The following is a 141,438-nucleotide window of genomic DNA, read 5'->3' as shown; positions in this document are numbered from 1 at the left end:
TTATTTTCTGAATTTCTGTGGGGAAAGTGCCTTCCTCGCCTTCTCTTATGATTGAGGCAGAAACTGACTGCATCCACAATTGTGCTTGGATACAGCTGAGGGCTAAGGAAACATTATTTTGTGCAGCACTGAGTGCATCAATCACCAATTTGTGATCGTTCACATTTACTCTTTCCCACTTTGGCAAAATGTTTGACAGCATCCACTGGTGTGTCCCCAAGGCTAACAGAGATGACTTCAGTGGTTGCTGTAATTTGGACAGATCTCTAGTCGTAGCAGCCAATTTGTTCATTAGTACTTCCGAATCAATGCTATTCAGAATTCCCAATCCTGTGCCTAGAACACCGGTCACATCTCTAGGTTTCCTTGTTTTAAAAGAGCTGCGTTTCCAGAGCCAAATGGTTCAGCCTTCAAAGGATGTTTGCAAAAACGGAGAACAAGCTGGCTGGATGTCTGAAACATTGGTCTGCATCAGCAGTTTGACCTGTTTGAGAGACCATGCTGGATTGAATAATATTTGTTGTTGACCAGTTTTCCTGATTATATAAGGTCCAATTTTGAAAATTTTTGGGGTGAGTATGACTGGTGGTGCAGGTGGAGTGGTGATATTGTGAGGTTCAGCAGTGGTAGAGTGGTTTTAGTATCTATTATAAATTTAAAAGAAAGGCCCTGTGTATCTTTCGACCAGACACAGGCTACCTCTGCAGTGTGAGTTAATGTGAAGTTTTGCCAGCAGTCTCGTGTTATTGGGTATGCACAATCTGCTATTTGTTTATCCTCCTGACCCATGGAAACACTGATTGCAATCACGTTAGTATAGTCAGACCCATTATCCATTCGACATCCAATATTAATTTCTTCTCCCACTACTCCTTGAAGCTGCCAGGTTTTCTGCTTCTTCCATTCGTGTCTAGCGTACGGCAGCCTGTCATGCAGTATAATGTTAGTAAACTTAAACCTGTGGTATTCCCCATAGATCCGGTAGATTGCAAAAAGGCCTGAGACCAGTCAGGGGTCAGGGTCCCTTTATTTAGGGGGATCATGTTCTCTTTGTAAGGCTGATGAGGGTTTCCCCAGGCAGACGGGAGGCTCAGGGTTATAATAATTAAGGTAGCTCGCCAAGCAGAGCAGGGTCCTAGCAACAAATTTCTTTCTCCTTTCGTACTCATATCTCTTTTATCTGGGGCTTTCCTGTGCTCCGTTTCTGTTCCTGTGCTCCATTGCTCTCCCCCACTACTCCTCACCTCTCTGCCTCGCCTGCCAGCCCGGGTGCGTCGGTCTGCAGGGATCATTATCTTCTCGGCAGCAGGGGTAGGCTTCAGGGGGTGCATTATTTGGGCTTTCTCCTTAACTCCTGCCCCCACTCCTAAGGGCAGGCTGTCAGGCCTCCAGGCAAAGGGTCTCCTGCAAAGGATTTCTTTGATTTTACGATGGACTCTCTGCCGTCCCTAGCGAGCTTTACAGGGCCTGAGTCCCACACCTACTCAGGGTCCACCCTCTGCCTTTTATTCCCTTTCTCCTGTCTTCCTAGAGTTGCGTCGTTCTTCCCTATGTTCTCTACGTTTTTGTTGTTTATAGACTCGGGAATAGCGGCGAATCGTGCTATTCCACTCGTCAGGCCTCACTTGCCACCCCAGAGGAACGTGGATTTCCTTCTTACACAAGGTAGTTAATATGACTGTCTGGTTTTGGCGTGTGATCCTATGCAATTGGTGTTGGAATTCCCATGCCAGGGCCCAATCTCTTCCCTGTTCTAGATTTTCAACTAGTGACGCTGCTTCTCTGTCAGGGATCTCCCGCTCTCCAGGGATCCTTATAAATTCTCTTAAGGCTCTTAATGGATTTGCTCTTCTCCAATCCCAATCACAAGACACCATGCACTCCCCACCAAATGTGACTGGAGAATCCACATTTGTCTTTACAGCCCCCGCAAAAGATTTTTACCCACGCCCGACAAGAAGATTCCCGACTTTTAAGACACTCGGTGTAATTGAATAATTCTCGCCTCACTTCAGCCACTACTGAAAGAGCAAGCGTCAGTTCATTCCAGGTTTTCCACGGCAGAGGGCACTTTAACTCCTGTTCCAGTTCCTGTAGGGGTTTTCTTACCAAGAGTCTCAGTCGGTATAGCTCTCTGTCCCCTAATTCAGTCATTCACGTTCCCAGCTGGTGCAGGTCCCTGTGCCTTCCGAAGGGTTGGCCGTAGATCTCCAGGGCGACTGGTCACCTCCCAGGGGGTGTCTGCAGTGATGGGCCCTTTCACTCGACTGGCATGTGTCCAGCCTTTTTCAGCAGTTGGGATGGCTGTTTCTGTGGTAAACAGGACAACATAGGGACCTTCCCATTGGGGTGTTAGGGATGTCTCTTTCCAAGTCTTAATTAGGACCCTATCTCTGGGTTTAAGCTTATGCATTATTGTATCCAAAGGGGGTCTTTGTCCCAATAGTCCTTTTCATTTTAATTCCTCCCTCCGTTTCATTAACTGTTGTATGTAACCCTGAATTTGACTATCTTGGATGCAAGGATGGTTCCCCGGGAGTTCTAAGTCGTAAGGCATTCCAGAAAGCATTTCAAAGGGAGAGATTCCCACATCCGTCCTAGGTTGGGTTCTCATGTTTAGCAATGTCATGGGTAAACATCTGACCCAAGACATTTTAGTTTCTACCATGAGCTTGGTGAGTTGCTTCTTGATTTCTCCATTTGCCCTTTCCACCCTCCCTGAGCTTTGAGGGTGCCAAGGGGTGTGATATTGCCATTTAGTGCCTAAGGCCATGCTTACCTCTCTCAGTACTTTGTTTGCAAAAAGGGGACCTCTATCAGAGTCTAATATTTCTACTAGTCCATACCTAGGGATTATTTCTTCCAGCAGGGTTTTAATCACCACATTTGCAGTAGCCTGCGATGTAGGATATGCTTCTACAAAGTGGGTTAGATGATCTACCAGTACCAAGAAGTACTTGTATCTCCCTACTTTCGATAGCTCAGTGAAATCTATTTGTACACGTGAAAAAGGTCAGTGTACTAATTCCCATCCTCCTGGAATCCTTTCTCGAGCCTAATGTCTGTTAACTCTTTGGCATGTTACACATCCCCTAACTACTTGTTTTGCTATGTCGTAAATTCCTATACACATGTACTTAATAGTAAACTGATCTACTAAGGCTTGGGTTCCCCAATGAGTCTGGTCATGCAGCTACTGCACTATTCTTGGGCCATAGATTTTGGCAGTACCTCCCTATCATCTGGCAATTTTCGAATACCCCCATTCTCTTTTATTCCCATTCTGTCTAATTTCTCCTTTTCCTGGGCTGTGAAACTCAGGACTCGAACTTTCTCATCCTCTCGCGTTCTCCTTATCCCCTGATCCTGGAATTTTCTGAGAGCAGCTTCCTTTGCCTCTCTGTCTGCTGTGTTGTTTCCTCTGATCAAATGGGAGAGACCCTTTTGATGTCCTTTAACATGTACGATTGCTATTTTCTTTGGGCCTCTTAAAGCTTGTAGTACCTGAGTAATTAGTTCCTGATGTACTAATTCTCCTCCTCGGGAGTTTATTAACCCTCTTTCTTCCCAAATTTTCCCAAAAGTATGTACCACTCCAAAGGTGTATTTTGAGTCTGTGTAGATGGTCCCAACCTCAGCTTCCAAGAATGTTAGAGCCCGCAATACTGCATACAGCTCACAGGCCTGGGCTGACCAACTAGGACTCAAAGGTCCAGGTTCTATTATTTCCAAATTTTCACCTCCCACAATCGCATATCCAGAGATTCGCTTTCCCTCAACAACTCTAGAGGACCCATCCACAAATAACCTTTCTCCCCCTTCCAGTTCTTCCTCTTCGAGGTCCGGCCTAATTTTTGTTTGTTTTTCTATGCTATGTAAGCAGTCATGAGTTAAATTCTCCTGTGGATCTCCAAACAAGAATTCAGCGGGGTTTTGCAGAGAGGTGGTTTCAAGTATCAACCAAGGGAATGACAGTAAAATGCTCTGGTATTTCAAAAGTCTTGAGTCTGTTATCCATTTTTCTGCCTTTTGTTGCAATACTGCCTGGATGTTATGGGGGTAAAGACTTTCAGTTCTCCTCCATAGGTAATTTTGAGAGCTTCTTCCACTAAGAGGGCTGTTGCCACTATAATCTCCAAACATGTTGGCCATCCTCTACTTACGGGGTCTAGTATTTTAGAAATAAATGCTACTGGTTTTTGACTGCCGGCCCAGTCCTGAGCCAGTACCCCAAATGCTACTCCTGCCTCAGTGTTAACAAATAAATAAAAGGGTCTCCTAACATCCGGGAGGCTTAGCACCGGGGCATTAGCCAATTCCTCTTTTAATTGTTCTAATGATTCATCATCCTTCTCAGTCCATTTCATCAAACCTTCAGCAGTTAGTTTTTCATACAAAAATTTTACTTTACCACTAAAGTTTTCAATCCATTGTCTGCAGTATCCTACGAGACCCAATAGCTGCCTGATTTGTCTCTTATTTCTTGGGGCAGGAAGGGAGAGGATTCCCTTAACCCTCCCTGGGTCTAGTGTTTTAGTTCCTTTACTAAGTTGGTGTCCTAGGTACTTCACTTCTTCTAGGAATTGCAATTTACTTTTGGACACCTTCAGCCCCTGGATGCTTAAAAAGTTCAGAAGCTTAATGCTTTCTTCTCTAACAGATTCCTCACTTTTTCCAGCAATTAAAAGGTCATCTACATATTGAACAATGGTTATTCCTTGGTTTGGGGTATAGGATTTCATTATTTGCTCTAGTGCCTGCCCAAACAAATTTGGGGATTCTGTGAATCCCTGTGGGAGCACTGGCCACCGTAGTTGTTGTTTTGGGTGGGTATCGGGATCTTCCCATTCAAATGCAAAATAATCTCTACATTCTTCTTTCAAGGGGCATGCCCAAAAGGCGTCTTTCAAATCTATAACACTATACCAGTGATCATCTGGTTTCAATTGACTGAGCAATGTATGGGGGTTTGCTACTACAGGGAACCGGGCAATGGTTCTCTTCTTTATTTCCCTTAGATCATGTACTAATCGGTATTTTCCGTCTGGTTTCTTTACAGGTAAGATGGGGGTGTTGAAGGGAGACATGCAGGGTTCCAAGAGCCCTTGTTGTATTAACCGTTCTACCTCTGGTTTTAGTCCCCTTCGCCCCTCATCTGACATGGGATATTGTTTTATCCTTACTGGGATTTCTGGGTTTTGAATGTTGACTGTGAAGGGCTCTATATTCAATCTTCCTGCTGTATCAGGGGTATACCAGACTTCTGGGTTGATTTTCTCTTTGTCAGTGACCCGTAAGGGGCACAACATGGCTTTCAGCTGTTTTTCTTCAATATTTATATTTATCCCTAATTCCACCATTAAATCTCTTCCTAATAAATTGTAATCGGCTTCGGGGACCAGTAGCAGTGATCCTACTGCTATTTTCTTCTCTGATTCTATTTAGACATCTTTAATTACAGGAACCTTGAAGGGTTCTCCTTTTGCCCCAATAACCTGTACTGTGGAACAGGTTATTACATCCCGGGGACAAAGATTGAACTGTTGATCTCTCGGCCCCTGTATCTACAAGGAAGGTTATGGGGGTTTGCTGGGGACCCACCTTAAGTTTTACCAAGGGCTCCGATGACATTTGGGTCCCCAATAGATAGAGCCCTTGACCCCCTTAATCCTCTTTGAACATTTTCTCATCCCTAAACCTCTTTTGGCATTCACTCTTCATGTGTCCATTTCCACCACAATAGTAGCACACTGTTCCTTCTCTCCCTCCAGTTGGGGGTCCTCCTAAATCCCGGGGACCTCTCCTCATGCCATTTCTTTCTCGTGGTGGAGGGTTGTTTCACTGTCCCTCCCTGACTGCCGCCACCATCATCCAAACTTGTCTTTTGTGTGCCTCATCCTCCTGTCTAACATATACCTTCTGAGCCTCCCTGAGCAATTCATCAAGTCCTCTGTCCTGCCAATCCTCTAACTTTTCTAATTTCTTTCAAACATCCTCCCATGATTTGGCTACAAACTGTGTTTTAAGGAGCGCGTGCCCCATTGGCGTCTCTGGGTCCACCCCTGAGTATAACTGAAAACTCTTCCTTAATCTTTCCAACCATTCAGTGGGGGTCTCATCTTTCCCTTGGCACTCTTTGAATGCCTTGCTTATATTTTGTCCCCCGGGCACAGCCTCTCGTATGCCCTGGATTATGATGGTTCTTAAGTCCTGCATATGACCACGATGGTTGGGGTCCTGATTGTTCCATCTGGGATTTTGCAAGGGCCATTTCACATCAGCCGCGGGACCTTGAACATGTTGGGTGTCCCAAATCCTCATTCCTGCCCTTCTAATCATCCCTCTCTCCTCTGTTGTAAATAGGATGCCTAGAATGGATTGCATCTCCACCCAAGTATATATGTTTGGCCCTAGGAACTGATCCACTCTTTCTGCTACTCCTATAGGGTCTTCTAATAATTTTCCCATCTCTTTCCTAAACTCACAGGCATCTCCCAAGTTCAAGGGGACAGTGACAAACCCCATCCCAGCTTGAGGTCCTCCTAATGCTATTTCCCTGAGAGGGAACAACCCACTGCTCTCTCCTTCCTCAATTACTGTCCTCATCTGACTCCAAGTACGCCTCCTGCAATCCGGGGAGTCCGTGACCTGCTGTCTATTAGGGGCCGATGCCGGGGGTGCGTTTGGGGGGGGTTCAGGGGGAGCTGGTGGTATATACGGGGGAGGATAAATAGGAACATATTCCTCTGGTCGAGACTTTTTCTCTTTGTCTTCCTCCCCTTGACTTCCCTTAAGGGGGAACAACCTAGCTGGTTGCTCATTACTTCCTACCAACCATAATTTAGCATGTGCACTCTCCTCCGGATTCACTGGCTCTTTAGAATTCACATAAATGTTCAGGGCTTGACAGGCCCAATCCTCGAAGGATCCGAAAACAGGCCAGTATATACTTCCTGAATCCAGATTCTTACCTCCCCATACTACCATGCAATAATTTATCATTTTTGCCTTATCCTTCCCCTTTCTGGAGGGAAAGTCATACCAACACTTGATCATTAATCCTAACGGACTGTCCTTAGGTATTGGGGGTAACTGGGGACCCTCCCCCATGGGATCAGAAGGCTTGCTCTTCTTCTGCCCCATCTTCCAAGGCACCTCCACACACACACACACACAAAACCCCTCGGTCGTGGCTCGTTCCCTCGCGGGCTACAAGAACCGCACTACTAGAGGGTCCCTCTCACGTCGTCCGCAGGTGGACGTCTCATTCACCGTGCCCTGGGATCCCAACCCCAACCGAGCGGTTCACCTCGTATACTCATGCATCCTGCGTCGTCGCTCGGATCTTCGTGCACAAAGTTTACAGGGTTACCAGTGTTTTCCTTGCTTATTCCCGAATTTAGGTTCATCAGTCCAGATGAGGGGTCAAGTGAGAAGGCCAGGGCCCCCAGGTGGTGGGGCACCCCCCCAGGATTTTCGAACCAACCTCGTTTTCTGGATCCGAGTCATGGCACCAAATTGTGATAAATGAATTCACTGGATTTAAGGATCATACAATTATAATTTTTTTATTATTATTATGCAAGCAAGAATAAGCAAAGTTCAGCACGGGGTGGCCAGGAGTCTCTGCTCCTCTAGGCTTGCACCACTCCAATCCCCAAGGTTCAGCTTTTATTGCCTTCTTCTCCCGGGTTCAGGGATGACGTGGTCTGTCTTTTGTGCTTACTCGTTCAGTTGCTAGGGAGGTTTTCTGCCTTCTGGTGGTCGTGGGATAAAGGCTCCAAGTCTTCCTCTTTTAACCGCTGAGTGAACATTTCTTTATAAGGCATACCTATACAGTGGAATTTTCAGAACACTATACGATTCCTGCAGGCCAAAGCAATCCTTGCGAGTTTAGGGATTGTTGTTACAGCTCTCCTCTGTGAGCTCTAGGTGAACCTTTCTTTACCATGGAATTCCCAAAGCACTATACGATTCCTGCAAGCCAAGCAACCATATGTGGCTACACATTAAAGAATCAAGCGGTATTAGCTATTTAGTTATTGCTTTGATATTGTATAATTAACTATTGATTTATTAATAAACGAACATATTGCTACTTCTTACAGCTCTGTCCCTCTCTCTTTCAGCCCTTCAAGACCTGACAGAGGACACCAGCAGTGCCGTGTCAGACGTGGCACTTGCAACATTGCATGTCCTCCAGGCACTGCAGAGTGAGCCATATTCTGTCTTCCAGAGGCTGCAAGATCAGCTCCGCAGGGCATGGAGGACTCGGCCTCGTCTCTCAGGGCTCGGCTGGCTGCGCTGCTGCAGCTCTGCAGAGAGCTGATGCCAGAGGATCTGTCAGCTGGGACCACCTGAGCCAGGGGGAATTTTCCATTTCTTTCAGATTGTTCTTTTCTTCCTTTTCTTTTTTCTTTAGTATATGAATATAGACTTTGTTATAATACACAGACTCCCAGGAGCTTTCTTTTGCTACCCAGGCTCTGCAGGGCTTAGGGGAAGAGGGGGACAAGGGTGCCTGGGCTCGGCCAGCTGCCCAGGCGTGCAGTGTTGCAGGGAAAATGTCCAGAAGCCCCTTGGCCTTTGGTGGTTCTGCGGAATCCTTTGTGCTGGTGACAGAGCGGCTGGGCAGGAGCCAGAGCTGCAGGGATCCCTGTGAGAGCGGTGCCTGGAAATGGCCACAAGCCCTGGGCCAGGCAGGAAGCGCCCTCTGTGTCCTCCTGCCCGTGTGCTGCTGGCTGGATTGCTGAGGGCTCCCGGCTGCCTCTGGATGGGGCTCCTCTGGAGCTGCTGTGGGGCTGCGGCGCTGCTGCCGGGCAGCTTGGCTGGGCTGGGGCAGCCCCTGAGGGGCTGGGGCGCTGGCAAGCCCTTAGCAATGGGGCTGTCAGAGGCCACAAGCAGCCCCCTGGCAGCCGCCTTCTTCCTGCCACAGTTGACTTGCAAGAGGGATCCTGAGCACTCTGCAACTAACAGCATCAGTGCTGTTGGAAAGCCAAACGCAGGGAAATCTCAGACCTTTGGCCTTGTCAGCAAAGCTTAGAATTCAACACAGCATTTGATTGGAGACCTTGGAAAGGGCTTCCAAACTTAGGTGCTAGAAGCCAGCATGCGGATTTCTAGTTGATTAGAGCAGAGACACGGGGACGAAAGTTAAAGTGAAGGAAAGTTGAGTGTTTTAGGGCTGAAGATCTAGAAAAAATCCAAGTAGTTCCAATGGTAAACAAGAAGCTTAGGATGCAGTGCTGTAGGTTTGTGTGTCCTAACATGATTGGCTAAGGAAGCTTCCACTGTAGCCTGAGTCCAGAAGAGGAAATATTGAAGCATTGGCTCCAAAACAGAAATATCCTTGTTGGCAGTGTCTTCTTGGCCAAGAAATCCTTCAAAGCTCTTGGAACTACAAGTCTTGCGGCCTTGTGAGCCATGCAGTGCAGATGTGAGCCAAAGTCACCCTTCCTGGCTATGTAGAAGAGAAGAAAAAGCAATGGCATCATCTAAAAAACTCAGAGGTCCGCTCTCTAGCTCCTTCCAAACTCTTTCAAATCCCCCAAAGTGGCATTTAGCTCCAAATAGATGACAAGGACTCTTAGTGCTGGCTCTTGGACTCCAGAGCAGCTGCTTTAGGATCTTTCCCATAAGGCTGTGTAGTTGTGTGCCAGCAATGGATCATTTGAAGAAACTTTCCCAAGTGACTTGCATGGAGGTTTGTTTGAAGGGTGTTTGAGGAGAAAGGCTCCCAGCAGAGGTCTGGCCTTTGGCCTAGCTGTGTCCCCTGCTGATTGTCAAGTGTGCCATCAGCTGCAGGGCTTTCTGGGCTAAAAATACCATCAAGTCACTTGGACTTGCTCTTTGTGGCCTCTAAGAGCTGGACCCAATTTTGGGGCAAATTTGGAGAGCTCATCTACACGTGGATGGAGCAGCTAGGATTTTCCCAATTGCTGGCAATGGTTCTCCAGGTCCCTGGTGTAAAACAGGGCTCCCCAGCAACTGCGGATCTGCAAGATGATAAACAATTGCCTTGCTTTGAAGAGAGAGGCGTCTGCTAATGAAGGCAGAAGGCTTCTCTGTAATGGAAAATGTAAATCCCCTCCCTTCCAATGATTCTAATTTAGAAATTCAACTGCTCTCAGGGAAAGATATGGGCATAGGAGTGAGCCCGCAGAGCCGGGCAGCGTTTGCTGATGCTCTGAGCCCTTGCTAAAGATCCTGTGCGGGCTGTCTTAGACACCTGGGGCCAGGGATTCCTTCCAAGCTGGGCTACTTTGGCTGGGCTGGGGGCGGCCCCAGGGCAGAAGGCAGTGTGTGCAAGGGCCCTGGCTGGCACGCTGCAGCACCGTCACCGTGCCATGGAACGGAACCCGGTGTCCAAGGCCCCTTTGTGACACGTGGGAAATAGAAGCTTGCCCGGCTGCTGGGAACAGGCCACGGGGCAGAACGGGACAGAGCGGTGCCGTCAGGAGCCCCTGCACAGCGCACTCGTTCCTGTCTGACCCGCAGCCTTTCCCAGGCGTTATTCCTGCAGCTGAGCTCGAGGCCAGGCCACAGGACTTGGTGACCCGTGGCCTTGCCGAGGCTTCTCTTCTGCAGGTGCTCTCGAGGGCAGAGCGTGGCACTTGGTGCCCCAGAGGCATCTCCCATCCCTGCCACCAGTGCCCTCGAGGCCCCACCACAATCTTTGACAGGAGTCTCCTGTCCTTGTGGCAGGAGCCCTGGAGACCAGAGTGCAGGACTTGCTGTCCTGTAGCCTTCCTGAGGCTTCTGTCTTGAAGGTGCCTTGCAGGCACAACTGCAGGACTTGCTGACTCGGAGCTTTTCCCAGGCATCTCTCCTGCAAGTAGCCACAAATCCAGCCACTAACATGGAGCAGAGACCCCTGAGAGCGACCAAGGTGGCCTGGGGGGTAGAAGAGGAGGAAGAAGGCCCTGGAGCTGCCCCAGCACAGGAAACCAAAGAGGTGGTGCTGTTTGAGCTGCCGCAGGAGGGTGAGTGCCAGAGCTGGGCCACAGGCTTGGTGCCTGCAGCCAGCTTGGCACCTTTGCATCCCATCCCATCCCATCCCATCCCATCCCATCCCATCCCATCCCATCCCATCCCATCCCATCCCATCCCATCCCCTGGGCCATGCCCATGGACAGGACGGAAGAGGGGCCGGGCAGACACCCCGCAGGGGCCGTGCTCCATGCCCTGGGGCATCCCGGGGCTCTCCCTACCTGGGGAGCGCAGGGCTGGGCCGTGTTCTCCGGCCTCTCCCGCAGCCCCTCAGCTCTGGCTGCGCTCGCTCTTTGCCAGGTGCAGCCCTGGAGCGCACACAAGAGCAGGAGCCCGCCCGTGGCCTCTTCCGCAGAACAGCGCAGGTACCTGCAGCCATCCCCACCTGGGCTGGGCCTGCTGGCACCGCGCTTGCAGCATTGCCTGCAACATCCCTGGCTTCTTGCCCTTCTCCTACAGCTGGTTTGCAAATTCATCAAGAAAATCCGGGCGGAAGAGACCCGCACCATGGGCACTGGGCTCAGAGCTTATTCGCACATCTTCAAAACCAAGACCAGTGCTGCTCTGCTGGATATGCTGGTAGAGGAGGGCTTTTCCAACCCAAAGCAAGTAAGCAGCCTGTGGCCAGGCTCTGATCCTGCCAGGAATTGCTTGCTCTCCCAAGCCATGCCTGCTGGTCACTGGAACTCTTGGAGGCCATGGCAGCGTGGTGGCAAGGGAAGCATTTGTCTGGAGAAGCTGGGCACATTCTTCCCTCTGGCAGCTTTCCAAGTGTCCCCGTGCCTTCTCCAGGTGCCCGCCCTGGTCAGGTACATCCACCAGTGGCTCCTGGCCAATCAGTTTGCTGAGCACAGGCTGAACAGGAGCCTGCTGGATCTGACAGAAGCACAGCCCGCTGACGTAGTCGTGACGCTCCTGTGTGTGGCCCCGTCCTGTGACAGGTATGGGGCCCACCTGCCCAGAGGGCTCAGGGCTCCCCAGCACATCAGCCTGTACAGCCTGGCCCAGGTGTCCGAGCAACAGAGAGTTCCAGGGCCCTGTGGCTGCTCCCTTTGCAAGCCCTGGCACGTCAGGCCTCGAGCCTGCTGCCATGCTCCCTCGCTGCCCCTCAGGGGCCTGTCCCCACAGGCCTGGGCTGCCTGGGTGCTGCTGGCCAGTGGCAGTGGGCAGAGGCAGAGCTGGCAGCCAGCTCAGGTCCCCACTGCTGCCCAGGCCCCCGTGCTGTGTCTGAGACCCCCCTGAGACAGAGCTCTAACCCCACAGAGCTGCTTTCACCATGTGGAAGAGCATCATGTGCTCGCCAAGGACTGCAGAGCCGGCGCTGCTGATCCTCCTGCATGTGCAGGGCAGCTGGCCCAAGCACAGCACGTGCACCTCCGACGGGGACAAATCGGGTGTCTTTGTCCTGGCTGTGAGTTCCTCTAATTGGCCTTTGCTGGCCCCAAGGCCGCCTCTCCAGCAGCTCTCCATCCTCCTTCCCCCACTGCATCTCCCTGCCGCAGGCGCTGGGCTGAAACTTGGCCCAGGAGCAGCTCCAGGCCCAGCAGTGTCGTGAACGGCGGAAGAAATGCCTCACACAATATGCGTGAATTGCAAATCTCGAAGTTTATTGAAAGCTCACCCATATTTATATTGGTGTTAATGAAGCTTATACATATTGTAAAAGCTGAGCTCATTATTGGTTAAAGCACACTTAGATCAACCACACCTACTTCTAACAATTATTTTGCTTCTATGTTTGCATTCTTCTAACTTTTCTACCTAAGATAACTACATTTTCTGGCAAGCGATTTTCTCCCCCGTCTTCCTGTTTCAGGGAAGGTCACTGTGACCTTCGTCAGTAATTGGGCACTGGTTGCTCAGTTCCCAGCTTGTTTCCCCTATGCTTATCCATCGGTATCACATTGAAATGTCCTTTCTCAGCTAACCAATTATCCAAAAAGCTCTCTACATCTCCCCTGTTTTTCTGTTGAACAAGCATGGTTTGATTAAATGCAGTAGTTATCATCTTTCGCACCATATTCTGTAAGCATATACAAAACCAAGGCAAGACTAATACTAACAACAAAGCTACAATAGCTACTACAATGCTAATCTTAACAATAAAACGTAACCATGATCCTAAGTTTAAAGACTTGAGCCATCCATCAATACCAAGGCCTGATTCCACCTGTAAGTTCCCAGTTAACCTCCGTAACTCAGAGAGCTGTGAGTGAACAGACTGTGCATGATCAGAAAGATTCATGCAACACATGCCCTCAAATTCATCACAACCATGGCCTTGTGCAAGTAAGAGAAAAGCAATTGCAGCTCTATTTTGAAGTGTCGCATAGCAAATAGAATCTACATCAAGCAAAAGACTGGAAATTGCTAAAGAAGTTGCATTTGTTTGTTTAGCAAGCCAACACCCTAACTTATTTAAAATAGCATGAGCACCTGCTGCCGATACCCCTGGAGTTAAGAAGGATGCTGCAACTATGGCCGCTGGGGACCAAAACTTTACATCATCCCGGCAGTCTGCTGCAAATGCATGAGCCATTCGTCTGCCTCTACGATGGCGGCGGCTCATGTTCAGTATCATGGACATGTTAGGTGTAAGTAGAGACAGCCGTCCAAGCGTACATGGTCCCCCGTGCAGCATTGATGGGATACCGGCCCAAGCACGGTCTCCACATATTAGGAAATATCCTGCTGGCAATTGAATCGGGTCATTTGATGAGACTGACACTCTCTTTGTTGTATAATTGCACCAGGCCGATGCATTTCAGTAGACAGTCATGCTGGAAGTTACAACATTAGAGTGGTTCTTGACTGACAGCAGGCTTCTATGGTTAAAATGAATGCATGCATCTGCCATCACTGACCCTAGCAACTCTAACTCTTGGGGCTCCTGTGGAGCTAGAGGAAAGCGGGAAATCCACTGATCCCAATTATCCACACTCATCCTAGTATTGCTGACTTTACAAGTTGGTATATGTAAAGGGTACGGCCAGGGATCTGCTGGTAATCTAACCAAACAAGTTGTGAAAGGATTGCCAGGAGAAGACAATGACAGGCAAATAGTCTCTTGTTTGGTTAAGTTTGCCAGGGTGACCCATATGTTAGTTTTGGGCTGCGGTGGGGCCCATGCCTGATGGTCTACACTGTCCCCAAAAGAAACAAAAATTAATAAAGCAACAACATAAAGTTTCTATCCCATCTTGATTTTCCCAGGCACTCTTTTGGGCCACTCGGCCATCATGTCTGTCACAAGCTCTTAAGAACATCTCTTTCTCCTCAGCTTCAACTTCTTTAAGTTCTTCAGACAATCCTCTCACACTTGGTTGGGACCCTGACCTCCCAAAACAGGACCTATCACGTTCGACTGTGCCAGAGGAATATTTCTACCACACAAGTGGAAAAAATATACTGTAGCCAAAATACCACTTTTAAAATGAACAAATAGTTTAGATGCCTGATCTGTGTGAAGCCTTTGTTTCAGTGAAGTCTGATGTATCAACAAAGTCCTTCAGCATCTTGGTTAGACACAGGAAACAGAGAAAAATTACTCAGAACTAACTCACCTATAAAATATTAAGAAATACAAATCAGATGACGTGTTTTAGATCAGATGTTTGAGACAAATAAGCAGTGTAGAATAACTCATGTGCTTGTGAATCTCCTTATGCAAAGCCAGTGAAGAACTTAACACATGAGAGACAAGCTACAGCTCACACTGGTTATTTTCAGAGGGAAAAAAAATATAAGAAGTGATGGAGAAGCTACAAGTTGAGTCAGGTGCTTAGAGTATTGTGGGTTTGCTTTAAATTGAACAGGTACAAGAAATATGTTTCTGAGTGCAAAGGGACGTTAATGCTGTGGTATGATTTTTAAACCCATATTCCCTTTCAGACTAAAATGTAAATTAAATGAGAAAATATTTTAAATGACATATTGTGTTCTCACTCGGACAAAGAAAAAGGATAGCAACTAAGTACAAAATACTCTTTGTTCGATGTTACAGGAAAAGCTAAGCAACAGTTTTCCTGTAGACTGAAATCATTATTCAAACAATAGAATGAATGTTTTCTAGGCCTCAAACATCAGTGTTTATGTTTTATGTTTTAAAAGTCAATTGATGCTTGAACAGTAGGGATGAATATATTCTTTTTGGTAATTATTTATCAAAATTGTCCACAATAATAATAATAATAATAATAATAATAATAATAATAATAATAATAATATGGTTGGAAGTCTATTATATATTTTAGTATCTGTTTTGAGTGGGAGTTTTGTTGTTTTTGTACAAACTAACATTCAGGTTAAATTATAATTCTAAATGTTACATGACATCCAGTCCAGTCTTCTAAACATATAAATATGTACAATGAGTAACAGTTGTTTGGATTTTCTTCCTGCACCTGTGTAAGCAGTTATAGCATCCGATAAGGGCTTTAGTGATCCAACCCCACTGTCTTATCACGACCCTTTTTGAGCAAATCAGCTAAAATTTCAATTTTCTGAAGAAGGGTTTTATGTTGTTGAAGTGGAGGAGATATCCATTCCAAGGCCCATATCTCCCCCGTTTTTCTGTTATGCTGAGTAAGTGCACCCAGTAAAAATTTTGGTGTACACCAAACTGTCAGCTGTATAGGGAGATCAAGATCACGTCTCCGAACACTGCCTTGTGTAACACAGTCCAATATCTGCTGCAGTGTCTCACCCTGTTCAGGGGTTATACGAACAGGCTGTGCCAGATCAGTTCCCTTTAGCAAAGGTCAAAGTTCATCTAGCAGTTCATTGTTCGATTCGCATAGGTGGAAAAAGAGTATACAGCATAATAGAACTCTCCCCTATATAGCCAGCGTCCATCATTTCAGATAAAACAAACAATCTCATCACTGTAGCCGAAGAACGTCCTAAAAGCAAAACTCCCATAGGTAATCCATCAATAATGAGTGGTCTCTTCACCCCAGTTGGAACCTTTTCCGGGTGAGCAGTTATCAGGTTCACTGTCCGCTGCTGCTGCCAGGTCCACTCTGAGGCTCTCGGCGGTTGCGGGCTGGAGGCAGGTTCAGCCGAGGAGGTGACAGCTGCTACTGGTGTCCGGGCGCAGGGAGCTGGTGGCCGGGAAGCAGAACTGTGCCGGGCAGCCGCGGGGCGGGCGGACCTCCCGGAGCCCGCTGCCCCACGGGGGGTGGGAGGCCCGTCCTGCCGCCCCCCCCTTCGGCTCGGGGGTCGGGGCGGCTGCGGAGCGGAGCGGGACGGGAGGCGGCCGCGCTGCAGCTGTTAAGTCGCCCAGGACCGGGGCCGGCACGAGCCTCTCCGGCGGGGCGGCTGCGGGCTGTGCGCTGCGGCGGGGAGACTGAGGCGGTGTAGGGTTTAACACCGGGGCAGGCGGCGCGGACGGCACGGCTGGAGTACGCACGTGGGGGGGAGGCCGCTGCCCAAAGCAGGAGCTGATAGCTGCAGGGAGCTGCTGTCTGGAGCAGGAACTCGTGTCGGCAGGGAGCCTCCGCTTTAACGTAGATGCCGGTGCCGGCAGGGGACCGCCGTATGGGGCAGGAACCGAAGTCGGCGAGGGGGTGCCACTTAAAACAGGCGCTGATGTCGGCGGGGCCGTGTTGCTTAGAGCAGGCACCGATGGGGGTGGGGAACTGCCGTTTAGAGCAGGAGCTCATGTCGGCGGGGACCCAAACCAGTCTCTGTAACTCCTGTTTCTTTCACGGGCTGCACTAGCCTGCTGGGCAGCTCTTTCCTCTGCCTGGTATTTCACGAATTCAGCATGCACGACTCGCCATAAATCTCCCAACTTTCTCGCGGCTTTATCAGCATCTATGACTGTCTGCCACAGCTAATCCCCAAATATACGGCACTCTGATAACCTATGCACTGTGCAAGGAGTCCGAAAAAGTCTTTGAGCATACGCACGAGCTAACAACCCATGAAGCTCTTTCTACAAATGTACACCCGTAACCGTACGCTTTTATAAAAAGCTAGGAAATAAATTATATGCTGCTTGCCTGACTTTATCCATGTTGAACGATAATAGCGCGCTTCTTGCAGCCCTTTTCCAGCTTTGGCAGCACGTATCAGCCGGGCCCCCCTCTGGGGTCACCCGGGGCTCGGCACCTTCCCTTTTTCAGCGGTGCTTATTGCCGTCCTCGGCTGCAGATAGGACCTGAACTCCGCTCACGCCGCCGACCGTGGCTAGTCCCGACGTCCGGGGTCACCATTTGTCGTGAACGGCGGAAGAAATGCCTCACACAATATGCGTGAATTGCAAATCTCGAAGTCTATTGAAAGCTCACCCATATTTATATTGGTGTTAATGAAGCTTATACATATTGCAAAAGCTGAGCTCATTATTGGTTAAAGCACACTTAGATCAACCACACCTACTTCTATCTTCTAACAATTATTTTGCTTCTATGTTTGCATTCTTCTAACTTTTCTACCTAAGATAACTACATTTTCTGGCAAGCGACTTTCTCCCCCGTCTTCCCGTTTCAGGGAAGGTCACTGTGACCTTCGTCAGTAATTGGGCACTGGTTACTCAGTTCCCAGCTTGTTTCCCCTATCCTTATCCATTGGTATCACATCGAAATGTCCTTTCTCAGCTAACCAATAATCCAAAAAGCTCTCTACACTGGCCTAACTTGACAAGAGAGTGACTTGACAAAAGCTTTAGACATAGTCTGCCAGAAGAACTAAGGGTAGGTGGGGAATCAGCCCAGTGCAGGGAAGCCATGAGGAAGACTTTGTGCTGCTTTGGGGCATTGAGAGCTCTCCTGGCCAGTGCCTGGACATCAACTTCAAGTCTAGGAATCTGACACAATGTATTTCTTACCACCTGCCTATCGAATCACCTCAGCAGTTTAAAAATGGATAGTAGTTTTGATACAATTCCTACATCAACCCGCTGAAATTTATACGTGGCAGAGACACATTTTAGTGGAGTGCAGACACCTGTCCTCCTGCCAAGTCAATAAAAGGGCTTTTGGCAGAAAATCCATTTGTCTGCTGATTTCTTTGAATGAGGGAGACCCCTCAGGACTGCTATATCCCGAGGGAACACCCTTGGCCTTGAGCTGTAAGCACCTGCACAAGCTTAAAATCAGCTGCCTCAGCTTCCAGGACCTCTCTTAGCCAGCATCCTGACGTGGATGCAGGGCTGCTGTGAGGCACTGCTGGGACCCAGCAGGACAGGACCGGCTGTCTCGTGTCCACGTAGCACCCCTGACACAGCCAGGGCCATCCCAAAACCAGACAAACGCTCACGTGTCAGCAGAGGGGAGTAAGGAGCACTGGGCTCCTCTCAGGGTATCTCAGCTGGGCTCGCTCCACAACACGTCCCCATTTTGAGGCCTGCTGATGCCCAGCTGCCAGAAATGCCCACCTTGCTCTCTCCAAGATGCACAGGGAGAGCCAATGAGCAGGATGCCTGGGAGGCAAACCTTCCAAGCCTTTTCTGAGGCCAGGGACACACCAAGATCAGCCAAGGCTCTCCACGCTGCCTGGCCCACACAGCCCAGCTCTGTGCTGGCCCTGGGCCACAGCAGCTTCCACCAGGCAGGGGGCAAATGCACATTGCCAAGAGTTGAAACACAGCAGACAGGGAAGATGTGAAAAATGTGTGCGTAAAGGCCTTTTAATTCACAGCTCTCAAAGAGAGCTTTGGGGCTCACAGCTGGACAGAGATGCTCCTGCTCACTCCTCTGTCCAAGGGGAGGGAACACACCCTGCTGCAGGTGCTTGGGTTGGTCTCTGCAGGTCCAGGCAGATGCCAAACCTGCTCTTCACAGCCTTCTCCCTTGCCCTGCCCCTCTGCCAAGTGCAAGGGGCCTCAAGGACTGAAAGGAGCACAGAGAGCCAAAGGGGGACACTTGCACCTACCTCACTGGGAGCTCCCTGGGAAGCACTTTCCTTGAGAAGCAAGCCCCTTTCCTCCAAAGGCATTTCCCCAAATGTGCAGCTTTCCTGGGGAACACCAACACACTCTTTAGAAAAGCTGGCAGGGCTGAATGACTCCAGGTCCTTTCAGGACAGGCACTCCAGCTCTAGCTCGTATCCCCCCAAGTGTGTGTCCGGGGGGAGGTTCAGATGTGCAGCCCCAGGCCCTCTACAAACACAAGCTGCCCGCTGCCTCTTCCCCTGCCTCAGCTCCTGCCTGCGCTCACAGCAGCAAAACCAGGCTATTCCCAGCCAGAGCCCAGAGCCCTGTCCCTGCAGGATGCTCTTGCCAGCACCTTCCAGGACTCTGCTGTGCACACAGCGCTTTTCATGCCCACTCTCAACAGGCTTTGGAATGCAGAGCACAACCTGGCTGGCTCTGCCACCAGCACACCCCAAACACAGGCAGAGGAAGAAGCAGCAGGGACTGTTTTGTGGCCTTACCCACGAGAAACTGGAAGGGTGCCCTCCCTCTGGTCTCCCTTGGTTGGCTTTCTGACTGGGTCTGAGCCTGCGGCTGCCATTCCTTGGTTGTGGGGACCAGAACCACACCCGGGATCCCGGCACTGCCTGACAGCGCTCCAGGCACTGGCACGGTCGCGCGTCCGAGTCTCGGGCACCGTGCTGCTGCTTCATTTGCCCTTAGGCACACCCAAAGCTCTCTGTTAAGCCCAGATGGTCTCTGGTTCTGCCCTCTTCCTGAGGCAGGGCAGGGATGGAGCGCTGCTGTGCTTTCAGGAAGCTGTTCCTGAAACCTTCCAGCATTCCAAGCTCCTTTGCCCTCCATGGATGCTTGCCATGGAATCCCTCACAGCTGGGTTCAGAGCATCCTCGGGTTGGCTCTTCCAATGTCCAGGGGCTCCAGGGTGCTCAGCAACATCTCTAACTCCACAGTGTTGTGGAACTGGACCTTCAGCACAGGGACCTTTCCAGCCTCATCTGCCCTCGTTCCTCTGTGTCTGTGCACAAAACACGGCGTGGAGGAGAACGGCAGGAGGGGCCTGAGTGTCCCGGGGCCCTGGATTTGCATCGCTCCAGCTCCACAGAGATGCAGGTAAAGCGAAGAAGCCAAACTGTTTATTAATGCAAGGCAAAGCAAAGGGATGAGCTGGAAGGGAAGAAAGGGGACGGGCAGGTGTGGAAGGGCTCTGCAGCCACGGGATGGAGGTTCTCTGGCTATTACACCCTTGGTGGCCGAGGGCACACTCGAGAGTGGCCGCCCCCTGATCTCTGCCGAGACCGTCCAGGGTGGCGGTAATCGCTACGGCGTGGGTGACACAGCAGGAGCACGGCACGAGAAATCAGAGGCAAAGGAAACAAGGAAGGAATCACTTGTCTGAGTTTCCAAGGAAGGTTTATTCCCAAAAGTGGTCAGGTGCAAGTCACAAAGCAAATGGGCCCGACTAGCATTTTTAAAGAAGGGATCGTGCAAGGGGTGGATACAACTCTCACCCAATGAGGGGATCTTAGGGGAGGAACAGATCACTCAGCAACTCCAATAAGGATCATTCAGGGGCGGGAAGAAGCCTCACAAACCAGTCAACCATCGAGACATAGCTAACTGACACAGAACATTTGAGAATACAAGGGGAGTGACTACAGAGACTGACAAGAGTAAGGGGTAGCACAACTGAGATTGACAAGGGCTTCTAAGGGAATGAGGGGGGGAGCAGGGAGACTGACACACTGATGGGCAGACAAGTGGCAGAAAACTTTGTGGTGAACAACTTAGGACTGAACCATTAGGGGGAACAAAATGGGGTACATGGGAGAAACCATTATAACTGACTAACATAGGAAATCTATCTTTTGTATTAAAACAACTGTAAAATACCAACTACCACAGGCAGGGTCTGAGGGCTGGAGAGAGGGAGCTGTCAACAGGGAGGGAGAAGGCAGGAGCTATGGGAGCTTCCCCAGGCTCAGCTGTGCCAATCATCAGCTGTGCCTGCAGCTCCAGCTGGTCTCCTCTGGTCTCCAGGTGCTCTCACCTTCCAAGGGACCTGGAGGTCCTCAAGAGACACTGGTTCTTCTGAGCCAGCAGATGGAAGTTGTTCTGCAGCTCTTCCCTCGAACATCACCTGAACAAATGTGCTTATGTGGGAGGGGCTGTTGTCTTCACTCAGGGCTTGAAGGGCTGGAAGAGAGAGGAACAGAGCCATGGTCAGAACCTGGATCTGCAGGAATCCATGGAGACCTTTCTGCCAGGGCCATCCCACCCAGCCCTTCCCATGGCCACAAGAGAGGAGGGGCCAAGGGGATCAGCTGCAAGGTGCTGGCCATGAATCCCCTCACCCATGTCCCTGGAATCTCTGTGTGCTCTGCCCACGCCACCCCTGGTCCACACAAGGAGCGAAGCCACTGCAGCCGGGGCAGGGATTGCAGCTCCCTGCCCAGGCACTGCAGCTCGCCCGGCCAGCCCCCGCTGACAGCCCACTGCCCTCATCACCCTCACACAGGGCCTGGAGCTCTTCCTTCTGCCCCATCAGGAGCACCCCGGCCATCCCTGGAACACAGGCTAACCATAGCTAAAGCTGCTGAGGCTGTTATCCAGTTTGCTTTATGGCTTAATGAGGTGAGGAATTCATGGATCTTTAACTTCCACTGGAAGGCAGGCACATGGATTCAGAGCTATCACACACTAACTGTATGGTTTTGGGGTTACTTTAATAATGGTACCCACTGTAAGGAGATTACACCAGAGGAAATTTTCTCCCAACCCTTCACCCAGCTCTTTGGGTCTGCCCCACCAGTTTTCAAAGGGCTCAGATCCACTCTAAATGCTAATGATATCATACAGTGGTTGGTGTTGCTGATAGGCCTGTTCTGTTTAGCATTCAGAGATAAGGGAAGATTAACCTGGATAACCACCCTGACACCAACCCCAGAGACAAGGGATGCTGCTGCCCCAGAGCCTGACCCTGCCCCACAGCCCAGCTCAGAAATGAACCACCCAGACTGGGTGGGGGCTCTGGTGAAGGAGATGGGCCAGATGCTGAAGGAGCACATTTCCCCAGCTGGTGAGAAACCCTCCCCCTGCCCCAAAGAGGGAGAGTCTGATGGTGCAGCAGTGAACCCACAGATGTTACAACTGTCCAGGTTCTGTGGTATTTTTGGGGTCCCCCAATGAAGGGAGGAAATGATGAATCTGACTCCATGTTCTTAGAAGGCTAATTTATTATTTTATGATATGATATGATATGATATGATATGATATGATATGATATGATATGATATTAAAGAATGCTATACTAAAACTATACTAAAGAATAGAGAAAGGATACAGACAGAAGGCTAAAAGGTAATAATGAAAAACTGGTGACTCCTTCTAGAGTCTCAACACAGATGGATGGTGATTGGTCATTAAGTAAAAATAATTCACATGAAACCAATCAAACAACCACCTTTTGGATAAACAATCTCCAAACACATTCCAAGGCAGAAAAACACAGGAGAAGTGAATTAGATAATTATTGTTTTCGATTTTCTCTGACATACTTGCAAGAAGAAAAAATCCCAGGAAAGGTATTTTTATGACAGTCGTAAGTGTAATAAGGTTCCACATTAACATAAGAGCAGTCATAGTGAGCAGCAGTCCACCCTGTAGAAACAAGGAGATTTAAGATGAAATCAGAGCACCCAGATAAGGATAAGAATGGAGGGCCCTCACAACCCACAGGGGAGCCAGTGGTTGAGATCATCACCGAGTCCCTGATGTACAAAAGTCTCTGTAATCTGCACAAAGACATTGTACGACGGGGACGTGAGGCTTATACAACCTGGTTACTCTGGGTCTGGGACCTTATGGGGACAGGCCTGCAACTGGATGGTGGTGAGGCAAGGAATTTGGGACCCTTGACCCAGGACTCAGGTGGGAATTGTAAGATTTTTGTAAGGGAGTCAGGGCTCCTTTTCTTCTGGGAGCGGCTTTTAATGAGTGTCAGAGAGAGGTTTGTCCCCAGGGAGAGAATGCAGGAGCAGCACCATAGAATGTGCTGGAAGATCCTCGAGGAAGGGATCCAACAGCTGAGAGAGGTGGCAGTGTTGGAGGTACTCTTTGGGAGGGATGGACAGCATGATAATGACCCTGACAAGGTCAGTGCACAGGGCAAATGCTGTGGAGTCTGGCAAATCTGGGGCCATCTCAATACACCACCTTCATTGCAGTGATTAATGCCGATAACAACCGAGAGACGGTGGGCTCTGTCACCAACAAGCTTAGAAATTGTGAGAGTGTGATCAATGGCCCCATGCAGGCTCCTGTCTCTGCCGTGGTCCAAGAACTCAGAGAGTAGATGAGGGAAATGAAGGAGGAGGTGAGGAAGATTGTAGGAGCAATGGGGGGTAGGACGGTTAGGACGGATGGAAACGAGAGATCTCTGAAGCCAGGGCTTGGAACTTGGGGTTTATTGCAAAGGGTCTGGTTGCAGGGCCCTGCTTGGAGCTGCCAGACGAAGCTGGAGGAGGCCCAAGAGAAGTAAAGAGAGTGGTAAAGAGAGAGAAGTAAAGAGAGTGGTAAAGAGAGAGAAGGCAAGAGCATGGAAAAGAGGATGAGAGAGAGAGGTTCTTGTTACAATACAATAAATCATCTTCTGTGTTGAATATTCTATTTCTCACTAACCAATTGTCGAGGTTTAGGGCAAATTTGGAGGAGAATTTCCAAATTAGGGCTCCTCCAGTAAGCAAACCCACACAGCCCCTCCCCCCAACCGGTTCGGGAAGGATTTCTCGGAGAGGAGTGGAAAGAACCTGTTTATTTAACAAGCACAGCACCCCCCAGCACACAAAATGAACAATACCGGATGACACCGCTCTGAAAAAAGATGACAAATTCAGAAAGTCTCTCTGGGGGTGGTCACTCTGTTCTCAGTCCCTCCGGCGCTGGGGCAGCTGCTGCAGGCCAGAAGGTGCAGGATCTTGGTGTTTCCCAGGTCCCAGTCTGGAGCAGGTTCGAAGTGATCAGAAAAAGGAAAGGAGAAACCGTCCAGGAAGAAATTGGACAGTTTAGCTGAATTAGCTAAAGAGCAAAAGCAAGCAGAAACAAAGCAAGCAAGAGCGAGAGAGCAAAAGCAAAAAGCAAAAGCAGCAAAAGCAAAAGCTGCAGTCTCTGTGTCCCGCCAGGCTGATAAGAAAACCAAAACAAAACTTTCCCTCTTCAGAGCCAGTCTTAAAGGTACAGAACATAATATCCAACATTCACAGAACACATGAATGGGGATACAAGCATCATAACGTCACCCTAGGACATTCCACCCCTTATCCCCATATCATCAACATACTACCACACATCATGCATTTATTCATACAAAATTTCCATCTGCTCCCCCACAATTTACAAGCAACACCCATTATGTCCTCATCACATCCCCACACTGGACCACTGAATCCATGCCCTATACTACAGAGCTGCAGGATTTCACCCCTTTCACCTTACTCACTCAAAGCTCCATCTCCCACTTGCCCAGACCTTCAACACTTACACATTTCCTTCTATCTCATGTCTGTATGGTTTAATGTACAGACAATGGCAGTAACATCCAAGGAACAGTGATATTGCATATCATTCTCACCCCACAATCAGATCTCCCTGTGGTACACATCGTGTTGCTCCATCTCTTTGCATTATCCACCATGTGCAACCTGGTCCCTGAGCAAAGACAACCCCACGAATGGGTTTGTCTGTACTAGAGGCAGAATTGATCCACACAGTCTTCCCTAACAAACCTCTGACACATACCACTGGGACTTTATCTCCATCTATTACATTCAGGGACTCAGACTGGGCAAGACCTGCTCGGTTGGTGGAACCTCGGGTGTTAACTAACCAGGTGGCCTTTGCTAAATGCTGCTCCCAATTTTTGAAAGATCCCCCACCCAAAGCTTTTAGCTGGGTTTTTAGTAGTCCATTGTACCTCTCCACTTTGCCTGCAGCTGGTGCATGGTAGGGGATATGGTACACCCACTCAATGCCATGTTTGCTAGCCCAGGTGTTGATAAGGCTGTTCTTGAAATGAGTCCCATTGTCTGACTCAATCCTCTCAGGGGTACCATGCCTCCAAAGGACTTACTTTTCAAGGCCCAGGATGGTGTTCTGGGCAGTGGTGTGAGACACAGGGTAGGTTTCCAACCATCCAGTGGTGGCTTCCACCATGGTCAGCACGTAGCGCTTGCCCTGGCGTGTCTGGGGCAGTGGGATGGAGTCAATCTGCCAGGCCTCCCCATACTTGTACCTGGACCATCGCCCACCGTACCACAGGGGCTTCACTTGCTTGGCCTGCTCGATGGCAGCACACGTCTCACAGTCATGGATAACCTGAGAAATACTGTCCATGGTTAGATCCACCCCTCGGTCTCTTGCCCACTTATAGGTGGCATCTCTGCCCTGATGGCCTGAGGCATCATGGGCCCATCGAGCTAGGAACAACTCTCCCTTGTGTTCCCAATCTAGGTCTATCTTTGACACCCTTATCTTTGCTGCCTGGTCTACCTGCTCATTGTTTTGGTGCTCCTCATTGGCTCTACTCTTGGGGACATGGGCATCTACATGGCGGATTTTCACAGGCAGCCTCCCTACCCTGGTAGCAATATCTTTCCACTCACCAGCAGCCCAAATTGGTTTTCCTCTACGCTGCCAGTTAGCCTTTTTCCACCTCTCCAGCCATCCCCACAGAGCATTGGCTACCATCCATGAATCAGTGTAGAGGTAGAGCTTTGGCCATTTCTCTCTTTCTGCAATGTTCAGGGCCAGGTGAACGGCTTTGAGTTCTGCAAGTTGACTTGATCCACCTTCTCCTTCGGTAGCTTGTGCAACCTGTCGTGTGGGGCTCCATACGGCTGCTTTCCACTTCCGGTTCATCCCTAAGATGCGACAGGAACCATCAGTGAAAAGAGCGTAGTGTGTTTCCTCTGGGGGCAATTGGTTATAGGGAGGAGCCTCTTCAGCCCGTGTCACTGGTTCTTGTTCTTCATCTGTGACACCAAAATTCTCACCTTTGGGCCAATTTGTAATTACCTCCAAAATCCCAGGGCGATTCAGTTTACCTATATGGGCGCACTCAGTGATAAGAGCAATCCACTTGCTCCATGTGGCACTGGTGGCATGGTGAGTGGAAGGAACCTTGCCTTTGAACATCCACCCCAGCACCGGCAGTCGGGGTGCCAGGAGGAGTTGCACTTCTGTACCAATCACCTCTGAGGCGGCTTGGACTCCTTCATAGGCAGCCAAGATTTCCTTCTCAGTGGGAGTGTAGTTGGCCTCAGAGCCTCTGCAGCCTCGACTCCAAAATCCCAGTGGTCGACCCCGAGTCTCCCCAGGCACCTTCTGCCAAAGGCTCCAGGACAAGCCATGGTTCCCGGCTGCAGAATAGAGCATGTTCTTCACATCTGGTCCTGTCCTAACTGGGCCAAGAGCTACTGCATGAGCGATCTCCTGCTTGATCTGGACAAAGGCCTGTTGCTGCTCCGGGCCCCAGTGGAAAGTGTTCTTCTTGCGGGTGACCAGGTGGAGAGGGCTCATGATCTGACTGTACTCAGGAATGTGCATCCTCCAAAAGCCTATGGCACCTAGGAAAGCTTGTGTCTCTTTCTTATTGGTGGGTGGAGACATTGCTGTGATCTTGTTGATGACGTCTGTAGGAATCTGACGCCGTCCATCTTGCCACTTCACTCCCAGGAACTGAATCTCACGAGCTGGTCCCTTTACTTTGCTCTTTTTAATGGCGAAACCAGCTCCCAGGAGGATTTGGATGATTTCCTTTCCTTTCTCAAACACTTCCACAGCTGTGTTCCCCCACACAATGATGTCATCAATATATTGCAGATGTTCTGGAGCCTCACCCCTTTCTAGTGCAGTCTGGATCAGTCCATGGCAGATGGTAGGACTGTGCTTCCACCCCTGGGGCAGTCGGTTCCAGGTATACTGCACTCCCCTCCACATGAAAGCAAACTGGGGCCTGCATTCTGCTGCCAGAGGAATGGAGAAAAATGCATTGGCAATGTCTATAGTGGCATGCCACCTCGCTGCCTTACACTCAAGCTCGTACTGGAGCTCTAATATGTCTGGCACAGCAGCACTCAGTGGTGGAGTCACCTCATTCAATGCACAGTAGTCCACAGTCAATCTCCGTTCTCCTTCAGATTTTCACACAGGCCAAATGGGGCTGTTGAAGGGTGAGTGGGTCTTGCTGACCACCCCTTGGCTCTCCAGCTCACGGATCATCTTATGGATGGGGATCACAGCATCTCGAGTGGTTCTATACTGTCGTCGATGCACTATGGAGGTGGCAATTGGCACTCGTTGCTCTTCTCCCATCAGACATCCTACTGCAGATGGATTCTCAGACAGCCCAGGCAAGGTGTTCAATTGCTGGATGCCCTCTGTCTCTACAGCAGCTATCCCAAATGCGCACTTGAGTCCTTTTGGGTCTTTGAAATACCCACTTCAAAGGTAGTCTATGCCCAAAATACATGGGGCCTCTGGGCCAGTCACAATAGGATGTTTCTTCCACTCATTCCCAGTGAGGCTCACATCAGCTTCCACCAAAGTGAAATCCTGGGATCCCCCTGTCACACTGGCAATAGAAACAGACTCTGTCCCACATGTCTCGATGGAATTAATGTACATTGAGCACCAGTATCAACCAAAGCTTTATACTCTTGTGGTTCCAATGTGCCAGGCCAACAAATCCACACAGACCAGAAAACATGATTTTCCCTGGCCTCTACCTGGCTAGAGGCAGGGCCCCTCTAAGCCTGCTTATCCTTCTTTCCCTGGGCATATGTCTTGGATGTTCCTTCAAGGGGATCAGACGTGGCATCATCAGCATCATACCTGGTGGTTCGGCTACGGGCAACTGGAGCTGCTTTCGTCCTGGTGGCTGCCTTCAATTCACGCACCCATCGTGCCAGAACAGCAGTAGATTTTCCATCCCACCTCCTCATGTTTTCTCCACAGTCACGCAGGTAGAACCACAGCTCTGTTCGTGGGGTGTACCTTCTCTGGCCATCTGGGGAACATCTGCCTTGGATACCAGAACCTCTGATCTGTACTGCCGAGATTTGGAGAAGGTCTTCTTTAATCTCCTCTCTGAGCTTCTTATGATTCTCCTCTATCTTATCCTCTAAGTTCTGCAGACATGTTTCTACCGCTGCAATTCTGGCATGTGTTGGGCCATGCACAGCATCTGCATATGCTTGGAGCTTCCTTGCCATATCCAGCACAGTCTCATCCCTCTCATCCCACTTCATTATGGCTAGGGCAGAAGCATATTCGTGTGGCCCAAGTCGCACAAGTTTCCGCCACATCACAGATGTGCATGGCACCAAGTCTGGGTTCCTAGTTGTCACATCATCTGAGAAGATAATCTCTGCCACTGCCATTTCTCTCAGGCGTTGGATCCCTTGCTCTATGGTCTTCCACTGTGCTTGTTGCATGTAAAGATCATCTGCACACAGGTATCTTTGTGCAACACTTTCCAAGGCCCGTGCCCAGAGGCTGTGAGGGTTTGCTCCCCTCATCATTCCTTGGTCGATGACAGGATCTTGTGATAGGGATCCCAAATGCCTCGCTTCCGTGCCATCCAGAATTGTAGCCTTGCCTGCAGCATCCCAGAGACGGACTAACCAACTAATTATGGATTCATCAGGTTGTCAGGTGTAATCCTTCCGTAAGCCACAAAGGTCCTTCAGGGAAAAGGACTCAATATTTGCATCTGGTCTTGCACCTGCTGCTTTGACTCCTGATTTTATGTCAGGAGGCATTGAGGTTCCTTCTGCTGCATCATCGTCATCATCATCATCCACTGGTCGATTGGTCTTGTCCGTGCATTTCCCACTTCTGGTACTGGTAGCAAATCCATTGGTTTAGCTGCTGGCTTAGGCTCACTATCTGGTTTGGCTGCTGGCTTCGAGCCTGGGGTGTTGGCTGCAGCCTGAGTGACTGGGATAGCTGCTGATTTATCTCCCTGCCCCCCTGCCTCTGTCTGCTGTCCTACAGTCTCCAACAGAGTGTGATAAGCATATGCCAGGGCCCAGCTCACTGCAATGCCCTTTCTCTCCTTAGGCTCATCCTGGTATTTCTCTTTCAGATATTTCCCCACCTCAGCTGGGTTCTGAATTTGTTTATGGGGAAAATCCCAGACTATAGGGTCAGGGAATTCCTTCAGGATTTGGCCCATATCTTCCCATTTCCCACACCACTCAGGATGTTCCACGCCTGGGTCTACTCCTGAGTCAGGGGTCTCATCAGCCCGTCTAGAAATCTCAGCCCTCATTCTGGAGAAGCAGCAGACTGTATAGAAGAAGGTTACCAGACTGAATACTAGAAAGATGGTTTCTTTAACATTCAGGGGAAACTGAACATCCTTCACTACTGATGCAACTGATTCATAGGAGAAGAAGGAAAGCAAAGGCTGAAAAGCCTCATTCCCTGCTGCTCCTCCTCTAACAAACTGGACGAATAACCATAGCCAAGAACCATTCATACCTGGAGCAGACCCCAACATGTTTATAAGCTTCTTGCACATCATTGCCATCAAGCCCAGCAGGATAGCTATTCTGGTCACTGCCCCTCTGCTGTAAAAACTACGTATTAGGGAAAATACTAGAACTATTTCAGGATAAGAAAATAAACCTTGGGACCACAGAGGTATTAAGATCTCGAAAAACCCTAGGAACCAGAAACACATGCAAGCCTTCACCCCAACACTCATCATGAATTCAAAAAGCATGGCTATTAACTGCTTCAAACAAACAGAGTAATGGCAACCAAAATACACTCAAAACAGGGTTTTTCTACTCTCTCCCTCTCGCCCCACGTTGGGCACCAAGATTTTGTCGTGGTTTAGGGCAAATTTGGAGGAGAATTTCCAAATTAGGGCCCCTCCAGTAAGCAAACCCACATGGCCCCTTCCCCCAACCAGTTTGGGAAGGATTTCTCGGAGAGGAGTGGAAAGAACCTGTTTATTTAATAAGCACAGCACCCCCCAGCACACAAAGTGAACAATACCGGATGACACCGCTCTGAAAAGAGATGATAAATTCAGAAAGTCTCTCTTGGGTGGTGGTCACTCTGTTCTCAGTCCCTCCGGCGCTGGGGCAGCTGCTGCAGGCCACAAGGTGCAGGATCTTGGTGTTTCTCAGGTGCCAGTCCGGAGCAGGTTCAAAATGGTCAGAAAAAGGAAAGGAGAAACAGTCCAGGAAGAAATTGGACAGTTTAGCTAAACTAGCTAATGAGCAAAGCAAGCAGAAGCGAAGCAAGCAAGAGCGAGAGAGAGCAAAGCGAAAAGCAAAAGCAGAAAAAGCAAAAGCTGGAGTCTCTGTGTCCAGCCAGGCTGATAAGAAAACCAAAACAAAACTTTCCCTCTTCAGAGCCAGTCTTAAAGGTACAGAACATAATATCCAACATTAACAGAACACATGAATGGGGATACAAGCATCATAACGTCACCCTGGGACAGGCACCAAGTGCCACGCTCTGCCCTCGAGAGCACCTGCAGAAGAGAAGTCTCGGCAAGGCCACGGGTCACCAAGTCCTGTGGTCTGGCCTGGAGCTCAGCTGCAGGAATAACGCCTGGGAAAGGCTGGGGGTCAGACAGGAACGAGTGCGCTGTGCGGGGGCTCCTCATGGCACCGCTCTGTCCCGTTCTGCCCCGTGGCCTGTTCCCAGCCAGCCGGGCAAGCTTCTATTTCCCACGTGTCACAAAGGGGCCTTGGTCACCGGGTTCCGTTCCATGGCACGGTGACCGTGCTGCACCGTGTCAGAAAGGCCCCTGCACACACTGCCCCCTGCCCTGGGGCCACCCCCAGCCCAGCCAAAGTGGCCCAGCTTGGAAGTAATCTCTCACCCCAGGTGTCTAAGACAGCCCAACAGGGTCTTTAGGAACAGCTCAAACCATCAGCAAACGCTGCCTGGCTCTGCGGGCTCAGGGCAGCAGAAGGAGCCCCAGGGCTGCCGATGCAGCCGCACTGGGAAGGGCTCAGGACTTTCCACAGAAGCTGGCATGGCCTCCTTGGGACACGTCCCAGCTGGTGGCCATCCTAAAACCACGGGTGTGACATGGACAGGGAACGTGTGGGCCAGGGCACGAATGCTGCTCTGACCCCTGGGGCCCGGGCAGCGCTGACATCAGCAGCTGTGGCAGAGTCCCTGCCCAAGCAGAGCTGCCACCCCCGAGCCCTGGCAGCGCTGGTGCCCATCTCCTGCCCCAGAGACCTGTGCCCCCGGGGGGCTTCTGTGCCACAGGGAGCCAAAGCCCATGTGCATTAGGGGCTGTGCTCCTTCCTGCAGGGGCTGCTGGCAGCAGCACCTGGAGCAACTGCTGGCAACACTTTGTCTCTGTCAGAACTTCTCACTCCCTGCTGAAATTATTTTCTCATTGAAGTCATTTCCTTCAGTACAAAAACACCTTAGTGAAGGCACGAAAGAATCGGGGGTTTAAGACTCCTCAATTCAGAAAAGCTTTACTTCCCATTGCTCAACTCAAGTAGTTCCAAAAAGTTGCAAATATCCCAAATTCATTGGGATGACCGGGGAAGGTGAAGAGTTGGAATTTTGCTTCCCATTGTTATAAATGATCAAATCGTGGGCCAAAATTATCAAAAATTTTGCAAAGATTTATTCATTTGTCTGCGAGACCGAATTCCGGTGTTTGAAACCACCACAGCCAAAGAGACAGCGTCGAGCCCGAGTTTGGCGCTGGGTGAACCTGGACCTGACCCCTCGAGTGTCAGAGTCTCCCCCATTCACGCACGCTGCTTCTTGAAGCGAGGTTTTATACTTTTTATTGTGCCCAAGGCAAAGATGACCAAATTTCCTTTGTAACTCTTCACACGCATCGCTGTTCCTTTCCATGTGCAGAGTTGGACAAAAGCCGGGTCCAGGTGTGCCATTGGTGTCAATCGGCTCCGGGGAAGCCGTGTATGCAGATGTATCAGTTTGGCCCTGCTGACTATCTTGAGAGATGCAATTGGCAAGGCAATAATCGCTCTTGGGTGGCTCCCGAGGACTCGGGAAACCAGTGATCATCGCCCTGGAAGCTTCTATTCTTATATTAAGGCGTCGATCGTTAACTTAACGTGTGTCTGGGAGCTTGTTGAATCTAAATAGACAGCTGCTCCCGGCCGGGATGGTCAGACACATAGATTTGGGATTTTACAATATTTTATACCATACATTAATAGCATGAATTATCCCTACCAGATATTACAACTGCATTTACATCTTCAGCACTGCTTTCTAAAAAAAAAAAAAAAAAGGAAGGGGAAGAAAACTGTACAGCTCATGGTATTTTACAGTGTCTAAAACCTGCCAAGGATCTTCGAGGTGAGATCCTTTTGGAATTAATGGGATGGAGAAGTAGTACAAAGGGGAGCATAAAAATAGAGTAAAACATCTTGGTTTGTTTCTTTCTATTTTCATTTCATTTCCTAAAAACTGTTTCGGTTCTTCCAGAATCTTGTCCACAGTCCTGTTTGCTCTTTCCAAGAGCCTTTCCTGGAGAACCAGGTGCAGCTTCTGTCACAAGATGTGCCACCAACTGCAGCTTCTCTTGGCTTTCCACACCGTGCGTGCAGCACGACTCCTGCAGCAAAGCAGGACAAATGTTTGAAGAACTTTACAGCTTGTTCTTTCTTTTCCTTGTGGGCTGGACACTTGTGCCATTGGTGAGGTTTTCATTGTTACTGTTCTACACCAAGAAAACATGATGGGCTCCCAGGAATTGTTAGGGAATGCAAGCCTGACTGAATGCAGAGAAAGAATCTCCAGAGCCTGCAGCCAGAAAGGGAGAGCTGTGTGATAATCATTCCAACATCCCCATGGACATCTTGAAAGTGATGTAGGACATGAAAATGGGCAGACAGAGGGAATTTGTTTCAGTGTTCAGTTCAGATGCTTCTACATCTCCTGCATTGATATAAATCAAGAGTACAGTCAGTTCATGAAAAGCAATTCCAGAGGCAATTTCTGTGATGGCCTCTGTCAGTTGATTCTATTTCAGCAGCAGCAGCAGCAGGGCTGTGTTTGAACCCTGAAAATGTGGCCTGTGTGGCTGCTTTGATTCTCTTTGACTTTGTGCTCAGGGACTTGAGAGCATTTCAAGATCTGCTAATCATGATGCCTGTGACCAAAAGCCTGAGTTCACCAATTCCCAGCCAGGGGCTATGTACAAATCACCAACAGGATGGGACTGCTGAGCAACGTGTCTCGAGCTGTTCATTTTCCAGCATCAGTCTCATTACATGGTTATGACAATGGGAAGATGCCAGCAGCTCGTGTCCTCGGCAGCAGACAAAGAACTCAATGTTACAACTTACTTTACAAGTTTTTTTACCAATCCCACAAAGCAAAAGCATATTGACAGTAATTCTATCCAACCACAATAAGCACAGGTACCTTTGGTTAAAATAATGCTTGCTTATTTTGAATACAATACCTGCTTGTAAGCCTTAAAACACAATGCACAGAGCTCAAGCTTAGAACTTCCTAATATCTCGTTAGATAAACTTTTGTGTAGCTTAGGGAGTTAGTCTACCAAGCGTTAATACAAAAACCATTTTTCTATTTGTCCTTACTTTCTACTTCTAATATAATTTTTCTGCTGACAAATCTTATGGCTACCGCTTAGCTCTAATCCCAGTTCTGCTGTCTCTGAGGCCTGCCTTTTGCAGCTTTCTCAAACCCCTCTGATTTTAAGGATTCCTAAATTCACTGTCATGAAAGCACTCTGGGTAGCGCTGATCAAAAAAGGCAATTGCAGTTTTACAGATAAATTTCAAGTGGCAAGCAGAAGAGGGGCAAGAGCAGCCATGATCTCCAATTCCCAAGGCAAAGGCAGAAACAGCCTCCTGCTGTCACCTCAGGGTGAGTAAAACAGTGCTGAAAACAGCGCTGGAACCCGATCCTTTCTTCCTCTGAGCGCTGGCTCAGGGCAGCACAGGCGGGCCCTGAGGAGTCAGGGCTGTGTGTGGGTGATTGCTGCTCTAGTCCAGAACTGAGCTGGAAAAAGCCCTTGGGAGCCGAGGCAGGAGCAGGTGGGAAGGGGCCGGCGCTGCTGCTGCTCCTGGCCGGGAGCCCCGGCTGGGCTGGGCCGGCGCCCCCTGTGCTGCGGCTGCTGCTGCTGCCAGAGCCGGGCGGGACTCGGGGACAGGGAACGGACACGGGGGGACAGCAAAGGCCTGGCAGCTGCAGGGATGGTGGCGCTCGGGCCAGCGCCAGCACAGAGCTTCAGCCCGCAGTTAACCCCGAGGGAAACGCTGGGGAAAGGCTCCATTTCAGCCTTTCTGCACTCGTGGCTGTGAAGGGACCGAAATAAAAGGAGAACAAGCAGGGCCTGACCCCTTCTCCTTTGGGAGGAGCCCCAGGCCTAGGGCTGTGAGGGGCCATGAGGGTTATAATTTGTGGTGAGGAGCCAATCACCGACAAGTGAGTCCAAATGAAATGTAATTTATTAATTGACAGAGCAAACAATAATAGGCAAATTACTGGGCTGGGTCCAGCCGGGGAGTCTCCGCTCCACCAACGGCTCACACCCACCCGGCTGTTCAGGCCTCTCTTTTATCTATCGTGGTTGTGTATTTTCTGGTGTTTTCTGCGTCTGCGCCGATAGTTGCTAGGGGGTCTTTTTCTGCCTTTTGGTGGTCATTTGGAGGAAGGCTCCTGTCCTGTCTCTCAGAGTTTTGATGACCCTGCAATAGCCTTTACCATATATAGGTGTGTGGCTGCATATAGTTACATATTGCATATTCAGCTTTTCAACATATTAGCTTGTGACATATTGCGGTTTAAGCCTTATGACATTTTGCAACATATTAGCCCGTTATATTTATCTTGTGGTTTTTCATCGGCTTTTCCTTTTGATGAACAAACTTGAGAAATTAACCTATTACAGGGAGGAGTCCCGGGCCTGGGGCTGTGAGGGGCCGTGAGGGGCCGTGAGGGGCCGTGAGGGGCCATGGGGGGCTGAGAGGGGCTGTGAGGGGCCATGGGGGGCTCTGAGAGGCCATGAAGGGCCGTTGGGGACCTTGAGGTGGAGAAGGGTCTCTGAGAGGCTGTGGGAGGCCAGGCACCTCATGGAACCCAGGGTCACTTATGACACTGTGGAACCAAGGAGACTTGTTGGCAGTATGGAAACTTATGGAGTTTCCATACTGCAAACAAAAGTCCATAATGACATTCTGGGGCCTCATGGAACCATGGAGACCATTAGGACACTTCTGAACCCACTGGAACCAAGGGGCCATTGTGACACTGCAAGGCCTCGTTTAACCAAGGGCTCATTGTAGCACGGCAGGGCCTCATGGAATCAAGGGGATCGTAGTGGGGCTCCATGAGACCATGGGGACATTCTTACTCTTTGGAACCAAGGAGACCATTGTGACACTACAAGACTGCATGGAACTGTGAACTGATGTGACAGTGAGGGGCCCAATGGAATCAAGAGGCCATTCCGTACTTCAGGGCTTCATGGACCCAAGGTGCCCTTGTGGCACTGCAGGGCCTCATGGAATCCTGGAGACCATTCTGGCACTTTGAGCCTTGTTGAATGAAGGGGCTCTGCAGGGCCTTGTGGAACCAAGGAGCTCTTTGTGACACTGCAGGGACTTGTGAAAGCAATGAGAAAAATCTGGCACCCTGAGTCTCCATGGCACCAAGGGGCCACTGTGCCACAGCCATGCCCTGAGGAACCAAAGGTCCATTGCGATCCTGGGGAGCCCAATAGAACCAAGGGACCATTGTGCCATTGCGCTGTTCCACGGAACCAAGGAAACCATTTTGACACTGCAAGGCCTCATGGAATCAAGGGGACATTGTGCCAATGGGGACCCAAAAGACCACTGTGATATCACTGGACTTATGGAAACAAAGATCTGTTTTGATACTATGGGGCCTCATGGAACCTAGGGGCAATTGTGATGCTGCTGGGCCCCAAAGATCCAAGAACATGGAAAAGTTCTGGTTGGCTTGGCCTGACTGGTCCCGCTGACCTTGGCATGTTGAGGGTTGCTTCTCATCTGCCCCTAAAACCCTGGACTTCTGTGCTTTCCTTCCTGTGGGAAAGAACTCTCCTCCTCCAGGGGTTCATGGCTGAAATTGGGATTCTACATCCAAATTCAATTATATCGAAGGATGATTCCTGTATGAAACCTGCCAGGACAGACAGCTTTGGGTGGCCTTGGCATCTTGGAGGCCACCTCTCATCTGCCTTCAAAACACAGGGGGGCCAAGCTTTTCTTTCCATGGAAAAATCATCTTTCAGGTGTCCATAGCCAAAATCTGGAATCTGCCTCCAAAATTTCTTATATCTAAGGATAGCTCCCAGACAAAAGCTGCCAGGACGGTCTAGGTTCCCTTGGCTTCCTGAGGGCCAGCTCTCATCTGCCTGTGAAACACTGGGGCTCTGTACTCTCCTTCCTATGGAAAAGAACTGTCCTTCTCATCCAGGTGCCCATGGACAAAACTGGGATTTGGCCTCCCAAACTCCATCTACCCAAGAACTGCTCCCAAACAAAAGCTGCCAAGACAAACAGGTCTGGCTGGCCTTGGCCTCCTTGGAGCTGCTGCTAACCAGCCTTTGCAACACTGGGGCTCTGCCCTTTCCTTCCTGTGGAGAAGAACTGTCATTCTGGTCCAGGCACTCATGGCTGAAATGCAATTCCACCTCTAAAACTACCCAAATATCCAAGGGTTGCTTTCAGACAAAAGCTGCAGGGACAGACAGGTCTGGCTTGCCTTGGCCTCTGGTGACTGCCTCTGATCTGCCTTCAAAACCCTGGGGCTCTGTGGTTTCCTTCCTGTAGAAAAGAACCGTCCTTCTTGTCCAGGCACGCATGGCCTCAAGCACATGAGCTCTGTACAGGGACAGAGGAGCTCTGTGCTCAGTGGGGTGGAGACTGAGGACAGCAGAGGAGAGCCCTGGGAGGGACTGAAGGGTGGATCATTTTACCATGGTAGAGAACAGCCAGAGAAAGAAAAAAATCAAAGCTATGGGAACCTGGGGAAGACAAGATGAGGAAAAAAGAGAAAGGAATTTCCCTCACAGGGGAGGGCTGTGGTGCAACACATCCCCCAGAAGAAATCTGGGTCAGCGCAAGGCTTTGTGTGGGCAGGCAGAGGCAGGCAGGAGGCAGAGCTGTCAGCAAAGGAAGGGCCCAGCCAGGTGGGGCAGCCGGGGGATGCCGACAGCCTGCAGGGACAGAGGCACGGGGCAGGGACACCGTAGGACAGCCTGGGCTGCACAGGGCACAGGCATGGGCAGCAGCTGCAAGACAGCCCTGCCAGAGCCAACTTGGGCAGCACTTTGGCCATGGCTGCTGGGCCTGGGCCTGAGGCAGGAGCAGGAGACAAGTGACCCTTGCAGGCCTGGGGCCTCATGGCCTCCTTGTCCCTGCTCAGCAGCCTGGCAGGGGCCGCCCCATGCTCCTGCCCTTGGCATTGCACATCCCCACATGCCAGTGCCCATCCCAGCAAGAGCCCTGAGCAAGGAGGGAGGGACAGGATCTGCCTGGCCAGGCCCTGGGGCTCAGGCCTTGGCCCTTGGCATTCCTCAAACACATCCAGCTTTGCTCAGCACCAGAGACACCTTGGCCTTGTTTGTCCCCAGCTGTCAGCACTGCCTCCAGTGTTCTGCTCTAACTGGAACCTGGGGACACTTTCTCAGTCATGTTCCTCAGTGGAACCCATTAAAACTTCAAGAAACTTCAGTGTTTCAATTTAATTTTGAGTTGTTGAGAAGTTTTCTGAAGACTCTCTCAGGGACTGAGTCTGATGTAAACAACCCCAAATCCCCGAGAGGCTCATTAAAGTCCTTGTGCTGTGTCTGTGCTGCTGAGCTTTAAAGGAACAGCTCTTCCCAGGGCCAGCTCCTCTCCCAGCCCAGCAGGGCTGAGGGCTCTGCCTGCAGGCACTGAGGGCACAGGAGCCAGGCAGAGACAGGCTGAAGGCAATCAGGATTGGGAAGACATTGAGCTGAGACTCCACCTGGGGAAAGATCTTCACAGCCCTGTGCATGGTGAGTGTGTGGGTGCAGCGCAATGTCCCCTGTGCTCCTGGAGGGATCTCCTGAAGCCAGCAGACCCCACAGCCTGGGGGATGTGTCAGGAGGACTCTCCCAGTTTCTCTGTGGCACAGGAGGAGCAGGAGGAGGAGGGGAGGAGGATGTGCTGCAGAGCGGGGCTGCCCTGGGCACCGTCAGAGGGACAGGGCAGGACGGCTCCTGCAGCCAGGGCTGCCCAGGGCTGTCCTGCAGAGCAGCTCCTGCAGCCCTCAGGGCTCTTGGCCAGCCCAGGGCATGTGCCACCTGCCAGGGGCAGCTCTCAGCCTGCCTGGCAGCTCCCCATGGATGCTGCAGGGGAGAAGTTCCAGGTGCAAGGAGCCCCCCCCATCAGGGCAGATTCCTCCTGGAGGATGGTGCTCTGGAGATGGTGCTGCATGGCCAGGGCTGCTCTCAGCTTTCTCCTAAAGGGAAGGGAAAGGGGCTGTCAGCTTTGGCTGTGTCCCTGAGCCTCCTGCACTGTCAGCCTGGGCATCAGCAGATGGGCCTGAGATCTCCCTCAGAAAGTGCCTCCTCAGCCTCCTCTCCCTACACACAGTAGCAGCAGCACCTTGGCTTGCAGCATCTCTGTTTGTCTGGCCTGCCCTTAAGGCCCTGCTGCCAGGGAGATGCCCCTGGGCAGTGCCCTGTGCTGGGAGGGGTCTGCAGGGCAGAGCTGAGCCCCCAGGGCTGGGCTGGGCTCTGGCAGCACTGGCAGGGACAAGGCTTGGATAGAGAGAAACAGCTCCCAGCAGGCACAACTCCAGGTAGCAGAGAGCCAGACCAACCCTTGGCATCCCTCCATGTCCAGCTGCACCGGGAGAGAGCAAAGAGTTTCGAGAAAATTAGTTTTAAAACAGGAGCATTTCAAAAGTCCACTTTGTTTTCAAGCACATTTTAAGTCTGATTACCCTGAAATCGAGGGAGGTGTAATGATCAAAGGCCCCTGTGTGGGGACCAGCAGGTCTGACCGCACTGGGGCACAGGGAACCCTGTTTTCCCTCTGTTTTCTCCCCAGTGTTCAGCCTGAGTGCAATGCTGAAGATGAATCAGTAACTCAGCCGCAAAAACACCCATTCAAAAAATTCTAGCAAAGTCCCCCCCCCCCCCCCCCAAGAATAGAAGTAATTTTGAGGGGATTCCATGCAAAATCCATAGGACTGACTCAAAAAGTTGGACCCAGCTTGTCAATGTCTTGTTTCAACAGTCCACCATGGCCAGAGTGAAGGAATGTCCAACAGCAGCTCCATCAGGCACTTCCTCCTGCTGGCATTGGCAGACACGCGGCAGCTGCAGCTCCTGCACTTCTGCCTCTTGCTGGGCATCTCCCTGGCTGCCCTCCTGGGCAACGGCCTCATCATCAGCGCCGTAGCCTGCGGCCACCACCTGCACATGCCCATGTTCTTCTTCCTGCTCAACCTGGCCCTCAGCGACCTGGGCTCCATCTGCACCACTGTCCCCAAAGCCATGCACAATTCCCTCTGGGACACCAGCACCATCTCCTACTCAGCATGTGCTGCACAGCTCTTTCTGTTTGTCTTCTTCATTGGAACAGAGTTTTCCCTCCTGACCATCATGTGCTACGACCGCTACGTGTCCATCTGCAAACCCCTGCACTACGGGACCCTCCTGGGCAGCAGAGCTTGTGCCCACATGGCAGCAGCTGCCTGGGCCAGTGGCTTTCTCTATGCTTTGCTGCACACAGCCAATACATTTTCCCTGCCCCTGTGCCATGGCAATGCCCTGGGCCAGTTCTTCTGTGAGGTTCCCCAGATCCTCAAGCTCTCCTGCTCACACTCCACCTTCAGAAAAATTTGGATTTCATTGCTTGGTGTCTGTTTAGGTTTTGGTTGTTTTGTGTTCATTGTTTTCTCCTATGTGCAGATCTTCAGGGCTGTGCTGAGGATCCCCTCTGAGCAGGGACAGCACAAAGCCTTTTCCACCTGCCTCCCTCACCTGGCTGTGGTCTCCCTCTTTGTCAGTACTGGCATATTTTCCTACCTGAAGCCCCCCTCCATCTCTTCCCCATCCCTGGATCTGACACTCTCAGTTCTGTACTCAGTGGTGCCTCCAGCCCTGAACCCCCTCATCTACAGCCTGAGGAACCAGGAGCTCAAGGCTGCAGTGTGCAAAATGATGACTGGACGATTTCAGAAACATTAAACTGCTGGAAAATTTTCTGTAAATCACATATAACAAAAGTCATCTTTAATAGTTCTTGTTGGTTTGGTTGTTGGGTTATTTTTTCCATTGTTTTAGATTTCAGTGATGGTCATAATAAAGGTCTGTGTTTCTGCCCTTTATCATTTCGTTTATCTCCACCTTTGCTGTGGCCCCAGACTGTGTCAATGAGGAGCTACACATTTGGAGGCTTTAACGGAACTAAAGGATCTCCCAGCAGAGTTTTCTGCACAGATGCCCTTTAGTTGCCTTCTCTGGAGCTGCAGCAGCAATGTCTGTGTGCAGAGCTGGGGCAGATCAGTGCTGGCCCAGCAGCTGTGCCCAGCAGCAGCAGCAGCACTTGGTGTTGCCAGTGCTGCTGCCGTGGCCCTGCCCCGCTGCCCTGGTGGCCCTGGTGTTGCTGCAGGGCCTGAGTGCTCTCGGGGCCGGGCACAGCCCTGGGGGTGGCAGTGCCGGGGCTGCAGCAGGGACAGGCCATGGGCACTGCTGGGGCAGCGCTGACGCCTCAGCCCAGGGCCTGGGGGCTCCAGGCTCCTTGCCCAGGCTCTCTCAAGAACACGGCCAGGCCAATGCTCAGCACAGAAAAGCCCTGTGAGCAGCCCCAGGCTGGCCGTGGGCAGGCTGGGGGCAAACAGCATGGCTGGGGCTCTGCAAGGGCCCTGGGGCAGACGGGAAGGAGCAGCAGAGCAGGGGCTGATCCATGCCCAGTGCTCTGCACAGCCCAGGGCAGCGTCCCAGAGCGTCCTCATGCAGCTGCCAACAACATCCCCCCTCTGCAGCCCTGGCCTCTCCCCCAGCTCACACAGGTGCCCCATCCTTGCAGGCACAGACACGGCAGCACTGCCTCAGCAGCCCCTGTTTGCATTGCACACAGCAGGGGCAGCACCCCCATGCTGTTGCTGTGGGGACATGAACCTGAGGGAGCACAAATGCCATCAGCCCCTGGGGTCAGCAAGGGCTGGGGGACACCAGGGAAACCACTCAGCTTTGTCCTGGCCTCTGCAGTCAGCCAGAAAGTTTGTTCCCATCAGCTGGGAGTTTCCTGTCCCACTGCAGATGCTGTTGCTCAGAGCCAGGGCTGCCTGGCAGCCACCCCCAAACTGCCCTGAGCATTTCCTTGGCTTCACCTTTGCTTTCTTTCCTCTTTCCTGATCCAGATTTCTTCCTATTGCCCATCACTCTTCCCTCCCCTGCAAACAGCCCATCCCTGTTTGCCCTTTCCTCTCTGGCCCCACTCCCCATTGCAGTTCCTGACTTGGCCCCATGGGAACGTCCCTTGGGCAGCAGGATCATCCTACAAGTGCTGCAGGAATTGTCTGCAGGCTCCTGCAGTGCCTGCTGCTGCTCCCTTGCCAGAGCCACCCCAGGCCAGGGGGGCACATCTGGGCTGCTGTGTCTGCCTCTGGGGCTCCCTGTTCTGGGCACTGAGGAGGGGCTGCAGAGGCTCTGCAGGACTGACAGGATGGGCTTTGGGGCTGCCAGGAGAAGCTGAGGGACCTGGGCTGCTGGAGCTGCTGAAGAGGAGGCCCAGGGCTCCTCCTGCAACTGCTCCAAGGGTGGTTCCAGAGAATCACAGAATCAGCAAGGTTGGAAAAAACCTTGGAGATCATCAAGTCCAACCTGAGCCCTGACACCACCTTGTCTCCCTGAGCCTCCTCTTCTCCAGGATAAACAATCCCAGCTCCCTCAGCCGCTCCTCACAGGACTTGTGTTCCAGACCCCTCACCAGCCTTGTTGCCCTTCTCTGGACATGCTCCAGCCCCTCCATGTCCTTCCTAAATTGGGGGCCCAGAACTGCACACAGCACTCGAGGTGTGGCCTCACCAGTGCCGATGCAGGGCAAGAATCCCTGCCCTGCTCCTGCTGGCCACACCATTCCTGATCCAGGCCAGGAGCCATTGGCCTTCTTGCCCACCTGGGCACACTGCTGGCTCATGTCCAGCCTGCTGTCCATCAGTGCCCCCAGGTCCCTTTCTGCCTGGCCGCTCTCCAGCCCCTCTGTCCCCAGCCTGTAGCACTGCAGGGGTTGTTGTGGCCAAAGTGCAGGAGCCAGCACTTGGTCTTGTTCAACCTCACCTTGCTGGATTTGGGCCCTGGATCCAGCCTGTCCAGGTCCCTCTGCAGAGCCCTCCTACCCTCCAGCAGATCCACACTCACACCCAGCTTGGTGACATCTGCAGATTGGCTGATGCTGGACTCAGTCCCCTCATGCAGATCATCAGTGCAGATATTGAAATCCACACTGGCTGGCTCTGATCCCTGGGCCATCCTGTGGGTGCCCTGTGATGGCACTCAAGGTAATCTGTTCCATAACCTTGGAACAGCCCTCCTCCATTGATTAAAATCAATGAGTTAGAAAGTAGTAAGCAGCTATGGAACTGAGGAAAAGGGAATATTAATAGACTATGATAAAACACTCCACAGAAAACACAATTATGCTAAAGAGTATCCTTCTCCTTTTGCAGAAAGGCCCCTCACCGAGGACATAACCAGGGTGGGACAGAAAGCTGCATCAAGAGCTTGTGGGGGGAAAGGGAGTTCTTTGTGTTGTAATGCCTATGGAAATTCTGTGCAGTGACAGAGCTCTTGTAAGAGCTGTAAATTGGTACAATGCCTTCAGGCCTAAATTCAAGCTAGAAGCATGCTCCCAGAGCAGCAAGCTTTCTGTCACTGCTCTTGGACTGCAGCTTCAGAAACAGGCAAAACAGACCTCAGCTTAGAAAATCAAAAGCTCCTTTTTGGTTCCTTGATCAGATTCAGGATATACTAGATTGCCAAGCAGTATGGATTCTATTTGCCACCTGTATGCCAGTTGTCTTCTGTTAATTGGGCAGTTTTCCTTATCTCTTCCACAGCCAATCCTCCCTCCAGGGGAGACATCTGCTGATAATGGGCTATTGAATGTCACTGCATGGCTGATAAGAACTACAGCATCCCATTGGGAGATGCTCCGCCCAGAGGGAGGAGCCAAGCATTCCTACCCGGATATAATCTTGAAATTCTGGAACACCAGCACAGCTTCTCCACTGGATTTCCCAGAAGAACAGCAGCTGCCTCTTCCACTGGATCTTCAGAGGAAGACTACACCTTTCTACAGGATCCCTGCTCCAACAGAACCACACCTGACACTCCAGGAGGGCTGCAGCCACAATTCCAATTGGACTGCTACCAACACCCTGACCCACAGGGTGTCAGGTTGTATTCTGACTCTGTCAGTGCTGTTTTGGTTTACTGCATTGTTTATTTTGTCTTTTTATTTTCTTCCCTAATAAAGAACTGTTATTCCTGCTCCCATATTTTTACCTGAGAGCCCCCCTTAATTTAAAATTCATAACAATTCAGAAGGAAGGGATTTACATTTTTCCATTTCAAGAAAGGCTCCTGCCTTCCTTAGCAAACACCTGTCTTTCCAAACCAAGACAGAGGAGCCACCTGTGTTAGACATGTAAATACTTAACACAAAAAAAGCAAGAGCCTCAAAAAGGCAAAACAGCTTGGTAATTTGTAGAAAGTAACTTTGATCAAAACCAAAACGTGTTAATAGATCGGTCTGAAGATGACATTCACAATTTTCCTGGTGATATTGTGCACTGTACTGTAACAGTGGATAGTAACTGGACATAGCCAGTAGGATAACTGGATATGCTTTTCAAACTTAGTATTCATTGAATTATTCATTGAATTCTCATCCTTCTGTACACTTCAGCTCTGCTGTAAACTTCAGAGACATTTTTTCACAAGCTTCTAACAAGTTACTCTGGATCCATAATTCCTGAGACCAAAGGGAGCCCAAATGCCAAGTGGGATTACTCTTTCTCAAAGCCTGGAGTCACACAGAATGAAGCAGTACTTAAATCATCGTGTGCATCCCATACACATAACAGTCCAGTTACTGACCATCTGCAATAATTTTTTGACTTTTGCTACAAATTACCTTCAAGAGTAAGCTACAAATAATATCTTGAACCTGTTTAAATTCAGGGATGTCATTACAATTGCCCTAAAGAATTCGAAGGGCACCTAGAGCTGTTGCAGTAACACAAGAGAACTGTAAGTGTGTATGACTAGTTGTTATTCATATTAGGTAAAAATGGATCAGCTCAGCTTTGCAAAGCAAGAAACAAGTCATGGAGAGTTGAAATGATGGAGTTGGGACAGTGTAGCCAGTCTGCTTTTTGTGAGAGATGCTCTTAAGCAGGGGCAGTAGTAATGTACTCATCTCCTGTACCTGTGCTCCCTGTGATCTATGATCCACCTATGCACCTATTTTTTCTGCTCTTTTTTTTTTTCTTTATTTCTTCAGCTGAGTACCAAAAGGAAACACAGAACTGCAATGTTGCTACCAAAATAATAGATCTTTTTTTCAAACTAAAAAATACCCAGAGCTTTTAGGAAACACAAGTGTTGCAAAGTATAAACAATAAAAGATATTGAACAGTACTTTGACATTATACTACATCAGCCAGAGAAATGGATAGTAGAGCTTGAGGAACAAGGATAGAAATGAAGTTTTGTTAAAAGGGCTTTTTTTGGTCTCTATGTGGTAACTGTCATCACCCTGATGTAAGTACTTCACAATCTCTTTAAATTTTCCTAAGTTGTATTCTTTTGCAATCAGCTATGATTTTTTAAATTTCTCCTGCACCCATAACTGAATGATCTGAGCACAATCTCCAAACAAGACAAATGGTAAAGTAGCAAAGGGCTGCAATAACTGAGCAGTCAACAGGATAAGCCACACTGGCATCTCTTGGCTTTGCCAAATCCTCTGTGAGTGCTTTCCTTTCTTTCCCTCTTTGGTTTAAAATGCAACACATTTTCATTCCTTCTGATGACTCGCCTCTGAAAGAAAAAGGCAGTAGCTGTTTTTGGCAGGGTAAGTTGCATTTGCAAATTGGCTCACCCTGTTGGCAGCAGAACTGCATTTTTTCTTATCAAAGCTGCTCATCAGCTTGAGTGGGGAGAAGGCGCAAAAGGATGAGAGAGGCTGGTGGAGCTCGGATGGTGTGAGGATCCAATGGTGCAAAGAGCTGGAAGGTGAAATCCCTTTTCTTGAGTTCAGGGTCATTAGGGAAAGGGAGGGTGTGCCTGAGAGCTCAGTTCTGTCAGCCATATTCACCTAGTAAAAGGTTTTTTTCCTGCACCTGTGTGTGTGGCCAATGCCAAGGGATGGCAGCTCTTTCTGTTGTGGGGGGATTGCAGCCTCCAACTGCAGACTATGCAACCTGAGCTGCATTGAAATGTGTTCTCCAGGGCTCCGTTTTGGGGCTGGTCCTGGTTAACATCTTTATTGATGATCTGGAGGAGGGCATTGAGAGCACCCTCAGTAAATCTGCAGATGCCCAGTTGGGTGGGAGTGTGGATCTACTGGAGGACGGGAAGGCTCTGCAGTGAGACTTGGACAGACTCGATCAATGGGCCAAGGACAGGGGCGTGAGGTTCCACAAGGCCAAGTGGCCCATCCTGCAGGTCCCCAGCCGCCTCAGGGTGAGCCAAAGTGTGCCCAAGGGGGCAAGAGGCCAATGGCACCTGGCCTGGATCAGCAGCAGTGTGGGCAGCAGGAGCAGGCAGCGCCTGCCCCTCTGTGCTGGGCACTGCTGAGGCCACACCTCGAGTGCTGTGTCCAGCTCTGGGCCCCTCGGGAAAAAGGACATTGAGGGGCTGAGTGTGGCCAGAGAAGGGCAGCAAGGCTCACGAAGGCTCTAGAAAACATGGCCCATGAGGAGTAGCTGAGGGAGCTGGGTTTGTTCATACTGGAGAAGAGGCTCAGGAGTGTTTATAAGCAAAAACTCTGCCAATTTTTTTTCGGAGAAAAAAGTTGCAAAAACTAGTCATACCAGTGTTGCTGCTAAAGTGCTACCTGTTTGTTATGATAATTATGAGTCATTGTCATTAATGGTTCTTTTTTCTGTATCAGTAAAGGCCCTGGCTAGGGCTAAGTTAATGGCTCTTCCACTGAGACAGTGAAGGGAGGGGACCTCCCCAGACAGTGAGGAGAAGGGACAAGAGGTAGGAAGGGGGCATGCAAAATAACCTCAGGACCAGCATGCCATGAGAGGCTACTACTCCAAACTTACTGAAAAGACCCCCAAAACAAAGAGCCAATATAGAGTTGGGAAATTGGAGTGATGTCTGGACATGAGGAACAGAGTGCTGAGCCTGCAGAGATGCTGACAACCTTCGTTGCCCCTCACCCTGAGCAGAAAATCCTCTCAAACCGGGACCCAGAGAGAGAGAAAAATGCTGTAGAGTTCAACATCTGGGTCATGCCCAAAATGCTCCCACAGGGACTGGACCCCCAGGTCTGCCCCTAATGGACAAAGCTGCGCAGATCCTCCTCCTCTGAGTCACCCTGGGAAGGACAATGGAGACTGCAGACCTGTCGAGCTTCCCAATCTTGAGCTGATCACTTTTAATAAAGGCATTAAAAGCAGAAATGCTCCCCTGCCCTGTTTATTTCAGCTGGGGTCTTGTCCGGGATAGCCACGCCAGAAGAGGACACCGGGACTGGCCATCTTGGACCTCGAGGACAGCTGGCCATCAGGACCAGAGAGATCGGCTTGGGACCAGTGACGCTGAGGAGCTCCGGACTGGTGAGAAATCCGGTGGCGGGAGTAGGAGAGGAGCGAGTGTGTGTGTGAGTGAGACGAGGCCGGACCCTCGGAGCGAGAGTGGACCCCTCAGTGCCGCGTTTCCGGACTCCTGCGAAGGGCCCGGCCGGGAACAGGGGAAGCGCATGGAATCAGCGTGAGTGAGTCGTCTCCTAAGGGGGAGAGAGGCCCCCCCTCCGGGCGTGTGGAGGAAATAGTTGTATGAGTGCCACGCACCCCCAAAAGGCCTGACAGAGGGAAGTCAGGCAGATTGCAAGTCCCAAGGAGGGTTCGGGCAAGCTCACAAGCCCTGCAGGCAAATTCAGTCCTGACAAAGGGGTCAGGCACAAATCCCAGCGAAGGAAGATGGGGTTTGTTTTTAAGTCCTGATATGGTGAGGCCTGACATTTGGAAGGTTAGGCAAACTAGAAATCAGGCAGTTGTTTTTCCTGGCAGAGGGGAGTCAGGCACGAACCGGCTTCTTACGCCAGGGTTTTGTGTTTTCAAGTCCTGATAGATATAAGACCTGACATTAGTAAAGTTAGGCAATCTAGAGATCAGGCAGTTTCAGTGTAAAATCCTGAGCATCAGGAAAATAAATTTTTCTTGAGATTACCTGTCAGTAGAGGCACCTTTGGGATTTTTTTCTGTTGAGACCTGAAAAATGGGAGGGTGTAATAGTAAAAAGACAGGCAAGAGACTGAGGAATATACCTCCCAATAGCCCCTTGGGGGAACTGTTAGAGAAATGGCATTCTATAGAGTCCGCAGAGGGATTAGATAAGGTGAAGATGATCCACTAAGTCTGGCCAGAATTAGAGGTGCAAGGAGGATGGCCTTGGTGTGGGACAAGGGACAAGTGGATGAGCCAACAACTGAGTCATTGTCTGACAGCCCGAGGAGATACCGATCCTGAGCAATTATTGTATGTAGCTTGCTGGTTAAAGAACGCTGTTGGGGATGAAGGGGTGCAAAGGTACAGAAGAAGAAAGAGGGGAATGAAGGAGAGGATGCTGGAATTGGTAAAAGATGGGACCCCCTGGATTATTTGCCTCCTGCCCCTCCACCTTATAATCCTCTTCCTCGGGCACCTCAAATGGCAGGTCCGGTTCTTCCCCCGGCTGCCATCTCATTACCGCCTGCTCAAATTCCTCCTTCTACCTCTTAGGCTTCCCCTATGGTAGACCCAGTATCTCCCCTAGTAACCACTCCCTCACCACCCCCTTCGGCTCCTCCGGTTCCTTCTGCACCACCACAAGTGCCTGCCTACTCCACCTGCTGCATTCTCCACCCCTTCTCCAGCTCCACTTAATACATACCCAAGCTCTTCTCCCCCTCCTATTGCTGTCCCTTTACCTCCTCCTAGTTGGGACACAAATGTCTCCTTGCCCAGTAAACAGCTATCACCAAATACACCTGCTGATCTGCAGAAAGTTCAGGGTAACCCTGATATCCCTCAAACTAGTAGCATGGCGTCTGAAGATGGGCCGTACTGTAGTACCAGATCCAAGACCTCCAAGGCAGAGAGACTTTTTCCCCCTCAGAGAAGTTCCTATGGGAGTAGTAGTGGGAGGTGTTGGCTTTGTGAATGCTCCTCTAACGGCTTCTGAGGTGAGAAGATTCAAGAAAGAGTTAGGGAATTTAGCTGAGGACCCAGTGGGCATAGCCAACCAAGTGGATCAATTCTTAGGCCCAAATATCTACACTTGGGGGGAGATGAATTCCATTCTAAATATATTATTTTCCCCAGAAGAGGTCCAGATGATTAGGGCGGCTGGCATAAGAATTTGGCAGAAAGAGAACTGTCCAGGACCCCAAGTGCCATCAGGTGAACAGAAATTGCCACTGACAGATCCCAGCTGGAACCCTAACCAGAAGGAAGGGAGGAAGGCCATGATGGAATATAGGTCTTTGATAATTCAGGGATCAAAGAGTCAGTTCCCAAAGGAACTAATACCAAATTGGCATTTGAGGGGGCACAAGAGAAGGATGAAGCTCCTGCTGCTTGGCTTAATCGCCCAAAGCAGAACTTCCAATCGTACTCTAGAATAGACCCAGACACCACAGAAGGCCAAGTGCTACTAAAAGTCCAATTTGTTACCAAATCTTGGCCAGATATACAGAGAAAACTGGAAAAATCGAAGATTGGCAAGAGAAGGACAGAAATGACTTATTAAGAGAAGCATTGAAAGTGTATTTAAGGAGAGATGAAGAAAAAGCAAAGGCCAAGGCCAAGATCATGGTTGCCATAGCTAAAGAAAGTGTGGGGTGGGTGGGTCCACAACCAGGAGGAGGCAAAGATAGGCCAGGATTGTCAGGTACAAGAGAGATAGAGAGACCTCAAGTCCCTTTGAGTGAATGACACTGCTATTATTGTGGAGAGGCAGGAGACGTCAGGAAGTTTTGTAGAAAGCTCAGTCTCGATGAGGCAATAGCCAGGGAACAAGAAGCCTTGGAGAGGGTTCTTAGAGGTGATGATTAAAGGTGTCAGGGGCTTTACACTTTAGGGGACCTGATGCAACATCTAGAAAAGCCCTTGGTAAACATTGAGGTGGGACCCCTAAATGAAGAATTTGAATTTTTGGTTGGATACAGGAGCAGATAAGTCCTGTCTCAACAAAGTACCAAAAAGTATAGTAAAATACCCAAAAACATCTGAGGTTAGACAAAAACAGCTAGGTAGAAGGATATCCAATAGCACTAGGACTGGACAGTAGCACTGAGCTTGTAATAAGTGATGTGAAAGTAAAAGGTACCTTATTGTTGTCTTGTTGTCTGTGTGAGAGTGAGTCACAAACAAAGTCAGCCTCAACTTCCCGGGCAGGTGGGAAGGGGGCAGTAGAAAGAGTGTGTGTGACCTGCAAACCAGACCAGTGTTCCCTGGTGTGTGAGGGGGCCGTAGCTGTAAGAGCGTGAGTGACACGCAGGCAGCCTCACAGGTGAACGGGCACCGGAGGCAGCAGAGCCAGGGCCCTTCCAGAAGGCCCGGAGATACTGAGAGCTGGAGGCCAACCCCAAGGCGAGGGGGGGCCACAGGGACCCGTGATTTTCTGGCAATAAAGATCCACTTTGTGTCTTGAGGGTGTGAAGGAATGTGTGAAGGTGAATGAGAAATAAAAGTGAGTGAATGTAGACGAATTAAAGTATAGGTAATGTGGATTGTGCATTGTAAGTTCTACCACATCTCCTTGGATGGAGGTGTATTGTGTTGAAAAGCAGTGTGGGGAAATAGTTTGTTTTAGATGCAAGGGGTTGAAAGAAAAGTGGTATTTAAGCTGTTAGTGAAAGTGAGAAACAGAGGCAGGGGATGAATAGATAAGATCTTGAAAATTGAACAGAAAACAAGTAAGTTAGATGCCAAGAAAAATGGGAGAATAAAAGCATGCTAGAAAAGATACCCCCAAGATAGCCCTTTGGGAGTTAAGTTAGCTAACAGAAATACAACTCCTTGCAAAATACAGAGTAGGCAGAAATTGATGAGAGAAACATGCAAGCTATGGAAAAAGGGAAATTAACAAATTATACATAACATTAACCCAAGAAATTGGGTTTTGATAAAATCATAGTAGACCATTAATGCCTATATTTGAAAGCCCCTTTCAGGTACTCCTCATTGCTAATTCGACTGTGCGGACCAGAGGAAAACGTTGGACCCACATCATCAGATTCCACACCACTCTCACCCCCTGGCATTGGACCAAGATTCAACATCAGTTTCACGCCCTGGCATTGGACCAGACTCCACACCACTCTCCCTCTGGGATTGGACCGGACTCCACACCACTCTCCCTCTGGGATTGGACCAGACTCCACACCACTCTCCCTCTGGCATTGGACCAGACTCCACACCACTCACCCTCTGGGATTGGACCAGACTCCACACCACTCACCCTCTGGCATTGGGCCAGATTCAATGTCAGTTTCACCCCCTAGCATTGGACTGGATTCCACATGGCTCACCCCGTAACTCAGGACGGGAGTCAACCACATCACGAGTTAATTCACCTGAGTATACCATTATCAAAAGGACCAAAAGACTTAAAGTTGACTCTCAAAAGGAAGAGCCCAAAAGACTGATGAACTGAATAAGAAAAGAGTTTGGTATCAAAACCATACCTTATCTTAAAGTGTTATAAGACAGTTCTGTGCTTAAAATAAGTTTGTAAAAAGTTAAAGACTGTTAATAAGTAATTCTGTTCAAGTTCCCCCAGTTTAGTTCCAAAGACTCCAGGTTAATCCTCTACAGACCACTCCCCTAAGAGAAACCAAAATGAGTAAGGAACGGACCAAGAGAAGTTTAACCAGAGAAGCGGGTAGAAGGGACTCTAAAGAGCTTGGAAGCTTCTTCTTGGTAAAGTTCCCCAAGAGGCAAGGCCGGGTGGGCCGGTCGTGCCAGATGACCCATACCAGATTGTTGGGAAGAGCAGTAATGATGGCTCTAATTGCTGATGGTGCTCTGGGGAGCCCAAGAGAGCCGTGCAGTGAGTGCTACCAACCCCTCTATGAGGAGGAAGAAGTGAGCTCCTTGTCCAGAGTCCACACCAATTCTAACCCGAATTGTGTTAACCTCCCCCAATGTATTGGATAGTCCAGAATACCACCACTTTTAGGCAGCAACTCCTTGGACAGTGCCCTGTAGGAGAAACCTGGTTGTGCTTGAATGTGATGCTACTGAAGCAAGCCTGGTACATCAGGTCAAAGAGAAAGGGACAGTAAAAGCAATAAGAGAACAAGACCATTTAGAGATACCCCGGGGTAAGAACCTATTCATAGATTCAGTGAAAAAAGTTAGCCACAAACTAAATTTAACTGATTGTCGAGTTTGTACCCAGATGACCAAAATTTGGCCATGGGAGAAGATTAATCTAAGGCTATTAGAAATCTGTAACTGGATACAGAATAACTCAGAATTTAGTATTAATTTAGTATTAAGGGGTACAGTACACCAGTAAAAAGAATGGTCTGTAAAAGGCATTTAGCAGTAAAGAACTCTGCTACCCGGTGGATCCCAAGAGATCCAAATAGATTTTGGTCTGTTGAAAGAAAAGAAAAGAACAAGTGTATCTACCATGAAGCATATGAATTTTATGAGTATACTGAAGAAGGGATAAACCCCTTTTGGGGAATGAAAGCCGTTTCTAAATATTGGGAATCTCCAACAGAACCTAAGCATACATTTTGGGGGGCCCCTAAACACCTGTTTTGGATCTGTGGTACTACAGCATACACTAAATTGCCAGGAGACTGGTCTGGCAGTTGCACCATTGGAATGATAAAACCAGCTTTCTTTTTATTACCTAAAGAATCTGGATCAAGTTTAGGAGTTCCTATATACGATGATTTAAGAAAAACCAAATGGAGGGGGCAAAGTGCAATAGAAATTGGGGGAATCCAAAATTGTAAGATCCAGGTTCGGATCCCAAGAAAAATTATCAAGACTTATGGCCCAGCCACCTGGGCTCAAGATGAGTCCTGGGCTTATTGGAACCTGATATCTATGCTAAACAGAATCATCAGGCTCCAGGCAGTATTAGAGATGAAGAGTGCAATCATTAGAAACATCTCAAATGAAATAAAAAAACTAGCATATGTAAGTAACCAAGAACAGACTCGTACACTTGATTCCACTTAGTGGGATAACCTATGGACTTTCAAAGGAGATTGGTGGAAAAAGGTAGCTTTCTTCACTGTGTGTACACTTGCTGGTTTGCTCTTTTTATCATGCTTACTTCCCTGCTTAATTAAAAATGGTAATATCTGCCATGCAGACAAATCTAGGGATCTCTGAAGAAATTAACCTGAAGAAACCAGAAAAGGTAATAAAGTTAAGTGACCATGATTACCAGAACGCTGAAGAAATTTATAATCAATAAAAAACTTAAGGAAATGCTATGCTCCTTGCATAGAATTGCAAGTTGAAATTGCAAGTTGATGCGAGCTTAAGGTTAAACCTGATCAAAGAAAAAGAGGGGGGACTGTTATGAGTAGAAAAGTTGTCCCTTTTTTTAAAAGGTTGCAGAGTTCACAAGTTAAAACAATTGCTACCAAGTTGGAGTTATAACTATTTGTTGTTAATAATTTCATGTTGTAATCCCCTGTTGGTAATAGTTTTCCTTTAATTACCTTGTTGATGGTTAAAACTCCCCTTTGTAGAGCATCACCCTGCTGCTTCCTGGAAGATGGCACCCGGGACTGTGAGGAAGGGGTGACATTGGGGTTGGCATGCAAATGAGAAAACCCCTCACCAAATCTAGCAGGAAAAACCATGAAAAACAATGAGCCACCATGGAATTAAGAGACTGAATGATGCCTAGACGTGAGGAACAGAATCCAGTGTCCACTAAGACCCTTTTTACCCCTCACCCTAACCTAAAAAGATGTCAGCTAGAAAGAAGATGACAAATGTCAAATTGAAAAACCGGGAATCTCCTGGTGCTCTCGTGAGGACGGAAGCCTCAGGTCTGCCTGCAGACCAACAGACAAAGCTGCACTCTTCCTCCTCCTCCATGCCATTCCTGGCAGCAGTGGTGGCATAAGCGCGACCTGTTGGTTCTCCCCACCCAAGCTAATTTTTAATAAAGGCATTAAAAAGGAAAAAGATCTCCTGCTCTATTTATTTCAGGAAGGTTCTGGCTGGAGCTGAGGAGAAAGCAAAGTCCCTTGCAGGGCAGAATGTTGGTGCTGCAGGTGTTACAGCGTGAGGCTGGGCCATGGCCGGGCTCTGTGTGCCAGGAGCCGGCAGCGCTGGGTGCAGGGAGCCCAGGGAGGGCACAGAAACGCTGGGTGAGAAATGCTGGGGGACAGCAAGATGGGCGAGTGCAGCCGGCCAGGGCAGAGGAGCAGCACGCCCAGGGGCCACAGCCTGCAGGACAGATGGCCAAGGGCTGGGCAGGGCTGGCAGGGCCACAGGCACCCAGGCCTTTGTGCCCTGGGCTCGGGCAGCGCCTCTGGAGGCCCCACAGGAGGAACTTTCCTGGCAGGGGCTGCACTTTGCTTCTCCCTCGGCCTCCCTGGGGAGGCTGGCAGGGGCTGCAGGTTGATGCCATTTGTCCTTGCTGCCCCTCACATCCCCCTGGCCCACCAAGAGCCCCGAGGCAGCCGTGAGGGACAGGCCCTGCTGGCCCAGGCTGGGCTCAGGCCTTGGCCTTTCTGCTTCCTGCAGCCAAGCCAGGCCTTGCTCAGCATTGCAGTTCCCTGCTCAGAGCCTTGGGCTCCCTGTAATCCTGGCCTCAAGGATCTGCTCTCACCAGGCCCTGGGCAGCCTTTGGCATTGCCTGCCCTCACTGGGGCCCAGCCATGCTCCAAGGCACTTGGAGTTTTGCTGCTGACTCCTTGAGCAGCTTCTTCATCCTTCTCTCCGTGCCTGAGGCTTCTGGACCCAGCCCCAAATCCAGCGTGGGGCTGATTAAAATACAGAAAGCCCTCAGGAGCTGTCTCCCTTCCATTGCCTTTGAGTCTCCAGGCCTTGAGCAGTGTTTGGAGTCAGTTTGGAGTTCTCTTCAGGAGGGAGATTTCAAAGTGCACCTCATGATTTTTGGTTTTAGTCAAGGGAATATTTTTTTACTTTTCATTTCAGAGAAAAGGGGAGGGAAGCATTCCCCAGGTGATCTTGATGCGGAATGTCTCCTTAGGAGGTCTGGGCAATGAGAAGAATGAGCCCCTTGCAGGCTGAGCATGTTTGGACAAGCTGCTCCTCACCCCCAGCCTTAGCATGTCTGACATCGCCCGCCTGGGACTGACATCCCTAAACATAAAAAAAATTTAATCCTTTTTCCTTATAAATAAAATTAAATAATTAATAAAAGGATAATTATATTATCCTGATAGTATTATTCAATTTTAATTACCTAATTTTTATATTTATATTAAAATATCGATACACTTTTAGCAACACAGAAAATTATTGGTCATTTTAAGTAACACATCCCCTTCATTAATTCATTAAGCTCTATTGGGTATTTATTTCTTCCTCTTTATGGTAACTAATATTCTTTGTAGACCTTTTGCCATCATTTTTATCATCTTTTTTTCGCATATGGTCAGGAGGAGGCACTTTGGGGTCCCTGGAGCCATTTCTGGGGCACATTTGGGGCAGTTTTGGGTCTGGGGAGGGAATTCAGGGAGAACTTGAGGGTCTGGAGGACACTTGGGGAAGCTGGGTGGGCACTTGGACGGGGCACTCAGGGATTCTGAGGGCCAGTTCGGGGTCCGGGGCAGCACTTGGGGGTCCAGGGGGGCCCTTGGAGGTCAGGGAGGGGAATTTGGGGCCCTTCGGCGTCCGGGGGGGTCCTTGGGGGGCTCCAAAGGGGCTCTCTGGGGCGCGGGGGGTGATGGGAGTTGAAGGCGCGGGTCTAATACAGTTTAACAGGGCCGCGGAGCATCACGGGAATTCGAGGCGCAGCTGCAATGGCTCTCGGAGGGGCGCGGGGCATGACGGGAGATGAAGTCCCGGCTGGAATAGCGCTGGCGGCGCACCGCGGAGCATGATGGGAGCTGGAGTCCCGGAAGTGGTTGGAACGCGGCGTTTGAGAGTTCGGGAAGGCTCTTGGGGGACACTTTTGCGTCCGAGCCCCAACTTGAGGTCCTCGGGGAAAACTAAGAGGTTCGGCAGCCCTTGTGGGAAGCTCGGGGAGCTCTAACCGGGCTCTTTAGGGCGCGGGGCACGGCAGGAGTTTTAAGCGCGGGACTGTGTTCTGAGGGGCTCTGGTGCCGCGGGGGATGAGAGGAGATGAATTCCCAGAAGTGGCTGTACGGGGCATCTGTGGGGTTGGGAGCACTCAGGGGATCTGGGGATGCTTTTAGGGGTCCGGAATGGGCGCTGAGGGGGCACTGAGGGATCCTGGAGCGTCTGGGGGACACTTATAGGACAGATGGGGGGAGATCCCGGGGTTCTGTGGAGCGCGGGGCATGACGGGCATTGTAGTCCCGGCTGCAATGGGGCTCAATAGGGCCGTGGGGCATGACGGGAGTTGTAGGCAAAAAGAAAAATGGCGGCGCCGCCAGGCACCGCCCCCGAGACACCGATCCCGGTGCTGATTGGCTTCGGGCAGTGATGGGCGGGAGACTCAAAAGTTGATGCCGGAAGAGCCCATTCAACCTCTCCAGTCCCTCCCAGTACAGACCACTTCATCCCCAGTACAGCCCAGCTCATCCCAAGTAGAACCCAGTACAACCCCAGTGTCCCTCCAATCTCTCCCATTATAGCCCAGTCTCTCCAATACAGCTGAGTCCATTCCCAGTCCCTCCCAGTTTCCCCCCAATGTCATCCACAGGATGCCCCAGTGTCTCCAAGTCTTCCCCACAATGTCCCCAGTGTCCCCAGTTTGTCCCAGTATCCCCCCAGTGTCACTCCCAGTATGTCCCAGTGTCTCCCACAGCGTTCCCAGTGTTCCCCAGTATGTCCCAGTCCTCCCCAGTGTTTCCAAGGACAGTTTAATTTCTCACGGTGGCCATGGCAGCCAAACCCAGCAGTGGGGTCAGTGCAGTGCCCTTGGCCACAGCCCCTTGCAGTGGCCCAGTGCAGCTTGGGCTGATGATCCACCCTCACAGCTGGCCCAGGGCAGCTCTGCAGTGGCTTTGGTGGCACCTGGGGCTGGAACACACCTGAGCAGTGTGTCTGTTTGCAGTGGGGAAACTCAGGGGTTTCAGATTGCTTCAAAAAACTCCAAAAAGGGAAAACCCCTCTTAGGCTGGGTGCAGCCAGCTCTCCAAGCACAGCAGGTCCCAGGGGAATGAGGACAGACAGGATGGGGCTGGGCACTGTGGAGCAAGGTTGTCCACACTGGGTCAGAGGTCCAGGCACAGCTTCTGTGAGCAGGCCAGAGCTGCTGAGGAGAGACCCTGGGTCAATATCAATCACAGAATGCTGCAATCACCTCTGCTCTAAAGAGAAATAAAAGAAAAATACATGCTTTAAAATAGGAATATCTGTTTCTGACAAATTCTTTGAAATCTTTCTCCATAACTGGAATAGGAAAACTTTAATGACCCTCTCAGGGCTTTGGTGTTGTTTACATCAGACTCAATCCCTGAGAGTGTCTTCAAAAAACTTCTCAAGAACTCAAAGATCAATTTAGACTCCAAAGTTCCTTGGAGTTTTAATGGGTCCCACTGAAGGACACAACTGAGAAAGTGTCCCCAGGTTCCAGTTAGAGCAGAACACTGGAGGCAGTGATGACAGCTGGGGACAAACAAGGCCAAGGTGTCTCTGGTGCTGAGCAGAGCTGGATGTGTTTGAGGAATGCCAAGGGCCAAGGCCTGAGCCCCAGGGCCTGGCCAGGCAGATGCTGTCCCTCCCTCCTTGCTCAGGGCTCTTGCCGGGATGGGCAGTGGCATGTGGGGATGTGCAATGCCAAGGGCAGGAGCATGGGGCGGCCCCTGCCAGGCTGCTGAGCAGGGACAAGGAGGCCATGAGGCCCCAGGCCTGCAAGGGTCACTTGTCTCCTGCTCCTGCCTCAGGCCCAGGCCCAGCAGCCATGGCCAAAGTGCTGCCCAAGTTGGCTCTGGCAGGGCTGTCTTGCAGCTGCTGCCCATGCCTGTGCCCTGTGCAGCCCAGGCTGTCCTACGGTGTCCCTGCCCCGTGCCTCTGTCCCTGCAGGCTGTCGGCATCCCCCGGCTGCCCCACCTGGCTGGGCCCTTCCTTTGCTGACAGCTCTGCCTCCTGCCTGCCTCTGCCTGCCCACACAAAGCCTGGGGCTGATACCAAAAGGGTTCATTCCATTTTTACCCTGCCTGGGAACTTTCAGCAGGGGAACAAGGCATGCAGGGGCTGCTTTCCCAGCAAGGATGGTTGGAACAGAAGAAGACATCTGGCTCAAGGGTGCAGGGATAGAGAAAACAAGGAGTGAATCTGGGAACTTGGCGTGGGTTTTATGGAAACGGATAAATTGTAATATGCATTTAGTGACTGTATATAATCAACACAGTGGTAGAATTACATGTCCATGTAAGATTAGGAGTTATCTCTCACTAGACCTCAGGCCTGAATAAATGATACCCTCTGAAATAGCAAATGAGTGTTCAGGAGCCTTATTTTGATATTTCAGAGATTTGCCGCCAGCGGGGCCTCACAGAACCAAGGACTCAGCTGTGACACTGTGCAAACTCATGGAACAAAGGGTCCATTGTGACACCATGGAACCCCATGGAACCAAAATCCATTTTGGCACATTGGGGTCACATTGAACCAATGGTCCCTTGTGATACTGTGGATCCAAGGAGACCACTGTGACCCTGAGAAACCTCTTGGAACCAAGGGGCCATTGTGACACTAAAAGGACTCATGAACCAATGGCCAGGGGGCCGTGATGACATGTGGAGGCCTCGTTGGATCAAGGGGTTCTCCAGGGCCTCCTGGAACCAAGGAGACCCCTCTGACAGTGTGAGTCTCCATGGAACCAAGGGTCCATTGTGATACTGGGGCACCAAGGAGACCCCTGTGACACTGCAAGGCCTCATGGAAGCAAGGGACCATTGTGACACTCTGGAGCCCCACGGAAACAAGGGGCCAGTGTGACACAGCGGGGCCTGATGGAACCAAGGATCCAATATGACACCACCACCGTGACACTGCAGGGCCCCATGGATCCAAGGGAACAGGGAACAGGTCTGGTTGGCTTGGCCTGACTGGTCACACTGCCCTGGACATGTCGAGGGTCTCTTCTCGTGTACCCCTGAAACCCTGGGGCTCTGAGCTGACTTTCAAATGGAAAAGAACTGCCCTTCTCATTCATGCATCCATGGCTAAAATGGGATTCCCCCTCCAAAATTCCCCATATCCAGGGATTGCTCCCACACAAAAGCTGCCATTACTAACAAGTCTGGCTGACCTTGTCTTCCTGAGAGCTGGGTCACACCTGCCTTCAAACACTGAGGCTCAGTGCTTTCCTTTCTTTGGAAAAGAACTGTCTCTCTTGCCCAGGTGACCATATCTGAATTTGGTATTTTTCCTCCAAAATTCCCTATATTCAAGGGTTTTTCCCAGACAAAAGCTGCCAGGACAGACAGGTCTGGCTGGCCTTGGCTTCTGGTGGTTGCCTGAATTCTGCCCTGAAACACTGGGGCTCTGCCCTTTCCCTCCTGAGGGAAAAGAACCATCCTTCTTCTCCAGGTGCCCATGGCTGAAATTGGGATTTCACCTCCGCAAGTCCTATATCCAATGATTGCTCCTACACAGAAGCTGCCATTACAGACAGGTCTGGCTGGCCTTGGCCTCCTGACAGCTGGTTCTCACCTGCCTTCCAAACACAGGGGCTCCATGCTTTCCTTTCTATGGAGAAGAATTGGCCTTCTCCTCCAGGCCGAAATTGGGTGAAAATGAGATTTAACATTCAAAATTTCCAATATCCAAGGGTTGCTACCAGACAAACCTGCCAGGACAGACAGACAGGCCTGGCCTTGGCTTCTAGTGACTGCAGTTCATCAGCCCCTGAAATATTGGGGCTCTGTGCTTTCCTTCCTGTGGAGACCATGGTGGCACTGTGGGGCCCCATGGAACCATGGAGACCATTGTGGCACTGTGGGGCCTTCTGAAATGAAGGGGCCATTGTGGCACTGTGGGACCCCGTGGCACAAAGGCCATCGCTGTGGCTCTGTTGGGCCCAATGGTCCCAAGGGCCGAGTGTGGAGCAGCAGGGCTCTGTGGAACCAAGAGGCCATTGCCGCATTTCAGGGCCTCGTGGAACCAAAGGGCCGTTGTGATCCTGGGGGCACCGTGGATCCATGGAGAGCATTGTGGAATTGCAAGGCCCCATGGAATCATGGAGACCATTGTGGCACTGTGGGGCCCCAGGGAACCAAAGGGCCACTGTGACCCTGCAGGGCCTCATGGAAGCACGGGGCCATTGTGACACTGCAGAAGCAAGGAGAACATTGTGACCCTGCAGGGCCTCATGGAACCAAGGGGACATGGAACAGGTTAGGCTGGTTTGGCCTCCCAGGGGCCATGTTACAGGTCTGGATGATCTTGGAATGCTGAGGGCTGCCTCTCATCAGCCCCAGGAGAGCTGGGGCTCTGTGCTTTCCTTCCTATGGAAAAGAACCATCCATCTTCCCAGGTGCCCTGAAGGATCACAATGGCCAAAATTGATACTCCCCCTAAAAAATTCCCAATATGCAAGGGTTCTCCCAGACAAAAGCTGCCAGGACAGAGAGCTCTGGCTGGCCTTGGCCTCTGGTGGTCACCTCTCATCTCAAGGAAGCTCTGAGGAAAGTATTTGAACAGGCTTGACTACTGGAACATCAATGAGTCTCTCATCCTCTGAAGAACACAGACGCTCTTCTGATCATATCATTCTGATCTCCTATTTTTTTTCTCATGGTGTATTATGCATGAAATATTTTTTTCCGCTAAAAAATATTATTCCTATCCCTATACCAGTGTTATCTGACACAAATCACCTCCTCTACATATGGATTCAGGTCACCTGTAAAGGCAAACACAAGAAAGAATGCAGCAGGAATGATTTGTCCCTGCTCCCATCTGTCCCATCTCCTCTGGAGCTGGAGGTGCAGCCCCAGCACTGGGCAGGGCTCAGGGCTCACAAGCTCAGCTCCCACCCAGAGAACTTGCAGACCCTGGGCTGCTCTTCTTGGCCCCTGCACGCTCAGCCAGGCTGAGATGGACACTGATGGTTTCTGGGCCGGGCTCTCGGAGCCCAGCCCAGCTCCCTGCAAGCTCTGCCAGCTGCCCTGAGCTCTGGGCAGCACCAAGGGCCTCTCTGAGCCCAGCCCAGCCCAGCTGGCTCTGGCCCCACAGCTCTGCTCAGGCCAGGATGCTCTGGGCACTGCCCCACGGCCTCAGCCCCTGGCAAGGGCACAGCAGCAGCTGCAGCTGCCACAGGACGCAGCCCCACCATGGGGGAAGGTGCCTGGCCAAGGGAAAGGAGGCTCCCTGGCTGCCCTGCTCTCCTCTGCAGGAGATGCTGAGAGCTCTGCAGCCCCTGCTGCCATCCCATCTGCCCAGGGCAGCACCAGAGCCCCGGCCTTGGGGCCCTCAAGAGCTGCTCCTGCTCCAGGCCCAGGGCCCATCCCAAAGCTGGGGCAGCCACAAAGCTGTGCCCATTTCTGTTCATTCCTGCTCTGATCAGGATGGATCCTCAGCACCTTGGAGGTTGGTGATGAACTTTACTTTTCCAGAGGCCTCTTCTTTCTTGAGCTCTTCAGTTCAGGAATTCAGTGACAAAGGCTCATAAACATTTGTTCAAAATATTCAAACAAGACAAGCCCATGGGAATAACTCAAGTCTTAATTCTTCTGTGGTTAATTAGACAAACTTGAGAAGTGAATTCAAACTGAATCTACTATATTCAAAATAATGAATAGAGGATTGTTTTGTCCTGTTTAGTTTTCTTTCCCTGTTTATAGATTGACATCAGCAATCCCCAGTTGATATTGATCCCCAACTGCTCCTAATGCATTCCCAAAATCTATGAAAATCAAGACCCTTCATGGCTGACAATCAATCCCACTTTGTCCCTCCCCCCTCCCCACCATTTCCCTCATCCAACCCCTGGCACTCAGAGCAGCTGAGGAATGGAGTCACATCCCGGGGTGTCCCCAGGGCTCAGGACTGGGGCCAGGTCAGTGAAATCTCTTTATTGCTGATCTGGACGAGGCCATGGAGGGCACCCTCAGTCAGTTCCCAGGTGAGCCCAAGTTGGGTGGCAGTGTGGCTGTGCTGGAGGGCAGGAAGCTCTGCAGAGGGATCTGGACAGGCTGGAGCCATGGGCCCAGGACAATGGGATGAGGTTCACCAGGGCCAAGGGCCGGGTCCTGCCCTGGGCTCACAACCACCCCAAATCCCTGGCTGTGCCCTGCCCCTGATCCCCACAGCCTGCCCTGTTTCCTTCATCCCTGCATTGCCAGGGACTCTCTGGGACAAGGGGGCTCTGCTATGGGTACGGAGGGAGGTGCAGGTGCCACCGCTGGAGTGGGAACCAGAACTCACCAGGTTTGTGTCCTTTGGGGCTCAGGAACTGGTGGGACTCAGAGGCACAGGAAGTTTCTCTTTATGGCCAACAGACCATGGTTGAACAGGACACAATTCAGTAACAATCACGCTCTTCCCTGAGCCATGTGCAACGTCCCAGCAGCCTCTGACATGTCCACCATCCACAAGTGATTTCCATACTAAAATTAATTTTAGAAAAATATGGTTCTGTGATAGATATAAACACACTTAAACTCTTGTATCAGGATGCCCATCCTCGAGTGGGGATAAAACAGCCTGAACAATTCCCATTTTTTTAAGCTGTCAGTGGTGGACAGAGAAGGGGGTCAGGCTGCTTTTGGTGTTGAGGAAATGCTGAAACCAGCCTGAACTCATTTCATCTCCTCCTGTCCTGGCTGATCTCCCCTCTTTTTCCCCTTCCACCCATTGGCTTTTGTCTCCCCCCAGGCCCCCCAGTGAAGAGCCTGGCTCTGAGTTCTCCATCCCCTCCTCGCTGGCACTGCCAGGCTGGGATGAGGAGCCCCTCAGCCTTCCCTGCTCTGGGCTGGACAAGCCCAGCTCCCTCAGCCTCTGCTCACAGCCCAAGGGCTCCAGCCCCACCTTGGAGGCCCTTCCCAGACCCTGCTCCAGCTGCCAGACATCTTTCCTGCCCTGGGGAACCCAACCCAGGCCACAGTGACCTGGATAATCCCCGTCCTTGCTGTCCTGGTCACACAGCCCAGCCCCTTGTCCCTGAGTCAGGTTTTGGGGTGGGTCCTGTGGAACATCCTTGGGGGAGGCTGCAGCTCCAGGTGGACCAGGGGGATACCAGGGGACAGGGACTCTGCTGGGCATGAACAGCTTTGGACTTCTCGGGGGAAATCTGTGAGGGGAGTCAGGGGCAGAGTGACCAACCCAGTGACCTCACACAGCCCTCCTGTGATGTCACAGCCTGCTCTGTGGCGTCATAGCTTATTCTCTGATATTGCTATGCTGGTGTTTGATGCCACAACCCACTCTGTGAAGTCACACAGCCCTCCTGTGAAGTGACACAGACCCTCCCCCTGTGATGTCACAGCCTGCTCTGTGATGTCAGAACCCATTTTCTAATGTCACACAGCTGGTCTCTGATGTCACAGCCAACTCTGTGATGTCATAGTCTGCTCTGTGATGTCAGTCCTCTGCCCTGTGATGTCACACCTGGCTCTGTGATGTCACAGACAGCCTATGATGTCATAGCTGCTCAGTGACCTCACATAACCCTCTCTGTGATGTCATAGCCCACTCTGTGACCTCATGTTACCAGATGATAAATTGCCTACACCAGGTGAGCTGACACCTGAAGCTTGTTCTCCAAAACCCCAGGCCTATGGAAACCACACAATGCCCATTGTGTGAGAAGGGGAACTGAAATTCACCAGCCTCAGGGTCCTGCCAGCTCAGCCAGGCCCACTGGAACATTGGGGTCCACAAGCACCAGGGACCAGCAGAGAGACCCCCAGGACAGATGAACGCATGGGTAAAGGGGAGGGGAAATGAGTTAATGATTTCAGGGAAATGATTATCATATGCATCGTGGTGAGTATGGCCACGACAAACCTCTCTGGTTCCCTGACTTCAGGGTGAGGGTGGCGAAAATGAAAAGGAGCGGATTCGATGGAGTTGTCCAAAAAGAACTTTAATAACAGGGTGAAAAACAACAAATGTGGAGAAGATGACCGCAGTAGGAGGGACAGGATCCAAAGACCTGAGACAAAGGGGAAACAACAATATATACACTTGGGGGTGGAACACTCTAGAACAACAACCATCTAGGGCAAACAGGTAACCAATGGGGGAGCAGAACTGGGACAACTTAGGCTAACAACACCAAAGGCTTCTGGGGCAACTCTCAAGCTCATCCCAAGTTAAACAAATGATTCTCAGGGCTTGAAGCTCACACTCAGTGCTTTTGGGGTAAAATCCAGTTGAGTCTGAGTCACAGCTGGGCCAACTCCACACATATGTATGTTTAGTCCAGGACAATCAATGAATATGTATGCAAAATACAGAATGTAAACAGAAACTTTCCTGCACTCAGCATGCACAGCTTTGGGAGGAGCTATCCCCCTGTGCATCTGGCCAAATAAAGAATGCTGCTTCCTAATGCTACATTGGTGTTAAGGAGTTTTTATTTTACTGCATTTTTGGTAACAATCCCACTCCCAGGGAAAGCTCTGTCTGCTGCTGTTCACAAACAGAGAAGGGCTGGTGGGAGATGTGGTGGTTGGAGGCTGCCTGGGGCACAGCCACCATGAAATAATCGAGTTTTCAATATCCTGTGAAAGAAGGAAGAGCATGAACAAAACGTCTACCCTGGAATCAGGAAGGGCAGACCTTGGCCTATTCAGGATGCAGATTTGGAGAGTACTGAATCAGGTACTGATTTTTTAAAGGGAAGCAGCCGTTAAAAACAAAGGTGTCCAGGAAGGATGGACACACCTCAAGAAAGGAATCTTAAAGGGGAAGGAGCAGACTCTGTGACAAAGTTTAACCAGAGAGGAAAATGACTGTCCTGGCTGGGCATGAGCTTTTTGTGGGAACTCAGAAAAAATAGGTCAGGCAACTCAGGAAGTGTTTAAGGATGTTGTTGGGTCATGCAGAAAGAAGAGAGATGAAAGCTCAATTAGAGCTTCACCTGGCCACTTCTGTAAAAAGTAATAAAGAAAAGTTTTTATAAATAAACTAATAGCAAAAGGAGGAATAAGGAGAATCTCTGCTCGATAGTGGATGCAGTGGGGAACAGAGTAACTAAAGATGAGGAAAAGGCTGAGCTGCTTAACACCTTGTGTATCTCAATTTTCAACAATCAGACAGCTTGTCCTCAGGACAAATGTTCTCCTGAGCTGTAGATGGGCACAGGGAGCAGAACAGCCCCCCTGTGATCCAGGAGGAAGCAGCTGAGGACCTGCTGAGCCACTCAGATGCTCACAGGTGTCTCTGGGAGCAGATGGGATCCATCCCAGGGGGATGAGGGAGCTGGTGGATGAGCTCCCCAAGCTTCTCTCCATCATTTACCATCAGCCCTGGCTCAGCAGGGAGGTCCCAGAGCACTGGAGGTGCCAATGTGAGCCCATCCCCAAGAAGGGCTGGAAGGAGGAGCTGGGGAACTCCAGGCCTGTCAGCCTGACCTGGGTGCCTGGCAAGGTTATGGAACAGATCACCCTGAGTGCCATCACAGGGCACTCACAGGATGGCCGAGGGATCAGAGCCAGCCAGCGTGGATTTCAATCTCTGCACTGATGATCTGCATGAGGGGACTGAGTCCAGCATCAGCAAATCTGCAGATGACACCAAGCTGGGTGTGAGTGTGGATCTGCTGGAGGGTAGGAGGGCTCTGCAGAGGGACCTGGACAGGCTGGATCCAGGGCCCAAATCCAACAAGGTGAGGTTGAACAAGACCAAGTGCTGGCTCCTGCACTTTGGCCACAACAACCCCTGCAGTGCTACAGGCTGGGGACAGAGGGGCTGGAGAGCGGCCAGGCAGAAAGGGACCTGGGGGCACTGATGGACAGCAGGCTGGACATGAGGCAGCAGTGTGCCCAGGTGGGCAAGAAGGCCAATGGCTCCTGGCCTGGATCAGGAATGGTGTGGCCAGCAGGAGCAGGACTGCTGTGCTGCCCCCAGCTCTGCACACAGACATTGCTGCTGCAGCTCCAGAGAAGGGAACAAAAGGGGCTCTCAGGTAAAAACTTTACTTGGAGATCCTTAGGTGTATTTAAAGCCACTGAGAGCACAGCTCCTCATTGACACAGTCTGGGCCCTTAGAATAATGTGGAGATAAACAAAATGAGAAATGGCAAAACCAGTAGCATTTACTTTGGACAATATTAAAAAAAAAAAAACCAAAGGAATGAAAAGAACAAACCTCCAGACCCAAGTACTATCAAAGATTACTTTTATTATGAGTGACTTGCAAGCGGCTTAATGTTTCTGAAAGCATCCAGTCATCAGTGTCCACACTGCAGCCTTGAGCTCCTGGTTCCTCAGGCTGTAAATGAGGGGGTTCAGAGCTGGAGGCACCACTGAGTACAGAACTGACACTGCCAGATCCAGGGATGGGGAGGAGACAGAGGGGGGCTTCAGATGAGCAAACACAATAGTGCTGAGAAACAGGGAGACCACGACCAGGTGAGGGAGGCAGGTGGAAAAGGCTTTGTGCCGTCCCTGCTCAGAGGGGATCCTCAGCACAGCCCTGAAGATCTGCACATAGGAGAAAACAATGAACACAAAACAACCAAAAGCTATAGAGACAGTGAAAACAGAAACCTTAAGTTCCCTGAGGTAGGATTTGGAGCAGGAGAGCTTGAGGATCTGTGGGATATCACAGAAGAACTGGCCCAGGGCATTGCCATAGCACAGGGGCAGGGAAAATGTATTGGCCGTGTGCAGCAGAGCATTGAGAAAGGCACTGGCCCAGGCAGCTGCTGCCATGTGGGCACAAGCTCTGCTGCCCAGGAGGGTCCCGTAGTGCAGGGGTTTGCAGATGGACACGTAGCGGTCGTAGCACATGATGGTCAGGAGGGAAACCTCTGCTGAAATGAAAAAGGCAAACAGAAACACCTGTGCAGCACATCCTGAGTAGGAGATGGTGCTGGTGTCCCAGAGGGAATTGTGCATGGCTTTGGGGACAGTGGTGCAGATGGAGCCCAGGTCGCTGAGGGCCAGGTTGAGCAGGAAGAAGAACATGGGCGTGTGCAGGTGGTGGCCGCAGGCTACGGCGCTGATGATGAGGCCGTTGCCCAGGAGGGCAGCCAGGGAGATGCCCAGCAAGAGGCAGAAGTGCAGGAGCTGCAGCTGCCGCGTGTCTGCCAATGCCAGCAGGAGGAAGTGCCTGATGGAGCTGCTGTTGGACATTTGCTGGGGCTGCACATTTCAACCTAGAGAAGGAGAGAATACAGGAATATCTAGGGGACATTTCTCACAGAAAAGTCAAAGCCCTTTCTTACAGACCCTTTCCTCCCACTAAACACCTCCCCCTTGTCTATGTCTAGCAGATCTTCACCTTTCTTGCTGGAGCCCTGATTGCTGCTGGCCAATGTTGTGTCAGGAGCTGGACCTTCAGCTGCAGGACACCTGGGAGTCAGCACTGACCTCCAGTCAGTGGAGGGGAACAGTCAGAGCAGGGGCCAGTCCTGGTGTTCAACTTGGAAAAAAAATCTTCCAGTAAGGCTGCAGAGCTGCCTGGGTGAAGGGATGGGGATAACAGAAGGCAGAATGAGAGATTCTGTTGCACCTGTGGAGAAAAGAGAGTCCAGGGAGGCAGGAGGGTTGTCTGAGGCTTAGTGCAGACTGAGGGGAGCTGCTCTGTCCCTCTCTCCTGTTCCAGCTGCCCTGCACTTGTACCTTTCTGAGATCCACTCCCGTGTTGCCCTGGACAGCCAGGAGACTCTGCAGAGAGCAGAGGGATCCCTGGCACACAAAGTGGCTCCTGCCTTTCCCAGAGTCAGGAGAGTGGGCTCATTGCCAGCCTCCCAGGCTGCCCTGCCCAGAGCTCCCCGGGCACAGGGAGCTGGGACACCCCATTGCTGTGCTCAGCCTGCACAGGAGGAGCCCAAGGGCTGGGCCTGGCCCTGCAGCTGGAACTGCCATTCCAGAGAGCGCCTCAGCAATGCCAGCAGCACCTGGACAAGGCAAGGGGAGAGAGAGCCAGGCCTGAGGAAAAGCCTTTCCCTGCCCAGCCCTGCCCAGCCCCTGCCAGGCAGCAGCAGGGCAGGACAGTGGCCCTCAGGCCCTGGTAAGCAGGGAATGAATGGGCACATGGCCGGAGAGATGCCCTTCATCTCTGGGGCTGCTCTGCCGGCCCAGGAGGGACTGAGGGCCCCGAGCCCCCGGGCTGAGGGCTGTGCTGGCTGCGAGGGGACACAAGAGCTGTGCTGCTCAGGGCAGTGTCTGCCCTGCAGGGCAGGCCTGGCAGGTGCCACATCTGCCCTGCAGCAGGGCTGCCCTCAGCACTGCCTCCCTGCCTCCCTGCCCACGGCTCTGCTGCTGGAGCTGTCCCAGCCCCAGCTGCTCCTGTGGCCCCGGGCTCCTTCCCTGCCAGAGCTGCCAGAGCCCAGCCCAGCCCCTGGGCCAGCCCTGCCCTGCAGCTGCTCGGCCCTGCAGGGATTAAAGAACAGCTCCTCCAGCCTGGGCACCATGGAAAGGTGATGCTGCATGGATCTGGAGGCTGGGCAGGTGCAGGCACTTGTTGAGGCTCCCAGGAATCCTCAGGTGATGGTTTAAGAGTCTCAGCCCCTGCTCTCCTATGCACAGCTGAGTTTCCATTGCCACCCAGCTGTGCCAGGGAAAAGTGGGAGCACAGATTCAGGAAAGCAGAGACCCAAGCAGGAAACTCCTGCCCTGAATGAGCTCATGAAAAGTCCCCTCAGAAGGGGAGCCCTGCTCTGGAGCACATCCTCCTACTCCTCCTCCTCCTCCTCCTCCTCCTCCTCCTCCTGCTCCTGTGCCACAAAGAAAGTGAGAGACTCCTCCTGACACATCCCCCAGACTCTGGGGTGTGCTGGCTTCAGGAGATCCCTCCAGGAGCACAGGGGACATTGCCCTGCACCCACACACTCACCATGCACAGGGCTGTGAAGATCTTTCCCCAGCTGAAGTCTCAGCTCAATGTCTTCCCAATCCTGATTGCCTTCAGCCTGTCTCTGCCTGGCTCCTGTGCCCTCAGTGCCTGCAGGCAGAGCCCTCAGCCCTGCTGGGCTGGGAGAGGAGCTGGCCCTGGAAGAGCTGTTCCTTTAAAGCTCAGCAGCACAGACACAGCACAAGGACTTTAATGAGCCTCTTGGGGATTTGGTGTTGTTTACATCAGACTCAGTCCCTGAGAGAGTGTTCAGAAAATTTCTCAAGAACTCAAAATTAAATTGAAACTCTGAAGTTTCTTCAAGTTTTAACAGGTCCCACTGAAGGACACAACTGAGAAAGTGCCCCCAGGTTCCAGTTAGAGCAGAACACTGGAGGCAGTGATGACAGCTGGGGACAAACAAGGCCAAGGTGTCTTTGGTGCTGAGCAAAGCTGGATGTGTTTGAGGAATGCCAAGGGCCAAGGCCTGAGCCCCAGGGCCTGGCCAGGCAGATCCTGTCCCTCCCTCCTTGCTCAGGGCTCTTGCCGGGATGGGCACTGGCATGTGGGGATGTGCAATGCCAAGGGCAGGAGCATGGGGCGGCCCCTGCCAGGCTGCTGAGCAGGGACAAGGAGGCCATGAGGCCCCAGGCCTGCAAGGGTCGCTTGTCTCCTGCTCCTGCCTCAGGCCTGTTGGATCGGCAGAGGAAATGCGGCACTCAATATGTGTGATCAGCAAGTCTTGAACTTTATTGATAGTTTACACATATTTATATTGGTGTTAATGAAGCTTATACATATTGCAAAGCTGAGCTCATTATTGGTTAATTACTTATTGGTCAACCATGCCTACTTCTATATTCTTATGGTTATTTTGTTACTACTTCTGCATTCTTGTGGTTATTCTGCTGAAACTATCCTCATATTTTTGGCAAAAGATCCTCTCCTCTATCCAGTTGTTGCACCAAGGGCACAATGTCCTTGTCAGTGGTTGGACACTGACTGCTGAATCCTAGACTTGCTTTCTTCTATCTTAATCAGCAGTATCATGTCTACCTGACCTTTCTCAGCTAGCCAACTGTCCACAAAGCTCTCCACATTTCCCCCGTTTTTCTGTTGAATAAGCATGGTTTGGTTAAATGCAGCAGATATCATCTTTTGCACCATGTTCTGTAGGCATATGCAAAAGCACAGCAAAATTAATACTACTTACAAAGCTATAATGCCCACTATAATGCAGGCCTTAACAATAGAGCGTAACCATGATCCCAGGCCTAATGATTTGAGCAATCCATCAATACCAAGGCCTGATTCTACCTGTAGGTTTCCAGTTAACCTCTGCAACTCAGAGAGTTGGGAGTGAATGGACTGTGAATGATCAGAAAGGTTCATGCAACACATGCCCTCAAATTCTTCACAACCATGACCTTGTGCAAGTAAAAGAAAATCAATTGCAGCTCTATTTTGAAGTGTCGCATGGCGAATAGAATCAACATCAAGCAAAAGGCTAGAAAGTGCTGAAGAGGTGGCGTTGGTTTGCTTAGCAAGCCAACATCCCAATTTATTTAAAATAGCATGAGCACCTGCTGCTGACACCCCTGGAGCCAAGAAAGATGCTGCAACTATGGACTCCGGGGACCAGAATTTTACATCGTCCCTGCAGTCTGCAGCAAATGCATGAGCCATTCGTTTATTGTGACGATGGTGGCGGCTCATGTTCAGTATCATGGACATGCTGGGTGTGAGTAGAGACAGCCGTCCAATTGCACACGGTCCTCCGTGCAGCATTGATGGGGTACCGGGCCAAGCACGGTCCCCACATATCAGGAAGTATCCTGCTGGCAATTGAATAGGGTCATTTGATGAGATTGACACTTTCTTTGTGGTATAATTGCACCAGGCTGATGCATTACGGTAGACAGCCATGCTGGAAGTTACAATATTGGAATGGTTCTTGGCTGGCAGCTGGCTTCTATGGCTAAAATGAATACATGCATCTGCCATCACTGAACCTAACAGCTCCAATTCTTGGGGTTCCTGCAGTGCTATGGGAAAAAAGGAAACCCATTGATCCCAATTATTCACACTTGCCCTAGCATTGTTGGTCCTACAGGTGGGTACATGTGACGGGCATGGCCAGGGATCTGCTGGTAACCCAACCAAACAGGTTGTAAATGGATTACCAGGAGAAGATAATGACAGGCAAATAGCCTCCTGTTTAGTTAAGTTTGTCAGGGTGACCCAGATGTTAGTCTTGGGCTGAAGTGGGGCCCATACTTGATGGGTTTCCACTCCACCAGCAAGATCCGTACTGTCCATCAAAAGGGCAAAGATTAGTAAAGTAATAGCATAAGGCCGCCACGTCACCCTGATCTTTCCAGGCACTGTTTTTTAATAATAAAGATAGGGGTATTCCATGGACTTGTTGACAACTGTAAATGACCTTGCTTATATTGTTCATGTACTAGTATGTGAACTTGTTCCAGACTTTCCCTTTCCCTTTTTAATGGCCATTGCTTAAGCCACACTGGAATGTCTGTGGTCCAAGTTAATGGGATTGGGAAAGTCCACGCAATGGCCATTAGCCTAAATGGTGCTCATTTGTCAGCACTACCCCTATTTGAGCCAAAATGTCCCGACCAATGAGGCACTGTACAGTAGGAGGCAAAGGTACAACTGAGAAAACACTTCACAAAGTTTTTCCATCAATAGTTACAGATAACATGGGTGATTTTCTTGCAAGTGTTAGGCCTCCAACCCCGGTAACTGTCACTGTGGTTGGCTGCAATGGCCAGTTGTGGGGCCAGAAATCCAGACTAACAATGCTGGAGTCTGCGCCAGTATCCAATAATCCTTCCAAGGTTTGCCTCCCACCCTGCTACTCCATTATTACAGTGCGCTTTGGTCGATCATTCAGGTTCATTGTCAATAAAGTAAGTCCTCCAGTGGAACCAAATCCTCGCTCCCCTCTTGACTGTGTTTGACGAGGGGGTAAATTTTAGCCATTTGTTCCAAAGGAACCAATTGAGCTATCCTTTGTCCTTTCTCGATTTGTATAGGTGGAAAAAAAGTATGCACCATAACACAAATTTCCCCCGTATAATCAGCGTCTATTACCCCAGGTAAAACAAATAATCCCATCATGGTGGCTGATGATCATCCCAGAAGCAAAGCTCCCATAGGTAATCCATCAATGATGATTGGTCCCTTTATTCCAGTCGGAACCTTTTCCAGTTGGGTGGTCATCAAGGTTACTGGTGCTGCAGCTGCCACGTCCAATCCGAGGCTCCCGGCAGTGGCTGGTTGAAGGGAAGCTGGGCTGAGGTGTTGGCAGCAGCTACTTCTGTCTAGGCGCGGTGGCTGGTGGACGCGCTGGCTTTCCCGTTTCCTGAGTGGCGTCATCAGGCTCCGGTGTTGTGGGTGTCCGAGCGACAATTTTGGCACCAGACGCTGGCTGCTTGACAGGCCCGTTGTGTGTGTCCTGTACCTCCACACTGGTAGCATTTGAATCGGCCAGCAGATAGAGTCCGTGGAGTATTTATTGCTGCTGCTTGTAGGGGGCAAGAGCAGCTAACACCTGACTCTGTGAGGCTGCTGCCTGTTTTTGTAATCCTGCTCCTAACTCCTCAATAGCATCTACTAACATCGCTTGATTCCCTACGGGCACATTTGCCAATCGTTCTAAAGCTTCTTCTATAGACCAATTAGCTCCTAGGGTATTTAATACGTTCTTTGTAGCCTGATTACTGTTCTGGAGTGCACATTGTTTTAACAATGTCCCTTTCATGAAATCAGGGACTCCTGCCTGCTCAATAGCGTTGGCTACCTTATCTATAAAAGCTCCAAATGACTCATCTCTTCCTTGCTTTATTCCCATATAAGAAGGAATTCCCCCTGGTTCTTTTATCCTATCTATAGCCACCTGCACCAGACGCATTGCCTCCCGACACTTATCAGGACTGAGTAACGCTTGTGCTTCTGTCCGAAGAAAAGGCCCTTGACCCATTAACTCCTCTAGGGTTATTCCATGTAACGGGTCGCCTGGCTGCCGTATTACTGCTACACATTCCTGACAGAGTGACTGCCAGTGTGCATTAAACAAGAGCTGCTGATGTTGAGTGAAGATAAGCTTCTCTATTCCTCTGCAATCAGCTGGCAGCAAAACCTGAGTCCCCCAGATATATATCCATGATATCTTTTGCTACCGCTGCCCATGCCTTCCTCCGCTCCCGTGCAATGGCCCCCGCTAGGTCACTCTCTGACCCAGGGATTGGCACATTACTAGGAGGAGGAGATGGAGGGTTTGACACAGGCGGTGCGGACGGTGCTGTTGTAGCACACGCAGGGGGCGAGCTGCTGCTTGAAGCAGGAGCCGATGTTGGTGGCAAAATGATCGTGGATGTGGCAGGAGGTAAAGGACAGTTAAACCAGTCCCCATAACTCTTATTCTTTTCATGTGCCACGGTAGCTTGTGTAGCAGCCTTTTCTTCTGCCTGATATTGTAATAACTCATCATGCACAACTTGCCACAACTTTCCCAACTTTTTTGCAGTTTTATCTTCATCTATGACTGCCTGCCACATCTTGTCCCCAAATTTGTGCCACTCTGTTAATTCATGTACTGTATGAGGATTTTGAAAAAGTCCCTGTTCATACCCATAAGCTAACAACCCAGGAAGTTCTTTCTGCAAATCTATGCCCTTAACCTGACGCTTTTGTAAAAAGCAAGTAAATAAATCATATGCTGCTTGCCTTTCTCTATCCATTTTAAGAACATCAGTGCTGTTGCAGCCCTACAAGGTCTCGGCAGCACATATCGGCCGGGCTCTCAGTTGAGGTCACCCAGGGTGCGGCACCTTCCCTTTTTCAGCGGTGCTTGTTTGCCGTCCTTGCTGTGACAGGACCCGATCTCCAAAACTGATTCACCGTGGTTCCCATTGCCGGTATCATGTCTCCGGGTCACCATTTGTTGGATCGGCTGGAGAAAAGCGGCACTCAATATGCGTGATCAGCAAGTCTTAAAGTTTATTGATAGTTAACACATATTTATATTGGTGTTAATGAAGCTTATACATATTGCAAAGCTGAGCTCATTATTGGTTAATTATTCATCGGGCAACCACGCCTGCTTCTACGCTCTTATGGTTATTTTGTTACTACTTCTACATTCTGTGGTTATTCTGCTGAAACCATCCTCATATTTCTGGCAAATGATTCTCTCCTTCATCCTGTTGTTGCAGCAAGGACACAATGCCCTTGTCAGTGATTGGACACTGACTGCTGACACCTAGATTTGCCTCCTTCTATCTTAACCAGAGGTATCATGTCTACGTGAACTTTCTCAACAAGCCAACTGTCTACAAAACTCTCCACATGTTCGGAAGAGCAGGATGGAGATCAGCTGAACCTGCCAATTGTTCTGTATGGAAGCAAGAAGACAAGACCTCAGCATTGCGGCTGCACGGGGCTCAGCTTGGCGCAGGCCTGCAAATGCACAGGACACAGTGTGTGGGCAGCAGCCAGTGGCCATGGCTGGGGGCAGTGAGCCTTACATGGTCAAAGAGTGGCAGGAGCACCTCAAGCAGCTGCAGTGTGATGGGGCCGGGCATCAGCGTGTCGTTGTCCAAGATGATAAAGCTGAGTAGCATGACTGTCATGAAAACTATCTCTCCATCTGCATCCCACAGGAAGTGCACAAGACTTTCAGTCAGGCTCCACATTTTTTGGTCGGTGCGGAACACAAGTTTGTGAAATGCCATCCTGCTGCCGCAGGGCCCAGAGGCCAAAGGCCTGTCCCCAAGCACTGGGGCAGCTGAACTGGGAGGCAGGAGAGCTGGGAGCAGCTGCCCCAGCGCCCAAAGCCCTGCCAAGCCCAAGCGACTGCATTCCCCAGCTCAGCCTCAGCCGCTGCCCCTTTCTCACCATGAAGGGCTCCTCAATGAGCTCGAGAAGGGCCCTGAGCGCCAGGCGACGCCTCTCTCTGCACTGGCTCTGCAGCTGCCTTGACAAGATTGGCAGGACTCTGTTAGCACCACGTTGACTCAAGTCCAGGAACTGGAGGACCTGAAAGGCACAGGGCAGTGACAGGGGAGCCGGCCGGCAGCAGCCCGGAGCCGCACAGGCCTGGGCCCGGGCAGCAGCACAGGGCGCGGGCACCGTCCCAGGCAGCTGCGGCTGCGAGAGGGCAGAGAGCTGGGAGGCAGCTGAGCCAGGCAGCGCTGGCCATCAGGCTCACCTCCACAAGGAAGGCCAGGCCGGGCAGCTCCCAGCGTGGCTCCTGTGTGCTGAGCAGCCGCAGCAGGTAGCGAGCGATGCGGGAGCACAAGGGGATGGAGACACAGCACATCTCCCTGGCAGGAGAAAAAGGAGCCAAGCCTGTGGGCCATGGGGACAAAGCTCTGCCAGGACTGACGCACAGAGCTCTGCTCTTTCGCCAGCATCCTGCAAGGGGCCCTGGGCTATTTGGGAGGCAGCTCCTGCTGGGCACCCTCCTCTGCCAGCCTTTTCCTGTCGGCTTGGCCATCCCTCGGTGACAAGGCCCTCTGGCCCACAACCACAGGGACTGTGTGGAGCTCCCTGGGCCCGGAGCACAAATGTCAGAGGCTGTGGGGAGAAGGGGCTCTCACCTGGCCAGCAGAGCCACGGCATAGTGGTGGGTGTCAGCACACAGCAGCGTGTCCCAGCCATAGTTGCCTTCCATTGCCACCACCCCATCCTCATGCTGCATGCGGCAGAGCAGGGACTTCAGGGTCCGCACTGCAAACCTGCGTGCACAGCAAAGCCCAGGTGACGCTGGGAGCACTGGCTCCTGCCCAGGGACATGGCAGGGACAGGAGGAGTGGGATGGAGCACCTGTTGGGGCTGGTGGCAAGGCCGTATTCCTCCTGGCATCCCTTCCAGAAGGCATCGACCTCCTCTGGCATATCCAGAGTGCTGAAGAACACTTGGGAGAGCAGATGCACAAAGAGGTGGGGGAAATAGACCGTCACCATATGTGGGACACAGGGCACCTGGAGGATCTTCCACATCACCACAGTTGCCTGCAAAGGACAAAGCCCCCCGAGACAGCGCTCAGTGCCCAGGTGTCCGTGTGGCAGGGCCCGAGCTTGGCAGGGAGAGGCCCGGAGAGACCTTGGCAGGGGGAGCACGGGGCCTGCTGGGCCTGGAGCTGCCCCTGGGCCAGGTTTCAGGCCAGCGCCTGCGGCAGGGGGATGCAGTGGGGGAAGAAGGATGGAGAGCTGCTGGAGAGGCCTTGGGGCCAGCAAAGACCAGTTAGAGACACTCAGAGCCAGGACAAAGACACCCGTTTTGTCCCCGTCGGAGGTGCACGTGCTGTGCTTGGGCCAGCTGCCCAGCACATGCAGGAGGATCAGCAGCGCCGGCTCTGCAGTCCTGGGCGAGCACATGATGCTCTTCCACATGGTGAAAGCAGCTCTGTGGGGTTAGAGCTCTGTCTCAGGGGGGTCTCAGACACAGCACAGGGGCCTGGGCAAGAGTGGGGACCTGATCTGGCTGCCAGCTCTGCCTCTGCCCACTGCCACTGGCCAGCAGCACCCAGGCAGCCCAGCCCTGTGGGGACAGGCCCCTGAGGGGCAGCGAGGGAGCATGGCAGCAGGCTCGAGGCCCGACGTGCAGGGGCTGGCAAAGGGAGCAGCCAGAGGGCCCTGGAATTCTCTGTTGGTTGGACACCTGGGCCAGGTGGGGATGGCTGCAGGTACCTGTGCTGTTCTGCAGAAGAGGCCACGGGCGGGCTCCTGCTCTTGTGTGCGCTCCAGGGCTGCACCTGGCAAAGGGCGAGCGCAGCCAGAGCTGAGGGGCTGCGGGCGAGGCCGGAGAACACGGCCCAGCCCTGCGCTCCCCAGGCAGGGACAGCCCCGGGATGCCCCAGGGGATGGAGCATGGCCCCTGCGGGGTGTCTGCCCGACCCCTCTTCCGTCCTGTCCATGGGCATGGCCCAGGGGATGGGATGGGATGCAGTGGGATGCAATGGGATGGGATGGGATGGGATGGGATGGGATGGGATGGGATGCAAAGGTGCCAAGCTGGCTGCAGGCACCAAGCCTGTGGCCCAGCTCTGGCACTCACCCTCCTGCGGCAGCTCAAACGGCACCACCTCTTTGGTTTCCTGTGCTGGGGCAGCTGCAGGGCCTTCTTCCTCCTGTTCCCCCCAGGCCACCTTGGGCGCTCTCAGGGCTCTCTGCTCCATGTTAGTGCCTGGATTTGTGGCTACTTGCAGGAGAGATGCCTGGGAAAAGCTCCGAGTCAGCAAGTCCTGCAGTTGTGCCTGGAAGGCACCTTCAAGACAGAAGCCTCGGGAAGGCTACAGGACAGCAAGTCCTGCACTCTGGTCTCCAGGGCTCCTGCCACAAGGACAGGAGATTCCTGTCAAGGATTGTGGTGGGGCCTCGAGGGCACTGGTGGCAGGGATGGGAGATGCCTCTGGGGCACCAAGTGCCACACTCTGCCCTCCAGAGCAGCTGCAGAAGAGAAGCCTCGGCAAGGCCACGGGTCACCAAGTCCTGTGGCCTGGCCTCGAGCTCAGCTGCAGGAATAACGCCTGGGAAAGGCTGCGGGTCAGACAGGAACGAGTGAGCTGTGCGGGGGCTCCTGACGGCACCGCTCTGTCCCGTTCTGCCCCGTTGCCTGTTCCCAGCAGCCGGGCAAGCTTCTATTTCCCACGTGTCACAAAGGGGCCTTGGTCACCGGGTTCCGTTCCATGGCATGGTGACCGTGCTGCAGCGTGCCAGCCAGGGCCCTTGCACACACTGCTTTCTGCCCTGGGGCCGCCCCCAGCCCAGCCAAAGTGGCCCAGCTTGGAAGGAATCCCTGGCCCCAGGTGTCTAAGACAGCCCACACAGGATCTTTAGCAAGGGCTCAGAGCATCAGCAAACGCTGCCTGGCTCTGCGGGCTCACTCCTATCCCCATATCTTCCCCTGAGAGCATTTGAATTTCTAAATTAGAATCATTTGAAGGGAGGGCATGTTCATTTTCCATTTCAGAGAAGACTTCTGCCTTCATTAGCAGACGCCTCTCTCTTCAGAGCAAGGCAATTGTTTATCATCTTGCAGATCCGCAGTTGCTGGGGAGCCCCGTTTTACACCAGGGACCTGGAGAACCATTGCCAGCAATTGGGAAAATCCTAGCTGCTCCATCCACGTGTAGATGAGCTCTCCAAATTTGCCCCAAAATTGGGTCCAGCTCTTAGAGGCCACAAAGAGCAAGTCCAAGTGACTTGATGATATTTTGAGCCCAGAAAGCCCTGCAGCTGATGGCACACTTGACAATCAGCAGGGGACACAGCTAGGCCAAAGGCCAGACCTCTGCTGGGAGCCTTTCTCCTCAAACACCCTTCAAACAAACCTCCATGCAAGTCACTTGGGAAAGTTTCTTCAAATGATCCATTGCTGGCACACAACTACACAGCCTTATGGGAAAGATCCTAAAGCAGCTGCTCTGAAGTCAAAGAGCCAGCACTACGAGTCCTTGTCATCTATTTGAAGCTAAATGCCACATTGGGGGATTTGAAGGAGTTTGGAAGAAGCTAGAGAGCGGACTCTGAGTTTTTTAAAGGATGCCATTGCTTTTTCTTCTCTTCTACATAGCCAGGAAGGGTTACTTTGGCTCACATCTCCAGTGCATGGCTCACAAGGCCGCAAGACTTGTAGTTCCAAGAGCTTTGAAGGATTTCTTGGCCAAGAAGACACTGCCAACAAGGATATTTCTGTTTTGGAGCCAATGCTTCAATATTTCCTCTTCTGGACTCAGGCTACAGTGGAAGCTTCCTTAGCCAATCATGTTAGGACACACAAACCTACAGCCCTGCATCCTAAGCTTCTTGTTTACCATTGGAACTACTTGGATTTTTTCTAGATCTTCAGCCCTAAAACTCTCAACTTTCCTCCACTTCAACTTTCCTCCCCGTGTCTCTGCTCTAATCAACTAGAAATCCGCATGCTGGCTTCTAGCACCTAAGTTTGGAAGCCCTTTCCAAGGTCTCCGATCAAATGCTGTGTTGAATTCTAAGCTTTGCTGACAAGACCAAAGGTCTGAGATTTCCCTGCGTTTGGCTTTCCAACAGCACCGATGCTGTTAGTTCCAGAGTGCCCAGGATCCCTCTTGCAAGTCAACTGTGGCAGGAAGAAGGCGGCTGCCAGGGGGCTGCTTGTGGCCTCTGACAGCCCCATTGCTCAGGGCTTGCCAGCGCCCCAGCCCCTCAGGGGCTGCCCCAGCCCGGCCAAGCTGCCCGGCAGCAGCGCCGCAGCCCCACAGCAGCTCCAGAGGAGCCCCATCCAAAGGCAGCCGGGAGCCCTCAGCAATCCAGCCAGCAGCACACGGGCAGGAGGACACAGAGGGCGCTTCCTGCCTGGCACAGGGCTTGTGGCCATCTCCAGGCACCGCTCTCACAGGGATCCCCGCAGCTCTGGCCCCTGCCCAGCTGCTCTGTCACCAACACAAAAGCTTCCGCAGAACCACCAAAGGCCAAGGGGCTTCTGGACATTTTCCCTGCAACACTGCACGCCTGGGCAGCTGGCCCAGCCCAGGCACCCTTGTCCCCCTCTTCCCCTAAGCCCTGCAGAGCCTGGGTAGCAAAAGAAAGCTCCTGGGAGTCTGTGTATTATAACAAAGTCTATATTCATATACTAAAGAAAAAACAAAAAGAAGAAAAGAACAATCTGAAAGAAATGGAAAATTCCCGCTGCCTCAGGTGGTCCCAGCAGACAGAGCCTCTGGCATCAGCTCTCTGCAGAGCTGCAGCAGCGCAGCCAGCTGAGCGCTGAGAGACGAGGCCGAGTCCTCCATGCCCTTCGGAGCTGATCTTGCAGCCTCTGGAAGATGGAATATGGCTCACTCTGCAGTGCCTGGAGGACATGCAATGTTGCAAGTGCCACGTCTGACACGGCACTGCTGGTGTCCTCTGTCAGGTGTTGAAGGGCTGAAAGAGACAGGGAAAGAACTGTAATAAGTAGCAATACGTTCGTTTATTAATAAATCAATAGCTAATTAATTATACAATATCAAAGCAATAACTACATACCTAATACCGCTTGATTCTTAAATGTGCAGCCACACATGGTTGCTTGGCTTGCAGGAATCATATAGTGCTTTGGGAATTCCATGGTAAAGATATACCTTATAAGGAAAAGTTCACCCAGAGGTCACAGAGGAAGGCTGTAACAACAATCCTTAGACTCACAAGAATTGCTTAGGCTTGCAGGAATCGTACAGTGTTCTGAAAATTCCACTGTATTGATATGCCTTATAAAGGAAAGTTCACTCAGCGGTTAAAAGAGGAAGACTTGGAGCCTTTATCCCACGACCACCAGAAGGCAGAAAAGACCCCCCAGCAACTGAACGAGCAAGAGCAAAAGACAGACCACGTCATCCCTGAACCCGGGAGAAGAAGGCAATAAAAGCTGAACTTTGGGGATAGGAACGGCACAAGCCTAGAGGAGCAGAGACTCCAGGCCACCCCACGCTGAACTTTGCTTATTCTTGTATGCATAATAAAAATTAAAAAATTAAAATTGTATGATCCTTTAATCCAGTGAATTCATTTATCACAATTTGTTGCCGTGACTCGGATCCAGAAAACAGGGTTGGTTCGAGAATCCTGGGGGGGTGCTCCACGACCTGGTGGCCCTGGCCTTCTCACCAGACCCCTCATCTGGACTGATGAACCTAAATTCGGGAATAAGCAAGGAAAACACCGGTAACCCTGTAAACTTTGTGCACGAAGATCCGAGCGACGATGCAGGACGCGTGAGGATACGAGGTGAACCGCTCGGTTGGGGTTGGGATCCCAGGGCACGGTGAATGAGACGTCCACCTGCGGACGACGTGAGAGGGACCCTCTAGTAGTGCGGTTCTCGTAGCCCGCGAGGGAGCGAGCCACGACCGAGGGGTTTTGTGTGTGTGTGTGTGTGGAGGTGCCTTGGAAGATGGGGCAGAAGAAGAGCAAGCCTTCTGATCCCATGGGGGAGAGTCCCCAGTTACCCCCAATACCTAAGGACAGTCCGTTAGGATTAATGATCAAGTATTGGGATGACTTTCCCTCCAGAAAGGGGAAGGATAAGGCAAAAATGATAAATTACTGCATGGTAGTATGGGGAGGTAAGAATCTGGATTCAGGGAGTATATACTGGCCCGTTTTCGGATCCTTCGAGGATTGGGCCTGTCAAGCCCTGAACATTTATGTGAATTCTAAAGAGCCGGTGAACCTGGAGGAGAGTGCACATGCTAAATTATGGTTGGTAGGAAGTAATGAGCAAACAGCTAGGCTGTTCCCCCTTAAGGGAAGTCAAGGGGAGGAGGAAAAAAAGAAAAAGTCTCGACCAGAGGAATATGTTCCTATTTATCCTCTCCCGTATATACCACCAGCTCCCGCTGAACCCCCCCAAATGCACCCCCGGCATCAGCCCCTAATAGACAGCAGGTCACGGACTCCCCGGATTGCAGGAGGCGTACTCGGAGTCAGATGAGGACAGTAATTGAGGAAGGAGAGAGCAGTGGGTTGTTCCCTCTCAGGGAAATAGCATTAGGAGGACCTCCAGCTGGGATGGGGTTTGTCACTGTCCCCTTGAACTCGGGAGATGTCCGTGAGTTTAAGAAAGAGATGGGAAAATTATTAGAAGACCCTATAGGAGTAGCAGAAAGAGTGGATCAGTTCCTAGGGCCAAACATATATACTTGGGTAGAGATGCAATCCATTCTAGGCATCCTATTTACAACAGAGGAGAGAGGGATGATTAGAAGGGCAGGAATGAGGATTTGGGACACCCAACATGTTCAAGGTCTTGCAGCTGATGTGAAATGGCCCTTGCAAAATCCCAGCTGGAACAATCAGGACCCCAACCATCGTGGTCATATGCAGGACTTAAGAACCATCATAACCCAGGGCATACGAGAGGCTGTGCCCCGGGGACAAAATATAAGCAAGGCATTCAAAGAGTGCCAAGGAAAAGATGAGACCCCCACTGAATGGTTGGAAATATTAAGGAAGAGTTTTCAGTTATACTCAGGGGTGGACCCAGAGAGGCCAATGGGGCAAGCGCTCCTTAAAACACAGTTTGTAGCCAAATCATGGGAGGATGTTCAAAAGAAATTAGAAAAGTTAGAGGATTGGCAGAGCAGAGGACTTGATGAATTGCTCAGGGAGGCTCAGAAGGTGTATGTTAGACAGGAGGATGAGGCACACAAAAGACAAGTTCGGATGATGGTGGCGGCAGTCAGGGAGGGACAGCAGAACAACCCTCCACCACGAGAAAGAAATGGCATGAGGAGAGGTCCCGGGGATTTAGGAGGACCTCCACCTGGAGGGAGAGAAGGAACAGTGTGCTACTATTGTGGTGGAAAAGGACACGTGAAGAGGGAATGTCGAAAGAGGCTTAGGGATGAGAAAATGTTCAAAGAGGATTAGGGGGGTCAAGGGCTCTATCTATTGGGGACCCAAATGTCATCGGAGCCCTTGGTAAAACTTAAGGTGTGTCCCCAGCAAACCCCCATAACCTTCCTTGTAGATACAGGGGCTGAGAGATCAACAGTTAAATCTTTGCCCCCAGGATGTAAGATTTCACCTTCCACAGTACAGGTTATTGGGGCAAAAGGAGAACCTTTCAAGGTTCCTGTAATTAAAGATGTTTTATAGAATCAGAGAAGAAAATAGGGGTAGGATCACTGCTACTGGTCCCTGAAGCTGATTACAATTTATTAGGAAGAGATTTAATGGTGGAATTAGGGATAAATATAAATATTGAAGAAAAACAGCTGAAAGGCAGGTTGCGCCCCTTATGGGTCACTGACGAAGAGAAAATCAACCCAGAAGTCTGGTATACCCCTGATAGAGCAGGAAGATTGAATATAGAGCCCTTCACAGTCAACATTCAAAACCCAGTAAGGATAAAACAATATCCCATGTCAGATGAGGGGCAAAGGGGACTAAAACCAGAGGTAGAACAGTTAATACAACAAGGGCTCTTGGAACCTTGCATGCCTCCCTTCAACACCCCCATCTTACCTGTAAAGAAACCAGACGGAAAATACCGATTAGTACATGATCTAAGGGAAATAAATAAGAGAACCATTGCCCGGTTCCCTGTAGTAGCAAACCCCCATACATTGCTCAGTCAATTGAAACCAGATGATCACTGGTATAGTGTTATAGATTTGAAAGAGGCCTTTTGGACGTGCCCCTTGAAAGAAGAATGTAGAGATTATTTTGCATTTGAATGGGAAGATCCCGATACCCACCGAAAGCAGCAACTAAGGGGGACAGTGCTCCCACAGGGATTCACAGAATCCCCGAATTTGTTTGGGCAGGCACTAGAGCAAATAATGAAATCCTATACCCCAAACCAAGGAATAACCATTGTTCAATATGTAGATGACCTTTTAATTGCTGGAAAAAACAAGGAATCAGTTAGAGAAGAAAGCATTAAGCTTCTGAACTTTTTAAGCATCCAGGGGCTGAAGGTGTCCAAAAGTAAATTGCAATTCATAGAAGAAGTGAAGTACCTAGGACACCGACTTAGTAAAGGAACTAAAACACTAGACCCAGGGAGGGTTTAAGGGAATCCTCTCCCTTCCTCCCCCAAGAAATAAGAGACAAATCAGGCAGCTATTGGGTCTTGTAGGATACTGCAGACAATGGATTGAAAACGTTAGTGGTAAAGTAAAATTGTTGTATGAAAAACTAACTGCTGAAGGTTTGATGAAATGGACTGAGAAGGATGATGAATCATTAGAACAATTAAAAGAGGAATTGGCTAATGCCCCGGTGCTAAGCCTCCTGGATGTTAGGAGACCCTTTTATTTGTTTGTTAACACTGAGGCAGGAGTAGCATTTGGGGTACTGGCTCAGGACTGGGCCAGCAGTCAAAAACCAGTAGCATTTATTTCTAAAATACTAGACCCCGTAAGTAGAGGATGGCCAACATGATTGCAGATTACAGTGGCAACAGCCCTCTTAGTGGAAGAAGCTCTCAAAATTACCTATGGAGGAGAACTGAAAGTCTTTACCCCCCATAACATACAGGCAGCATTGCAACAAAAGGCAGAAAAATGGATAACAGACTCAAGACTTTTGAAATATGAGGGCATTTTACTGTCATCCCCTCGGCTGATACTTGAAACCACCTCTCTGCAAAACCCTGCTGAATTCTTTTTTGGAGATCCACAGGAGAATTTAACTCATGACTGCTTACATAGCATAGAAAAACAAACAAAAATTAGGCCGGACCTCAAAGAGGAAGAACTGGAAGGGGGAGAAAGGTTATTTGTGGATGGGTCCTCTAGAGTTGTTGAGGGAAAGTGAATCTCTGGATATGCGATTGTGGGAGGTGAAAATTTGGAAATAATAGAATCTGGACCTTTGAGTCCTAGTTGGTCAGCCCAGGCCTGTGAGCTGTATGCAGTATTGCGGGCTCTAACATTCTTGGAAGCTGAGGTTGGGACCATCTACATGGACTCAAAATACGCCTTTGGAGTGGTACATACTTTTGGGAAAATTTGGGAAGAAAGAGGGTTAATAAACTCCCGAGGAAGAGAATTAATACATCAGGAACTAATTACTCAGGTACTACAAGCTTTAAGAGGCCCAAAGAAAATAGCAATCGTACATGTTAAAGGACATCAAAAGGGTCTGTCCCATTTGATCAGAGGAAATAACACAGCAGACAGAGAGGCAAAGAAAGCTGCTCTCAGAAAATTCTGGGATCAGGGGATAAGGAGAACATGAGATGATGAGAAAGTTCGAGTCCTGAGCTTCACAGCCCAGGAAAAGGAGAAATTAGACAAAATGGGAATAAAAGAGAATGGGGATATTCGAAAATTGCCAGATGATAGGGAGGTACTGCCAAAATCTATGGCCCAAGAATAGTGCAGCAGCTGCATGACCAGACTCATTGGGGAACCCAAGCCCTAGTAGATCAGTTTACTATTAAGTACATGTGTATAGGAATTTACAATATAGCAAAACAAGTAGTTAGGGGATGTATAGGATGCCAAAGAGTTAACAGACATCAGGCTTGAGAAAGGATTCCAGGAGGAAGGGAATTAGCACACCGACCTTTTTCACATGTACAAATAGATTTCACCGAGCTACCGAAAGTAGGGAGATACAAGTACTTCTTGGTACTGGTAGATCATCTAACCCGCTTTGTAGAAGCATATCCTACATTGCGGGCTACTGCAAATGTGGTGATTAAAACCCTGCTGGAAGAAATAATCCCTAGGTATGGACTAGTAGAAATATTAGACTCTGATAGAGGTCCCCATTTTGCAAACAAAGATCTGAGAGAGGTAACCATGGCCTTAGGCACTAAATGGCAATATCACACCCCTTGGCACCCTCAAAGCTCAGGGAGGGTGGAAAGGGCAAATGGACAAATCAAGAAGCAACTCACCAAGCTCATGGTAGAAACTAAAATGTCTTGGGTCAGATGTTTACATACGGCATTGCTAAACATTAGAACCCAACCTAGGACGGATGTGGGAATCTCTCCCTTTGAAATGCTTTATGGAATGCCTTACGACTTAGAACTCCCGGGGAACCATCCTTGCATCCAAGATAGTCAAATTCAGGGTTACATACAACAGTTAATGAAACGGAGGGAGGAATTTAAACGAAAAGGGCTATTGGGACAAATACCCCCTTTGGATATAATAATGCATAAGCTTAAACCCGGAGATAGGCTCCTAATTAAGACTTGGAAAGAGACATCCCTAACACCCCACTGGGAAGGTCCCTATGTTGTCCTGTTTACCACAGAAACAGCCATCCCAACTGCTGAAAAAGGCTGGACACATGCCAGTCGAGTGAAAGGGCCCATCACTGCAGACACCCCTGGGAGGTGACCAGTCGCCCTGGAGATCTACGGCCAACCCTTCGGAAGGCACAGGGACCTGCGCCAGCTGGGAACGTGAATGACTGAATTAGGGGACAGAGAACTATACCGATTGAGACTCTTGGTAAGAAAACCCCTACAGGAACTGGAACAGGAGTTCAAGTGCCCTCTGCCGTGGAAAATCTGGAATGAACTGATGCTTGCTCTTTCAGTAGTGGCTGAAGTGAGGCGAGAATTATTCAATTACACCGAGTGTCTTAAAAGTCGGGAATCTTCTTGTCGGGCGTGGGTAAAAATCTTTTGCGGGGGCTGTAAGGACAAATGGTGGATTCTCCAGTCACATTTGGTGGGGAGTGCATGGTGTCTTGTGATTGGGATTGGAGAAGAGCAAATCCATTAAGAGCCTTAAGAGAATTTATAAGGATCCCTGGAGAGCGGGAGATCCCTGACAGAGAAGCAGCGTCACTAGTTGAAAATGTAGAACAGAGAAGAGATTGGGCCCTGGCATGGGAATTCCAACACCAATTGCAGAGGATCACACGCCAAAACCAGACAGTCATATTAACTACCTTGTGTAAGAAGGGAATCCACGTTCCTCTGGGGCGGCAAGTGAGGCCTGACGAGTGGAATAGCACGATTCACCGCTATTCCCGAGTCTATAAACAACAAAAACATAGAGAGCATAGGGAAGAACGACGCAACTCTAGGAAGACAGGAGAAAGGGAATAAAAGGCAGAGGGTGGACCCTAAGTAGGTGTGGGACTCAGGCCCTGTAAAGCTCGCTAGGGACGGCAGAGAGTCCATCGTAAAATCAAAGAAATCCTTTGCAGGAGACCCTTTGCCTGGAGGCCTGACAGCCTGCCCTTAGGAGTGGGGGCAGGAGTTAAGGAGAAAGCCCAAATAATGCACCCCTGAAGACTCCCCCTGCTGCCGAGAAGATAATGATCCCTGCAGACCGACGCACCCGGGCTGGCAGGCGAGGCAGAGAGGTGAGGAGTAGTGGGGGAGAGCAACGGAGCACAGGAACAGGAACAGAGCACAGGAAAGCCCCAGGTAAAAGAGATATGAGTACGAAAGGAGACAGAAATTTGTTGCTAGGACCCTGCCCTGCTTGGTGAGCTACCTTAATTATTATAACCCTGAGCCTCCGGGCTGCCTGGGGAAACCCTCATCAGCCTTACAAAGAGAACATGATCCTCCTAAATAAATGGACCCTAATCCCTGACTGGTCTCAGGCCTTTTTGCAATCTACCAGATCTATGGGGAATACCAGAGGTTTAAGTTTACTAACATTAGTACTGCATGACAGGCTGCCGTATGCTAGACACGAATGGAAGAAGCAGAAAACCTGGCAGCTTCAAGGAGTAGTGGGAGAACAAATTAATATTGGATGTCGAATGGTTAATGGGTCTGACTATACTAACGCAATTGCAATCAGTGTTTCCATGGGTCAGGAGGATAAACAAATAGCAGATTGTGCATACCCAATAATACGAGACTGCTGGCAAAACTTCACATGAACTCACACTGCAGAGGTAGTCTGTCTCTGGTTGAAAGATACACAGGGCCTTTCTTTTAAATTTATAATAGATACTAAAACACACTCTACCACTGCTGAACCTCACAATATCACCACTCCACCTGCACCACCAGTTATACTCACCCCAAAAATTTTCAAAATTGCACCTTATATAATCAGGAAAACTGGTCAACAACAAATATTATTCAATCCAGCATGGTGTCTCAAACAGGTTGAACTGCTGATGCAGACCAATGTTTCAGACATCCAGCCAGCTTGTTCTCCGTTTTTGCAAACATCCTTTGAAGGCTGGACCATTTGGCTCTGGAAACGCAGCTCTTTTAAAACAAGGAAACCTAGAGATGAGACCGGTGTTCTAGGTACAGGATTGGGAATTCTGAATAGCATTGATTCGGAAGTACTAATGAACAAATTGGCTGCTAGGACTAGAGATCTGTCCAAATTACAGCAACCACTGAAGTCATCTCTGTTAGCCTTGGGGACACACCAGTGGATGCTGTCAAACATTTTGCCAAAGTGGGAAAGAGTAAATGTGAACAATCACAAATTGGTGGTTGGTGCACTCAGTGCTGCACAAAATAATGTTTCCTTAGCCCTCAGCTGTATCCAAGCACAATTGTGGATGCAGTCAGTTTCTGCCTCGATTATAAGAGAAGGCGAGGAAGGCACTTTCCCCACAGAAATTCGGAAAATAATCTGGGACAATGCCAATGATTTTGAAAGAGAATTCCAGTCCTGGTGGAAACTGGTGAATTTTACCTATAATGCTATTTCAAATTCAGCTACTGCTTTTGTCTTGACCATACACAATGCCTCTGTACATCTAGTTTTTCCTGTTATTGCATTAGGAATAAACCATGACGGAGCTGTTCTCTATCCTATAGAACATAGGGGATGGGCCCATCAGTTTGATGACACATGGCAAACTGTTGATTTGGAATCTTGTATTATCCGAGAACAACTGGGGTTCATCTGTGAAGGCAATGTAATTATAGCTCAAGATATCTGTTTAGACACGGAGCAAAACATCTGTCATTTTGAGATTCGTCCTAACGAGACTTCTAAAACAGTTCTTACATCCATAGGCAATGGATGTGCGTGTTTTAGAACTATTTGTGATTCTGTGCTTGTAGATGATATTGTGGTGGATACAAAGAATCACTCCAACTTCTGTGCTTGTAACTTCACTAAGATTACAGGGTGTGATATCGCTTATGAAGCTAAAGTCACCTCTCACCACCTATTACAATCCAACTACACCCTGCTTCACAAGCTAATGCCCACCCCGATTGGGATGAACTTCACTCTAGTGAGACAACTTATGCTCCATCAAGACCTGATCCAAATCCTCGAGAAAATCAAGGAAAGCGGACAGAAAACCCTAGTGACTGTTCATCATGATGCAGTAAAAATACACCGGGTTCTAAAGAGGGTAAAGCAAGATGGTGAGCACAGGTGGTGGGATACCCTGTTCGGGTGGGCTCCTACTACCACAGGTGTCCTAAACAGTATATGCCATCCCATTGTTGTTCTTTTGATTCTGATTGTGCTTGGTTTTATTTTGTCAGCAGTTCTATTCGTTATGAATTAGAATATGATGAAAAAGCTAAGGAAATTGGCATCTATAATTAGTGCACATAGCTTAACTGATGAGGAAACTCAGTTAATGCTTGCTAGTGTTAAAAACGCCAATAACTTGTTTCCAAAATTTTAAAAGTTTAATAGTAATAAAATGGTTATAAAAATAGTAATACAATTAGAGTAATAATAATTTCGACAAACAGAATTAGGACAATATGAGACAATAAAGACAAAGAGTTACGGACGTCCGGGCACCTTTTTCTGGGCATCACGAGCCCAAAAAAGGACCCCCGTTAACAAAGGATTAATCCTTAAAAATAATAGCCTGTTGCATATTCATACACTTCATACGTGATGCATAAATTCCATTCAAATACAGGAAACTGTCTGGTCATCGTCAACTTCCTCCTCCAAATCCTAACAGTGCCTTCGAGGCGGGAAGAAGTTGGTTTCTTCTGATTAGAGGGCCATAAATTCTTCTTCGCTGAAAGATTTAGGTGTCCAGTGGCTGCTATCTCGCTGCGAGTCCTTTCTTTTTAAAAAAGTATCCTACATAGCATCGTTTCTATTTTAACAATTTTTATAACCTAAAACTATATTTAACACAGTACTTAAGAAAACTAATACAGCATTACTTTCTAACACAACACATAGAATATTCATTTTAATATTTGCGAAAAGGCAATCATAAAATACATGCATTTTTCACACTAGGAAGGAACTAAAAAGATTTGATGATCAAAATTGGTTAAAAAAAAGAGGAGGATTGTAATAAGTAGCAATACGTTTGTTCATTAATTAAATCAATAGCTAAATAATTATACAATATCAAAGCAATAACTAAATAGCTAAAACCGCTTGATTCTTAAATGTGCAGCCACATATGGTTGCTTGGCTTGCAGGAATCGTATAGTGCTTTGGGAATTCCATGGTAAAGATATACCTTATAAGGAAAAGTTCACCCAGCGGTCACAGAGGAAGGCTGTAACAACAATCCCTAAACTCGCAAGAATTGCTTAGGCTTGCAGGAATCGTATAGTGTTCTGAAAATTCCACTGTATACATGTGCCTTATAAGGAAAAGTTCACTCAGCGGTTAAAAGAGGAAGACTTGGAGCCTTCATCCCACGACCACCAGAAGGCAGAAAAAGACCCCCTAGCAACTGAACGAGCAAGTGCAAAAGACAGACCACGTCATCCCTGAACCCGGGAGAAGAAGGCAATAAAAGGCGAACCTTGGGGATAGGAACGGTGCGAGCCTAGAGGAGCAGAGACTCCCGGCCGCCCAGCGCTGAACTTTGCTTATCCTTGCTTGCATAATAATAATAATAATAATAATGATAATGATAATGATAATGATAATGATAATAAATAATAATTGTATTATCCTTAAATCCAGTGAACTCGTTTATCACACCCATGAAATGTTTCATCTCACGCAAAGAAGAAAGAAGCCACAAGCCAACACTCTTCTTTATCGCTACACTGTTTTCTTTGGTTACTTCTCTAATAGGAATGACTTTGGGGTGTGATTTGTTTGTTTCTCTCTCCTTCCCTGGGGCGCGCGGCGGCTCCTCCGTTGGGTTCGCGGGGCAACGGAGGAACGGCCGCGAGCTCCGGCGGCTCCGCAGCAGCAGCAGCAGCAGCAGCAGCAGCAGCAGCAGCAGCGCTTCTCTCGATCGGTTTTCCGCTCAACTTTTCCCTCGCTCCGCATCCCCTTCTCCCTCCCACTCACTGTATTCCCGTCCAGTGCCGGGCCGTGCCGTCCGTGTTCCGCCTCTCCCGGCCCGGCTGATGCCGCGTCCCGCAAGGCGCCCCGGGGCGGGGCCGCCCCGTGCCCGCCCCTGCCCGGCCCGCCGTGGTTCCGCCTCGGCCGGGCTCTCTCCGTACCGGCTGTGGCGCCGTTGGAAGAGCCGCTTGCTCTGGTGCTGGCGGAGCATCGCGGTCTTTTGGCTCGGCCTGGCGCGGGCTCTGGCCCAGCCCCGGCCGAGGCCCCGGCCCCGAACGAAGCCCCTGCCGCGGTTCCGCCCGCAGCCGCTCCGCTGCCGCCCGGCTCCCGCCCCGTGGCCGAGAGCGTGGCCGGCAGCTTCCCCGCTGCGAGCTCCGCCGCTCGCCAGCTCGGCCGCCGGCCCCGAGCCGCCGCAGCCCGGGGCGGCTCGGCAAGCAGCAGCGCGCCGGGCGCGCGGGTGCCCCGGGCAGAAGAGCGGCAGCGCGGTGCCGCCCGCACGGGCGGAGAAGCCTCCCCTGGAGCAGCTCTACCGGCAGGGCCCGCTGCTGGGCAGCGGCGGCTGCGGCAGCGTTTACTCCGGGACCCGGCTCGCCGACGGCGCCCCGGTAAGAGACGGGGCCGGCTCGGAGGGCGGCGGCGGGCGGCGGGCGGCAGGCGATGAGCTCAGCCCAACGCTTGCCTTGGCTCGCAGGTGGCCATCAAGCGAGTGTCCCGGGAGCGCATCTCGGAGTGGGCGCGGCTGGTGAGTGAGCGGGGCCAGCGGGAGGAGCCGGCGGGGCGGGCCGGGCGGGGCTGAGGCGAGGCCCGGCAGGGCGGCAGCCGGAACGCTGCGAGGGCAGCGAGCGTGGAGTGAGCGGGGGCCGCGCAGCGCCCCGGGCCGGGCCATGGCGAGCCGCGGCGGGGCCGGGCAGGGGCTGCCCGAGGCGCAGCGCAGCATCGGCCCCGCTGACGGCATCGCGGTCCCCCCGCAGCGCAACGGCGCCCTTGTGCCCCTGGAGCTGGCGCTGCTGTGGATGGTGTCGCGGCCTGGCTTCCGCGGCGTCGTGCGGCTCCTGGACTGGTTCGAGGTGCCCGAGGGCTTCGCGCTGGTCATGGAGCGTCCGCAGCGCTGTCAGGACCTCTGGTACTTCCTGCACCAGCGGCGCTTCCTGACGGAGCCCGTGGCGCGGGGGCTGTTCCGCCAGGTGCTGGAGGCCGTGCGGCACTGCAGCAGCCGCGGCGTCCTGCACCGCCACATCAAGGCCGAGAACGTCCTCGTCGACCTGGCCACGGGCGAGGCCAAGCTCATCGACTTCGGCCGCGGCGCGATCCTCCAGGACACGATCTACACCCGGATGTCAGGTGAGCCCAAGCCGGGGCCCAGCCGGGCAGCTGAGTTCCCCGCTTTGCTGGCAGAGGGGGAAGAGGGGGGAAGGAAGGAGGGGGAATCCTTCTTCAGCCAGCTGCAGCCAAGTTGCTTTTTGGCAGGGCAGGGGCTGGCTGCTGTGGAACGGGAGCTGGCTGGGAGGGAGGGAGGGAGGGAAGGAGGGTGGGAGGGAGCAGCATGGGCCTGATGAGCTGCGCCCGTGTCCCATAGGAACGCCGGAGTACAGCCCACCGGAGTGGATCCTCTTTGGCTGCTACCATGGCCAGCCAGCCACTATCTGGTCCCTGGGCATCCTGCTCTATGAGCTGGTCTGCGGGCACCTTCCTTTCCGCACCAACGAGGACATCGTCCGGGGCCAGCTCGTCTTCCCACCCCGGGTGTCTCAAGGTGGGGATGCGCCTTCGAGGCACGAGGGGAAGAACGGGGTTGGGAGGGGCAGCTGGCACATAAGCATCCTGCTCTTGCAGCTGGTGAGGAGGTGGATCTCCTGGGCTTAGCTGGAGGAGGTGGCACCAGTGCCTCTGTGCTGGTGTCCTCCGCAAGAGAGGATCAATAGGAAGCTTTTGGGTGCAGCTCTGAGCACTGCTGGTGTTGCCTGGGCACTGTGGAATGTGGGAGAGCATGGACAGGATCCTTCTGGTTTCTCTCCACAGAGTGCCAGCACCTCATCAGGTGGTGTTTATCCATGGAGCCCACACACAGGCCATGCTTGGAGGACCTTTTTGAGCATTCTTGGCTGCAGGAGCCCTGCCTGGCCCAGGAGACAGCAGAGATGCATCCCTGAGCACAGTAGGATCCAGGAGCCCAGCAAGCAGCAGCGGCACGCGTCTCGTGGCGCTGGAAGAAAACCCCGGAGCATTTCCCTGCGGCCGCGGTGCGGAGGAGAGAGCGCAGCCGAGGAGATGCTGCTTCCACTGGTCCCCACGAGCTGTGGAGGGAGCGGCTCCGTGCTGCCCATCCTATTGGAGAAGTGGTGGCAGTGCAGTGAAGGTGACACGGATTGGGACAGAGGAAACATCCCCCTGCAGCTCAATGGCACCGTGATGTCCCCGCAAGCCGAGGCACAGCTGGCGTGTTCTTCTGGAGCACGACGTGGAGCTGGGAACACCATCCTGGAGCTGGCCGCTGGCGGGGCAGAGCCAATTGGTTTTGGCTGCGGCCCCTGCCTGAAGGACACGCTCTGCACTCCGATGAAATCAAGATGAGTCCCCAGCTGGCGCAGGGGCGGGGGGATGCTGGTGCTTCCAGGCACGGCAGGGCTCGGCCTGGCCACGTGCCGGAGGTTCCCCGCTCGGCGGCGCTGGGGAATATTAATTTTTCTGCCAGCCGCTGAGCTGCTTTTTGGCGGGACAGAGGACGGATGTTGTGGAAGGGGAGCCGGCTCCTGGCCTTGCTGACAGCTTCTGCCAGCCAGCCTGGCACGGGCTGAGGCGGGGGCAGCCAGCCTGACAAAAGCATCCATCCATGTGGATGGGGGGCGGCAGAGGGGGGGACGGGTTCTGGAGCCATGCCCCAGCTGGTCTGCTCTGCAGGCCCTTGAGGAAGGGGTGCGTTTACAGGCAGGAAAAGTGGGGATTTTCCCCACCCCTGGACAGGTTTAATTCTCACATGGAGTGGTCAGACCCTCCTCAGGCCTGTGAAACGGTGACAGGGTTTGTGCTTTTTCTTGTTTCCAGGTCTTGTTTTGAATTGATTTTCATGCATTTGTTCTTTTGTTTTCCCAGGAGGATTACACCTGGTGCCCAGACCAGACAGGGAAGCGCCTGCAGCGTCCGTGGAGCGCGTCCAGTGCCAGCGCTGCCCCAGGGGCCATGGTCTGCAGGGACAGCCCCTTCCAGAAGGACGAGGACCTGGTTTGGGATCGGCTCCTCTCCTGGCAGCAGCTCTCCAGAGGTGGGCACCCAGCTCCACAGCTCGGCTGGCAGAAGGGCTCCAGGCAGACGGCAGCGGGCACACGGGCATCCCGCTCTTGCAGCTGCTGAGGAGGTTGCTGTGCCATGATTAAGCAGAGGAGGTGGAATGTGGCCTGCCACGCTGCCCTTCTCTAAAAACAGAGAATGGGTCGGGAGGTTTGGGCTCTGAGCAGAGCCAGCAGCCTGGCCCGGGCACAGGCCATGGCGGGACAGGGGGACAGGAGCCTGCTGCCACTGACCGTGGCTCTCTGGTTTCTCTCCGCAGGCTGCCAGCACCTCATGCCATGGGAATGGCACCGCTCGGCCTGCCAGCCTGGGAGGGCTGGAGGGCAGCCAGTGTTCATTTGCTGGCAAAATAAATTTGTTTGGGTTTTTTTTTGTCATTGTCATCATCAGAGCGTTTCTTTCCTCATTTTCCAAGCTTTTGGCCTCCCTTTCTCCAGGGTAATCTTTTTGTGTCCTTCCTCAGCCTCTTGATGGCATTTGGCAGGGGGGGATTAAGCAATGTGAAAAATTCAACAACAGCTCCTGTTGCCAACTGCAGCAGCTCCTTCAAGAGCCCCTTCCAGTGAGGTCTGCATGTGCCTTGCAAAAGGAAGTGCTTTGCAGCCATGGGGTTGTCGCCCTGCTGCAAAAGCTGGGAGGAACTCAGAAATGGCAAAATGCCAATTTGGCTCAACCACCACCCAGGTTCTTCAGCTTTTCCCTCTGTTCCGTGATAGGCAGGCAGGGCTGGACTCCAGGAAGGTTCAAGTTCTTGGTGCTCCCTGGCATCAAAGTGATCAAGTAAACTCTTGCATGCAGGGACTGCAACAGGGCTACTTGTCAGAACCCAGGAAATGCCTCTGGCTGCCCTGGAGGACTCGAGCCCCTGTCCAGGGGGCTCAGAGACCTTGGCAGAGAGCCCAAGACCCCTGTGCCTTTGATTTAGCCCTTGGAAAAAACAATTACCAACCTTATATGAAGAATTGTGAGCCATAAAAGTTTAAGTAGAATGATAGTGAATTTATCACAGGGTGAAAAATAGATTTTTGGGGTTTCTAGAATGGGGATTCAGGGGGCAAGATGGAGCAATCAGGCCATGTCCAGCCTTTCTCCTTCTTCTTCTTGGCCTCCATCTTCTGCTGTGATGTTGGCACTTTTAGATTGGTCTAGAGTAGAAGCTCACTGTCTAACATAGGAATAGGTATTGTAAAATAATTGTAAATATCATACATGTAGTTTTTAGTATAAAAAGATAACACCGCCTTGGGGCAGGCAGAATGCCTCTGACTGTCTTGCTGAGCAGACCTCGTCAGGACAGGAGAAAGAATTTTATAGATAAGATACAAGAAACAACCTTGAGACCAAGAACGGAAGAGCTCTGACTCCTTCTTCGAGCGCCGGGCTGGGAAAAGAGACTTTCTAACGTATATCAGGGTCACTCTGACCAGCTAGAGATCCCGAGATCTCCTAAGAAATATTTTTTGGGTCCTTTTAAATGTTGTTATTTTCTTATATATGTTCAGCTGTTCTAAGAAGTTACTTGCAAGGTCTCTAGGAGAAGATTTTTTATTAAATAAAGAAGGGGGAGTTGTGGGGGCCAGAGATCCAGCCAGAGAAGAGCTTGCTGTGCTCCCCTGGAGGGCCAACTCCTGACCCACTGACTTTGTAGTTTGGGTGAGCAAATATGACCCCCAGCTGCCTTTGCAACTTTATGTTGATCCCCCAGTACTCATTGGTCCTTCCCTTTGTGTTCTGCCCCTGAGCCCTTATCCCATTGGTTACCAGTTTTGTCCCGCCCCTTGCCTTCCCTATATAATCCCATTTTTCCCTGGTTCTGAGAGTTTTTGTTCCTGGCTCCCTATGCAGAGTGCCCTGCTCTTAATAAAGGCTTCTTGTCTGTGGAATGCCATGCAGAGCTCCAGCCTTTTTTCTCCATGTCACCTGAAGAAGGAAGCTGAACATCACACGCTGGTCTGGGAGGAGGATGTGCCTGTGCCCCTGAGCTGTCCTTCTTAGGAGGCTCTTCAGGAAGGTTGTGGCACCCTTGCCACGGCCACCCTGCCGCCACAGCAAGCAAGAGCCTCAGCAATGCCCTTGTTCCTAGAGGCTGCTCTTGTTCACTTGCTACTGATGAGTAATTTGGGATCACAGCCACCAGGACAGTCCTGGGAGCCCTGGAAGTTTCCTGCTGAAATACTCAGCATCAGTCAATTAACAATACAGAGTGCAATACACATACTCCAGCCACATGGCTCTGTCCCATCAGCTTCTCCGTGACTGGATGTGACATGTTTGGGGATTTCTGCTCTTTGGGCATTTGTTTCCTCTTGCATTTCATTGGATTGAGGCAGCTGTTGCATATAGGTTTTATGGGCAATTTTTTTTCCTCCATAGGGAGAGTAGAAAAGAATACAGGGAGAGTAGAATAGAATACAGCAGCATGCTTAGTTGGTTTATTAAAATCAATGAGTTAGAAAGTAGTAAGCAGCTATGGAACTGAGGAAAAGGGAATATTAATAGACTATGATAAAACACTCCACAGAAAACACAATTATGCTAAAGAGTATCCTTCTCCTTTTGCAGAAAGGCCCCTCACCGAGGACATAACCAGGGTGGGACAGAAAGCTGCATCAAGAGCTTGTGGGGGGAAAGGGAGTTCTTTGTGTTGTAATGCCTATGGAAATTCTGTGCAGTGACAGAGCTCTTGTAAGAGCTGTAAATTGGTACAATGCCTTCAGGCCTAAATTCAAGCTAGAAGCATGCTCCCAGAGCAGCAACCTTTCTGTCACTGCTCTTGGACTGCAGCTTCAGAAACAGGCAAAACAGACCTCAGCTTAGAAAATCTAAAAGCTCCTTTTCGGTTCCTTGATCAGATTCAGGATATACTAGATTGCCAAGCAGTATGGATTCTATCTGCCACCTGTATGCCAGTTGTCTTCTGTTAATTGGGCAGTCTTCCTTATCTCTTCCACAGCCAATCCTCCCTCCAGGGGAGACATCTGCTGATAATGGGCTATTGAATGTCACTGCATGGCTGATAAGAACTACAGCATCCCATTGGGAGATGCTCCGCCCAGAGGGAGGAGCCAAGCATTCCTACCCGGATATAATCTTGAAATTCTGGAACACCAGCACAGCTTCTCCACTGGATTTCCCAGAGGAACAGCAGCTGCCTCTTCCACTGGATCTTCAGAGGAAGACTACACCTTTCTACAGGATCCCTGCTCCAACAGAACCACCCCTGACACTCCAGGAGGGCTGCAGCCACAATTCCAATTGGACTGCTACCAACACCCTGACCCACAGGGTGTCAGGTTGTATTCTGACTCTGTCAGTGCTGTTTTGGTTTACTGCATTCTTTATTTTATCTTTTTATTTTCTTCCGTAATAAAGAACTGTTATTCCTGCTCCCATATTTTTACCTGAGAGCCCCTCTTAATTTAAAATTCATAACAATTCAGAAGGAAGGGATTTACATTTTTCCATTTCAAGAAAGGCTCCTGCCTTCCTTAGCAAACACCTGTCTTTCCAAACCAAGACAGAAGAGCCACCTGTGTTATACATGTAAATACTTAACACGAAAAAAGCAAGAGCCTCAAAAAGGCAAAACTGCTTGGTAATTTGTAGAAAGTAACTTTGATCAAAATCAAAATGTGTTAATAGATTGGTCTGAAGATGACATTCACAATTTTCCTGGTGATATTGTGCACTGTACTGTAACAGTGGATAGTAACTGGACATAGCCAGTAGGATAACTGGATATGCTTTTCAAACTTAGTATTCATTGAATTATTCATTGAATTCTCATCCTTCTGTACACTTCAGCTCTGCTGTAACCTTCAGAGACATTTTTTCACAAGCTTCTAACAAGTTACTCTGGATCCATAATTCCTGAGACCAAAGGGAGCCCAAATGCCAAGTGGGATTACTCTTTCTCAAAGCTTGGAGTCACACAGAATGAAGCAGTACTTAAATCATCGTGTGCATCCCATACACATAACAGTCCAGTTACTGACCATCTGCAATAATTTTTTGACTTTTGCTACAAATTACCTTCAAGAGTAAGCTACAAATAATATCTTGAACCTGTTTAAATTCAGGGGTGGCATTACAATTGCCCTAAAAAATTCTAAGGGCACCTAGTGCTGTTGCAGTAATACAAGAGAACTGTAAGTGTGTATTACTAGTTGTTATTCATATTAGGTAAAAGCAAGAAACAAGTCATGGAGAGTTGAAATGATGGAGTTGGGACAGTGTAGCCAGTCTGCTTTTTGTGAGAGATGCTCTTAAGCAGTGGCAGTAGTAATGTACTCATCTCCTGTAACTTTGCTCCTTGTGATCTACTATCCACCTCTGCAATTTTTTCTGCTCTTTTTTTTTTCTTTATTTCTTCAGCTGAGTACCAAAAGGAAACACAGAACTGCAATGTTGCTACCAAAATAATAGATCTTTTTTTCAAACTAAAAAATACCCAGAGCTTTTAGGAAACACAACAGAAGTGTTGCAAAGTATAAACAATACAAGATATTGAACAGTATTTTGACATTATACTACATCAGCCAAAGAAATGGATAGTAGAGCTTGAGGAACAAGGATGGAAATGAAGTTTTGTTAAAAGGGCTTTTTTTGGTCTCTATGTGGCAACTGTCATCAACCTGATGTAAATACTTCACAATCTCTTTAAATTTTCCTAAGTTGTATTCTTTTGCAATCAGGTATGATTTTTTAAATTTCTCCTGCACCCATAACTGAATGATCTGAGCACAATCTCCAAACAAGACAAATGGTAAAGTAGCAAAGGGCTGCCATGACTGAGCAGCCAACAGGATAAGCCACACTGGCATCTCTTGGCTTTGCCAAATCCTCTGTGAGTGCTTTCCTTTCTTTTCCTCTTTGGTTTAAAATGCAACACATTTTCATTCCTTCTGATGACTCACCCGTGAAAGAAAAAGGCAGTAGCTGTTTTTGGCAGGATAAGTTGCCTTTGCAAATCGGCTCACCCTGTTGGCAGCAGAACTGCATTTTTTCTTATCAAAGCTGCTCATCAGCTTGAGTGGGGAGAAGGCGCAAAAGGATGAGAGAGGCTGGTGCAGCTCTGATGGTGTGAGGATCCAATGGTGCAAAGAGCTGGAAGGTGAAATCCCTTTTCTTGAGTTCAGGGTCATTAGGCAAAGGGAGGGTGTGCCTGAGAGCTCAGTTCTGTCAGCCATATTCACCTAGTAAAAGGTTTTTTTCCTGCACCTGTGTGTGTGGCCAATGCCAAGGGATGGCAGCTCTTTCTGTTGTGGGGGCATTGCAGCCTCCAACTGCAGCCTATGCAACCTGAGCTGCATTGAAATGTGTTCTCCAGGGCTCCGTTTTGGGGCTGGTTCTGGTTAACATCTTTATTGATGATCTGGAGGAGGGCATTGAGAGCACCCTCAGTAAATTTGCAGATGCCCAGTTGGGTGGGAGTGTGGATCTGCTGGAGGACGGGAAGGCTCTGCAGTGAGACTTGGACAGACTCGATCAATGGGCCAAGGACAGGGGCGTGAGGTTCCACAAGGCCAAGTGGCACATCCTGCAGGTCACCAGCCGCCTCAGGGTGAGCCAAAGTGTGCCCAAGGGGGCAAGAGGCCAATGGCACCTGGCCTGGATCAGCAGCAGTGTGGGCAGCAGGAGCAGGCAGCGCCTGCCCCTCTGTGCTGGGCACTGCTGAGGCCACACCTCGAGTGCTGTGTCCAGCTCTGGGCCCCTCGGGAAAAAGGACATTGAGGGGCTGAGTGTGGCCAGAGAAGGGCAGCAAGGCTCACAAAGGCTCTAGAAAACATGGCCCATGAGGAGTAGCTGAGGGAGCTGGGTTTTTTCAGTCTGGAGAAGAGGCTCAGGAGGGACCTCACCGCTCTCTCCAACTCCCTGGCAGGAGCGTGCACTGAGGGGGGCTGTTCTCTTCTGCTGGGCCTGCACTGAGAACCAGAGGAAGTGGCCTCACCTTGAGAGGAAATTCAGGTTAGATTTTAGAAAAAAAATTCACTGTTCAGGTGTTCAGGCCTGGGAATAGGTTGACCAGAGAGGTGGTGTGAAACACAAAGCTGTGTTTCGTGTCAGGTACAGACAGGTGACGTGTGTATTTGTGACTGCGAAATGTGTGGACCCCAACAATGGGAGAGCTCTGAATTCTAATAATAACTGAGGAAAATAAAGCATGGGAAAAGGCCTTTGAACCTATCTTTTGTTTGCAATTAACCCTGGTTGATTTAGGAGCATTGGAATTAAGGTGTTAAGGATGTTGCTTTTTGCTTGCAGTTAATCCACAAAGAGCTCTGCAATAATAACCTTTTGAAGTATAATTTTAGAATATTGCTTGTATCCTTGAAACTATAGCTTTGGAATATATATAAAGGAAATATGCTTATCTCATGCCTTATGGAAGCAGAGAACAACAGCTTGAGAAAGGAAGATGAACATCACCTCAAGGATTTATGGTTTTGACCAAAGGGAAGCTGGACATCACTGTTGTTAGATTTATAATCTCTGCAATTAAAAGGTGGACCCACATCTGGGGAGCTGGACTCCACCAGATGGGATTCATCTTTCTTCTTTCGGAAACTGGACCGTCACCATCTGGGATCCTCCTTTTGAGATACATCCTGAGAAACTAAGATCACAATAGTGTATAGAACTGTGATGGAATAATTTGGAATAAAAATTGCTGATGAGTAAAAAATTGGAAATAGAAACTGCTGAAAAAGCTGAGTACCCCTATAAATACCTGTAACCCTCAACTATCGGTGTACAGTTGGAGGGAAAACTTCCCCCACTGTACCCAGCGCTGTATTGCTCATACTTTACCATATTAAAGAATAAATTGATTGATGCTTGAATATTGGCCTAGTCAAGCTTCTTATTCATAACAGTAACTAGTAATATTTGTAGTACTTTTCGTGCCATTTTTATAATATTTTTCTCTGAGAGTGTCAAGGTGGGGGGGCACTTTGGGGGCCGTGGAGACATTTCTGGGGCACATTTGGGGCAGTTTTGGGTCTGGGGAGGGAATTCAGAGAGAACTTGAAGGTCTGGAGGACACTTGGGGGAGCCGGGTGAGCACTTGGACGGGGCACTCAGGGATTCTGAGGGACAGTTCAGGGTCCGGGGCAGCACTTGGGGGTCCAGGGGGCCCTTGGAGGTCAGGGAGGGGAATTCGGCGCCCTTCGGGGTCCGGGCGGGCCCTTGGGGGGCTCTGACAGGGTTCTCTGGGGCCCGGGGGGGTGACTGGACTTGTAGGCGCGGGTATCATACGGTTTAACAGGGCTGCGGAGCATCACGGGAGTTCGAGGCGCAGCTGCAATGGCTCTCGGAGGCGCTCGGGGCATGACGGGAGATGAAGTCCTGTTTGGAATAGCGCTTTCCTGCGCCGCGGAGCATGATGGGAGCTGTAGTCCCGGAAGTGGTTGGAACGCGGTGTTTGGGGGTCCGGGAAGGCTCTTGGGGGACACTTTTGCGTCCGAGCCGCGAGTTGAGGTCCTCGGGGGGAGCGGAAACGCTTCAGGAGCCCTTGCGGGGAGCTCAGGGAGCTCCAACTGGGCTCTTTAGGGCGCCGGGCAGGGCAGGAGTTTTAGGCGCGGGACTGTGTTCTGAGGGGCTCTGGGGCGGCGGGGAATAAGAGGAGATGAATTTCCAGAAGTGGCTGTACCGGGCATCTGTGGGGTTGGGAGCACTCAGGGGGTCCGGGGACGCTTTTGAGGTGTCCCGAATGGGCGCTGAGGGGGCACTGAGGGATCCTGGAGGGTATGGGGAATACTTATGGGACAGATGGGGGGGGATCCGGGGTTCTGTGGAGCGCGGGACATGACGGGCATTGTAGTCCTGGCTGCAAAGGGGCTGTATCCGGCCGCGGGGCATGACGGGAGTTGTAGGCAAAAAGAAAAGATGGCGGCCGTCTAGGCACCGCCCCCAGACCCAGATCGCTGGTGCTGATTGGCTGTGGTCGGTGATGGGCGGGAGCCTCTGCAAATGGGATGCGGTGAAGGTGGGAACAGCCAAATCACCCTCCTCCAGTCCCTCCCATTACAGCCCAGTTCATTCCCAGTACTGACCTGCATAAGCCCAGTAAAGCCCAGTTCATCCCAAGTCGAACCCAGTTCAAACCCAGTGCTCCTCCTATCCCTCCCAGTACAGCCCAGTCCCTCCCAATACACCCGAGTTCATTCCCAGTCATTCCCAGTTCCTCACAATGTCATCCACGGTATTTCCCAGTGTCCCCAGTCTTCTCTGCAATCACCCCAGTGTCCCCAGTTTGTCCCAGTATCCCCCAGTGTCAGTCCAAATATGTCCAGGGACTCCCAAAGCTTTCCCAGTGTTCCCCAGTATGTCCCAGTCCTCCCCAGTGTTTCCAAGGACAGTTTAATTTCTCACAGTGGCCATGGCAGCCAAACCCAGCAGTGGGGTCAGTGCAGTGCCCATGGCCACAGCCCCTTGCAGTGGCCCAGTGCAGCTTGGGCTGATGATCCACCCTCACAGCTGGCCCAGGGCAGCTCTGCAGTGGCTTTGGTGGCACCTGGGGCTGGCACACACCTTAGGAGTGTGTCTGTTTGCAGTGGGGAAACTCAGGAGTTTCAGATTGCTTCAAAAAACCCCAAAAAGGGAAAACCCCTCTTAGGCTGGGTGCAGCCAGCTCTCCAAGCACAGCAGGTCCCAGGGGAGTGAGGACAGACAGGATGGGGCTGGGCACTGTGGAGCAAGGTTGTCCACACTGGGTCAGAGCTCCAGGCACAGCTTCTGTGAGCAGTCCAGAGCTCCTGAGGAGAGACCCTGGGTCAATATCAATCACAGAATGCTGCAATTGTCTCTACTCTACAGAGAAATAAAATAAAATACATCCTTTAAAATAGGAATGTGCATGTTTTACAAGCAATTTGAAATCTTTATCCATAACTGCACTAGGAAAACTTTAATGACCCTCTCAGGGCTTTGATGTTGTTTACATCAGACTCATTTCCAAAAACTACTCAAGATCTCAAACTTAAATTTAAACTTCAAACTTTCTTGAAGTTTTAATGGGTCCCACAGAGGAACATGACTGGGAAAGTGTCCCCCGGTTCCAGGTAGAACAGAACCCTGGAGGCAGTGATGACAGCTGGGGACAAACAAGGCCAAGGTGTCTCTGGTGCTGAGCAAAGCTGGATGTGTTTGAGGAATGCCAAGGGCCAAGGCCTGAGCCCCAGGGCCTGGCCAGGCAGATGCTGTCCCTCCCTCCTTGCTCAGGGCTCTTGCCGGGATGGGCACTGGCATGTGGGGATGTGCAATGCCAAGGGCAGGAGCATGGGGCGGCCCCTGCCAGGCTGCTGAGCAGGGACAAGGAGGCCATGAGGCCCCAGGCCTGCAAGGGTCACTTGTCTCCTGCTTCTGCCTCAGGCCCAGGCCCAGCAGCCATGGCCAAAGTGCTGCCCAAGTTGGCTCTGGCAGGGCTGTCTTGCAGCTGCTGCCCATGCCTGTGCCCTGTGCAGCCCAGGCTGTCCTACGGTGTCCCTGCCCTGCGCCTCTGTCCCTGCAGGCTGTGGGCATCCCCCGGCTGCCCCACCTGGCTGGGCCCTTCCTTTGCTGACAGCTCTGCCTCCTGCCTGCCTCTGCCTGCCCACACAAAGCCTGGGGCTGATACCAAAAGGGTTCATTCCATTTTTACCCTGCCTGGGAACTTTCAGCAGGGGAACAAGGCATGCAGGGGCTGCTTTCCCAGCAAGGATGGTTGGAAGAGAAGAAGACGACATCTGGCTCAAGGGTGCAGGGATAGAGAAAACAAGGAGTGAATCTGGGAACTTGGCGTGGGTTTTATGGAAACGGATAAATTGTAATTTGCATTTAGTGACTGTATATAATCAACACAGTGGTAGAATCACATGTCCATGTAAGATTAGGAGTTATCTCTCACTAGACCTCAGGCCTGAATAAATGATACCCTCTGAAATAGCAAATGAGTGTTCAGGAGCCTTATTTTGATATTTCAGAGATTTGCCGCCAGCGGGGCCTCACAGAACCAAGGACTCAGCTGTGACACTGTGCAAACTCATGGAACAAAGGGTCCATTGTGACACCATGGAACCCCATGGAACCAAAATCCATTTTGGCACATTGGGGTCACATTGAACCAATGGTCCCTTGTGATACTGTGGATCCAAGGAGACCATTGTGACCCTGAGAAACCTCTTTGAAGCAAGGGGCCATTGTGACACTACAAGGACTCATGAACCAATGGCCAGGGGGCCGTGATGACATGTGGAGGCCTCGTTGGATCAAGGGGTTCTCCAGGGCCTCCTGGAACCAAGGAGACCCCTCTGACAGTGTGAGTCTCCATGGAACCAAGGGTCCATTGTGATACTGGGGCACCAAGGAGACCCCTGTGACACTGCAAGGCCTCAAGGGAGCAAGGGACCATTGTGACACTCTGGAGCCCCACGGAAACAAGGGGCCAGTGTGACACATCTGGGCCTGATGGAACCAAGGATCCAATATGACCCCACCACTGGGACCCTGCAGGGCCCCATGGATCCAAGGGAACAGGGAACAGGTCTGGGTGGCTTGGCCTGACTGGTCACACTGCCCTGGACACGTCGAGGATCTCTTCTCGTGTACCCCTGAAACCCTGGAGCTCTGAGCTGACTTTCAAATGGAAAAGAACTGCCCTTCTCATTCATGCATCCATGGCTAAAATGGGATTCCCCCTCCAAAATTCCCCATATCCAGGGATTGCTCCCACACAAAAGCTGCCATTACTAACAAGTCTGGCTGACCTTGTCTTCCTGAGAGCTGGGTCACACCTGCCTTCAAACACTGAGGCTCAGTGCTTTCCTTTCTTTGGAAAAGAACTGTCTCTCTTGCCCAGGTGACCATATCTGAATTTGGTATTTTTCCTCCAAAATTCCCTATATTCAAGGGTTTTTCCCAGACAAAAGCTGCCAGGACAGACAGGTCTGGCTGGCCTTGGCTTCTGGTGGTTGCCTGAATTCTGCCCTGAAACACTGGGGCTCTGCCCTTTCCCTCCTGAGGGAAAAGAACCATCCTTCTTCTCCAGGTGCCCATGGCTGAAATTGGGATTTCACCTCCGCAAGTCCTATATCCAATGATTGCTCCTACACAGAAGCTGCCATTACAGACAGGTCTGGCTGGCCTTGGCCTCCTGACAGCTGGTTCTCACCTGCCTTCCAAACACAGGGGCTTCATGCTTTCCTTTCTATGGAGAAGAATTGGCCTTCTCCTCCAGGCTGAAATTGGGTGAAAATGAGATTTAACATTCAAAATTTCCAATATCCAAGGGTTGCTACCAGACAAACCTGCCAGGACAGACAGACAGGCCTGACCTTGGCTTCTAGTGACTGCAGTTCATCAGCCCCTGAAATATTGGGGCTCCGTGGTTTCCTTCCTGTGGAGACCATGGTGGCACTGTGGGGCCCCATGGAACCATGGAGACCATTGTGGCACTGTGGGGCCTTCTGAAATGAAGGGGCCATTGTGGCACTGTGGGACCCCGTGGCACCAAGGCCATCGCTGTGGCTCTGTTGGGCCCAAAGGTCCCAAGGGCCCAGTGTGGAGCAGCAGGGCTTTGTGGAACCAAGAGGCCATTGCTGCATTTCAGGGCCTCGTGGAACCAAAGGGCCGTTGTGATCCTGCAGTGCACTGTGGATCCATGGAGAGCATTGTGGAATTGCAAGGCCCCATGGAATCATGGAGACCATTGTGGCACTGTGGGGCCCCAGGGAACCAAAGGGCCACTGTGACCCTGCAGGGCCTCATGGAAGCACGGGGCCATTGTGACACTGCAGAAGCAAGGAGAACATTGTGACCCTGCAGGGCCTCATGGAACCAAGGGGACATGGAACAGGTCTGGCTGGTTTGGCCTCCAAAGGGCCATCTGAGAGGTCCGGATGATCTTGGAATGTTGAGAGCTGCCTCTCATCAGCACCAGGAGAACTGGGGCTCTGTGCTTTCCTTCCTATGGAAAAGAACCATCCATCTTCCCAGGTGCCCTGAAGGATCACAATGGCCAAAATTGATACTCCCCCTAAAAAATTCCCAATATGCAAGGGTTCTCCCAGACAAAAGCTGCCAGGACAGAGAGCTCTGGCTGGCCTTGGCCTCTGGTGGTCAACTCTCATCTCAAGGAAGCCCTGAGGAATATCTTTTATTGCTGAGGAAAATCTCTTTATTGCTGAGGAAAGTATTTGAACAGGTTTGACTACTGGAACATCAATGAGTCTCTCATCCTCTGAAAAACTCAGATGCTCTCCGGATCATTTGTGTCTTTTTTTCCTCATTGTGTATTATGCATGAAATATTATTTTCAGTTACATAATTTTATTCTTCTCACTCTATCAGTGTTATCTGACACAAAACACCTCCTCTACATATGGATCCAGGTCCCCTGTATAAGCAAACACAAGAAAGAATGCAGCAGGAATGATTTGTCTCTGCTCCCATCTGTCCCATCTCCTCTGGAGCTGGAGGTGCAGCCCCAGCACTGGGCAGGGCTCAGGGCTCACAAGCTCAGCTCCCACCCAGAGAACTTGCAGACCCTGGGCTGCTCTTCTTGGCCCCTGCACGCTCAGCCAGGCTGAGATGGACACTGATGGTTTCTGGGCCAGGCTCTCTGAGCCCAGCCCAGCTCCCTGCAAGCTCTGCCAGCTGCCCTGAGCTCTGGGCAGCACCAAGGGCCTCTCTGAGCCCAGCCCAGCCCAGCCGGCTCTGGCCCCACAGCTCTGCTCAGGCCAGGCTGCTCTGGGCACTGCCCCACGGCCTCAGCCCCTGGCAAGGGCACAGCAGCAGCTGCAGCTGCCACAGGACTCAGCCCCACCATGGGGGAAGGTGCCTGGCCAAGGGAAAGGAGGCTCCCTGGCTGCCCTGCTCTCCTCTGCAGGAGATGCTGAGAGCTCTGCAGCCCCTGCTGCCATCCCATCTGCCCAGGGCAGCACCAGAGCCCCGGCCTTGGGGCCCTCAAGAGCTGCTCCTGCTCCAGGCCCAGGGCCCATCCCAAAGCTGGGGCAGCCACAAAGCTGTGCCCGTTTCTGTTCATTCCTGCTCTGATCAGGATGGATCCTCAGCACCTTGGAGTTTGGTGATGAACTTTACTTTTGCAGAGGCCTCTTCTTTCTTGACCTCTTCAGCTGAGAAATTCAGTGAGAAAAGCTCATAAACATTTGTTCAGAACACCCAAACAAGACAAGTCCATGAGAATAATTCAAGTCTTTGATTCTTCTGTGGTTAATTAGATTTCAGAAGTGTATTCAAAGATAATATATTTTATTGTAAAGAATTAGGAGACAATTGTTTTGTCCTTTAGTTTTCTTTTCTGTTTGTAGATATCAACAATCCGCAGTTGATTTTGATCCCAATAACCTCCTAATGCAATCTGAACAGATATGAAAATCAAGACCCTTCATGGCTGACAATCAATCAGACTTTGTCCCTACCACCACCCCACCATTTCCCCCATCCAACCCCTGGCACTGCTATGGATCAGGAATGGTGTGGCCAGCAGGAGCAGGGCAGGGATTCTTCCCCTGTACTCAGCATTGGTGAGGCCACACCTTGAGTGCTGTGTCCAGTTCGGGCCCCCAATTTAGGAAGGCCAGGGAGGGGTTGGAGTGTCCAGAGAATGGCAAAAAGGCTGGGGAGGGGTAGAATAGAATAGAAATCTGGTTTAAAGGACATGAAGGAGCTGCGGTTGTATAATCTGGAGGAGGCTCAGGGCAGACAATACTGTGTTAGGGTGCAGGTTAGTCAAAGGTTTGTCACAACAAAGCTGAGTGGTTTCCCTGCCATCCCCCCAGCCCTTGCTGGCCCCAGGGGCTGATGACATTTGTGCTCCCTCAGGTTCATGTCCCCACAGCAACAGCATGGGGGTGCTGGCCCTGCTGTGTGCAATGCAAACAGGGGCTGCTGAGCCCGTGCTGCCGTGTCTGTGCCTGCAAGGATGGGGCACCTGTGTGAGCTGGGGGAGAGGCCAGGGCTGCAGAGGGGGGATGTTGTTGGCAGCTGCATGAAGACGCTCTGGGACGCTGCCCTGGGCTGTGCAGCGCACTGGGCATGGATCAGCCCCTGCTCTGCTGCTCCTTCCCGTCTGCCCCAGGGCCCTTGCAGAGCCCCAGCCATGCTGTTTGCCCCCAGCCTGCCCACGGCCAGCCTGGGGCTGCTCACGGGGGTTTCTGTGCTGAGCATTGGCCTGGCTGTGTTCTTGAGAGAGCCTGGGCAAGAAGCCTGGAGCCCCCAGGCAAACCACCAAAACCAAGCAGAACTATCAAAGATTACTTTTATTACAAGTGATTTGCAAAAACTGGGCAGCACTTTAGTGTTTCTGATACCATCCAGTCATCAGTGTCCACACTGCAGCCTTGAGCTCCTGGTTCCTCAGGCTGTAGATGAGGGGGTTCAGGGCTGGAGGCACCACCGAGTACAGAACTGACAGGGCCAGATCCAGGGATGGGGAGGAGATGGAGTGGGGCTTCAGGTAGGCAAAAATGGCAGTGCTGAGAAACAGGGAGACCACGGTCAGGTGAGGGAGGCAGGTGGAAAAGGCTTTGTGCTGTCCCTGCTCAGAGGGGATCCTCAGCACAGCCCTGAAGATCTGCACATAGGAGAAAACCATGAACACAAAACAACCAAAACCTAAACATATAGCAAACAATGAAATCCAAATTTTTCTCAAGGTGAAGTGTGAGCAGGAGAGCTTGAGGATCTGGGGCTCCTCACAGAAGAACTGGCCCAGGGCATTGCCCTGGCACAGGGGCAGGGAAAATGTATTGGCTGTGTGCAGCAGAGCATTGAGAAAGCCACTGGCCCAGGCAGCTGCTGCCATGTGGGCACAAGCTCTGCTGCCCAGGAGGGTCCCATAGTGCAGGGGTTTGCAGATGGACACGTAGCGGTCGTAGCACATGATGGTCAGCAGGGAAAACTCTGCTGACATAAAGAAAAGAAAAAAGAAAAACTGTGCAGCACATCCTGAGTAGGAGATGGTGCTGGTGTCCCAGAGGGAATTGTGCATGGCTTTGGGGACAGTGGTGCAGATGGAGCCCAGGTCGCTGAGGGCCAGGTTGAGCAGGAAGAAGAACATGGGCGTGTGCAGGTGGTGGCCGCAGGCTACGGCGCTGATGATGAGGCCGTTGCCCAGGAGGGCAGCCAGGGAGATGCCCAGCAAGAGGCAGAAGTGCAGGAGCTGCAGCTGCCGCGTGTCTGCCAATGCCAGCAGGAGGAAGTGCCTGATGGAGCTGCTGTTGGACATTCCTTCACTCTGGGCATGGTGGACTGTTGAAAGAAGGCATTGACAATCTCTTTGAGTTAATCCTATGGGGTTATTTTAGGAATTCCCTCAAAACTACTTCTCTACCTGTGGGGCCACTTCACTCAACATTTTTATTTTTGAGCATGGGTTGGTGCTGCTGAATTACTGCCTCATCTTCAGCATTGCTCTCAGCCTGAACCCCAGGGAAGCCCAGAGGGAAAACAGGGCACCTTGTGCCCCAGTGCAGTCAGAACTACTGGAACCACACAGGTGCCATTTGATCATTACAGCTCCCTCTAGTTCAGCATGATTGAAATTAAAATGTGCTTGAAAAATAAAGTGGAGATTTTAAAGACTAGATTTCAAAAGTCAGTTTCTCTAAGCCCTTCTCTCTTTCCCTGTGCAGCTGGACAGGATGGGATACCAAGGGTTGCTCTGGCCCTCTGCTGCCTGGAGTTGTGCCTGCTGGGAGCTGTTTCTTTCTATCCAAGCCTTGTCCCTGCCAGTGCTGCCAAAGCCCAGCCCAGCCCTGGGGGCTCAGCTCTGCCCTGCAGACCCCTCCCAGCACAGGGCACTGCCCAGGGGCATCTCCCTGGCAGCAGGGCCTTAAGGGCAGGCCAGACAAACAGAGATGCTGCAAGCCAAGGTGCTGCTGCTGCTGTCTGTAGGGAGAGGAGGCTGAGCAGGAACATTCTGAGGGAGATCTGAGGCCCATCTGCTGATGCCCAGGGTGACAGTGCAGGAGGCTCAGTGACGCAGCCAAAGCTGACAGCCCCTTTCCCTTCCCTTTAGGAGAAAGCTGAGAGCAGCCCTGGCCATGCAGCACCATCTCCAGAGCAGGAGGAATCTGCCCTGATGGGGGGGGCTCCTTGCACCTGGAACTTCTCCCCTGCAGCGTCCATGGGGAGCTGCCAGGCAGGCTGAGAGCTGCCCCTGGCAGGTGGCACATGCCCTGGGCTGGCCAAGAGCCCTGAGGGCTGCAGGAGCTGCTCTGCAGGACAGCCCTGGGCAGCCCTGGCTGCAGCCCCAGCTTCAGCCCCTGCAGCCGTCCCTGGCAGCAGGAGCCGTCCTGCCCTGTCCCTCTGACGGGGCCCAGGGCAGCCCCGCTCTGCACCACATCCTCCTCCTCCTCCTCCTGCTCCTCCTGTGCCACAGAGAAACTGGGAGAGTCCTCCTGACACATCCCCCAGGCTCTGGGGTGTGCTGGCTTCAGGAGATCCCTCCAGGAGCACAGGGGACATTGCCCTGCACCCACACACTCACCATGCACGGGGCTGTGAAGATCTTTCCCCAGCTGAAGTCTCAGCTCAATGTCTTCCCAATCCTGATTGCCTTCAGCCTGTCTCTGCCTGGCTCCTGTGCCCTCAGTGCCTGCAGGCAGAGCCCTCAGCCCTGCTGGGCTGGGAGAGGAGCTGGACCTGGGAAGAGCTGTTCCTTTAAAGCTCAGCAGCACAGACACAGCACAAGGACTTTAATGAGCCTCTTGGGGATTTGGTGTTGTTTACATCAGACTCAGTCCCTGAGAGAGGGTTCCAAAAATTTCTCAAGAACTCAAACTTAAATTGAAACTCTGAAGTTTCTTGAAGTTTTAATGGGTCCCACTGAGGGACAGGACTGAGAAAGTGTCCCCAGGTTCCAGTTAGAGCAGAACCCTGCAGGCAGTGATGACAGCTGGGGACAAACAAGGCCAAGGTGTCTCTGGTGCTGAGCAAAGCTGGATGTGTTTGAGGAATGCAAAGGGCCAAGGCCTGAGCCCCAGGGCCTGGCCAGGCAGATGCTGTCCCTCCCTCCTTGCTCAGGGCTCTTGCCGGGATGGGCACTGGCATGTGGGGATGTGCAATGCCAAGGGCAGGAGCATGGGGCGGCCCCTGCCAGGCTGCTGAGCAGGGACAAGGAGGCCATGAGGCCCCAGGCCTGCAAGGGTCACTTGTCTCCTGCTCCTGCCTCAGTGCTTTCCTTTTTATGGAAAAGAACCATCCCTCCTTCCCAGGCACCCTTTGTGGGAAAACAGGACTCCCATGCAACTAACCACTATGATTAAGCTGAAGCCATTGATTGTTTACATTATGCACTTATTTATGCATTCTAACTCTACTGCATACACTGATCACGCATCTCTTCATTGGTGCCTCTCTCTTGTCCAAGTGTTCTGCACTCACTTCTCTGGGTATGTGATTGGTTACAGTCCAGGTGGTTCACAGCCCTCTGTTACTTAGTTCTTGTGGTCTTGGCATTCTGTTCCTCAGCATTTTCTTTCTTCATTTAGCACAGTTTTTGTCTTAGTAACCTTGGTGAATTCCAGAGGGCTCTGATAAGAAGAACTACAAGCAATATGGCTGGAGCACAGTGTGGCCTAAGTTGTTCAGATACATTGCTACAACTCCCCCTTCTTCTTCCTGCACCAGCCAAACCCTTTTCACTGTATTTTCTACCAAGTGGGTCTCCAATTTCACTATGCATGGAATAGCTCAAAGCAATATAATAATAACTACTAGTAATAACAAAGCTCCCTTTAAGGTGTCTTTCAATCATCCCGTTATTCCCCATCCCTCAAACCATTCATCCAAGCCCCAATCATTCAGAGTCAATTTCTTCATGTTGTCTTGTAGTTGTTTGAGTTTCCTGTGAATGGATGTAGACTGGCCAGAGAGATTCATACAACACATTCCTTCAAAATCCCCACCCCTGTGCCCATGTGCTAACAACAAAAAATCTATAGCAGCTCTATTTTGCAGTGTGCCATGTCTAGTACTATCTACATCAGTGAGCATTTGATTTAAAATAGCTGAACTTGTGTTCAGTGTGGGAATCCACAAAATCAGAGGGTTTTTGGGAAAGCTGCAAAAGGCAGGCCTCAGAGACAGTAGGACTCTGATTAGAGCTAAGCAGTAGCCATGAGATTGGTCAGCAGAAAAATTATTGAAAAAGTAGAAAAGCAAGGACAAATAGAACAATGGTCTGTGTATTAATGCTTGTCTAGAAAAACTCTCTAAGCTACAGAAAAGTTTTTCTAGCAAGAGATTAGGAAGTTTGAAGCTTACTAATGGAGCTCTGTGCATTGTGTTTTAAGGCTTACAAGCAGGTATTGTATTCAAAATCAGCAAGCATTGTTTTAACCAAATGTACCTGTGCTTTTTGTGGTTGGAGAGAACCACTGTCAATATTCTTTTGCTTTGTGGGATTGGTCAAAAAACTTTTAAAGTAAGTTGTAACATTGCATTCTTTGTCTGCTGCTGAGGACACGAGCTGCTGGCATCTTCCCATTGTCATAACCATGTAATGAGACTGATGCTGGAAAATAAAACAGCTCAAGGCACGTTCCACAGCAGCCCCATCCCATTTGTGATTTGTACATAGCCCCCAGCTCTCTCTATACAAGACAGACTGTGCAAAGTACTTTATGCTATGAATTTCATGAATTGCTCTCAAAAAGAACCAAACACCCCTGTCTTAAGGCACTTTCCTAACAACATGTACACACACCTCAAAGAAAGACCTCCAGTATTTGACCAGAATCATGAATCTAAAATTATTGAAGGGCCACACCCTCTCATTATGGGAGGAGAGGATATGCTTGTGTTTCTACAGATACAGGACCCCTGTGGATTCCCAGAAGATTTCTCAGTGGAACACAGATCTGAAGATGACCCCTCGAATGAACACAAAGTCAGCTCCCTCTCCCACCATGCCACAGAAGCAGCTTTCTCTTGGAGATGAAGAAAAAAGAAATTCATATATCCAAACATTGTGGCAAGGACACTCATCGCACGTAGATACATCCCACTGATAACATCCATGTCAATCTCAAATGCAGACACACCCCTGCCTTTTCCACCATCCCTCTACCAGTGACCCTTTATCCCTACCCCCTCCCTCTTTCCCCTCTTGAAACTGCTCCTTTGTCCCTCCCTCAAACTTCCCTTAAAAAAGAGAAGGGCGTGATTGGGAGGAGTTGGGAAGAACTATAGGAGGAACTTAAAAATATTTAAGAATGTCTTAAAATAAGTCAACTAATGTGTGTTTTTACCATACACAAGTGAAAACTACCCAGTAGGAAAGAAGAAGTATGATTCTTTCTGTGACACCCTCCAGGGCACCCCACAGCAGTACCAGTGCCATCCTTGTCATCGTCTATATCAGCGCCCTCATCTGTATCCAAGTGACCACCGGCTGGATCGTCCCTCAGCCAAAACAAAACATCTGGGTCACTTTGGCAAAGTCATTAAAGCAAGACAATCTTTGCATGGCCATTGGAAGCGTAGACGGTCCGCTCTTAACATGCCTGGTGGGAGTCCCCCTGTCACCAAACGACCGCCCGTATGTAGGTAAGAAACCCAACCCCATGGACACCTGGGACGAGTGGATGAAGATCCTCCCACACCATGTCTCCACAGGGCTTGCTTTTCCAGGCCCAGGATGGTGTTCTGGGCAGTGGTGTGAGGCACAGGGTCGGTCTCCAACCATCCCGTGGTGGCTTCCACCATGGTCAGCACGTAGCGCTTGCCCTGGCGTGTCTGGGGCAGAGGGATGGAGTCAATCTGCCAGGCCTCCCCATAATTGTACTTGGACCACTGCCCACCGTACCACAGGGGCTTCACCTGCTGGGCCTGCTTGATGGCAGCACACGTCTCACAGTCGTGGATAACCTGAGAAATACTGTCCATGGTTAGATCCACCCCTCAGTCTCGTGCCCACTTATAGGTGGCATCTCTGCCCTGATGACCTGAGGCATCATGGGCCCATTGAGCTAGGAACAACTCCCCTGTATGTTGCCAATCTAAGTCTATCATTGGCACCTTTATCTTTGCAGCCTGACCTACCTGCTCCTTGTTTTGGTGTTCCTCACTAGCCCGACTCTTGGGGACATGGGCATCTCCGTGGCAGACTTTCACAGGCAGCTTCTCCAACCAAGAAGCAATGTCTTTCCATTCATCAGCAGCCCAGATTGATTTTCCTCTATGCTGCCAGTTGGACTTTTTCCACCTTTCCAGCCAACCTCACAGATCATTGGCTACCATCCATGAATCGATATAAAAGGTATCGTTTTGGCCCCTTCTCTCTTTCAGCAATGTCCAGGGCCATCTGAATGGCTTTGAGTTCAGTAAATTGACTTCATCCACCTTCTCCTTTGGTAGCTTGTGCAATCTGTCCTGTGGGGCTCCATACAGCTGCTTTCCATTTCCAGTTCATCCCTACAATGCGACAGGAACCGTCAGTGAAAAGAGCGTAGTGTGTTTGCTCTGCTGGTAGTTGGTTGTACGGTGGAGCTTCCTCAGCCCGTGTCACTTGTACCTGCTCCTCTTTGTCAGTGAGACCAAAGTTTTCACCTTCCAGCCAGTTTGTATTTATCTCCAAAATCCCAAGGTGATTCAGGTTTCCAATACAGGCACGCTGTGTGATCAGAGCAATCCATTTGCCCCATGTGGTATCAGTGGTGTGGTGGGTACAGAGAACCTTTCTTTTAAACATCCACCCCAGCACCGGTAGTCGGGGTGCCAGGAGGAGTTGTGCTTCTGTGCCAATCACCTCCGAGGTCCCTTGAACTCCTTCATAGGCAGCCAAGATTTCCTTCTCAGTGGGAGTGTAGTTGGCTTTGGATCCTCTGTAACTTGGGCTCCAGAATCCCAGTGATCGGCCTTGAGTCTCCCCAGGCACCTTCTGCCAAAGGCTCCAGGACAAGCCATTGTTCCTGGCTGCAGAGTAGAGCACGTTCTTCACCTCTGCTCCTGTCCTGGCTGGGCCAAGGGCTACTGCATGAACGATCTCCTGCTTGATCTGAGCAAAGGCTGGTTGCTGTTCAGGGCCCCAGTGGAACTCGTTCTTCTTGCAAGTGGCCAGGTAGAGAGGGCTCACAATCTGGCTGTACTCAGGAATGTGCATTCTCCAAAAACCTATGGCTAAGAAAGCTTGTGTTCCCTTCTTGCTGGTCAATGGAGACATTGTTGTGATCTTACTGATTACCTCAGTGAGAATCTGACGCCATCCATCTTGCCACTTCACTCCCAGAAGCTGGATCTCTCAGGCAGGTCCTTTGACTTTGCTCTTCTTGATGGTGAAGCCAGCTTCCAGCAGAATCTGGATGATCCTCTCTCCTTTCTCAAACACTTCCATTGCTGTGTTCCCCCACACAATGATGTCCTCCATGTACTGCAGGTGTTCTGGAGCCTCACCCTTTTCCAGCGCAGCCTGGATCAGTCCATGGCAGATGGTGGGGCTGTGCTTCCACCCCTGGGGCAGTCGGTTCCAGGTGTACTGCACGCCCCTCCAGGTGACAGCAAAATGAGGCCTGCATTCTGCTTCCAGAGGAATGCAGAAAAACACGTTAGCAATGTCTATAGGGGCAAAGCACTTTGCTGCCTTGGACTCCAGCTCGTACTGGAGTTCCAGCATGTCCGGCACAGCAGCGCTCAGCGGTGGTGTCACTTCATTCAAGGCACGATAGTCCACAGTCAATCTCCATTCTCTGTCAGATTGTGCACAGGCCAGGTGGGACTGTTGAAGGGTGAGTGGGTTTTGCTGAGCACCCCTTGGCTCTCCAGCTCACGGATCATTCTGTGGATGGGGATCACGGCATCTCACTTTGTTGCTATTTCACCATGACTTGGCATTTTCCTATCTTTAAGCCTCTTCCCTCCACAGAGCCCTAGCAGGCTCGGAGCCTGCTACAGATCACGGCATCTCAATTTGTTCAACACTGCCAGTGGTGCACCGTCGAGGTGACAATTGGTACTCGTTGCTCTTCCACCCTCAGGAGTCCTACTGCAGATGAGTGTTCTGATAGTGCAGGCAAGGTGTTCAACTGCTTAATGTTCTCTGCCTCTACCGCAGCTATTCCAAAAGCCCACCTGAGTCCCTTGGGGTGTTAGTGAAGCCATTCTGGAAGAAGTCTATGCCCAGAATACACGGGGCCTCTGGGCCAGTCACAATAGGATGTTTCTGCCACTCCTTCCCAGTCAGGCTCACCTGGGCTCCCAACAGGGTCAATTGCTGTGATCCCCCCGTCACCCCAGCAATGGAAACAGGTTCTGCCCCCCCAGGTCCCGATGGCATTAGGGTACACTGCACACCAGTATCAACTAAGGCGTTGTATTTTTGTGGCTCTGATGTGCCAGGCCATCGGATCCACACCATCCAGAAAATCCGGTTTTGCTGTGCCTCTTCCTGGCTAGAGGCAGGACCCCCCTAGCCCTGGTTATTATTTCTTTCCTGGGCATACATGGTAGAGGTTCCTTCAAGGGGATCTGACAGATCACACCTGGCAGTTCGGTCATGGGAGGTTGGGGCTGCCTTCACTTTAGTGGAACTCCCTCAGTTAGTGTTTCCCTCCTTGAGCTGATGCACCCGTGCTGCCAGGAGAGAAGTGGATTTCCCATCCCACCTTCCCATGTCTTCCCCATGGTCACGCAGGAAGAACTACAGGTTGGCTCATTGGGTGTACCCTCTCTCTCTAGCTGGGGGATGTTGGGCTCTGACTTTAGGGCCTGTAACCTGCACTGGTGCCAAATTGATCTTCCTCACTTCCTCCTTCATCTCTCTCATTGTAGGAAACATATGTTTGTGCTGTTCTTGTGAGCCAGCGAAGGCTTCCTGAAGATCAGGAAAGCCCCGTATCTCTCTGGAGGAAGGTACCAAGGCTATCACCATGACACCATGGAGAAAGAGAGAGAATTAGAAGATAGGGACTTTAGTTGGCTCTCAGAGTGACATGGCTCCTTGGTCACCTACAGAGAACTTTGTTTCTTTCTTATGACCAATGGGCAGTGAATGTGTCTGTTAAGTAAATGTAAATATCTTGACAGAGTATAACAGCAACACGTTGCTATAATAAATCTCTCTTGCACCCTTCTGATGGAGTCGTGGTACTTTGTGCTGTGTCGTGCTCTATATCGACATCTGGTGGCCCTGCCATGATTGCAACAGGACTGCAAAAAAGGAAAGACAAAAGAGAGAAAATTTGAAAGGTATCCTAAAAACAAGTGAAGGCAGCAAGGATGCTGCGCAGGTCCAGACCTAATTCAGACGCCTGATTCAAGGTAAGTGACTGAGAAAAATAATGGGAAATAATTTATTAAATGAGGAAAAGGCTGTTTTGTCCACGTGGAAGGCTTCATTGCAAAGGAAAAATGTTCAAGCTTCTGATTATGCTCTTGGTAGTTTACTGACATGGTGTAAATCACAGGACTTTGAAGCTGATGCCGACACTGCCTTCAGTGTCCGGGCATGGAAAAAGGTTGGGAAGAGACTATGGGAAGAGATATCTAAGGGGTATAAGACAGTTGTTGATTTGGCTGCTACCTGGAGACTGTTGTATGAGGCGTTGAAGGTGTAATATATGTCATGAAATAATTCATGCTTATAGAGAGAACGTATTTTATAAGACTGTGAAATCCAAATGAGTCTCTGACCATCAGCAGCCCAGAGGCAGACGTCTACTTGGAATCTCAAGGTTCCTGAAGGCAGCAGGAGAACAATACCCAGTTAACTTATGAATAGACGTGTCCAACGCGATGATTGCTGCTATCCCGAGTGATCGGAAGATGCCCAAGGACGATCATTGCCCAACTGATACAATCGATCGAGATAGCAGAAGTTGCCAGAAAAATACATCTGAATAGACGACTTCCCCGGACGCAATTAACGCCGGCTATTGACCAGGAAACAGCGATTGTCCAGCTCTGCACAGTGAAAGAAACTGTCTGGAATATGCAGTTACAAAAGAAATCGGGACTCCTCTGCCTCAGGCATAACAAACTGTATAAAACAGCCCCGCAAGAAGTGGTGCTCCTGAACAGGGGAAGGTCTGATGCGACAGAGGTCAGATCCAGGTTCACCCAGCGCTGACCCCGGGCTCGACACTTTCTCTTTGGCTGTGGGGTTTTTGAGGACCGTATTTTGGTTGTGGAAAAAAAAAAAAAAAATCTTTTTCACATTTTGATAAATTTGGCTTTTTGATTGATCATTTATAACAAAGGAACAGAATGCAGAACAAGATAGAGGGGAGGAATTGGAGGAAGAGGAATTAGAGCAAGAAACTGAAGTGGAGGAACGGGAGGAAGTTGAGGCTGAGCCTGTCCATGTATCTCCCCCTGAAGAGCCTGCTGCAGTTGCTGGGGAGGTTCCCCCAGGGTTTGCTATCGTGAGAATCAAACGGCAGGCTGAGACTGCTCCTTGGTACTCATCTCCAACAGACTGTTGAGTGTATGTTAAACCTGTGTTCAACTGCTCAGCAGTTGGTTTAACTGAGTCCCAAACCAAAGTATCTTGCGCCTGCACAGCAATTAGCCAAAATGAAGTTCCAGAAGAAGCCAAGTGAAAAACAGGCTGGGTCATTGGCCCTTCTGTCTCTCCCTGTGCCGTTTGCTCCCCTGCTCCCCTCTCACCCTCCCATGGATCAGTTGCTCCCCACCACCCCCAGCTTTCCCTTGAGCCCTCTGCCCCTCCTCTGCCCTCCTTGGAGTCCTCTGCCTCCACTCCAGCCCCAGCTGAGCCATCTGGCCTGCCCCTCCCTCCTGAACTGGTTGAACAAAAGTAATTTTTAACATTGTGTCCTTCTTTCTCTAGTGATAGTTCTGACAATGAACTGCCGGTTATAAGTACACCTAAAAAGACGCAGGAATCTGTTTCTGTTGGATCTTGGAGCAGATCCAGGCCTGCTGTTTCTTGGACTCTGCCTCCCTGCCAGGTGGCTGTGACTCCTTGACACCCTTTGCAATTCTGGGAACATGTGAGAATGAAAGCAGCTGAAGTGGGAGATTGGAATTTGTTAGAGAAAATAGGTCCACCTAAAAGGATGGAGATGGCTTCTGCTGCTTCTGGTGGGCCTGTGGCTTTTCCTGTTTTCAAAGCTGTTCCTAATTCAGGACAAGAAGATAGCCATCAGGTTTTTGCATGGAGGGATCTCCAGTCAAAAGTAGATCAGTATGGTGTTAACTCTTTGCAGGTGGTGCAAGTGATTCGTGTTCTAAATGCTGATGTGCTTGCACCTTATGATATTGCTCACCTTGCTACGATTCTGTTTCAGCCAGTGCAGTATGGTGTGTTTCAAGCTACCTGGAAACAAATGGTGGAAAGAGCAGCATTGGACAATGTGCAGTTACCCCAGCAGGATCCACGTCACGCTGTGGGAGCTGATGCCTTGCTGGGCAATGGACCATTCTCTAACCCGGATTTGCAGGCAAGATGGGACCCCCTGGTTCTGGCACAGGCCCAGCAGCTGGGTATGAGTGTCACCATGATATTTTCTGAAAAATCCTCTTTGCCCAGGATTTTCTCCTGGGAAGCTGAGAAGCCTCAGAGAGGAATGAAAACAATAAGCATCTGATTGATGCTCCTGTGTTTGCTGCTTTGGAATGTGGCTTGAACATTGTTTACCAACAGGCGAATGTTTGAGTGGTTCCATGTGAATTGTTTTAATTTAATGACCAATCATGGTCCAGCTGTGTCGAGGCTCTGAGGAGTCATGGGGTTTTATCATTATTCTTTTCCAGCCTTATGATGTATCCTTTCTCTATAGTTTAGTATAGTTTTAGTATATAATTTCTTTTCATAAAATATAATGTCATAAAATAATAAATCAGCCCTCTGAGAACATGGAGTCAAATTCTCATCTCTCACCTCATCCTGGGGACCTCACAAACACCACACATGAGTGCTTTACTCCAAACAATGGAAATGGCAGCTCCTAAACCAAGGTTTATTACCATCCAGCAAGGAGTGAAGGAACCTTTTCTGCAGTTTGTGGAGAGGGTTGCTGCAGCCCTTGAGAAGCAAGTAGAAGATGATAAGTTGAGGCAAATGTTATGCAGACAGCCTGGGACAACGCAAACAAAGATTGCAGGTGAATTATTGATTCTTTAGCGGGAGATCCCCCACTGTCTGATCTTGTAGTTGCTTGCTCAAAGGTTGGTTCGGTTGAGCATAAAATGGCTGCTTTGGCTAAAGTCATGAAGTCTTCACCCAGATGTTCTGCTTGTGAAGAATCGGGGCATGTGAAGACACAATGCCCTCAAACTGCTGCATGATGTGTACACTCCAGTTGGTTTGGTTATCACCCCAGAGAAAGTTCAAAGGCAGATGCCTTGGAAATATTTGGGGTTGATAATCACCAATACACAAACTGTGCCTCAACCTGTAAAATTGGACATTGATATTAAAACTGCTGTTGACGTACAGAAATTAGTTGGTGCGATAGATTGGCTTAGGCCATACTTGGGGATAACCAATCATCAACTGCAACCTTTGTATGACTTACTGTCTGGGATAACTTCCTCTACCGATGAGAGACATTTGACTCCTGCAGCAAAAAAGGCTGTAGAAGTTGTTGAATTGCCCTTGACATCTAAATTTGTTACCAGAATAGATGTTTCTGTTTGTGTGCAATTATTTATTTTGAGAGATGATGAAATACCATGCAGATTGTTGTGTCAATGGAATGATAAATGGGAAGACAAATTGCATATTTTGGAGTGGATGTTTTTTGTCTTTCAGGTCCCGAAAAACAGCTCCAGGCCTGTATGAGCTTTTTGCAGACATCATTATCAAAGGGCGCAGACACTGCCATGAGATCTTAGGCCGTGCTCCTGTAACTATTGTCATACCGGTACAACAATGGTATTTTGAGTGGTGTTTTCAAAACAATCGTGAGTTGCAATCTGCCTTATCTTCCTTTACAGGTCAAATAGCATATCATTTACCTTCTCATCCTATTTTGGATTTCACTAAGAAGATTCCCTTTCAGGGGAAACAATTTTGCTCTTCTGTGCCAATGGAAGGTGCAACAGTTTTTACAGATAGATCAGGGAAAACTGGAAAAACTGCTGTAGCCTGGAAGAAGAATGACTGCTGGGAATATGAAGCAATGGTTCAATAAGGGTCTTTTAATTAGTTGAACTTTGTGCCGTACTTTTGGCCTTTACCTTATTTCCTAATTCCATCAATATAGTTGCTGATTCTGTTTATGTTGCTAATTGAGTGAAACAGTTGGATCAAGCTGTGTTGTGTAATGTAAAGGAGAAACCATTATTTGTTATGTTGTTAAAATTGTGGACTGTTATTCGTAATCGAAAGCATTCTTATTTTATGATGCATATCCATAGCCATACATTGCTACCTGGATTCTTTGTTGAAGGTAGCGCCTATGTGGATTCCCTTGTGGCTGCCTCAGCAGTAAAAACGGTGCCTAATGTGTTACAGCAAGCTGTTCTACCTCACCAATGTTTTCATCAGGGTGCTCAGGCACTACGGCAGCAATTTAAGTCATCACACAGCGAAGCAAAGTCAATTATTTCTTCTTGCCCTGATTGTCATATGGCTCATGTTTCACAATATTACGGCACTAATCCTAGAGGCTTACTCCCTTTGCAAGAATGGCAAACAGATGTTACAAAAATGCCTGAATTTGGCAGTCTAAAGTATGTTCATGTTAAAGTTGACACTTTTTCTCATGCCATGGTTGCTTCAGCATTGGCAGGTGAAACAGCTCGGGGTGTTATTCGTCATTTTTGCCACGCCTTTTCCATCTTAGGCGTTCCATCACATGTAAAGACAGATAATGGCCCGGTGTATGTTTCAAAGAAATTGCAAGTGTTTTTTCATGCCTGGGGTGTTGATCATTCCACTGGTATTCGACAGGCCAAGCAATTATTGAACGTGCTCATGGTGTGTTGAAACGACAGGTACAAAAAACAAAGGGGGAATGCAGAGGGAGTCATCTCAAGTGAGATTAGATAAAACCGTTTATGTCTTAAACTTTCTACGTCCTTTACCTGACTTAGAATTGTCTCCTATATTCTATCATTTTTTGTCTTTGAATTCAAAACAGCCAAACTTTCAGCAAGGTATTAATGTATGGGTAAAAGATTTAATCACGGGAAAGTGGACTGGCCCAGTGGAATTAGTAACATGGAGAAGAGGATATGCATGTGTTTTAACAGGAAATGGCTCTCGTTGGGTCTCTGCCCGTTGTGTTAAACCTTATTTGGAGCACACAGGAAAGGACAGGATGGGTGGTTCTACAGCAGAAGCAAAATGAGTAGGCACTTGCATTGGTTATTAGGTGGATGGAAGCATGGACCCTCAAGGAATGTGTGGTAAAGATGGTAATTCAAGACAGAGTAAAGGGAGTTATAGGCTTACCCTGAAAATCCAAAATTTAAGTTAGTGGGTGTTACTTTTGCTTCTTTTCCTTGAATTCTCTTGCAGAGACGTTGGTAGTACTGAGAAATGTGTCTTGTACCATTTCCTTTTGCAGGGCACCGACAATGCCAAAAATAGGGGAATTTGATGCACCTAAGGGAGAAGTGTTGCCTTTGCAGAGGGCTTGAATTAGTAGCTGAACTCCAAACTTGGAGCAACTAGCTTGGTTGCCCATTATGATAGCAGCAACCAGTTGTAAAGTTAAGTGGATGCTACTTGGTCCTAAGTGGTGACTAGGCAGATGACTTGGTCTCTGACTCTGTGTGGGTGAAAGTTATTTGACTAGAGGTGAAGGTGTCATTCTGCTACAAATGTGTCATCTGGAAATTGTGAGGTCTGTAATGGTATTTGAAGATCTATTTTTCATGTGCCTTGTTTGTATATGAATGTTAAGATTGTGAGGGTGTGTGTTGTGGATTGGGTAGAAGTTGGTTAGTTGTAAGTGAATGAAGAATGCATCCTCTGTCTGCTTGGATTTTTGCAAGGGCCCTGCAGAAGTCCTTAGCAGTTGTTTTTGTGGGTCAAATACAAAAAGGGGGACTTGTAGGAAAGACATTTTGGTGCTGTTGCTGTAAGCCAGGGAAGGCTTCCTGAAGATAAGGAAAGCCCCATATCTCTCTGGAGGCAGGTACCAAGGCTATCAGCATGGCAACGTGAAGAAAGAGAGAAAGTTACAAGATATGGACTTTAGTTGGCTCACAGAGTGACGCGGCTCCTTTTCACCTATTGAGAACTTTGTTTCTTTTTGATGACCAATGGGCAGTGTATGTGTTTGTTAAGTAAATATAATACTCTTGTAAAGCTATAAAGGCAACCTGTTGCTTTAATAAATCTCTCTTATACAGCCTTCTGATCTGAGTCCTGGTGCTTGTGCCATGTCGTGCTCTATAGCGACACCTCATCTCCTCTTTAGGTCCTTGATCACAGCAGAGACAGGAGCCTGCATGGGGCCATTGATCACACTCTCACAATTTCTAAGCTTGTTGGTGACAGAGCCCACCGTCTCTCGGTTGTTATCAGCATTAATCATTGCAGTGAAGGTGGTGTATTGAGATGGCCCCAGATTTGCCAGACTCCACAGCATTTGCCCTGTGCACTGACCTTGTCAGGGTCATTATCATGCTGTCCATCCCTCCCAAAGAGTACCTCCAACACTGCCACTTCTCTCAGCTGTTGGATCCCTTCCTCGAGGATCTTCCAGCACATTCTATGGTGCTGCTCCTGAATTCTCTCCCTGGGGACAAACCTCTCTCTGACACTCAATAAAAGCTGCTCCCAGAGAAAAAGGGACCTTAGCTCCCTTACAAAAATCTGATTCATACCTGAGTCCTGGGTCAAGGGTCCCAAATTCCTTGCCTCACCACCATCCAGTTGCAAGCCTGTACCCATAAGGTCCCAGACCCAGAGTTACCAAGTTGTATAAGCCTCATATCCCCATCATACAATATCTTTTTGCAGATTACAGAGACTTTTGTACGTTAGGAACTCGGTGATGATCTCAACTGTTGTCTCCCCTGTGGGTTGTGAGGGGCCTCCATGCTTATCCTTATCTGTGTGCTCTGATTTCATCTTAGACCTCCTTGTTTCCACAGGGGCAACTGCTGCTGGCTGTGACTGCCCTTGCAGTTCAGCTGGAACCTGGACGGTTGTAACATCTGTGGGTTCACTGCTGCACCATCAGACTCTCCCTCTCTGGGGCAGGGGGAGGGTTTCTCACCAGCTGGGGAAATGTGCTCCTTCAGCATCTGGCCCATCTCCTTCACCAGAGCCCCCACCCAGTCTGGGTGGTTCATTTCTGAGCTGGGCTGTGGGGCAGGGTCAGGCTCTGGGGCAGCAGCATCCCTTGTCTCTGGGGTTGGTGTCAGGGTGGTTATCCAGGTTAATCTTCCCTTATCTCTGAATGCTAAATAGAACAGGCCTATCAGCAACACCAACCACTGTATGATATCATTAGCATTTAGAGTGGATCTGAGCCCTTTGAAAACTGGTGGGGCAGACCCAAAGAGCTGGGTGAAGGGTTGGGAGAAAATTTCCTCTGGTGTAATCTCCTTACAGTGGGTACCATCATTAAAGTAACTCCAAAACCATACAGTTAGTGTGTGATAGCTCTGAATCCATGTGCCTGCCTTCCAGTGGAAGTTAAAGATCCATGAATTCCTCACCTCATTAAGCCATAAAGCAAACTGGATAACAGCCACAGCAGCCTTAGTTATGGTTAGCCTGTGTTCCAGGCATGGCCGGGGTGCTCCTGATGGGGCAGAAGGAAGAGCTCCAGGCCCTCTGTGAGGGTGATGAGGGCAGTGGGCTGTCAGTGGGGGCTGGCTGGGCGAGCTGCAGTGCCTGGGCAGGGAGCTGCAATCCCTGCCCCGGCTGCGGTGGCTTCGCTCCTTGTGTGGACCAGGGGTGGCATGGGCAGAGCACACAGAGATTCCAGACACATGGGTGAGGGGATTCATGGCCAGCACCTTGCAGCTGATCCCCTTGGCCCCTCCTCTCTTGTGGCCATGGGAAGAGCTGGGTGGGATGGCCCTGGCAGAAAGGTCTCCATGGATTTGTGCACATCCAGGTTCTGACCATGGCTCTGTTCCTCTCTTTTCCAGCCCTTCAAGCCCTGAGTGAAGACAACAGCCCCTCCCACATAAGCACATTTGTTCAGGTGATGTTCGAGGGAAGAGCTGCAGAACAACTTCCATCTGCTGGCTCAGAAGAACCAGTGTCTCTTGAAGACCTCCAGGTCCCTTGGAAGGTGAGAGCACCTGGAGACCAGAGGAGACCAGCTGGAGCTGCAGGCACAGCTGATGATTGGCACAGCTGAGCCTGGGGAAGCTCCCATAGCTCCTGCCTTCTCCCTCCCTGTTGACAGCTCCCTCTCTCCAGCCCTCAGTTCCTGCCTGTGGTAGTTGGTGTTTTACAGTTTTTTTAACATAAAAGTTAGACTTCCTATGTTAGTCAGTTATAATGGTTTCTCCGATGTACCCGATTTTGTTCCCCCTAATGGTTCAGTCCTAAGTTGTTCACCACAAAGTTTTCTGCCACTTGTCTGCCCATCAGTGTGTCAGTCTCCCTGCTCCTCCCCTCATTCCCTCATAAGCCCTTGTCAATCTCAGTTGTACTACCCCTTACTCTTGTCAGTCTCTGTAGTCACTCCCATTGTATTCTCAAATGTTCTGTGTCAGTTAGCTATGTCTCGACGGTTGATTGCTTTGTGACGCTTCTTCCCTCCCCTGAATGATCCTTATTGGAGTTGCTAGTTGATCTGTTCCTCCCCTAAGATCCCCTCATTGGGTGAGAGTTGTATCCACCCCTTGCACGATCCCTTCTTTAAAAATGCTAGTCGGACCCATTTTCTTTGTGACTTGCACCTGACCCCTTTTAGGAATAAACCTTCCTTGGAAACTCAGACAAGTGATCCTTCCTTGTTTCCTTTGCCTCTGATTTCTCGTGCCGTGCTCCTGCTGTGTCACCCACGCCGTAGCGATTACCGCCACCCTGGACGGTCTCGGCAGAGATCAGGGGGCGGCCACTCTCGAGTGTGCCCTCGGCCACCAAGGGTGTGCCAGCCAGAGAACCTCCATCCCGTGGCTGCAGAGCCCTTCCACACCTGCCCGTCCCCTTTCTCCCTTCCAGCTCATCCCTTTGCTTTGCCTTCCATTAATAAACAGTTTGGCTTCTTCGCTTTACCTGCATCTCTGTGGAGCTGGAGCGATGCAGATCCGGGGCCCTGGGACACTCAGGCCCCTCCTGCCGTTCTCCTCCACACCGTGTTTTGTGCACAGACACAGAGGAACGAGGGCAGATGAGGCTGGAAAGGTCCCTGTGCTGAAGGTCCAGTTCCACAACACTGTGGAGGTAGAGATGTTGCTGAGTACCCTGGAGGCCCTGGACATTGGAAGAGCCAACCCGAGGATGCTCTGAACCCAGCAGTGAGGGGTTCCATGGCAAGCATCCATGGAGGACAAAGGAGCTTGGAATGCTGGAAGGTTTCAGGAACAGCTTCCTGAAACCACGGCAGTCATCCATCCCTGCCCTGGATCAGGAAGAGGGCAGACCAGAGACCATCTGGGCTTAACAGAGAGCTTTGGGTGTGCCTAAGGGCAAATGAAGCAGCAGCACGGTGCCCGAGACTCGGACGCGCGACCGTGCCAGTGCCCGGAGCGCTGTCAGGCAGTGCCGGGATCCCGGGTGTGGTTCTGGTCCCCACAACCGAGGAATGGCAGCCCCAGGCTCAGACCCAGTCAGAAAGCCAACCAAGGGAGAGCAGAGGGAGGGCACCCTTCCACTTTCTCTTGGGTATGGCCACAAAACAGCCCCTGCTGCTTCTTCCTCCGCCTGTGTTTGGGGTGTGCTGGTGGCAGAGCCAGCCAGGTTGTGCTCTGCATTCCAAAGCCTGTTGAGAGCGGGCATGAAAAGCGCTGCGTGCACAGCAGAGAGTCCTGGAAGGTGCTGGCAAGAGCGTCCTGCAGGGACAGGGCTCTGGGCTCTGGCTGGGAACAGCCTGGTTTTGCTGCTGTGAGTGCAGGCAGGAGCTGAGGCAGGTGAAGAGGCAGCGGGCAGCTTGTGTTTGTAGAGGGCCTGGGGCTGCACCTCTGAACCTCCCCCTGGACACACACTTGTGGGAATACGAGCTAGAGCTGGAGTACCTGTCCTGAAAGGACCTGGAGTCATTCAGCCTTGCCAGCTTTTCTAAAGAGTGTGTTGGTGTTCCCCAGGAAAGCTACACATTTGGGGAAATGCCTTTGGAGGAAAGGGGCTTGCTTCTCAAGGAAAGTGCTTCCCAGGGAGCTCCCAGTGAGGTAGGTGCAAGTGTCCCTCTTTGGCTCTCTGTGCTCCTTTCAGTCCTTGAGGCCCCTTGCACTTGGCAGAGGGGTAGGGCAATGGAGAAGGCAGTGAAGAGCAGGTTTGGCATCTGCCTGGACCTGCAGAGACCAACCCAAGCACCTGCAGCAAGGTGTGTTCCCTCCCTTTGGACAGAGGTGTGAGCAGGAGCATCTCTGTCCAGCCAGTAGCCCCAAAGCTCTCTTTGAGAGCTGTGAATTAAAAGGCCTTTACACACACACTTTTCTCATCTTCCCTGTCTGCTGTGCTTCAACTCTTGACAATGTGCATTTGCCTCCTGCCTGGTGGGAGCTGCTGTGGCCCAGGGCTGGCACAGAGCTGGGCTGTGTGGGCCAGGCAGCTTGGAGAGCCTTGGCTGATCTTGGTGTGCCCTGGCCTCAGAAAAGGCTTGGAAGGTTTGCCTCCCAAGGTATCCTGCTCATTGGCTCTCCCTGTGCATCTTGGAGAGAGCAAGGTGGGCATTTCTGGCAGCTGGGCATCAGCAGGCCTCAGAATGGCGGCGTGTTGTGGAGCGAGCCCAGCTGAGATACCTGAGAGGAGCCCAGTGCTCCTTGCTCCCCTCTGCTGACACGTGAGCGTTTGTCTGGTTTTGGGATGGCCCTGGCTGTGTCAGGGGTGCTACGTGGACACGAGACAGCCGGTCCTGTCCTGCTGGGTCCCAGCAGTGCCTCGCAGCAGCCCTGCACTCACGTCAGGATGCTGGCTAAGAGAGGTCCTGGAAGCTGAGGCAGCTGATTTTAAGCTTGTGCAGGTGCCTACAGGTCAAGGGTAATGGTGTTCCCTTGGGATATAGCAGTCCTGAGGGCTCTCCCTCATTCAAAGAAATCGGCAGAAAAATGCATTGTCTGCCAAAAGCCCTTTTATTGACTTGGAAGGAGGGCAGGAGTCTGCACCCCACTAAAATGTTTCTCCACTACGGAAAATTTCAGTGGGTTGATGTAGGAATTGTATCAAAAATACCATCCATTTTTAAACTGCTGAGGTGATTCGATAGGCAGGTGGTAAGAAATACAATGTGTCAGATTCCTAGACTTGAAGTTGATGTCCGGGCACTGGCCAGGAGCGCTCTCAATGCCCTAAAGCAGCACAAAGTCTTCCTCATGGCTTCCCTGCACTGGGCTGATTCCCCACTTGCCCTTAGTTCTTCTGCCAGACTATGTCTAAAGCTTTTTGTCAAGTCACTCTCAGGTCAAGTTAGGCTAGCCAGGTTTCTCTTATGCTAACTGGTGCTAAGGACTTATGTCTGTCTGTGCTAAGCACTTGTTTACTAAGGTGAATTGCTTGGTCTTACTTATGTCAAACCAAGGCCTTGTTCCATTGCCAAAGGTGCCTGAGGCCCCCTGCTCCTTGTGGCACCAGTTGCTTTGCTGTGGGATGTTCTGCCTCCCCGGAGAGTAAAGAGGGAGCTGGAGAAAGAGCTGGCCAGGCTGCTCTGGATCCTTTCCCAGCAGCCCTGGCTGAGTGGAGCAGTCCGAGCTGAGCGCAGAGGTGCCCATGGAACAGCCGTGCCCAGGAAGGCTCGGTGGGAAGGGTGATCCAGGAACCACAGGCCTGGCAGCCTGAGCTGCCACCGGGGAAGGCCTTGGAGCAGATCCTCCTGAGTGCCAGCCCACGGCACGTGCAGGGAGCCAGGGCGTCTGCTGGAGGCTGGGAAAGCTCTGCGGAGGGACAGGGACAGCTGGGGGTCCTGGTGGGGTGTTGAGGGCTTCTGTGCGGGAGTTTGGGGGGTTGGTGTTGGTGGGTGTTGGAGAAGGCGTTGTCTGGAAGGTGAGAGGTCTAGGCTGGAATTTGAGTCAGTTTGAAGGCAGCATCTGTGCTTTGGCACAGCTTTGGTAACAGAGGGACGAAAGAATATCTGTGACTCTTCCTGTTCATGGTCCTGATTCTCCTGCAGGGAACAAGAGGGGAGAGCTGTACTTTACTGGCCACTTAGATATCTGTACCAGGGGGAGGATTAGGCCCTTTTGCCATCTACTCATTTGGGCTACTTTTGTAACACTGAGTGGACTTTATTTCTTTAGAGCTTTTATTCCTTAAGAGAATTAGGATATTATCATCCCTTCATAGGAAACTGTTTGCAAACCAAAGAATGGCCTTTTGTTTGCCTCTGTGTAGTGTTATGTTCTGTAAAGTGACTCTCAGTGGATGATGTTAACGCAAATGAGTTGCTGCTTTGAGATGGGAAGCAAAATTCCAACTCTTCACCTTCTCAGGCCATCCCAATGAATTTGGGAAGTTTGCAACTTTTTGGAACTACTTTAGTTGAGCAATGGGAAGTAAAACTTTCCTGAACTGAGGAGTCTTAAATGCCAGGTTCTTCTGTGCCTTCGCCACTAAGGTGTTTTTGTGCTGAAGGAAATGACTTCAATGAGAAAATAATCTCAGCATGGAGTAAGAGACCAAGTGTTGCCAGCAGTTGCTCCAGGTGCTGCTGCCAACAGCCCCTGCAGGAAGGAGCACAGCCCCCAATGCACGTGGGCTTTGGCTCCCTGTGGCACAGAAGCCCCCCGGGGGCACAGGTCTCTGGGGCAGGAGATGGGCACCAGCACTGCCAGGCTCGGGGGGTGGCAGCTCTGCTTGGGCAGGGACTCTGCCACACCTGCTGATGTCAGCGCTGCCCGGGCCCCAGGGGTCAGAGCAGCATTCGTGCCCTGGCCCACACGTTCCCTGTCCATGTCACAGCCGTGGGTTTAGGATGGCCACCAGCTGGGACGTGTCCCAAGGAGGCCGTGCCAGCTTCTGTGGAAGGTCCTGTGCCCTTCCCAGCGCGGCTGCATCGGCAGCCCTGGGGCTCCTTCAGCTGCCCTGAGCCTGCAGAGCAGGGCAGAGTTTGCTGATGGTCTGAGTGTTCCTAAAGACCCTGTTGGGCTGTCTTAGACACTTGGTGTGAGTGATTTCTTCCAACCTGAGCCACTTTGGCTGGGCTGGGTGCGGCCCCAGGGCAGGGGGCAGTGTGTGCAGGGGTCCTTTGTGACACGGTGCAGCACGGTCACCGTGCCATGGAATGGGTGTCCAAGGGCCCTTTGTGACACGTGGGAAATAGAAGCTTGCCCGGCTGCTGGGAACAGGCCACGGGGCAGAACGGGACAGAGCGGTGCCGTGAGCAGCCCCCGCACAGCGCACTCGTTCCTGTCTGACCCGCAGCCTTTCCCAGGCGTTATTCCTGCAGCTGAGCTCGAGGCCAGGCCACAGGACTTGGTGACCCGTGGCCTTCCCAAGGCTTCTCTTCTGCAGGTGCTCTCGAGGGCAGAGCGTGGCACTTGGTGCCCAGAGGCATCTCCCATCCCTGCCTCCAGTGCCCTCGAGGCCCGACCACAATCCTTGACAGGAGTCTCCTGTCCTTGTGGCAGGAGCCCTGGAGACCAGAGTGCAGGACTTGCTGTCCTGTAGCCTTCCCCAGGCTTCTGTCTTGAAGGTGCCTTCCAGGCACAACTGCAGGACTTGCTGACTCGCAGCTTTTCCCAGGCATCTCTCCTGCAAGTAGCCACAAATCCAGTCACTAACATGGAGCAGAGACCCCTGAGAGCGCCCAAGGTGGCCTGGGGGGTAGAAGAGGAGGAAGAAGGCCCTGCAGATGCCCCAGCACAGGAAACCAAAGAGGTGGTGCCGTTTGAGCAGCCGCAGGAGGGTGAGTGCCAGAGCTGGGCCACAGGGTGGGTGCCTGCAGCCAGCTTGGCACCTTTGCATCCCATCCCATCCCATCCCATCCCATCCCATCCCATCCCATCCCATCCCATCCCATCCCATCCCATCCCATCCCATCCCATCCCATTGCATCCCACTGCATCCCATCCCATCACATCCCATTGCATTTCATCCCAACCCATCCCATCTCCTGGGGATGTTCCCATGGACAGAATGGAATAGGGATGAAGAAGACATGGAGCAGAGAGACCCAAGAGTGCCCAAGGTGCCCTGGGTGGAGGAGGAGGAAGAAGGCCGTGGACCTGCTCCAACACAGGAAACCAAAGAGGTGGTGACACTCGGGCCGCCACAGGAGGGTGAGTGCCAGAGCTGGGCCACAGGGTGGGTGCCTGCAGCCAGCTTGGCACCTTTGCATCCCATCCCATCCCATCCCATCCCATCCCATCCCATCCCATCCCATCCCATCCCATCCCATCGCCTGGGCCATGCCCATGGACAGGACGGAAGAGGGGCCGGGCAGACACCCCGCAAGGGCTGTGCTCCATGCCCTGGGGCATCCCGGGGCTCTCCCTGCCTGGGGAGCGCAGGGCTGGGCCGTGTTCTCCGGCCTCTCCCACAGCCCCTCAGCTCTGGCTGCGCTCGCTCTTTGCCAGGTGCAGCCCTGGAGCGCACACAAGAGCAGGAGCCCGCCCGTGGCCTCTTCCGCAGAACAGCGCAGGTACCTGCAGCCATCCCCACCTGGGCTGGGCCTGCTGGCACCGCGCTTGCAGCATTCCCTGCAACATCCCTGGCTTCTTGCCCTTCTCCTACAGCTGGTTTGCAAATTCATGAGGAGAATTAGGGAGGAAGAGACCAGCCCCATGGGCACTGGGCTCAGAGCCTATTCGCACATCTTCAAAACTCAGACCAGTGCTGCCCTGCTGGATATGCTGGTAGAGGAGGGCTTTTCCAACCCAAAGCAAGTAAGCAGCCTGTGGCCAGGCTTTGATCCTCCCAGGAATTGCTTGCTCTCCCAAGCCATGCCTGCTGCTCACTGGAACTCTTGGAGGCCATGGCAGCGTGGTGGCAAGGGAAGCACTTGTCTGGAGAAGCTGGGCACATTCCTCGCTCTGGCCGCTTTCCAAGTGTCCCCGTGCCTTCTCCAGGTGCCCGCCCTGGTCAGGTACATCCACCAGTGGCTCCTGGCCAATCAGTTTGCTGAGCACAGGCTGAACAGGAGCCTGCTGGATCTGACGGAAGCACAGCCCGCTGACGTAGTCGTGACGCTCCTGCGTGTGGCCCCGTCCTGTGACAGGTATGGGGCCCACCTGCCCAGAGGGCTCAGGGCTCCCCAGCCCATCAGCCTGTACAGCCTGGCCCAGGTGTCCGAGCAACAGAGAGTTCCAGGGCCCTCTGGCTGCTCCCTTTGCAAGCCCTGGCACGTCAGGCCTCGAGCCTGCTGCCATGCTCCCTCGCTGCCCCTCAGGGGCCTGTCCCCACAGGCCTGGGCTGCCTGGCTGCTGCTGGCCAGTGGCAGTGGGCAGAGGCAGAGCTGGCAGCCAGCTCAGGTCCCCACTGCTGCCCAGGCCCCCGTGCTGTGTCTGAGACCCCCCTGAGACAGAGCTCTAACCCCACAGAGCTGCTTTCACCATGTGGAAGAGCATCATGTGCTCACCCAGGACTGCAGAGCCGGTGCTGCTGATCCTCCTGCATGTGCTGGGCAGCTGGCCCAAGCACAGCACGTGCACCTCCGACGGGGACAAAACGGGTGTCTTTGTCCTGGCTGTGAGTTTCTCTAACTGGCCTTTGCTGGCCCCAAGGCCGCCTCTCCAGCAGCTCTCCATCCCCCTTCCCCCCCTGCATCTCCCTGCCGCAGGCGCTGGGCTGAAACCTGGCCCAGGGGCAGCTCCAGGCCCAGCAGGCCCCATGCTCCCCTGCGTCTCTCCAGGCCTCTCCCTGCCAAGCTCGGGCCCTGCCACACGGACACCTGGGCACTGAGCGCTGTCTCGGGGGGCTTTGTCCTTTGCAGGCAACCGTGGTGATGTGGAAGATCCTCCAGGTGCCCTGTGTCCCACATATGGTGACGGTCTATTTCCCTCGCTTCTTCATACATCTGCTCTTCCAAGTGTTCCTCAGCACTCTGGATATGCCAGAGGAGGTCCATGCCTTCTGGAAGGGATGCCAGGAGCAATACGGCCTTGCCACCAGCCCCAACAGGTGCTCCATCCCACTCCTCCTGTCCCTGCCATGTCCCTGGCCAGGAGCCAGTACTCCCAGCGTCACCTGGGCTTTGCTGTGCACGCAGGTTTGCAGTGCGGACCCTGAAGTCCCTGCTCTGCCGCATGCAGCACCAGGATGTGGTGGTGGCAATTGAACGCAAACATGGCTGGGACACGCTGCTGTGTGCTGACACCCACCACTATGCCGTGGCTCTGCTGGCCAGGTGAGAGCCCCTTCTCCCCACAGCCTCTGACATTTGTGCTCCGGGCCCAGGGAGCTCCACACAGTCCCCGAGTCGTGGGCCAGAGGGCCTTGTCATTGAGGGATGGCCAAGCAGACTGGAAAAGGCTGGCAGAGGAGGGTGCCCAGCAGCAGCTGCCTCCCAAATAGCCCAGGGCCCCTTGCAGGATGCTGGGCATAGAGCAGAGCTCTGTGCGTCAGTCCTGGCAGAGCTTTGTCCCCCTGACCCACAGGCTTGGCTCCTTTTTCTCCTGCCAGGGAGATGTGCTGTGTCTCCATCCCCTTGTGCTCCCGCATCGCTCGCTACCTGCTGCGGCTGCTCAGCACACAGGAGCCACGCTGGGAGCTGCCCGGCCTGGCCTTCCTTGTGGAGGTGAGCCTGATGGCCAGCGCTGCCTGGCTCAGCTGCCTCCCAGCTCTCTGCCCTCTGGGAGCCGCAGCTGCCTGGGACGGTGCCCGCGCCCTGTGCTGCTGCCCAGGCCCCGGCCTGTGCGGCTCTGGGCTGCTGCCAGCCGGCTCCCCTGTCACTGCCCTGTGCCTTTCAGGTCCTCCAGTTCCTGGACTTGAGTCAACGTGGTGCTAACAGAGTCCTGCAAATCTTGTCAAGGCAGCTGCAGAGTGAGTGCAGAGAGAGGCGTCGCCTGGCGCTCAGGGCCCTTCTCGAGCTCATTGAGGAGCCCTTCATGGTGAGAAAGGGGCAGCGGCTGAGGCTGAGCTGGGGAATGCAGTCGCTTGGGCTTGGCAGGGCTTTGGGCGCTGGGGCAGCTGCTCCCAGCTCTCCCGCCTCCCAGTTCAGCTGCCCCAGTGCTTGGGGACAGGCCTTTGGCCTCTGGGCCCTGCGGCAGCAGGATGGCATTTCACAAACTTGTGTTCCGCACAGACCAAAACAATGTGGAGCCTGACTGAAAGTCTTGTGGAGCTCCTGTGGGATGCAGATGGAGAGATAGTTAGCATGACAGCCATGCTACTCAGCTTTATCATCTTGGACAACGACACGCTGATGCCCGGCCCCATCACACTGCAGCTGCTTGAGGCGCTCCTGCCACTCTTTGAGCACGTAAGGCTCACTGCCCCCAGCCACAGCCACTGGCTGCTGCCCGCACACTGTGTCCTGTGCATTTGCAGGCCTGCGCCAAGCTGAGCCCCGTGCAGCCACAATGCTGAGGTCTTTTTTTCTTCCTTCCATACAGAACAATAGCCAGGTGCAGCTGCTCTCCATACTGCTCTTCCGAACACTGGTGACTCTTCCAGAAAGGGAAAATGAAAAAAAGGCTCTGAAGACACCCCTGCACCAGAGCCTGCTGCCCCTCTTCTTCCACTGCCATGATGGCAATCAGCTTGTGGCACAGGTGAGGACTCGTGGGCTGCTGCTGTCCCCCTGGCAGGGGGCTCGGCAGCCTCCTGGCCTGGTGCCTGCCGGGCTGCAGCCTCCTGCAGGCCTTGGCACAGGGACGCGGCTCCTGCACTGTGGGCTCTGGGGCCATCTCCGCGTCTCTGCTGCTCTCCAGGCTTCTCAGGAATCGCTGCTTTGTGTGGCCAAGTTCCTGACGAGGAGGGATCTTGAAAGACTGGTGAAGAGCCAGAATCTGTGGAAGTTCAGCGAGTGCCTGGTAAGGAGCGCCTGCAAGCCCCAGCCTCAGCCCAGAGAAGCCCCCTGAGGGAGGTGCTCAGAGTGGGGGGCCGTCAGCTGTGCCCCTGCCCACTGCTGCAGCCAGAGGCCTCGCAGGCTCTTCTCCAGGCTCCCAAGGGCCCGAGCCGAGGCCGATGGAGCCCCGGCCCGGCAGGGCTGCGGGGCGGGCCGGCACCGCGGCTCCCCGGGCAGCAGCCGGCCCCTTCTAGCCCCCTCCCCTCGGGAGCCCGGTGCCGGCGGCTGCTGGCCACGCCTCAGGGCTGTGCGGCCAGGGGAGGCCGGGGCTGGGAGCAGGCAGCGCCCGGCCCAGGGGCTGAGCCCGCGCCAAGCCTTCCCTCCTGCCACTCTCTCCAGCTGGCAGAGGACAGCAGCAGAGTGGCCGAGCACCTGCACCGGGCCCTGCCCTACCTGCAGAGCCCACAGGAGTCCCTGAGAGCGGCGGCCATCAGGTTCATGGGTGAGCCACGAGCCCAGGCTCCCTCCCCGGCCCGGCCCGCCGCAGCTCGGCCCCAGCCCCGCCTGCTGCCCCGGCAGCGCCAGCCGGGCCCAGCGCTCTGGAGCCCCGCCTGGCCTGGGCATTGCTGCTGCCGCCCTCTGGCAGCCGTGCCCTGGGGCGGCAGCGTGCGCCAAGGGCCGGGCTGAGCCCTGCCGGGCCAGCAGCCCGTGTGGCCACAGCGCCGGCAGCGCCGCTGGCAGGGAGCTGTGCCGCTGGCGCCCTCACAGGCTCTGTGTTCACAGGGATGGCCGCGCGGCACCTGAGGGGGAAGAAGGAAGAGCTCCGGCTCATCTGCAACGGTGAGTGAGGCCAGCGGGGGCTGCCGGGGGAGCTGCAAGCCCTGCCCCGGCTGCCGAGGGCTCTGCTTCCTGTGCACACCAGGGCCGGCGTGGGCAGAGCACACACAGATTTCAGGGCCACCCGGGGCATTCGTGGCCAGCAGCTTCGGGCTGGTCCTGTTGGTGCCTGCTCCCTCCTGGCCATGGCTAGAGCCGGCTGCCATGGCCCTGCCAGGGCGCTCTCCTCGGCTCCCCGCAGATGCGGCATCTGACCATGGCTCTGTCCCTCTCTCTTTCAGCCCTTCAACACCTGACGGAGGACACCAGCAGTGCTGTGTCAGACGTGGCATTTGAAACATTGTATGTCCTCCAGGCACTGCAGAGTGAGCCATATTCTGTCTTCCAGAGGCTGCAAGATCAGCTCCGCAGGGCATGGAGGACTCGGCCTCGTCTCTCAGGGCTCGGCTGGCTGCGCTGCTGCAGCTCTGCAGAGAGCTGATGCCAGAGGCTCTGTCTGCTGGGACCACCTGAGGCAGCGGGAATTTTCCAATTTCTTTCAGATTGTTCTTTTCTTCTTTTTGTTTTTTCTTTTTTATATGAATATAGAGTTTGTTATAATACACAGACTCCCAGGAGCTTTCTTTTGCTACCCAGGCTCTGCAGGGCTTAGGGGAGGAGGGGGAGAAGGGTGCCTGGGCTCGGCCAGCTGCCCAGGCGTGCAGTGTTGCAGGGAAAATGGCCAGAAACCCCTTGGCCTTTGATGGTTCTGTGGAAGCCTTTGTGCTGGTGACAGAGCGGCTGGGCAGGGGCCAGAGCTGCGGGGATCCCTGTGAGAGCGGTGCCTGGAGATGGCCACAAGCCCTGTGCCAGGCAGGAAGCGCCCTCTGTGTCCTCCTGCCCGTGTGCTGCTGGCTGGATTGCTGAGGGCTCCCGGCTGCCTCTGGATGGGGCTGCTCTGGAGCTGCTGTGGGGCTGCAGCGCTGCTGCCGGGCAGCTTGGCCGGGCTGGGGCAGCCCCTGAGGGGCTGGGGCCATGAAGGGATGAGGGGCTGGGAAGCCCTGACAGGACACGGCAGTGTGAAGGCACGAGGGGGATGTGTGAGGGAGTGGGTGGCTGTCACGTTGGCTCGAGGGGGAGTGGGTTGGAGACAGAGAGAGCACTCACCCCGATGTTCATGTGGCAAACAGAGAGCGTTTATTCTCAAGCCCTTCCTTCTAAAGGGCCTTTGAAATACCCAGTCTGGGTAATTTCATTGCTCTGATCTCTATGCCTTGTCAGATTCTGGACAGTGAAATGCTGCAGCCCTGCATGAGATGTGACTGGGCGAGGCCCCTGGCAGTCAAACCAGGGCTGGTACATTCACGCAGCACGAGCCAGCCTTCACTGTGACACACGGCAACAGAGTTCCAGGCACAGCTCCGGGTGCTCCCCAGGAACCTCAGCTCTGGGAGCACTGTCTGCCCCAAGCTCCAGGGGCTGCAGTGCAAGCCCGGCTGGGCTCTGCCCTGGGGCCATCCTGCAGGGACAGCTGGACACAGGGAGCATTCCCTTGCCACAAACAGCCAAGCCAGGGCTGCAGGGCAGCTGCTGCAGCCCGGACTGCACTGTTGTGTGCTGTGCTCTGGGGCTGGGGCTCCCCGCACAGGGCACTGGGCTGGTGTGCCACAGGAGACACAGAAGCTTCAGCTTCAGCCTAACTGAGGTGGGTGTGTGGGCTGGGAAGAGTGGGGAGGCTCAAGGGGATTCACAGAGCTCATCCTGCTGGAAGGACGAGGAAAAGGGAGAGGGAGCTCAGCAGTGAGAAGAGGTGAGGGCTGGAGAGCAGCTCTGAATGACACTAAAATCCCACTGGACCTCTGAGACATTGCTGCTCCTCAGCCAGTGACAGGATGAGTCCCTAAACCTGGGGCTCTGCCTTCCTCATGGTGAGGGGCACCAAGGAAGGCAACAGTGTGATGGACACTGCAATGGGCTGGGAACTCACTGGGGGAAAAGAGGGAGCAGTTGGGAAGTAAAAGGCAGGTGGAGGAGAGAACTGTTCAGAGAAGGGCTGAGCTACAACTTGAGCAAGATGAAAAATGTCATTTGGGGTCATCCCAGATTGATTTCATTTCAGAAGTTACTGAACAAGTTTATTTTCTGGGGGGTGTCATGTTTTCCCTTGGAGGTGTACACTCTGCAAACTTGAGCTGTGCTGCCAAAATGCTCAAGCAAGTCTGTGCTGCAGGTCACACCATTTCTTCTTTGGCTGATTCTGGTCCAGTGCTGAGCTCCAGCAGAGCCCTGGCAGAGCCCAGAGCAGCCTCAGCAGCCGCAGAGCCCGGCTGCAAGGAGAGAAAGCAGAAACCGCCCGTCAGCTGAAGGCTCCTGTGCCCTTGTCCCAGCCGCCTGCGGTGCCCAGGCCATGCTGGCCGTGCCCAGAGCCGTGCCCAGAGCTGCCCATCCCTGCGGCCTTTGGCACAGAGCAGGAGGGCAGGACATGTGCCCAGCCTGCAGCCAGCCAGGGCACATCCAGCCCTCAGCAGCTGCCCAGAGCAGGATGCTCCTGTGCTCGCTGCCATCTCCCAAAAGCTCTGATCCCACCCTGCCAAGCAGACGGGGACCCACCTCACGCCCTCCCCTGCTGGAAGAAAAGCTGCTCCCAAACGATGTCCTCAGCCTTCTCCAAGGGCACGGCCCATCCACGCCACAGCTGCTCCCAAGCACTTCCCCGCCCAGACTGGAGCCCACCTGGAATGCTTCCTCTAGGAAAACATACAACAAATTATTGAAAATAAATTACAGACAAAGGGGCAAACAAGAAAAAAGGTGAAAAATCTTATCTCTGCCAGGGGCTTGAGGAAGGCCCAACCCCTGCATGCCAGGGAAAAACCCACCCACGGGTGAGGGAAGCCCAGGCTTTCTCCCTTCCCCCTGCACTGCCCCCCACAGTAACGGTGACCCCAAAGCAAACAAGGGCAGTGCAGCAGCCCAAGCCCTTCCTTGCCTGCACAGCAAAGCAGCCCCTGCACAGCTTCTGGAGTCCCACCTCTGCTCCCACCATGGGGCTTTGTTTGTGTCGGGCTGGCTGCCCCAGCCCCAGCCCCAGCCCGGGGCACGGTGGCTGCTGGGGGCTGTTGGCAGGGCCAGGAGCCCACTCCCATTTTGTACCCACCCCAGCCCATGCCCCAGCCCTGCCAAAAGCAGCTGGGCAGCGGCTGAAGGATCAGCTGCACCCGCCCCAGCAAAGGGGGAACCTTTGGTTCCTGGCCAGGCTGTGCAATGCCCAAATCTGGGAGCATCCCCCTGCGTGTGGACTCATCTGCAAATTCCCTGTGCAGCCTGGCTTTGGAGAAGATGCCCCAATCAAAGTCCATCATCTTCAGCTGGCCAGTGGGCAGGTCCAGGAAGAGGTTGTCATCCTTGATGTCGTCCTCGCTGTCTCCAGCAGCAGCAGCAGCCCCACCTGGTACAGCTTCTCCAGGGGCTCCTTCTCCTTCCCTGGGCTGAGACCAGGCTCTCAGGGCTCTGCCCAGGGCCCCAGCTGTCAGGGAACCAGGACAAGCAAAACCAGCTCAGATGGCAGCCACCAGTGCTGGGCAGAGCAGCTCAGCTCCAGCACAAGGGCTGTGTGTTCCCATCTGATGAGCCCTGGGCAGTGACACGGGCAGGACAAAAAGTCTGGGTTCCTTTGTACTCATTGCCAAGGCATGTGTGGAACTGTAACTTACCAGGGCCCTGCATCAAAGTGTGCCTGTGGCTCTCTCCCTTCTTCTAGGGCAGATGAATATCCTGCATCCAAGGATGACAGAGCAGCTCCTCCAATGAGGGCCTTTCCAAGTCCAGCATGGATAAACACCGCCTGATCAGATCTTGGCACTCTGGGCACAGAAACCAGAAACCCCGGGCAGTTGGAGAAGGCTCCTGTTGGCTTTGCCCCAGTATTGCCATGCCCAGGCCTTGCTGGATGTGCTCAGAGCTGGGCCTAAACTTTCCCATCAATTCCCTGTTTTGGAGGAGAGCAGGAGAGCAGGACATGTGCCACCTCCTCAGCAGCTGCCAGAGCGGGATGCCCACGAGCCCGCTGCTGTCTCCCAGCACTGGGATTCCCCCCGTGGCCAGAGATGAGGATCCACCTTGAGAGAGCCCTTGTGGCAGCGAGAGCTGATGGTCCCAGCTGATGTTCTGGCCCCTCCTGAAAGGGTGCTCCCCACAGACCATCTGGTGCAGCAGGATGCCCAGGGACCAGATGGTAGCTGGCTTGCCATAGTACCAGCCAAAGTGGCTCCATTCCGGGGGGCTGTATGACCGTGTTCCTATGGAATACACATGGAGTTCAGCAGGGGGATGCTGCTGCTCCCAGAGCCTGGCCCCAGCATCCCTGGGTGTGCGGGGGCTGCCCCAGTGGCACACGGGGTGACCACTGCCCTCTCGCCAGCACCTGGGACTTGTGTACAGACTTGGGGTTGGGAAAGAAGCCACTGGTGTTGGAAGAGGGCTGTGGAAACCCTGGCAAGGCCCAACCATGACAAAGAAAAACCCACTCAGTGCTGGTGAAAAACCATGCTGTTATGAATTGGAACGAGGCCAGATTTTGAGAAGGAAATAGGCTCTCATTTATCAAAACAAACTACAGAGGACAGGGAGTTTGAGATAAACCCAAACTCCCACGCAACAACCCAAAGATAACAACATGTCCCAAACACGCTGGGTTCCCCCCCATACAGTACATCCCTCAGAAGGAGAAGAACCCCAACCCATCCAAACCCTCATAAGCCTTCTCGGGTCCAGGATTGGTGGAGTTTGGATCCGCACGTTGATTGGTCATTTTCCGGTGCTCTCATTGATCCTTATTGATATTCATTCTGGACCAATCATTTTCTCAGGGTGTCAAATGATTGGTCAAGTCCCCTGTCCAATCACCTCCCGCCCCCCTTTGACTATCGCCCCCACCAAACCCTGGACCTCCCCTCCCCAGGACCCACAACAAACACCCATCAACTCACCCCAAAACAACAATTCCCAACCCAGCCCCAATTCAACACAAATTGAACACCATTTATAACCATGCCCTCATCCTCCCTGCCTTCATTGCCCCAAAAACATTATGAACCCAAAGCAAACCAGGTGAGTGGAGCAGTCCAAGCCCTTTCTCACCTGAACACCAAACTGGCTGGGGCTCAGGTTCTGCCCCCCCTCTCTGCTACCCCACCCATGGGTGTTTTTGTTGGGCTGGCTGCCCCAGCCCCAGCCCCAGTCCTGGGCAGAGTGGTGGGCAAAAGCTGCCAGCAGGGCTGGAAGCTGGCTCCCCACTCAGCCCTGCTCAAAAGCAACTCAGCTGAAATCTCAGTGCCATGAAGGGCAGCAAAAGGGAGAATCCCTACTGCCACACCCAGCTTGGGCTGTGAGATGTTGGGCCTTGAGACACTGGGACCAGGAGCACACCCCTGCGTGGGCTCACCTGCAAAGTGAGTGTAGGCTGTCTCTTGCAGGCAGGTGCCACAGCCAAAGTCAATCAATTTGGCCTGCCCGGTGTGCAGGTCAAGCAGGATGGTCTCTGGTTTGATGTCCCTGTGCAGGACCCCGCAGCTGGTGCAGTGCCGCACGGCCCCCAGCACCTGGCGGAACAGCTCCCGCGCCACCTCCTCGGGCAGGAGCCCCCGTGCCCCAATGAAATGCTGCAGGTCCTGACACCGCACCGGGCGCTTCAGCAGCATCAAGATGACCTCTCGGGTCCAGGATTCGTGGGTTTTGGATCCACGCCTTGATTCGTCGTTTCCGGTGTTCTCATTGCTCCTTATCAATATTCATTCTGGACCAATCATTTTCTCAGGGCATCGAATGATTGGTCAAGTCCCCTGTCCAATCACCTCCCGCCCCCCTTCAACTATCACCCCCACCAAACCCTGGACCTCCCCTCCCGAGGACCCACAACAAACACCCATCAACTCTCCCCAAAACAACAATTCCCAACCCAGCCCCAATGCAACACAAATTGAATGTAATAAGTAGCAATACATTTGTTCATTAATTAAATCAATAGCTAAATAATTATACAATGTAAAAGCAATAACTAAATAGCTAATACCGCTTGATTCTTAAATGTGCAGCCACACATGGTTGCTTGGCTTGCAGGAATCGTATAGTGCTTTGGGAATTCCATGCTAAAGATATACCTTATAAGGAAAAGTTCACCCAGCGGTCACAGAGGAAGGCTGTAACAACAATCCTTAAACTCACAAGAATTGCTTAGGCTTGCAGGAATCGTATAGTGTTCTGAAAATTCCACTGTATAGATATGCCTTATAAGGAAAAGTTCACTCAGCGCTTAAAGAGGAAGACTTGGAGCGTTCATCCCACGACCACCAGAAGGCAGAAAAAGACCCCCTAGCAACTGAACGAGCAAGTGCAAAAGACAGACCACGTCATCCCTGGACCCAGGAGAAGAAGGCAATAAAAGGCGAACCTTGGGGATAGGAACGGTGCGAGC

General features: G+C 51.5%; 4 protein-coding genes and 1 long non-coding RNA gene across 5 annotated transcripts; 3 read left to right on the top strand and 2 right to left on the bottom strand.

The window, feature by feature from the left end:
- Positions 1-39,419: 39,419 nt before the first annotated feature.
- LOC139603667 (olfactory receptor 14C36-like) lies at positions 39,420-40,115 on the top strand. Its single transcript, XM_071454557.1, has one exon. The coding sequence runs from the start codon at positions 39,420-39,422 to the stop codon at positions 40,113-40,115; it is 696 nt and encodes a 231-aa protein (XP_071310658.1).
- A 19,954-nt stretch (positions 40,116-60,069) lies between these two features.
- Positions 60,070-105,634, top strand: LOC139603606 (uncharacterized). Its single transcript, XR_011683760.1, has 2 exons — positions 60,070-60,099; positions 105,553-105,634. It is a non-coding gene; the product is annotated as an uncharacterized lncRNA (long non-coding RNA).
- Positions 65,615-66,547, bottom strand: LOC139603718 (olfactory receptor 14J1-like). The gene has a single exon (XM_071454612.1). The coding sequence runs from the start codon at positions 66,545-66,547 to the stop codon at positions 65,615-65,617; it is 933 nt and encodes a 310-aa protein (XP_071310713.1).
- On the top strand, positions 90,006-92,090 carry LOC139603621 (serine/threonine-protein kinase pim-1-like). Its single transcript, XM_071454511.1, has 5 exons — positions 90,006-90,545; positions 90,632-90,682; positions 90,912-91,281; positions 91,517-91,693; positions 91,960-92,090. Exons 1-5 carry the CDS (start codon positions 90,006-90,008, stop codon positions 92,088-92,090), a joined length of 1,269 nt encoding a protein of 422 aa, XP_071310612.1.
- A 1,884-nt stretch (positions 105,635-107,518) lies between the features above and the next one.
- On the bottom strand, positions 107,519-108,451 carry LOC139603666 (olfactory receptor 14A16-like). The gene has a single exon (XM_071454556.1). It carries the CDS (start codon positions 108,449-108,451, stop codon positions 107,519-107,521), a length of 933 nt encoding a protein of 310 aa, XP_071310657.1.
- Between the last annotated feature and the right edge of the window lie 32,987 nt (positions 108,452-141,438).

Source organism: Agelaius tricolor, unplaced genomic scaffold (genome assembly GCF_023055355.1).
Source record: "Agelaius tricolor isolate 1412-34295 unplaced genomic scaffold, bAgeTri1.0.p SCAF_40, whole genome shotgun sequence".
Classification (NCBI taxonomy): Eukaryota; Metazoa; Chordata; class Aves; order Passeriformes; family Icteridae; genus Agelaius; species Agelaius tricolor.
Note: the sequence above shows the minus strand (reverse complement) of the source record. Positions and strands in the feature narration are given on the sequence as shown.

Coding starts and splice junctions, on each gene's coding strand:
- LOC139603667 (XM_071454557.1), top strand. CDS start 39,420: ATGCACAATTCCCTCTGGGACACCAGCACCATCTCCTACTCAGCATGT.
- LOC139603666 (XM_071454556.1), bottom strand. CDS start 108,451: ATGTCCAACAGCAGCTCCATCAGGCACTTCCTCCTGCTGGCATTGGCA.
- LOC139603718 (XM_071454612.1), bottom strand. CDS start 66,547: ATGTCCAACAGCAGCTCCATCAGGCACTTCCTCCTGCTGGCATTGGCA.
- LOC139603621 (XM_071454511.1), top strand. CDS start 90,006: ATGCCGCGTCCCGCAAGGCGCCCCGGGGCGGGGCCGCCCCGTGCCCGC. Junction 90,546..90,631: donor GGCTCGCCGACGGCGCCCCG/GTAAGAGACGGG, acceptor CTTGGCTCGCAG/GTGGCCATCAAGCGAGTGTC. Junction 91,282..91,516: donor GATCTACACCCGGATGTCAG/GTGAGCCCAAGC, acceptor CGTGTCCCATAG/GAACGCCGGAGTACAGCCCA.